The sequence below is a fragment of the Alnus glutinosa genome, chromosome 6, assembly GCF_958979055.1.
Source record: "Alnus glutinosa chromosome 6, dhAlnGlut1.1, whole genome shotgun sequence".
NCBI lineage: Eukaryota > Viridiplantae > Streptophyta > Magnoliopsida > Fagales > Betulaceae > Alnus > Alnus glutinosa.
The window spans coordinates 108054-251352 of NC_084891.1; the positions used below are offsets into that span (position 1 = coordinate 108054).

At 38.6% G+C, this 143299-nt stretch overlaps 11 protein-coding genes, 2 long non-coding RNA genes and 1 pseudogene across 18 annotated transcripts; 8 read left to right on the forward strand and 6 right to left on the reverse strand.

Moving 5' to 3' along the window:
* Positions 1-8989: 8989 nt before the first annotated feature.
* On the reverse strand, positions 8990-10911 carry LOC133871980 (uncharacterized). Its single transcript, XR_009900907.1, has 2 exons — positions 10617-10911; positions 8990-9272 (listed from the first exon to the last, which is right to left on the reverse strand). It is a non-coding gene; the product is annotated as an uncharacterized LOC133871980 (long non-coding RNA).
* Positions 10912-16953: 6042 nt separating this feature from the next.
* Positions 16954-23760, forward strand: LOC133870388 (probable protein phosphatase 2C 44). Its single transcript, XM_062307497.1, has 5 exons — positions 16954-17312; positions 18821-19072; positions 19403-19679; positions 19886-20040; positions 23220-23760. Exons 1-5 carry the CDS (start codon positions 17244-17246, stop codon positions 23355-23357), a joined length of 891 nt encoding a protein of 296 aa, XP_062163481.1. The 5' UTR covers positions 16954-17243; the 3' UTR covers positions 23358-23760.
* Positions 23761-25398: 1638 nt separating this feature from the next.
* LOC133870387 (leucine-rich repeat extensin-like protein 2) lies at positions 25399-28076 on the reverse strand. Its single transcript, XM_062307496.1, has one exon. It carries the CDS (start codon positions 27943-27945, stop codon positions 25726-25728), a length of 2220 nt encoding a protein of 739 aa, XP_062163480.1. The 5' UTR covers positions 27946-28076; the 3' UTR covers positions 25399-25725.
* A 3260-nt stretch (positions 28077-31336) lies between these two features.
* On the reverse strand, positions 31337-42791 carry LOC133871183 (zinc finger CCCH domain-containing protein 46). Its single transcript, XM_062308575.1, has 10 exons — positions 42648-42791; positions 35832-36057; positions 35518-35609; positions 35305-35400; positions 34373-34466; positions 33244-33464; positions 32970-33076; positions 32719-32887; positions 32107-32179; positions 31337-31703 (listed from the first exon to the last, which is right to left on the reverse strand). Exons 1-10 carry the CDS (start codon positions 42692-42694, stop codon positions 31668-31670), a joined length of 1161 nt encoding a protein of 386 aa, XP_062164559.1. The 5' UTR covers positions 42695-42791; the 3' UTR covers positions 31337-31667.
* A 3750-nt stretch (positions 42792-46541) lies between these two features.
* LOC133870954 (protein REPRESSOR OF SILENCING 3) lies at positions 46542-54501 on the forward strand. The gene is made up of 4 exons (XM_062308253.1): positions 46542-46916; positions 52042-52266; positions 52500-52934; positions 53323-54501. Exons 1-4 carry the CDS (start codon positions 46707-46709, stop codon positions 54304-54306), a joined length of 1854 nt encoding a protein of 617 aa, XP_062164237.1. The 5' UTR covers positions 46542-46706; the 3' UTR covers positions 54307-54501.
* Positions 54502-56891: 2390 nt separating this feature from the next.
* Positions 56892-60636, reverse strand: LOC133872036 (uncharacterized). The gene is made up of 6 exons (XM_062309541.1): positions 60287-60636; positions 60122-60175; positions 59913-59993; positions 59373-59442; positions 59200-59288; positions 56892-57312 (listed from the first exon to the last, which is right to left on the reverse strand). Exons 1-6 carry the CDS (start codon positions 60461-60463, stop codon positions 57178-57180), a joined length of 606 nt encoding a protein of 201 aa, XP_062165525.1. The 5' UTR covers positions 60464-60636; the 3' UTR covers positions 56892-57177.
* Positions 60637-62635: 1999 nt separating this feature from the next.
* Positions 62636-93321, reverse strand: LOC133870619 (uncharacterized). 2 transcript variants are annotated; one of them, XM_062307782.1, is made up of 25 exons: positions 93115-93321; positions 92156-92279; positions 91983-92041; positions 90277-90378; positions 89991-90159; positions 89747-89845; positions 88588-88737; positions 87623-87662; positions 87348-87405; positions 87145-87227; positions 86798-86896; positions 86554-86669; positions 86342-86460; positions 85520-85590; positions 85277-85382; positions 84711-84850; positions 84436-84594; positions 84249-84352; positions 83861-84036; positions 81033-81222; positions 80437-80536; positions 66016-66184; positions 65373-65455; positions 65152-65228; positions 62636-63309 (listed from the first exon to the last, which is right to left on the reverse strand). In XM_062307782.1, exons 4-25 carry the CDS (start codon positions 90335-90337, stop codon positions 63138-63140), a joined length of 2541 nt encoding a protein of 846 aa, XP_062163766.1. In that variant the 5' UTR covers positions 90338-90378; positions 91983-92041; positions 92156-92279; positions 93115-93321; the 3' UTR covers positions 62636-63137. The 2 variants fall into 2 exon arrangements, with proteins under 2 accessions (XP_062163766.1, XP_062163765.1); XM_062307781.1 differs by having other exon boundaries at positions 91979-92041.
* Positions 93322-96006: 2685 nt separating this feature from the next.
* LOC133872076 (uncharacterized) lies at positions 96007-97432 on the forward strand. Its single transcript, XR_009900930.1, has 3 exons — positions 96007-96261; positions 96469-96555; positions 97141-97432. It is a non-coding gene; the product is annotated as an uncharacterized LOC133872076 (long non-coding RNA).
* Positions 97433-97473: 41 nt separating this feature from the next.
* LOC133872075 (3-ketoacyl-CoA synthase 15-like) lies at positions 97474-99518 on the reverse strand. Its single transcript, XM_062309589.1, has 3 exons — positions 99129-99518; positions 98206-98790; positions 97474-98019 (listed from the first exon to the last, which is right to left on the reverse strand). Exons 1-3 carry the CDS (start codon positions 99510-99512, stop codon positions 97474-97476), a joined length of 1515 nt encoding a protein of 504 aa, XP_062165573.1. The 5' UTR covers positions 99513-99518.
* Positions 99519-101234: 1716 nt separating this feature from the next.
* Positions 101235-102245, forward strand: LOC133871823 (heavy metal-associated isoprenylated plant protein 45-like). The gene is made up of 3 exons (XM_062309255.1): positions 101235-101323; positions 101393-101468; positions 101951-102245. The coding sequence occupies exons 1-3, from the start codon at positions 101318-101320 to the stop codon at positions 102148-102150; spliced, it is 282 nt and encodes a 93-aa protein (XP_062165239.1). The 5' UTR covers positions 101235-101317; the 3' UTR covers positions 102151-102245.
* Positions 102246-102375: 130 nt separating this feature from the next.
* LOC133870521 (pentatricopeptide repeat-containing protein At4g31070, mitochondrial-like) lies at positions 102376-107813 on the forward strand (annotated as a pseudogene).
* Positions 107814-113009: 5196 nt separating this feature from the next.
* Positions 113010-124971, forward strand: LOC133870190 (glucan endo-1,3-beta-glucosidase 6). 2 transcript variants are annotated; one of them, XM_062307256.1, is made up of 5 exons: positions 113010-113202; positions 113346-113886; positions 117096-117455; positions 123122-124264; positions 124474-124971. In XM_062307256.1, the coding sequence occupies exons 3-4, from the start codon at positions 117121-117123 to the stop codon at positions 124239-124241; spliced, it is 1455 nt and encodes a 484-aa protein (XP_062163240.1). In that variant the 5' UTR covers positions 113010-113202; positions 113346-113886; positions 117096-117120; the 3' UTR covers positions 124242-124264; positions 124474-124971. The 2 variants fall into 2 exon arrangements, with proteins under 2 accessions (XP_062163240.1, XP_062163239.1); XM_062307255.1 differs by lacking the exon at positions 113010-113202 and having other exon boundaries at positions 113308-113886.
* An 8312-nt stretch (positions 124972-133283) lies between these two features.
* LOC133871336 (pentatricopeptide repeat-containing protein At4g31070, mitochondrial) lies at positions 133284-135752 on the forward strand. Its single transcript, XM_062308763.1, has one exon. The coding sequence runs from the start codon at positions 133568-133570 to the stop codon at positions 135446-135448; it is 1881 nt and encodes a 626-aa protein (XP_062164747.1). The 5' UTR covers positions 133284-133567; the 3' UTR covers positions 135449-135752.
* Positions 135753-137119: 1367 nt separating this feature from the next.
* LOC133870945 (uncharacterized) lies at positions 137120-139906 on the forward strand. 4 transcript variants are annotated; one of them, XR_009900801.1, is made up of 4 exons: positions 137120-137356; positions 137451-137595; positions 138325-138436; positions 139655-139906. XR_009900801.1 is itself a non-coding variant. In XM_062308246.1 (3 exons), the coding sequence occupies exons 1-2, from the start codon at positions 137195-137197 to the stop codon at positions 137592-137594; spliced, it is 306 nt and encodes a 101-aa protein (XP_062164230.1). In that variant the 5' UTR covers positions 137120-137194; the 3' UTR covers position 137595; positions 137833-138075. The 4 variants fall into 4 exon arrangements, 2 of the variants coding, with proteins under 2 accessions (XP_062164230.1, XP_062164228.1); XR_009900802.1 differs by having other exon boundaries at positions 138340-138436; XM_062308246.1 differs by lacking the exons at positions 138325-138436; positions 139655-139906 and adding an exon at positions 137833-138075.
* Positions 139907-143299: the final 3393 nt, after the last annotated feature.

Consider the following 143299-nt stretch of genomic DNA (forward strand, 5'->3'; position numbering starts at 1 on the left):
AGATAGACGTCACAGCTGATCAAATTACACACTGACAGCAACTAGAGAGCTAGCAGATCTTCAAATCTCTCTAAACACCCTCTCTAAGCTAAAGAGAATTTAATACCGAATTCTGTAAATAATACATGCCTAGAGACCTCTATTTATAGGCTACAGAAGACCTAAATCGAGTCTGAATCGATTTTTTCTAGGCGGCGTCCGGACGGCCAACTGTGCAATCAACTTTCCAAATTCGTTGATAGTCTTTCCTAAATAGAGCCATGTCCGGACGGTGTTGCCCTACCTTCCAAACGATTGCACTTCAGCTGCACGCAATTTCCATAACAAGGGCTGGCGTCCAGACGGTGTTGCCCTAACGTCCAAACGGTTGTAGCTATCTTTCCATATATGTGTCTGCGAAGAAAATCCTTTTACTTGTCAAACACTAAAAGGCATCAGGACAGTATTGCCACATCGTCTGAACGAATGCACTTGAACGCTGGATTCTTCTGAAACTCTAAAGAGCGTCCGGACGTGTTGCTGAGACGTCCGGAAGGATGCAACCTTGAACTGTTCGAAACTTCTAGACACTGATGCGAGTCCGGACGGAATAACCACGTCATCCGAATGAATGTTGCTGACTGATGAGTGTCCGGACGTTATACTGGGCTGTCCGAACGGAAGCTTAGGATCCCACTTCTCTAAATAAGAATCTGCATAGAATCTTCCTTGAATTTTTTAAGTAGCCTTTTTGAAGCTTGTGACACTGCAACTGTCATAATAAAGCTCTTTCCATATCAGAGAAATAAACTCTGAATATCCGAAGACTCTGAAATATATGGCATACTTATGAAAGCAACAACATTACATGATAGTGATTTTGTCAACAGAATGCAGCCAATAAAAAACTAACAAACTCCTCATTTGGTCATTCTAGGACAAAAATCACTTGACTGGTTTAAAAATACATTCTCGAGCCAAAAACTAGCAATTACCACTCGCAATAGTACAAATCCTTGTAGGATGGGGCTTATTGAAGGTGTCGAACCTCAAGGGCCGCATAAGAATTGCTATCAAGTTTTTCAAGATTAAATATAACTTAATTAAAAAAAGTTTGACTTTTGTTTTCTGAAAATAAATACATAAAAGTAAAAGAAGTGATGAGAGAAAGAATAAGGGGTTGATTTCACCACTTACCGCATAACAATAGTCAATTACAAATTAACAAGGGAAATTCATACCATGCATGATATAAGGTTCGTCTCACTCAAGTAGTCAATAAATTACCTCTAAAGAATAAGTATAATCCATCTTTGGTTGGTACGGATTATCCACCTAACAATTAAGATGCGGTACGACCCGTCTTCCTTAGGTATAAATTAGCTATGTCTTTAATTGGATACACACAATCAATGGAAAAGTATAACTCATATTCGGTTGGTACGAACTGTCTACCAAAATTACACTAAATTAGGTTCTAGTACAATCCATCTTCCCTAGTTATGGCCTATCTAACCCTCTTAATCATATATCAATTAAAACCATTGTATAACAATCATTTACATAATCATAAAAAATTTGAAGGATTGAGTTCAATCAATATAAAATATTTTCCAAGACAAGATAAGAAATTCATAATGGTTGAATATAAACATTAAGATCAATTCTCACAACTATGCAACCATCATGTATATAGAAAATCCTAAATTAAAAAACAATTAAACCATTGTTACTTGGAAAGGGCTACATCAATACCCTACGAATTTAGCCGCTCATCATGGTGCTGGGATGGCCTCCTGCCATGTTCTTCTCCTCTTCAACTTGTCAAGCCTCCAAGAAAAATTTTTTGTCTAAAGCTAAGCACATCTTCTCTTGAAGCGTAAGGGTCTATTTATAAATACTAGGAGAAGCTTAAAAACCATAAGAATCCAAAAAAAATCGAAACTTATTCTCTTAGTCCAAGTAAGAGATTGAAAATTCAATCTAAGTAGGAAAAGGATTCCAAATTCGTCCAAATTTGCAGTCTTTTATTGTGGAGAAATTTTGGCATAGTAAATGTCCGAATTAGGAAAAAGTTATTTCTGAGATATTTGTTAAATGTTTTATTAACTTTCCAACACCACCAATTTTATTGCAATCCAAGATCTGAGCAGAAAGTTATGATCCAAACACTGAAACGTGTGCAAAATCCAATCCGATTTTGACTCTTATTGGAGAAATTTAGATTTAATCATTCCCTTAATTTGATTAAACTTAACCACATCATATAAGTCTTCTATTATGATTGGCTAAGCTTAACCATATCTTTCAAGTCTTCTCAAAGTGTGCTTTAAACTCAAAATCAATGGAATTAATTGCATGTTTATTTAAAACATGAAAACAATAAAACAACACAAAATCAAACAAATAACAATACTAAGGAATTAACATATGCAAGTTAAGGAGCTTAAATGTGCAACATTCGATGCTTATTACACCCCCAAACTTACATGTTGCTAGTCTCTTAGCAATACAAAATAAGAAATAAAACTAGAAAACAAAAAGATAAATCATTCTTTCGTGGGATGTACGATTGTATTTAGCAAATGCAACAAGCCTTTTAAACCCCTAGGACTCCCTAGTGGACGAATAAAGTCTCATGAGGTTTTGCCATAATTGATACCCACAAACATTATTCCTACCATGTTATCCCCAAGAATGCAGCATCATAAAAATAATGGTTCTCATTCATTGGTAAGCTTAACAAAATAAACTTCATCTTCACAATTTCAGGGAATTAAAAATTAAGCAACTAACATGGCATTATGAGATATCACAAGATTCAACTAGTGTACAGTAAACTTAAACCATAGTCACGAGGTTTCAAAAACTAATCTCAATCATGAATAGTTCAATACTCAAAATTTACTGGACTCCCCATTAGATAAAACAAACAATGTGTGTGTGTGTGTGTGTGTGTGTGTGTGTGTGTGTGTGTGTGTGTGTGTGTGTGTGTGTGTGTTTATTATATATATTTATTATTATTATTATTATTATTATTTTATATATACAAGCCTTGTAATGCTTAACTCCCTTAAGCTTTATAATTGACCCGTGTAACGAATGTTAAGTCAATAACTCCCAAACCAGATGGTTTCAGAACACTAGGTGTAAAACACCCTAAAGACTTACTAACTCAAGTTAAAAAGGCTACAAAAATAAACCTAGACACTCTATCAATCAAAGAAAACTTTCATTTTTTGACGTGAACACTCAATGCTTAATGAGGCAAGAGGTCCAGTTACTCAGTGAAAAGGTCAAAATGATCAATATTATTCTCTTCTTCTTTTTTTTATGCCAAGATTATTCCTCCAATAAGTTACCCAGCTGCATCCAAGATATTGATAACATACATAACTGATTTCAAATTTCATAACCCATATACTACGTGCTAGTGTGCTTGTGAGAATCAAATTGAAAAAAATAGTATCTCATGTTGTCAAAGAAAATAACAAAACTTCTTAATTCCCTAGTCAAGTGATCATGTGTTCATCATGTTAAGCACACCAATGAAATACAAATTAGAATTAAAGTTCAACCAAATTTTTAGAGATAACATAGTGAAATATTAGACAGTATTTCATTCTTTCATACCCTTAAACTTGAATCACGCATTGTCCCCAATATGTGTATAGAACTGAACATAAAAGTAAAAGGATAGTGAAAAACGGAAATTGAATTCTAAAAAAATAGCAAGTGTGTGCACAAAGTGTCAACAAAAATAACAATGCGGAAAATAAATGACACAAGGATTTTTGTTAACGAAGTGGAAACTCAAGATGAGAAAAACCACTCCGGGGCAGCCAAACTCAGGATATCCACTATTCAGAAGACAAAGTTAGATACAAAGCAGTAACACTCACATACCCCTGATGCAGTGGTCGTACCTTGCTCTCTAACGTGTAACCCAACACGAATGCTTCCCAACCAGGTCTCCTACCTGAAAGGGTCTTCAATAAAATCCTTTATCTTAGAGCCGACCCTTAAGATAGACTTCAGTTGTAGCATAGCAACAGCACACTTGTAATGACTTGAGAGACAAATCAGCTCCAATAATCTTACAAATAACTCTCCAAGCTCTAATGGAATTCAATACCGAATTCTTGCAGTTCTCAATGCCCAGGGGCCTCTATTTATAGGCAGAGGTTCAAATAGGCGATTGCTGTAATATGTACGGACGCCGTCCAGACGGTGAACCTAAGTTGTCCGGACGGACAACTATGCGATCAGAATTTCTGAGATTTTCGCTGAAAATCTTTCTTGTTTGAGAGCCACGTCCGGATGGTTAAACACTGTCATCCGGGCGATCGCATGTCCGCTGCAAGTAATTTCCATATAAGGCTTTCGCGCATCCGGACCAAAGCTACAAGTGATCTTCAACATGCAATTTCCATATCTGTGGTGCGCGCATCCGTACCATGATAGGCAGGCATCCAGACGGTTGAAGTTAAATCCGCAATTTCCATATCAGATGCACACACATCCGGACGATGGCAGACTGGCGTCCGGACGGTTGAATTTGAATTACGAATCTTACCTTAAGGAGAAGCACGTCCGGACGTGAATCCACGTCGTCCGGACGATTGTAGCAATCTTCCCATAACTGAACTTGGAAAGAATCTGAAGCTTGGTCGAATATTGAGAGGCGTCCGGAAGGGCTGCTGAGACGTCCGAACGGATGCAAGCTGGAACAGAAGCTTCTCGATATAGTGGAGAGTTCGGACGGAAAACTACGTCGTCCGGACGAATGATGTTAGGTCTGTCTGGGCGTCCCGACGATATGACACGTTGTCCGGACAGATGGAACAGTGGACAGATGAGTGTCCAGACGAGATGACACGTCGTCCGGATGGCTGGCAGGGAACTGACTTTTCTGACTGCAAAATCTTCTGAAACACTTCTGAATAGCGGAATCCCTTGTAAAACAGCATCTTTACATACAAGTGATTTTGTCCAAACAGAATAAGCCAATTACAATACTAACAGATAGGAATACCTGAATAAGCAGATTTGGGGCATATCATACCCCCAAACTTGATTGCAAAAACACATATCTAAAAAAGAGAGATAATCCAACCAAATACCAGTCAAGTGCAACACATTGTTGTAAAAATATAAACTAAGAATGAAACAACAATGGAGAAGATAAACCTGGAAGGAGATCATGTACCCTGGCCTAATGGAGGACTCGAGCGCACATGGCTTGTGCTCGAACCTATGAAGCTAACTCATTTAGTCAAAATATGTGGGATTCGACAAGCCAACGGAATCCACATCCTTGATGCGCTCAGTGCTTTCTGACCCTTAAGTTTAAATTTGAAGCACCAATCTTTTTTTCTTTTGGACCAAAGAAAATAAATTTTACCTATAGAAAGGTAATTCCAAATGTCCGCATATCGAGGTAGATCCCTCTGAGTATTCTCAAACAGTTTTCTCATCCGGAAGGGAATTAAGAGCTGAAGTAAAATGAAGAGAATACTCAAGGAAGTTTTCTACTTCGATGGTCTCTTTTTGCTCTTCTAACAGCCCTAACAAACTACTATCATCGCCTCTTGTTAAGTCATAAGCAATAATGACCGAGAGAGTGTTATCTGTCTCTAAAATTGAAAACTTTAAATTACCTGGAATAGGGGCTCGGGGTTCATATGGTGTCTCGAGAATAAGAGTGGATGATGAAGGAGCCTCAGTACTCACTTCCTCGCCTTTTTCCCGATGTAAAGCTTGTGGGGCCTCAATTTGCTCCTCCTTCCTATTTTCCAGGTGAGTTTCAACCACTTCTCCATTCTTCAGTGTGGTAATGGCTTGCTCATGATAAGAAGTACGCTCATCCACCATGTAGTGTCCATCAAGATTGGCCACCAGCTGACTTTGAAGCTCTTCTTCTTCTCTATTGAGGTGGTTGATGATTTGTTCAACGTGAGCTTCTATCTTGGCTTCTATCTCGGTGAAGAATTGAGGAGTAGATTGTTCCTGTGTGGTCGTTTTGTATACAAAAATATCAATGATAAAATTACCACTCGTAATAATACGAATCCTTGTAGGATAGGGTTATATTGAGGGTGTCAAACTTCAAGGACTACGTAGGAATTGCTATTAAGTTTTTCAAGATTAAATATAACTTAATTAAAAAAAAAAGTTTGACTTTGGTTTTCTGAATATATATATATATATATATAAGTAAAAGAAGTGATGAGAGAAAAAATAGTGGGTTGATTTCACCACTTACCGCAGAACAATGGTTAATTATAAATTAATAAGGAAAATCCATACTATGCATTATATAGGGCTCGTCTCACTCAATTAGTCAATAAATTACCTCTAAAGAATAAGTATAATCCATCTTCGGTTGGCACGAACCGTCCACCTAACCACTAAGATGCGGTACGACCCATCTACCATAGGTATGAATTAGCTACATCTTTAATAGGATACACACAATCAATGGAAAAGTATAACCCATCTTCGGTTGGTATGAACTGTCTACCTAAATTACACTAAACTAGGTTGTAGTACAATCCATCTTCCCTACGCATTGCCTATCTAACCATCTTGATCATATAATAATTAAAACCGTTGTATAACAATCATTCACATAATCACAAAAAATATGAAGGATTGAGTTCAATCAATATAAAAGACTTTCTCAGACAAGATAAGAAATTCATAATGATTGAATATAAACATTAAGATCAATTCTCACAGCTATACAACCATCATGCATATAAAAAATTTCAAATTAAAAAACAATTAAACCATTGTTACTTGGAAAAGGCTACATCAATACCCTACGAATTTAGCCGTTCATCGTGGTGCTGGGATGGCCTCTTGCCATGTTCTTCTCCACTTCAACTTGTCAAGCCTCTAAGAAGAATTTTCTGTCTAAAGCTAAGCACACCTTCTCTTGAAGCGTAGGTGTAATGTCTCGAATTTTAAATTACGATTTAAGAATAAAATCTAGTGGATAAACGACTAAGACTAACTAGATGTCTAGAAAATGCAATAGGACGCGTAGAGAAACACGTAAAAAGTCCAAGAGATAAAGGAAATAGAAATTGAAAATAAAAATATATATGTATTAAAATAAATAGTAGCGCGTCCGGACGGTACCTCACTTAAATGAGGCAGAGGCCTCATTTTCACGAGCGTTCAGACGGTAACTCATCCGAGTCTGGATGGGCACTAAATGGGCACACGGCTTGTTTTAAAATGTCGCGCATCCGGACGGCTCCTGCATTAAGTCGGGTAGTGAGCCTCTTTTCACGAAATTTCGCTGGATCTCTCCCCCACTCTCTCAGTTTTTCACCTTGAAACCATGATCTACGGAGATCCGACCGTCCAAACTCAAATTCGACTTCGGAAACGTGATCTACGAAGCCCGATCTACGTTTCTACCGATTGGTTTGAGGTAAACGTTAAACTCTAATCATTTGAGATTTTGAGTTAAATCTTGAAACGTGGAGTTTAATCTTTGTTTATCTTTAGGATTTGTGCGGTTTAGAGCTTCCTAAACGTTCACCAAGTGTTGGATTTCATTTGGGTGAATTTTGGTAAGTTCTCTAAACCCTAACTTTTGGGTATTTAATTTTAGTTGTATTTTTATGTGATTAACCTTTAGTAAATGTTATTGGGTTAATAATATTAGGATTGGGGTAATGTTTTGTAATTATGGGTTTAAGTTTGGAAACCCTAATTTGGGCGTTAAATTAATTTGGAGTTTTTAAGTGATTAAAATCTAGATTGCTAAATTATGCTAATAAGTTAGTAAATTATTGTAAAAAGATTAGTGAATATAATTTTAGGGTTAATGATACTGAGAAAATTGTAGTAAAAATAATTTATAGATTAGTAAATATAATTGGGTTGATATTTAATGTTATAGGTAATTATTTAAAAAGGTGATTTTAATGTCTAACCCCTAGTAAATATTTTGGGTTAATATTGTTTGAGTTTTAGTTAGTGCCTAGGATTTATGGGTAGATGTTTGGAACTCTTAAAAATATTATGAATTTTTCAACAGTTTAGCCTTAAACGAATCAAGTGCTAATTAGGGTGTTAATTATTTAAAAGTGTTAAATAATTGCAACGTGTTATTTTCATAGTGGCACATTGTGAGAAGTTGACTAGGAAGCTTGGTTAAAGCTTGATATCCACGCAACCAAGTGAGTATTCTACTTACTAAGGGACATTAGGAATTTAGATATATGAAAAGCTTTGTTTCGTCGAATTTGATGTTAACTCTACGATGATGATTTGGTATATGTTATTATGAAATATATTGTGAAAATAAAATATGTTGATGAGTTGATGTTGAAGAACTGCATGAGATTTGTATTGTGAATAGAAATGTGATAATGTAATGATGTAGAGATATGCATGAAATTACATGTGAATGGATAACATGATGTTGGGCTATATATGTTATTGAATTGTGAATGGTTGAATTGAGAATTAGGAATATGAAAATATATTTGTGAATGAATTGTGTAATGTTGAATCAAGAATTATGATGATGGGTTGAGGTTGAGATGGTTGAAATTGATATGTTGGAATTGTTGGAGATTGAATAACATGATGTTGAATATATATTTATATATATATATATATAGGTGGTAGTATTGTAGTATGTGTTGAAAGGTGAATGATTGAGAATAATGTGATTGAGTTGTGGTTAATGGCACTTGAATATGAGTTTTGTGATAATGATTGTTACAAGTACTTTGTGTACAAGGTAAGTCTAGAGTATGCAACTCTAGCACTTGTGTGTTGCTTGCCCTGCAGGTATGTTGTGAGGACCCAATTTTTTTTTTATACAAAACATTTCATAAATATTAATCTCTTAAAATACAAATGGATCCTCACAGTGGCACGACGATGTGTCGCAAAGCCAACATATGGTACATATTCCATAATATGTACCTGGTAAATCAGAGTACAACATCTAACAACTATGCAGCGGAAAACATAAACTCAATAGCGGAAATCACATCTTAAACATCTATCATAAATTAATAACAACAAGAGCCATTTAACATCTATGTGTTTAAGTCTTTCCTCAATATAAATACATAACAGAAATGACTTTATGCAATAACGAGTGACACATGCGTCACAAGCCATAACAAAACCTATAAAACTGAAGACGCCCATGGTCCCGCAATTATGACCATCGCAGCGAGCTCCGATCATAATATCCCAAATACACGTCTACGACCACATCAACTACGACCCGAGTACCTGTAGCCAAGAGACATCATCTATACGGTTGTGGGGGTTTGCCACATCCGTATAGGTGAAATGATGAGTTCACCACCTCAGTGATATTAAACTAACTGAGTTTTCGCAAAGAACCAACTTTTCTTTTTAGTTTCGCGTACACTATAACAGCTACCAATTTATAACATTTTGTTTGAAAACCCCCATAACTGATATAGCAAACACCAACTATCAGAAAACATTTAAAACATACTATGTAGTTAAACTCATACGTAGAAGTTCCATTGGCATGGAAGCAACCACGTATAAACCCACCTACAATAATACTTTTATGTTGGTAGCTCAAATGCACATAGGTCTAACGTTATTAATTGTGATAACATTGTACCTCAGGGCATTACAACTTCATGTCAAAGCACATAGTTGTCCATGCGGTTACTAGAGTAAGACTCTGATATCCAAGCACTTCTTACTAATGTGCAACGACAATCCATCTACCTACTCCCAAGCCACACTGATATTGCAACCAATAGCGTCAAAACCAAGCACACTAAGCTTAAAACATGCCATCTCGCTCTTTAGTACAAGCTTACTATCATTTTCCGAACATGGTTAACACAGAATCCTATGGCATTACAACTTCATGTCGAGCACGTAGTTGTCCATGCAGTTACTAGAGTAAAACTCGGGTATCCAAGCACTTCCTACTAACGTGCCACGACAATTCATCTACCTACTCCTAGGACACTGTATTACTCATACCGAACCATGACAATATTCTTGTTCGTCCAAGCTCAATGTCTTAACATTATGCAACTAGACGATAGCAGTATACATAAGCTCTTTTGCCATTAAAAACTCTTAGGCATACTAATACGTCTAGTATAAAAACTACGATATTCTATATCATGAAAACATAACACAATTTAAACAATGATATGCATGCTTATGATGGTCTTTTCATTCTTTGTGAGACTTTCCTTCCTTTCCATTCTTTGAGGCTTACTCTTCCTTTCATTCTTATGCTCATGCTCATGCTCATGCTCATGCTTTATGTTTTACAATTCAAACTCTATACTCCTATTCTTTACAATTCATGCTTTCTTCAAATACGATAAACCAATCAACATGAAACTTTATCATTCTACTTTGCATAATTTAAATCTTAACCGCAGCTCACATTCAAAATACTTTAAAAACAATTCTACACATTTCATCCATACATCATTTCATAACATCATTGATATTATTTAAATATAGATGAAACTACTCAAATCAACCAAAACAGATATATTCAACATACAGTTGGTTCGGATTTATAAAACACATATCTTGCTAATCTAATAAACATAAAAATAATAGTTTCTAAGTGATTAAAATATCACCTGGCTGCATTTGACTCCTGACTTGAACATCCCCTCGAATTCTAGTCACTTGGACTCCACATTGGAGAATCAATTGAAGTCTCCACTATCTTGCAACACTTGTGACGTTAGACGATGCTATGGGCTCATTCTATGACACACTAAAACTACCCGCGTGCCCACACGTTGTGTTACTCGCTTCTAAAGCTAGTTAGGTACTTTGATTACTATTAAGTCAACATTTAGGTTTAGGTTCATATTTTATCTTGATTATTAATACTAAGATGTATTTACTATTTATTTGCCTAATAATTATTGTTAATCATTTTTTTATAGCTTCATTTACTTGCTAAGTAGGCAATATATATTTAGTTCGTATATATGCATATGTGTATATATATACATGTATACATATACACGTATGACACTTAAACCTAATCCGATGGCACGCATAAATACTAATTGTACATGGATAGGAGAACTAGATACTGAGTCATCCAATTACTAATCGACTTTAGAGTCTATTTAAGTATTTCCATAGTATCACTATTTTATATTTGTTGTCATAAGGTTATTTAGACTATCTATTATTTTACGGCATTAACCCTTTGATCTTATATCTAATACCTAATCCTTTCTTAAACTCTTTACTTAGTTACTTGGTCTCCCATCACTCCACTAGTACCAAGACTAAGACCCTATCATCTATCATCATAACCTAATACATTGTCATAAACAAATGAACTCAATCCCTATCATAAATGGAAATAACATGTTCTCTACCAAAACCTCATTACACCGATTAATAACTTACTTAAGTCAAAGCATCCCCAAGTGAATCATTAAGTCTCCAAACCCTTCCAAAAATCATAGCTCATAGACATAACCAAATGATTCTACTAACCCTCTAAACCACTTATAGCCATGTTCACAAGTCAATACAAACCTTTAAATAAGTCCCTATTAAATTAAAGCCTCAAAACATACTTATAACATTCAAACAACCTCAATCAACCTAAACCTTTCTCAAACCAATAATTAATAATATATCTATAAACATCAAGATCCACTTCTCTATTAGTCACAAAATCACCATCAAACCAACAATCCATAATACTTCAATATAACTAAAATTACATACTCATCAATATCAACCATAATAGCCGACACAAGAAATCACCAAGTCCAAGCTTCAAAACACAACCTATAGGCAAACCACACTTCCATCATTCAAACACAAGGGCTGGATTTTGTTTCTATAATTCCTAATTATACTCAATAGAAAACACCATGAGCATAATCTCAAAATAATTCCCAAATCAGTAGGTATTTATAAATCCATTCACATAAAGCCAACCCAAATACAAAAGATCACTTCAAAAATATAAACCTTCCATTAAACCTCTTATCCTTGTCCGATACCACAATATTAACATTTTACTAATTCAAAACCCAACTCAACCAATTACAAACTCAGTTGGTAAGACAATTACTAAAAGGCCATTAATCCATAATAACAAACCATCTAAAATAGCACCACAAAATCCTCCACCCAATCAGCCATTACTTCAACCAAAATAGGATATCATAAACCTTAATCTAAATCAACCTAAAGAGAATCCATCCGGTTCTAGCAAAATCAAAGGAAACAACCAAAAATCAAAGACCACAAGAGAAATGCCCAATCGGTTGCTTCAAACAAACCCATTCGGTTACCACCAAAATATGGACACTCAAATAAAACCTAAAATCAATTCCCATAATCGGTCCTTTAATCCAAACAAGACAAATCTGAGCAACAATTAATCCAACCCGTAAAAGACCCATTCGATTCTACCAAAAATCAAGGAAGATTCGAGCAAAATCAAAGAAGAGGAAGAGAGGTGTCTCAGCGGAACAGGGATGGAATTCACGGCCCTAGCTGCTGTCTCCACGCCCAGACGGTGGCCTGACCACCGCGCTCCAAAACCGCACCACCACCTGCCGGACAACTGCAGGATCAGGCCTTCTCACGGTTTGGTTTCATGGGTTCGGTGGGTTCCCGAGCCTACACCGGTTCTCTCTCTCTCAATCGGTCTCTCATGGGCTGGGTGTGTGTGTGAGGGGGGAAGAGACAAAGAGAAGAAGAAGAAAGGGGAAGGGCTACTGGCTGGGCGTGACCGAAGAGGAAGAAGAAGAGAAGAAGAAGAAGAGGAAGAGAAGAAGAAGGGGGAGATCGTGCAGTGAGAGGGAGAGACCCGGATCTATGCGTGAGAGAGAGAAAAAGAAAGAAAGAGGAAAAGAGAGAAAAGAAGGAAAAGAGATAGGGTGGGACACATGGCGCGCTGTGAGTGGCTGGGAGAGGATGGGGTAATCTTCTCATACCCATTCAGGTGACGCCATGTGGCAGGAGAGATTACATTTTCATTTTTAAAGCCCCTAGCTTTTATAAATCATTGTAGGACCCCACTAATTTAAAGATCCTATCTTTGACAATTTATATTTGACCCTACATTTAATCTAACCATATTTCATCAATACAATCAATTATTTATTATTTCCTAAAAGTTCATTAGTAGTATTTTATTTATAAAACATAATTATATATCACCTTTATTTAATAAACGTAATTTATTAATTACTAAGTTACCTATTTATTTTCTTGGTCTTTACATATGTGGCTCTACGGGCAGTGGTAACAAGATAAGTCTAGAGCATGTGGCTCTAGCACTTGTGTGTTATTTGCAATGTGGGTATGTGGCTCTACAGGTGGTGGTAACTAGGTAAGTCTAGGGTATGTGGCTCTAGAACTTGTGTGTTGTTTGCCCTGCGGGTATGTGACTCTACGGGTGGTGGTAACAAGGTAGGTCTAGGATATGTGGCTCTAACACTCATGTATTTGTTTGCTCTGCGGGTATGTGACTCTATGGGTGGTATGTGTTGTTTGCCCTGCGGGTATGTGGCTTTACGGTCGATGTTAATGGTAAGCCTAGAGTCGTAGCTCTAACACATATGAGATGATATTCTAGTGCTCGATGTGTAAATCTAGAGTTGTTGCTTCTAGCTGCGATGACGACAAGTTCAGGGTTGTTGCTTCTGGTACGTGTTGTATGATGTTAATTAAATGAAATTAATTTATAGTAGCATGATGGAAGGTATTACTTGTAATTGATGTTGTGTGGTATGGACATAATAGATTGAGAATGATATTGATGACTCTTGTATGCATGTACGATGTGTGCCTAGATTTCTTAGTGAGTCTTATACTACTGAGGCCTCGGTAATTTATTACTGAGGTGGTGAACTCATACTTTCACCTGTACGGATATGGTTAACTTCATAACCGTACAGACTCTGATGCTTTGACTGTAGGTTCAGTGAATGTAATGGATGACGCCGTAGTATAGAGCTTAGGATATTATGACTGAAGCCCGACGTGACAGTTGTAATGGTTGGACCATGGGTTGTCCTCCTTTTGGCAGTCTTGTTTATGGTTCAGTGAATCTAATGGATGACGCCGTAGTATAGAGCTTAGGATATTATGACTGAAGCCCGACGTGACAGTTGTAATGGTTGGACCATGAGTTGTCCTCCTTTTGGCAGTCTTGTTTATGGCTTATGTTGCCTGTGACACTTGTATTTATGAACCAATCTTTTGGTATGTTTTAATAGCTTGTAGAAGCCTTAAACAGATAGACATATTATTGGCTCTTTTGCTGTAACCAAATATTGTTTATAGATGTGTTTCCACTATGTTGATAATGTTATTACATGTTATTCGCTGCGTAGATGTAACTCTCATTATCAGGTACTTGTTATGGAATGTACACCGTATATTGGCTGAGCAACATATAGTTGTGCCACTGTGATAACTCCTTTATGTTTTCAAAAAAAAAAAAAAATGGTTGTCACAATAGGGGTTTATTTATAGAGACTAGGAGAGGCTTAAAAGCCATAAGAATCCAAGAAAAATCGGAACTTATTCTCTTAGTTCAAGTAAGAGATCGAAAATTCAATCCAAGTAAGAAAATGATTTTAAATTCGTCCAGATTTGCGGTCTTTTATTGTGAGGTAATTTTGGCATAGTAAATGTCCGAATTAGGAAAAATCAATTTCTGAAATATTTTTTGAATTTTTTATTAGCTTTCCAACGCCACCAATTACATTGCAATCTGAGATCTGAACAGAAAGTTATGATCCAAACACTAAGACGTATGCAGAATCCAAATTTGAATCCAATCCGATTTTTATTTTTATTGGAGAAATTTCGTTTTAATCATTCTCTTAATTTGATTAAACTTAACCACATCATATAGGTCTTCTATTATGATTGGCTAAGCTTAACCATATCTTTCATTCTCAAAGTGTGCTTTAAGCCCAAAATTAATGGAATTAATTGCATGTTTATTTAAAACCTGAAACAATAAAATAACACAAAATTAAACAAATAACAATGCTAAGGAATAAACATGTGCAAGTTAAGGAGTTTGAATGTACAACATTCGACGTTTATCAGATTCTCACAAACGTGCCTGCAGAATAAAGAGTTTAAATTCAGAAAAAGATTTATGATTTTTATTTAAAATTGTAAATCGTTTTTTAAAAATTAAAGAGATTTTTACAGTGAAATTGAAAATAATTTCCGTTGGCCATCATTTTCAATTATACCAAACATTAAATAATATATAAATAAATAAATAAACAGTTACGTCCAAACAAACGAAGTATTTAGAGTTATCAAGGGAGAGAAGTAGGGGTGGGTATCAGGTAAGTCGGTGTCGGAAACCCCTTCACCGACTTCCGACCGAAATAGTCGGGTAAAGTCGGGGAATTACCCGACTTTATTCCGAGAAAGAAATTTTTCGACATTTTCGGATAATTCGAAAGAATCGAAAAAATCGATGAAGGGCGGTCGGAAAAATCGGTAGGATTACATATTTTCTGCCTAAAATTCCAACAAAGTGAACAAAGATTACAGCTTACAGATTCACCATTCATTCAACAAGGTTACAAGATTACAGATTTACAGCATAAAATTCCAACAAAGTGAACAAACTCAATAACCCAAATCCGCCGAAAATGAATAAATCAAAGAAAAAAGGAGTGGGAATGGTTTAACCAATGGCTCGATTCAATTGAAGACGAGAGTGAGAGAGACGCTCTAGATCCTCATCGGCCACTGCATCATCTGAGGCGAGAGAGAGAGAGAAAGACGGGCGGCTGGCGGGCTGGGCGTTGGTCGTGGCCAGATGAGCAGGGCAGGCGGGCAGCAGGTGGGCGTAAGTCGTGACTCGTGAGTGGCGGCTAGGCGTGGGCGTGGGCAGACGGGAGGCTGGGAGTGATTCTAGGGTTTTGTTTTTGGAGGCAGCAGAAGGGATGGGTTGAGAACTTGAGACTTGAGAAATGAGATTCTAGGGTTTTGCAAAAAAATATGAATATATACTAGTGAGAGTTTGAAAAACGACGTCGTGGTGGGTACTGGGTAGTGGGTTTTAGTATATAGAAAAATGACGTCGTGGCCTCGTGGGAAATGGGCACTGGGCGTCTGGGTTTTAGACTAAAAGAGAACAGCAGTGAAAAAAAATTTAGTTCAATTATATCATTTATATGAACTGTCGGTCGGTCGGTAACCGATGGAATTTTTTTTTTTTTCGATTACCGACCGATAATGTATTCGGAAATAAATTTAATTTCGATTTTCGATTTTTTTTTTTTTTCGGTAGGCGGTAGGCGGTCAAAGTCGGTTCGGTAGCGGTCGGTGAATTTTCGGTAGTCGGTAATCGGATAATTTGTCCACCCCTAGAGAGAAGCATCGTATGGGCTTTTAGGCTTGAGAGTGCCAAATTCAAGCTCTGCGCGTGCGCGTAACTGGTCACGGCGTTTTATTGTAGTATTATATTTGTGGAGTGGTGGGATCCACAAAAGTCAAAAGCCACAAAACCTGGGAAGCTTCAAGGAAGAAGCGTGAGGAGCGTCAGCACTGGGGGAGGAAGCAAATCGCAGAGGTAATACGTTGGTTTTGTCGGCCCCACGCGGAAATGGTTACTATTCAACGTTTGGGGTCAGAGCTCTCCAAATTGCGGAGAAGTATTCTTTTTCTTTTTCTTTTTCTTTTTTCTTTTTTTTTTTAAAGCGGAGAAGTACTAGTAGTACAAGTAAAGTAAATGCGAAAGCAGTTTCCCTCAAGGCTCAACAAGAGCCATTTAGAAAATTCAAATACGCGTACGTTCGTGGGGCTGAAAGTCAAAGTTTCCGTCCATCATCAACTACTGTTAACACCAAATATATTATTATTAATTTATTATGCTCACACACCTAAACAAGACACTCGCCAAATTATTCAACATATAGTACCAAAGTCTTTTTCCTGACTTTTTATAGTGCTTCTTCAGCGCAAACAGCAACCTTTTCTCTTCTGGTGACGGCCTGACCCTCTTCTCTCTCTCTCTCTCTCTCTCTCCCCCTCCCTTCCATTCGGTCCAACAACAACGAAATCACAGATTTGTAAGTCATATATTTCTCTCTGTAGATATAGAAGAACGAAGAGGAGGCAGATAGATTGATTGATAGACAGACAGGACAGGCACAAGTCTCTTTCTTTTTCTTCTTCTTCTTCTTCCTTTCTTTCAAGCTGGTAAGCGTGGGGATGCATGATTGAGAATTTGAGATATGAGTAATCAGGCTGTCGCAGGTACTTCTCACACGGGGAAAGGCTCCAGCTTCCTTGACAAAATCAAGGTCCGTCTCTCTTTCTTTCCTTCTTCTCTTATCTAATAATCCTTCCTCTCTAGCCCATCTTGCTTTTCCTAATTCTTGAATTCAATTTAGTTAATCAATTAATTGATCTTTCCAAAATCCGTTTCTCTGATCAAAAGTTGTTGCTTTCAACTTTTTTCTTTTATGTTGTGTATTTTTTTTTTTTTCGATGAATAAGTGAACTATATTAATAGCAGAAACAACTGAACAAACTATCCCAGAAACCAACAAAACAGCTCATCAAAACAACAAGCTCGAAATCACACCAAACTAAAAACAACAGAAACAAACTGGTGAGAACCGGACACCCAACAAAACAAAGACTGCCAACAGAACAGAACTAGAATTACAGCAGTAGACTAGTATCAATGTTCCAGCAATGGCAGATTCGAATATTCTCTCTATTCATCTTGAAACTTCTTTTTGCTGAAATCCTGGACCGGACTTCCCAAAATATTGCCTTCAATATCAGCTCCTCTGTCCTCGGTTGCCCACCGTGTTTGATTTCATCTCTGGCACGCCATATACCATAAACAGTGGAACTTAATATCAACCGACATAGAACACCCTCCAGATTCTTTGCTTTCCATTTTCTGCACCCTTCATTAATTATTTCTAGCCAGTCTGAAGAAGGAGCCAAAGGATTGCATCGCTGCATACAAGCTTTCCAAATCCTATAGCTGAAGCTACAAGAAAAGAAGAGATGATCCCTGCTCTAAGACATGTCTGCAGAAAACACACTTAGTGTCTCCTTAGCAACCCCAAGCCAGTACTCTATCACTAGTAGATAATCGATTATGCAAAGCAAGCCAAAGAACAAACGCCTGTTTTATGTTGTGTATTTTTGTGGGCGCTAAACGTAAACGTAACCTGCATATACCACACCATACTTCTAAGCTGAATTTATTGAGACATATGAAGACAACTTACAAATTCCATTTGTAACTCTCATGTATTACTCTCATAATTCTCGTTAGGTATTGACTATGTAACTCTCCTAATTCTCCTAAGTTACATATTGCTTATGTAATTATTGTGTTCATGGCCTCATTCAACTATAAATAGGCTATTTTATTGTATAGTTTCTATTAAGTGAAAAAGAAGAAATATGTAGCCAAGAAAAGGCTTTACTGCGTGAATGTAGACCATAGGCCGAACCAGCTTCATTTTGTGTCTCCCTTCATTGTTTTCATCTCTTCCTTCAATTATATTATTTAACATAATTACTAGTTGTATTGTATTTTAGCTTGATTTCAATTCCGCGCAATTTACACCTTGCAAGTTTAATTGTGTCAGCGATTATAAATACCCAACTGGGGCTCTGTATAGACTATATGAATTCCAAAAAAAAAAAAAAAAAAAAACTTTGGGATTTCAATATGATTTGAATCAAAGAGTAGAAGGGTTATAGACCACTGGAATTGTTTTCTTTTTGGGATGTTCAAGTGATGAATGTGCATGTTTATCAACTAAAGTAATTGGCACTGCAGAATGCTACTTGCCTTAAATCCTCATCAGCGGATTCTGGAAAAGGGAGAAGCAAGTCATCAACTAACAAAGTGGCCCATGGTTTCCACTTAGTTGAAGGTAAATCCGGTCATGATATGGAGGACTACCATGTTGCTGAATACAGAAGAAAAAAGAATCATGTGCTTGGATTATTTGCCATCTTTGACGGCCATCTGGGTGATCGTGTCCCAAATTATTTGAGAGATAACCTTTTCAACAATATACTTGATGAGGTATCCCTTCCCCACCAGTTCAATGTATTCTTGGAAGCATTTGGTTATGTACTTATTGCTGGATAGGACCAATATAACTGCCTGCTAGTTTTAGTCATTTGATCATCTACCTACATAATCATGGGGTATTTATGTGATTATGTCAAATTGTGATCCTAAAATTTAACGACGAGATAACTTAGCCCATCTTGTATCCTTATTTATGCAATATTGGTTCTCTTCTACTTCTAAAAGAACTTCAGCCCGCTGTTTTCCTAGGCAACCTTTCATTCTTATAAGATTTAAATATGATAATATGTTTTTATTTACTTCTTTAACTATGTGATCCAGCCAACCTTCTGGAAGAACCCTGAGACGGCAATAAGGAATGCCTACAGCTCCACTGATAAGTTTATTTTGGAAAACTCCATGCAATTAGGGCCAGGTGGCTCAACTGCAGTAACTGCAATAGTCATTGATGGCAAAGACTTATGGGTGGCGAACATTGGTGACTCAAGAGCTGTCGTGTGTGAAAGGGGCTCAGCTAATCAAATTACAGTAGACCATGAGCCACATAGTGAACGAAGAAGGATTGAGAAGCAGGGTGGCTTTGTGATTACTCTACCTGGTGATGTACTTCTTTCAATTTAAATTCACTTTAACCTTATCACTCCTTAATGTAAGGTCATTCTTTGTGGAGATCTTAGCATACGCTGTTAATAACAAAAAGAACATTCACTCTGGGTTACTTTTCTATTTATCCGTTTTTTTTTTTTTATTGATTTTATTATTTTGAGGATTCTGCGATATTGAAAAGCTACTAAATGTTTTCAGGAGATGTACCTAGGGTTAATGGTCAACTTGCAGTTGCACGTGCTTTTGGGGATCAAAGCCTCAAAGCACATTTAAGTTCAGAGCCTGATGTACGACATGTGCCCATAGACTCAAACATTGAGTTTGTTATATTGGCAAGTGATGGATTGTGGAAGGTCAGTTATTATGGTATCTTATGGATAACAAATTTTGCTGTCAGTCTCTATCTTTCATCTTTTCTCTTGGTCTCCCTCTTAATATTCCATAATTTGTCAAAACATTGGAATGCTTAGGTTTTGTCCCAAACAATATGGACTTCACAAATTTCTGTTTCCAACACTTTTTCAAATAGCTACCTGGTTGGTAACATCACCTGAACAGACTTACGTGTTTTTGCAACATTTATAATGTGATTTTGGTTTACATTGAGCTAAACAATAAATTATATGAATTTTTGGTGATTGATTCCATTGTAAATGATGAATGCATGCATACCAACGTCAAAAAAAATGCTCAGTGACAAATAAATTGAATATGTAGTGAACCTAATCCCATATTATTGTGTACTAGGAAAAGCAAAGAACTCATAACAAAAAGCCTAACAATCAGCAGAAGTTTCCCTTAGTAAAGCTGTCTTATTGAAGAAAATTAAAATATTTTGGCAGCTAGTGTAGTTGAAAGAGCAACTAGAATTGTTAAAGATTCAATGTTCATGTGTTGTTTTCAAAAAATATCTGGACCCGTTAACATCCACACAACACTTGAGCAAAATATAATTCATGAAAACAATACTAATTAGCAGTTAGAATCAGAATTAGCAGAATTCCCTACTGAAGGGATATGTGACGAGAAATTCATGTATATGCTGTAGAATTCAGGGTTGGGGTTTACCAAATCAGAATGGTATACTGCGATCACTCTGTTGGTCTTTGCTTGGTTGTTTGATAATCGTTAATATAATATAATCCTTGAACCATGTGGTCTTATGAAAACAAAATTAACCACTGCAATTCCTTGGCATGCTCCAGCTCATAATTAGTGCACATGGAAGCATATAGTAGCAGTTTCCTAAGGCTTGAAGTGGTGTGGATGGTTCCTTACCATCCATTCACACTAATTTAGGGCACCATTGCCTCTTAAAGGATGGCTCCTCAATCATTCTTATGCCACAATTGCCGTGGTTCCTTACCATGTGTGGACAGATGGCTTGCCACAGTATCTTCCAAAAAAAGCCTCTTTAAAATTAAGATAAGAAGAATATGACATGCATTCCAAAGAAGATAGAAAGAAATTAAAAGTACAAAAACAAATATAAAGGACCTCCCCATAGTTCAACCCCCCCCCCCCCCCCCCCCCCACAACACACACAGTTAAAACTATACTATTTTTTTTTTTTTTTGATAGGTAAGAAATCAATTTTACACAGAGTTAAAACTATACTATGCAGAGCTGTAAATAGCTTTGGTTCCTTTTAGGCTTGAAATTCCTTCTCCTCATTGACTGGCCTAGCAACCTCAGCTGAATTCTCTACAGAGAAGATATGAAAGATAGAAACAAATAAAAAGAATCTCCCCAGCCATCATGGTGGGTAGATTGCCCTCTATATTAAGTGAGCTCTTCTCTTGGCTTGAAATTCGTCTCCACTCAGAAGTTCCTGTAGTCCTTATGGTACAGGGAAAGAGGTCCACATTGTCCCAAAACAATTATGTTACCTCTAAGGTCCTGAAGTTGTAGCCAATTTTTTCCATCTTATGGAAGTCAAATGGTTACCCCCAATCAACACGTGGTCATTTCAGTATGAGAAGTAGAGCACATTAATCATAACACACAAGGGGATGGAAGTCAAACGGTTACCCCCAATCAACACGTGGTCATTTCAGTATGAGAAGTAGAGCACATTAATCATAACACACAAGGGGATGGAAGTCAAACGGTTACCCCCAATCAACACGTGGTCATTTCAGTATGAGAAGTAGAGCACATTAATCATAACACACAAGGGGCTCCTTTAAGTTCTTTGGGGTCATTGCACAGCAATTTGAAAACTTGTTTGGTTACAAGAATCTAGAGTTTGTGTAGGCTGGTGAGGAACAAAGTGCTAGATAATCTAACCATGATTGTCGGAGTTTGATCTAGAGGAGGAGAGTGGTGATCTTGAGTTATGCTTCGTTGGAGCAATCAAATAGTCTATGAATTTTAGTTGTGGGGTTGAGCTATGTTGAATTATCTGAGTTGTAAAGACTTTATAGTTTTAATTCTGTTGGGGTTGTAGAGTGATGATTACAAATTCCATCAATATCATGGAGGAAAAGTATGAATTAGGTTCGTGAAAAATCAAGATCTAGAAATGGTATTAACCTCCTGTACAAGATTCTTATACTCTGGTTTTGAGATTTCATTCGCACACTCAATTGCATTGCATGGTTCTTATTCTTTGCGAACAAACACATTGACAACTTTTACTAGTTAGATGATGTTAGTTCATCTAATCATGTTAATTTTACTAACAAATCCTTCTTTTTTAAGACCATCACCATCTTAAATTATGTCACATGAAGTGAAACCAAGGCGCTTTAGGTCATAAGAATGCATTCTACTTGACCACCTCTTTGACTGTTGCCTCCCCGATGTGTAGACAACCTACCTATGGTCTAGGGCAGGTGGTCAAAGACTCCTGCTTGCTGAGTTGCCTAGTGCAATACCTTCATCACGGCATAAATGCCTACAGATAAAGGCTAACAATGGCATCCTATTTGTTGATGTACCATTGTTACTTGCGTAAGACTGAGGTTATCTCACTACCAGATAAAGGCCTTGACCAATGTTCTGTATCTCTATGATCTCTATTTCTTCAAAGAAATGTTATAAACAATATTTTTATCTCACAATGTTGATGTGACAGTCCCAACCAACTGTTGAATTTTTTTTTTTATTATTATTAACAATGACTAATCCAAAGGTTGGTTGGGACTGCCATGTTATTGTTGTGGGATAAAAATGTAGTTTCTAGTATTACTAACTTATTTATATCGGAATTAAGTGCTTTAGGATTGAACTTGATCATTTTTTCTTTCAGGATTGAACTTGATCATTTTTTCTTTCTCAAGAAGTGCCCTCTCATGATCTTTCATCAATGTCCAAATATTGATTAAACTAGTTTTACTTTCACCATAGAATCCATATAGAATCTACTTCGGAAATAAATATAAATAGTACAGAAGAGTCTCTTTTTCTGTGATCTAAGAGGCATTACTGTTGTTGTGCATCAGTATATCGTCACGATGGGTACGATGCTGTTCTTTGGTACTAGCCTGTAGTTTAGTTTCGTGCTTGATAGTTGTACTCTGGTTGGCAGGTTTTGACGAATCAAGAGGCAGTTGGTTTGGTGAAAGACATCAAAGATCCTCAAGCAGCAGCTAAACGTTTGACAACTGAAGCATTGGTAAGAAACAGTAAAGATGATATATCATGCATTGTGATCCGTTTTGGATGATGCTGCTGAGAAAAATTGCCTCCCCACTACAACATCAGGACTTCTGTTGGTCTTGTACTAAATTCTCAGCTGGTTGGTTAGAAATAGGAGCACCATTTATAATATGTTATGACTTATGCCATGGCTTTCTTTGAAGCGATAATCGTGTTACTGCTAGTAGATATAAATTTGTCGTGCATTTTTTATGTTACCTGGGAAAGAGATTTCCTCATTAATGCATGGACCCTCATCTTACACGTGTTCACGCACAGAAGTTTGCTTGGGTTTGATGTAATTAAAGGGTGCAATTGAGGGGGGAAAAAGGGGAAGAGAGACAGAAGAAAAAGGTTGTGTATAAAGTTGTGGACATAAATAAGATGACATGAAAACTTTTCTGTAATACATGTAGTAGTGTTTATCATCATTATTTTTGTCATTGTTCCTCCCGCTCCGATAAGTCTATTTAGTATTTACCTCCTACCCACCCCCAACAAAAAGCCAATTGTTACCCTTCAAATTAGGGATATATGTGGGCGTGGGTGTGGGTGTGGATACAACTAGTTGTAATATTTGCATTCATAAAATGCGAATATTATTTTTAAATATCTATATTTACATCATGTTTTTACTAACTATATTTGTGTTTCAATTATTAATTACGGTTATTATACGCTATTTGCATATTAGGCAATGGGCCTTGTGGACCTTCCTTTGGTCTCTATTAGGGCCTATGTTAAACGATTTTAAAAATAATTTTGGTTAATTTTTAGTGTTTTTGGCTTATTTTAATTTTTTTTGGAAGCCTTAATTTTTTAAAAACATATTGATTTGACATTACTTTTACCTTTTCGCCCAAGTATTACATTAGAAAAGAACATAATCAACCAAATTCATGTAAATATAACCTATACTTAATTCAAAATGACGTTATTTTAGTATTATAACAAGTAATTTGGTGATGAAATAAAAACCTTTTAAAAAACTCTTTAAAAGTAAAATCACTTAGGGGCAGCCAAATTCATTATAGAAGAATGAAAAATTATAAGATGTTCATACTTACAAAACCTTTTGTTATTGACACATAATTGCACTAGACAAGCGACCTACTTACCTTCTACTACAGCAGTTCTTCCAAAGCTTCTGGATAATTCTTCTGCTCGATGTCCATCATAGGAACTCCAATGCGCTTCAATTGTTGATGAAGGTTGTGGTTTACAACAAATAATCTAAGAGAGGCGCACTTACAAGCATAAAAAGCTATACTTTTTTCTTTAGTACATAAATAAAAATGCTTTTTGTTTTTTTTTTTCTCTTGAGATATTGCCTCTAATCCCTACAAAATTCGTGCTCCAAAAGCCCCTAAATAGACTTGAAAAAGCAGTCCTAAAATCATAAAGTAAGTTCCCAAAAGTTGCAGATTTGCAGGGCTCGTTCGTATGCACTGCAAACACACTACAGAGTACAGACGAGACATTCTGACCAAAACTCGTATGCAATCTCGTTCGGACGAGTTTGCAGCCGAGCCATTTTGTTCGGTCTTCTTTTCACGGCCCATTTCGACCCCATGGACGTTGGATTTGTTAAGCAGTGGACCCTGCCGGCGGACCACCACGCGTGGTTATTCGGATCCATCCTGGCCCGCATACTCGATCGCTTTTAGCTGTCGTTTGTTCTTTATTATCATGTCAGTCACTCAGTGTGACTGATGCCAATCTTTACTCGAGACAGCAATATCAATTAACTACTCCATCAATGCTATGCTATCTTCAAGTAGAGATATTCAAAGCAAGTAATGGGGCTTTGATATTTGCTCGGAGCAGCAGCAAATGTTATTAACTTCCTGGTCCCATATCCATAAAGCCAGTAACCAGATTGCTTTGGTGGCTTAATTTATGAAAAATCTGGGACATGAACGCCTCTAGGGACAAGTCACGCCTACTCTATTTCTTTCTAACAGCAAACACCGCGTTGTTCTCAGTATTTAATATCTTATTAAGCAAAGAAGCCACAAAGCTAAGTTATATTGGCGGACTACATGAATAATCTAAGAAAATGACATCAGTTCAAGAAAAATTGTAAGACCAATCCATATTATACACGAGCAATTTGTATAACGAATTAACCTCATAGCCCCGAGTGTTCCCATCCATTCCCCCTTTCATATATCAAATATATATTGATAGATACGATTATACGAAAAAATTAACGAGAAACAGAACAAAACTACTATTGCTACGGAAGCAACCTCTTGGAGAATGACAATGCTTCAGAAAAAAAAAATACAAATAAAAATAATAGTACACACAATATGGAACCAATCCTTGTTGTGCTATCTGGGTTGTTGGCCTTGCAGCAGAAAGAATCAAATTAGAAAGCGATGCGACATGGATTAATAGTAGGGAATTAGAGGAGGAGGAGGAGATGCATATGATACTCCTATAACAGGTGGAAGGGGCACGTTATTGAATGAGGGTGGTGGAGGTGAGTTTGAGAACTTGGTCGGCGGAGGATGGTGGAATGACGGTGGATGACGGCTTTGTTGTTTAGGAGGTGGGTGTGGGGACGGGGTGGGTGGTGATCCCGGAGTGATGCAACCGGATGGTGGCGAAGGAGGTGGGGGATGATGCAATGGCTCAGTCAGTGGAGGTGGAAATGGAGCTGTTGAATGTTCATTTGTTGGTGGAGGGGGTGGTGGCGATGGTGGAGTATAACTACGATGACTTGGCGGTGGTGGTGACGGGTAACTATAGTGATGACTGGGTGGTGGCGCTTCAGCCCACTGCTGAGGTGGTGGTGGTGGTGAAGCGTAACTATAGTGATGACTTGGTGGTGGGGCTTCACCCGACTGCTGAGGTGGTGGTGGTGGCGGCGGTGAAGTGTAACTATAGTGATGACTTGGTGGTGGGGCTTCAGCTGACTGCTGAGGAGGTGGAGGTGGTGAATGTTTAGGCACTGGGGGCACGTAGGTAACTGGAGGTGGTGGTGATGGTATATGTGTATTTGGTGACTCTCCACTAGGTGGGGGTGGTGTGAAGTGGTAATGACTCGATGGAGGTGAAGCATGGTAATGGCCGGATGGAGGTGGTGGTGTGTAAAGGTAATGACTTGGTGGCGGTGGTGGTGTCAAATGGTAACCACTCGACGGAGGCGTAGCCGGTGGTGAATGCACAACTGGTGGTGGTGGTGGTGGTGGGAGATGAGTCCTGGGTGATACCCTTTGACTGGGCGGCGGCGGTGAGTGGTAGGACTCTTTGGGAGGAGGTGTTGGTGAAAGATGTGGTGGTGGTGGTGGTGGAGAGTGTGATCTGCTGGAAGGCGAAGACTTTGATGTTGGGGGTGGCGGTGAAGGACCGACAAACGGCCTTGGCGAGTGAGCTCTACGTGGCGGTGGCGGTCCTGGAGCAGGAGATCTTTTCCCCGAATGCGGCGGTGGTGCTCTTGGTCTTGGTGCAGGCAGTGGGGAACCGCCGCCGCCGCATTTGAACTTGCTGCAGTCTACAGGGCGAGCAGCTTCTGAAGAACATTCCCTGGAGGATCGTTGATCAATCTTGCCAGGGATGCAGTTCTTGCCACCGTTGGCCACAACCCTTCCACCAGCTGAAATAGAGGCACACGCTGGAGCCTCCCCAGTGAAATAGTTGAAAGAGTAGGTGAAGTTTTGCAACCGAGGCAGCTGGCACACACTGGCGGGTATAACACCCGTGAAGCTGTTGTGGGCAACATCCAGCTGCTCCAGGCTCTTCATATTACCGATAGTTGAGGGCAGTGATCCTTGAAGATGATTGAAGCTCACATCAAACACCGTGAGATTCCTTAGAAGCCCGATCTCCGGAGGCAAACACCCAGTGAGATTGTCATTCAGGAGGATGATCTCGTTGAGAGTGTTGCCCATCTTCCCAATGCTGCCCGGTATGCAACCCCCGAGATCGTTGTTGGCAAAGACCAGCACCGAGACCGGAGAGTTGCCAAGGTTCTCTGGGATACCAAACCTGAACCTGTTATCGTTGAGGAAAATGGCATCGAGATCCTTGTCGAAGAGCTGGGAAGGCAAGGGGCCTTCGAACTCGTTGAATCGAAGATCCAAGAACTTGAGGGCGGGCAAGGACAATACCACCTTAGGGAACTTGCCCACGAAGCGGTTGTTGCTCAGGTCGAGCTCGTAGAGGAGCTTCATGCGGCGGAAAGTGTTGGGCACGACGCCGCAGAAACGGTTGGAGTTGAGGTGGAAGAGAGCGAGATCTGCGAGGAGACCGAGCTCCGGTGGAAGGTAGCCGGCAATATCAGCGTGGTTGAGGTCAATGCCAGCGACCACTGTGAGGGAGGCATTGGCACGAGATGGAGCACAGTAGACGCCCGTGTAGGAGCAGACGGCTGAGCCATTCCAGTTGGCTGTGAAGTTGAATGGGTCTGAGAAGATGGCTGATTTCCAAGCTTGGAGGCCAATGTAGGCCTGGCGAAGCCTTGGGTTCTCAAAGCTCAGGTTTGGATCTACAACCACAGCCAACTCATCATCTTCGTGGGTTGCAGAGCAGATCTGGAAGAGGAAGCCGGAGGAAGCTGAAGCGAGCAAGAAAAGAAGCAGAAAGAGTCTAGGACGAGGGGAAGACATGAGTGGTGGTGGTGGTGGTGGTGGTGGTGGTGGTGGTGGTGGTGCGGTGGACAATGGCAGAAAATCACATGGAGAAAGGTTTTTGTCTCACAAGAGATACGCTGTGATGGGTTTGGACAGTGTGCCCATCCCTTCTCCCCAAGCTTTCTTTATATATAGAAAGCCCCTTTTTTTTTTGGCCTTTTAGTTTACCTGTTAAATTTAACATTTGAGTTTACTACAATATTGCACTAGTACTGCTGTACTGGTGGGTAGTCGTTCCCGTGAATAATAGGAGGGACCGAGGGTGGCAATTTGAAAACTTTTTTTATGTCCTTGTTTGTCGTACATAAAATGAATAATGTCATGCTGGCACGTCTCTGAGATTTTTAGATTTAGAGAGAGAGAGAGAGAGAGAGAAAGTGGAAAGCGATGAAATGAAACACCAAAATGTGTTACGTTGATGAACGGACTTGAGTCTTTGACCCTTGACGACGTGTCAGTGACTGTCTTGTCGCACCGCCCCCGCACGTACAATTCAACTCGGACAGCTGAAATTTAACTGGATTCATGCACCTACAACCTTCTTTAAACCAAAAACGCAAGAACACATTATATATAGACTAAACCTTTATGTTTATTTAGGGGTTGGATGATATATTCTAAAATAAAAAATTTATATAACATATATAAAAGACTCCTCCCCTACAAAACAAAGTTTATTGAATTAATGTGACAAAGTAAATGCGCGAATGGTCTAAAGAGCTAAAAAGACAAATTATAAAGATTTTTGTTTTTGTTTTTATGACTTTGGGACTCTGTTTATTAAAAATTTTTTTAAAAAAAAAAAAGTGTTCTGATATAATATAAAAATGAAGATGATTTTGACTATTTTGTGTTTTATCCTTTAAATTATTTGTTAATAATTTTGTTTTAAAAACAGAAAAAAAAAAATTAAAAAAAAAAAGAAAAAAGAAAAAGGAATAGTTTGTATATATATAACCCTAAAAAAAAAAAAAAAAAAAAAAAAAAAAAAAAAAAAAGTCAGTGAATCATGATGTATCATCCCTTTTTTAAGTAAGTATGAACTGCCCTGTCTCGTCACCTGCTTAAGAATAAGAATGGGGCCTTTTAAGTTTTAACTTTCCCTTTCCAAGCAATGAAAACTTATGCAAATAGAGAAGTTTTTTTTTTTTTTGTTCTTTTGTTGCCAGGAAGGCATGGGACCCACTTATACTCTGTCTGCACGATCTTCCAAGACCTTTTCAAATGCGAATCTTTTTTCAAATTAAAAATCTAAATTCCAACCTAAGACGCGGAGTCCGAATTATTACTAATAATCTACTTCCATAATTTCTTTTTTTAAATGAATAATATAGTTGGATAAGAAGGACAAGCGTCACCTACTCACCTCTGTTTGTTTGGTCATCGACGACAATATGCCCTCCGATCAATTCCGGAGAGTCGGAGACAAGCGATCCGGTGAGGTTAGACTTAGAGATCACACACATCATCGAAAAGATTCTCCTTTTTTAACTTTTTGTAATTTTCCAATTTTATCTATAGTAATAGACAAACTTTAAAATAAAATTAAAAAAAAAAAATTACAGATAACTCTCAAACTACCGCCTAATAATAATGTTCTTCTAAAATTTTCAATTGGGTCCTTCAAACTATCAAAAAATTATTAATGTCCCAATAACAAAAAAAAAATAATGTTTTCTACATAACAAATATACATACTTTTGTACAATAATGCTGGAACTTCTTTTCTCATCAAACTAACGCTAAGCAATACTACCCCTTGAATCACAACATTGAAAGAAGGGTTAAATATCTTATTGGTATCTGAGCTTTCAACTTTTTTAAATTTAGTACCGGACTTTTCATTTGTTTCATAAGTGGCACATGGTTTAGGGTAAAAATCATTTTGGTACTTCTGTTACATTTTTCGTCCAAATATTAATAGTCTACTACGTGTCAACCGCTGACATATGGCCAAATATTTGGCCACCATGGAGGGGCCACCTCTCTTCATTATTTTCTTTTTCAAATTTTTTTTAAATATTATTTTATTTTTTTTAATTTATTTTTATTTTTTATATATATATAATGCTACATGTCAAAGTAGCATTTTTTTTATTATTTTTTTTATAATTTTTTTTATAAAAAATTTAACAGATGTATCAAAGTAGTTTTTACCCGTAAACTCGGATACTACCTCTGAAACAAATAAAAATTCAAGTACTAAATTCAAAAACACTAAAAACTCATGAACCAATAAAGTATTTAACCCTCTAAAGAATTCAATGATGTTTGGACACTTTGGGCAACCCTTAAAACGAGTAGGTCCCATCATCATGCCCCACAAGAACTACCAAAGAAAACCCCATCTCAGAGCAAAAAGATTGCACTGCATCAACCACACGCTTATGTCCCTCGAGTTGAGCAAGAAGATTGCACTGCATCAACTGTGCTAACCCATGCTGCAAGCCCCTCATTCGGCCACAGTTGAGTCCACCATTCCATCGTTACAAGATTGTCAAACCCCTAGTGTGCCCAATCATGAGCTGCGATAGTTGCAACCCTCTGCTTATTGGTAGCTGCATAATACTGATCGTCGTAGAGCAAAGCTATTTCATGGTATGTCACTAAACCATAAATTCCCCATGGCCCCAGCAACAAAATTAGGGATTGCAATAGGAAGGCATGACAAAACCATTCTTTGTACAATTCAAGAGTTATGACAGCAACCGTCAATGCGAAGTTCCCTTGATTTGCCTTACTAACCTGACAGTATACTTGAACTTTGACCCCATCAAATGTACAATCTTCCACAATCAAACAAATTGTTGCTCTACGATGATCAGTATACGAAGTCCCCGATATTACATTGAATGATCCTTATAAATTGTTGCTGTCTTAAAGAAAGATGGAGGATAAACTAACAAACAAGAAAGATAATTTATGTTTGCTAATGTGTTTCGTAGAGTATTTTCTTTTTTCTTTTCTGTTCTTTTTTTTTTAAAATGTTCTGATGTGACATAAAAGTGATTTTTTTTAAATATATATATATTTTGTGTTTGAATTGTTTATTAATGTTTTTATTTTAAAAAGAGAAAACAAAAGTTTTAACAAACATAGCCCCAGTTTTATTTTATAATTTTTAAAGAAAACTTATTATTGTTACTTAATTTAGTTAATTAATGTCAATTAGATTATTTTCGACTTGATAATTAAGGTTTATGGAGCCTATAAATTAGCCATAAAATGAAAAGGATAATGCTACTCTTTACACAAATTTATCATATTTATAGAAACCGCACCCGCTTGTACACCTCTAAGTAAAAAAAGACCAGTTATCGGTGTGACTAGCAATTCCCATAGGCAATCTCTATGTGCAAGATTTCAATGGAAACGAGGAAAAATTTCACGAATTATTTAGAATTTCACGGAAAAATTGCAAAGATGTTCAATGAGAAGTTGGTTCAGCTATTCACAAATTCATGAATCCAAACTTGACGACTCACAAGAAAGGGCCCCAAAATCACTAATTTCGCCACTTGACTGACTACAAATGTGTCAACTCTTCTTGGCAAGCCGGGGGAGACTGATCCAGTCTTTGTGCTACTTCATTGCTAAAGATGCTCATTCATCTTGTACGTGATGTCAATACATTTTGTGCTCGTATGGCTTACAAACAACTAAAACTTTCTGCGTCTAATCCCAGAAGGATATCCTTCCTATACAAATGCATCTGGAGGGGCTTCTTCTGGAATCTGGGGGAAAATAAAATAAAAGAAAAATCAGTTACACAGCTACACTACAAAAGTGTCTTCCAATTGAGGCCCCAACTGCAAAATAATCAATCACTTTTCTTTTTTTTTTTGGCAGTTTCACAATCACATGTTATTTGAGTAAACAACAATTGACATTACAGGTCGCAGAAAAAGTTGTCCTGATTACTTTATAGTGAGTTCTTTGCTACTCTAAGCTATTATTGTAATTATTATGTGAAGGATCGTTATTTCATCAGTAAAATGGCCACACCAGTTTTTTAGTACATTGCTGCACATGTAGAATAAGGTGATCCATAAATTCCCATCACTGACAAAACCATCATGTAATTGCAAGTCTTGCCTACAGTTAGTACAGTATATAGCACAAATTGAATCCTTTTACCTCTCCAGGATTCCATTTCTCTTTTAACCAAATATTCAAGTCCCCAGAAACATTCTCTGTTTGCAAATTATTCCTGCAGAATTCAGAAGCAAAGCCAAATATAAATATGAGCATATGGCAGTGTTTAAACTCAAACAAAACAAATTATTAACTTTTAATTGCAAATTATACTCGGAGAAATAAAATTAATAACTGATTTTATTCAAGTTAGATATAGCAAAAGACTACGACAAATGTCATAAAGAAAGTGCATCAAAGCACTGAGGAAAGACACGATGACCTCAATTTTATTGGTTTTTTTATTTTTATTTTTTATTTTTATTTTTTAAAAATAATATATATGTTATGATATAAGTGGCCATACATGAAGCTATAAAGATCAAATAGTTTCAAGCCAGTCCAAGTATGTTGTTTGATTCAAGCGTTTTGAGTATATTAATGAATTAAATAGAGGTTACAGATGCATCATTTAATATTTTCAAACCTTCCAGCTAATTTAATAAAATATAACTACAAAAGGGGGGAAAAGGGCTATAACTAAGACTTTCTGGTTTACTAAGACTTCCTTCTATTTGCTTAGAAATAATCTTATTAGTCTCTCAACAAACTTACACCAACTGAACATCTGTGCTTGCTGGTCCACCTGCACTAACGTTAAGCCCATTTGGCAGGATGGGCAAGTGGTTACTAGTTGAAATGGAAATTTGAGCAGGTGCCGCTGGAGGAGAAAATGTAATGGAACTTCCAAATGTCTGAGAAGGAATTTGGGTGCTAAACGACCCTGCCATATCACAACATCATCAGAAGCACTACAAAAACATCTAAAGGAGTAATGCAGGAAAGGAGACCTTCAACTACTGTACCTTCACTTCTAAAAGGAAAATTGTTTGCTCCAAATTGACTAGATGTCTGGCTAGAATTTGGGTTAGCACTTAGTTTCCCAAATGCATTGTCTGATGGTGTAGAGGGCCTGAAAAGATTTGCTCAAGTTTTTAAGAGCCCAACAGCGATAAAAGAACCGGATTTCCAGAAATTCGTATGACCCTTCAGTAGGATCAGTAACCAAAGCTGTTCTGTATATCAACAAAAACTATGATTTCTGAGATAACCACAAAGACTTTAATAATTGATTCTTACCTTATTCCAAAACCCATATTCTGTGATGCACCTAGTTGACTAAAGCTCGAGACTGAAGGAGGGTCAGTATTTTGGGCAGTCAGCGGTAATGCATTTGGTCTGGCCCCAGAAAATGGGATTTGGCTGGCAAGAGTTGAGTTTGGTGGAACTGCATATGGCTTATGGAGGAGATTATCAAACTCTACTAACTTGGAGCTGAGTAAATTCCTCTCTCTCTCAACCTGCAGAAAATGTAATTATTTGCTCAGTAAAGAAAGCAATGCTTCCAGTTCTCCCAATATTACCTTTTGTATTTTTACTGTTTTGAGCTTTTCATAAAGGACACAAACTTCAGAATGAGAATATAAGACGCATTCACCCTTTCACAAATTGAATTTCCTCTAAATAGGAAAAAGCATGTATGGTCGAAGAAAAGCCTCGTGTGGGTGTTAGAGCATTGAGAGGACCTTTCTTGCATGCATTAAAGTGAGAACTTCGGCTTTGGAATCAAAACATACCGATCCATTTGAGTCCCAGTCAAAATATTCTTGAGTGATTTGCTTAATGCTAGTTAGTCTAAACATTTTAAAGTTTGCATTTATGTTAACATTAAATATGATAGTTCACATCTCAATAAACTTACAGCTAACCCGGAAAGGAGGTAAATAACTGTTCCTGTGTTTCCTTTCAAAACTATGTTTATTACTTTCTAGTCAGTGATTTATTGGACTTATATTTTCATCTCTAAAAGATGTTAACAAAGTAAAACTTCCCAAAAAAATGATATCTCAATTAATTATAAAAATAATAAATAATAAATAATAAAAAAACAAAAAACAAAAAACAAAAAAAGCAAAGCAAAGTCCTTCATTTTAAAATTCCCAAAACAAATCAATGTAAACTTGACACATTGTAATACAAAGCAACAGCTAAACAAATATATTCCCAACTTTTCAAGTTTCAGTAACTTAACAAACTCAGCATATCCTCCTCCTAAAATAGTTGGTAGAAGTTTTGAGAGTTGAATTGAAAGAAGCATGCACAAGGTGAATTTCATGTATCAAACAAATATAAAAGTTAAAACATCCTGGGAATGTTTATAAACGTGCACTTGCAGAAGAGTAAAATGTGGAATGTCAGGTTTTCTCACTATTGACTGAAAGCTCAACCCACGTCTAGCATCATCATATGCTACTGCCCGCAATTCTTCACAGCTAATATCACCAACAATTTCACAAGGTAAACTGCAAACAGAAGAATTCCAAACTAAGGCCACAGTTGGGTTTTCATCCTCATCAAGAGACGGTCAGAATATAGTAGACTTGATAGTAGTTCAAAGAAATATGTAAAATAGAAAACCAAATTGCTTATTCCATCCTGTGAAAAATTTATGATTATTAGTTTTTTTTTTTTTTTTGAGACATTGCTCATGGTATAATAATTTAAATAGTAAGAAATTCTAGAATTATCTGTTCTACCACTGAACTATTTTAGATGAACCATGACAACAAATATACTTCCACCTCTCTAAAATGCCTAGTTTTTTTCCCAATTTCTATATACAATGGAGGCTTCGTTATGTGAGTCCAAGAATGCCCACAGAATGGCTAAATGATAATGCAAAAAGACAAATGATATTCAACTTTGAAGCTGTCCAAAGCCAAGTAGGAAAACAGAAAACTTGTCTGCGAGACGATTTGCTCCATTTTGGGAAGTTACGGTGAAAGGGACTAATCAAATCACACTTCCTGAACCAGCAAGCCATTCACCAAGGGTGGTTTTACCACTAATCATCTCCACCAACACTTTGATAAGGTTCCTTATTTTTCTCTCTCTATTTTTTCTTCACGAGTGAAAGTGTGAAACAAATCCATTAAAGAAAGCTTGCAGCACAGACCCTGATTAGTGCTCACAACCAAAGTTGTTAAGAAAACTGATAGTAGTTCTTCAAAATTCCTAAGAATAACCCCACAAAAAGTAATCTAGTATATCATTTTTCAAAATTTACAGCAGTTCCTATTAGATTTAAATGACAAAAGATTGATGGCAGCAACTGTGCTTGATTTGGTTATTGAGACATACTTTTTAGAATGAGCATAGCACGTGAGCTTCCAAAGTGGTCTTTCATGCTCAAAATCTTCAGCAATTTGGCGTCTGCAAGTCTCAGGGTCTGTGCATCTTCAAGTACATCAATTTACATTGGATCAGGTAAACCGTTTAAGTCATGAAGAAGAACTAATGCTGAGATATAGGGCTACAGATAAAGAAAAGCATAACTTGTAGACAAGTACTAACTTATGATTTGCAGCTTGAGTCTGATTATCAGATTGTCGTGAAGCACCACCAGTAGGTGTGGAGGTGGACCGAGTCCATGTGTTTGGAAAGGGCTGCCCACAAGTAAATTATTATCAACAAGCATAAAACGACAAAAATCTATTCTCGGTAACAATAGATGCACTGGAACCATCTGGAGCATGTTAACTCTAAACTTTTGGAAAAAATCATGTCATCCTTCAATTGGTTACATTCTTAATGACTTAGATGCCCATGTAACAATATAGAATACCTTTCTTTTGGCATAAAAGTAAAGATTTAGGAAGGGAAAGAACCTTAGATTGGTTCTGTTTTGATCCAAAATCTGTGTCCCGTTTTGAAGCAGAGCTGTTCTGAACACCAAAACCAAAAGGATTGGGCTTCTGCTGTGGTTGTGAGCCAATTTGTCTCTCAAATCCAAAAGGATTTGGCTTTTGCTGTTGATTTGAGCCTCCAAAGACATTAGATTTTGGGTGTTGCTGAGTCACGTGAAGATATCTACACGCTTCACCATATCGACAGCTGAAAGAGGTAAGGAAAAGAATTAAAAAATTGAAAATCATGGAATGAGCAAGTACACAAGAAGAAAAGTCCATATCTAAGCTGAAATTAACATCTAATGCATAATTTAAGTTTGCAGACAACATTCAACGACAGGGAGAAAAAAAAAAAAAAAAAAAAATGAAAGTGGACATGCCACATGATTTTTATTTTTATTTTTTTTTATGAGTAGTTGAAATTTTATTAAAAGCGAAGCATTATTCAAGTACACATGGAGTATACATAAGAAACACCTAGATAGGAAGAGAAAAAAGAACAAGAAAATTATGAAAACTAAGTTCTCAGGGAGCTACAACCGCAGTTGCTAAGTATAAAGAGTAAAAAAAATAAAAGGACTCAAGCTCCGCCATCACGGTCCTCAAAACTTCTGTTATTTCTAGCCCTTCAAAAACATCACAAGAGGCAAGAATGAATCATCTTTCACACAGTAGCACTTCAAATTCACCAGTCCACCAAATAGCAAACAAGTCAACTACTAGGCATCACCCAAGACAGCCCAAAACGAGTGAAAAAGGCACCCATAAGGCGCAAGCAACTTCAAAATGGAGGAAAAGATGATCCACAGACTCTTCATTCCTCTTGCACACACAATGTCTATCAATTACAATGATATGCCGCTTCCTAAGATTGTCCACAGTAAGGATCTTCTCCAGAGTTGCCGACTAAAAAAAAAAGTCCTTCCTCAAAGGCAAATACTCTTCCAAGAGAAAAGAGTGACATCGTTACAAGAAAAGACACGGTAGAAGGAGCTAACAGCAAATAACCCTTTTCTGGAGGGGAACCACCAAAGCTTGTCTTCATCATCTCGTCTCACTCTGAGTACAACAAATTAAAGAACGAAGCAAAGACATTCACCTCCCAATCATGAGCCACTCTAATAAAGCTTACATTTCATTGAATTGAGTCACCAGAAAACTCCAATTGAGCCGCTACTAAAGCATCCTCGACACAAGCAATGCCATATAAATCTGGAAAGGCTTCCTTTAGGGCCTTGTCCCCACACCACGGATCATGCCAGAATCTAACATTGGTCCCATCTTCTTTTTCTTTTCTTTTTTATAAGTAAAATTAGTCTTATTGAAAGCGTAAAGCGCCCCTAAGTACACCGAAAGTATACGAAATGAAACACCTAACTAGGAAGAAAAAAATGAACAAGGAAATCGACAAAACTAGCCAACAATAGGGACAAAAAAAACCACCGTCTAAAGATACAGAGTATGAAAGATCGAAACTAAAATATCCTCAATGGAACTCTCCAAATCCTCGAAACACCTAAGATTTCTTTCTTTCCAAACACACCAAAAAATGCAGATTGGCACCATCTTCCAAATTACAACACTTCTCGGCCTTCCAAAATTCCATCAACATGCAAATAAGTTTATAACTCTTCTAGGCATAACCCAAGACATACCAAATCGATTAAAGAGAAAATTTCACAAAGTAGAAGCCAAATCACAGTGAAGAAGAACGTGGTCCACTGATTCCTCATTTCTCTTGCACAAGCAGCATCTGTTCATTATGATAACATGGCTCTCCCTGAGATTATCCATTATAAGGATCTTGCCTAGAGCCGTCGACCACGCAAAAAAAGCCACCATCGAAGGGGCCTAAGTCCGCCAATCACTCTTCAATGGAACTCTCCAAATCCTCGAAACACCTAAGATTTCTTTCTTTCCAAACACACCAAAAAATGCAGATTGGCACCATCTTCCAAATTACAACACTTCTCGGCCTTCCAAAATTCCATCAACATGCAAATAAGTTTATAACTCTTCTAGGCATAACCCAAGACATACCAAATCGATTAAAGAGAAAATTTCACAAAGTAGAAGCCAAATCACAGTGAAGAAGAACGTGGTCCACTGATTCCTCATTTCTCTTGCACAAGCAGCATCTGTTCATTATGATAACATGGCTCTCCCTGAGATTATCCATTATAAGGATCTTGCCTAGAGCCGTCGACCACGCAAAAAAAGCCACCATCGAAGGGGCCTAAGTCCGCCAATCACTCTTCAAAAGGAAGCGACTACCTTCAGAGCAAGCCAAGGAACTAAAGAAGGACTTGACCTTGAACATGCCTCTCTTGGAAGAGACCCACCAAAGCCTATCTACACAATCTCTACTCACAATGGCTGAGTGCAACACCTAGAAGAAGGAAGCAAAAACATCCACTTTCCAATCATGCGCCTCTCTAACAAAGCTCACGTTCCACTAAGTAGAACCACCCAAAATCTCCATATTATCCGCAACTGAGGCATCCTTCGCACGAGCAATACCGAAGAGAACAAGAAACGCTTCCTTCAAAAACGTATTCCCGCACCACAGATCATGCCAAAATTTTGTCCTAACCCCATCCCCCACATCAAATCTAACAAAACCAGATAAAGTCTCCAACCCTTTCCTGATGTTCTTTCACAACCCCACTCCAAAGGCACCTACAAGCTCAAGGGAGCATCACTCGCACAACAAACCGCCAAACTTAGAGTCCACTGCAACTCTCCACCAAGCATCTCTCTTAATCCCAAATCGCCACAACCATTTACCTAACAGAGCGCGGTTGAACATCACCAAGTTCCTAATACCTAGCCCTATCTGTGAAATTGGGGAACAAACCTTAGACCAACTCATCAAGTGATATTTGAACTTTTCACCAATCTCACCCCATAGAAAATCCCTTTGTAACTTCTCAATGTGAGCAACAACACTCCCCGAGAGAGGGAATAATGACAAATAATAAGTAGGTAAATTGGCGAGGGTACTCTTAATAAGAGTGACTCTACCACCTTTAGAAAGGCATAACCTTTTTCAACTGGCCAATTGATGCTATATCTTCTCAATAACACCGTCCCAAATATGAGTAGACTTATAGGAGGCCCCCAAAAGAAGACCAAAATACTTCACCGGCAAAGTGGCAACCCCAAACCCTAGGATTCTGGCTAACCTTCCCACTTGATCTACATTCCCCACGGGAATTAAATTTGACTTAGCCAAATTAACCTTCAAGCTCGACACAGCTTTAAATAGAAGGAAGAGACTCCGCAAATAATGCACTGAGAATAACAAGCACTGCAAAAAATCAATGTATCATTGGCAAATAGAAGATGAGCAAAAGTAGCATTACCAACTTTGAAACCTTCCAGCAAACCCCCACTAACCACTGCAGAAATCATACGGCTCAGAGCCTCCATCACAAAAACAAACAATAGAGGTGACAGAGGATCCCCTTGTCTCGGCCCATGAAAACTACTAAAAAAACCATTAGGAAAGCCATTGACTAACACCGAAAACCACACTGAAGAAATACAATGAGCTATCCACGAGCACCAGTTTCCCCCAAAGCTACACGTCCTCAGCATATACAAAAGAAAATCCCAATTTACATGATCGTATGCTTTCTCCAAATCCATTTTACAGATGACGTCTGGCTCAACCAAATCTTAATCTACTATCAAGGCATTCATTGGCAATAAGGATCGGATCAAGGATCTGCCTACCCATGATGAAGGCACTCTGAGATTTGGATATGACCTTCTCCAAAACCGACTTCAATCTATTTGCTAGAACTTTAGCAATAATCTTGTAAATTCCTCCCACAAGACTGATAGGTCAAAAGTCTTTGAGGGAATTAGCACCTAGAATCTTTGGAATAAGCAAAATGAACAAAACATTAAGGCTCTTTTCAAATAAACCTCCAGCATGAAAGTCATAAAACACCCTCATAATATCCAAACTCAAAACATCCCAGAACGCTTGGAGAAAGCCATAGAAAAACCGTCAGGACCCAACGCCTTATCGCCAATCATAGCTGACACTACCTTTCTAACATCTTCCTCCTTGAAAGCTCTCTCCAACAAGCTGGCCTCAGATTCCAAAATAGAATCAAAGGAAATATCATTCACCATAGGCCTCCACCTACACAACTCAAAAAAGAGCTTTTGATAGAACTTTACAACATGCTCGCCTATTTCTGTCTGATTAGAAGGAGTGTTGCCAATCAATAAAGAATCCATTGAGTTGTGCCTTCTATTTGAATTGGCTATGGAATGGAAGAATTTAGTACATTTATCCCCTTCCTTTAATCACATCACCCTCAATTTCTGCCTCCCACTCACCTCCTCCAAAAGAGAACACCTCTCTAACTCTCTGACAACCTCTGTCTTCTTTAGTAGCTCCTCCTCAACTAAAGCCCTACTACCTCCAACAGCATCATAAGCCTGAAGATCTTTAAAAAAGCTTCCTCTTGTTCCTCTCTACATTACCAAATACCTATTCATTCCATTTCTTCAAATCTTGTTTCAAAGCTTTGAGCTTGCAACAAGCTAAAACAAAACAAGGTGTACCTTGAAACGAACAAGAATCCCACCAATGTTTCACCAGCCCCACAAAACCCTCTGCCTTAAGTCACATGTTCTCAAATTTGAAAGGTCTGCTTCCCCTAGAAACATCACCACAATCAAGAAGGATTGGAAAGTGGTCCGAATAGAGGCAAGAAAGCCTCTTCTGAGAAACCACAGGAAACTGAGCTTCTCAATCTGGGGAGACAAGAAAACGATCAATCCTAGACCATACAGATCATGAGAGAGCAACCAAGTAAAAGAGCCCCCAGCAAGAGAAAGATCCATGAGACCCTGATCAGAGACAAAATCAGATAAGTTCCTTGTAGCAAAACAAAGACGAACCCACAAGATCTTTCACTAGGGAACCGAGTTACATTGAAATCACCCCCTATGCACCACGGCATGTTCCACCAACTTATAATGCCAGCCAGCTCATCCCAAAGCAATCTTCTATCATTACCAGAATTCGGACCCATAAACACCTGCAAAAGCCCAGACGAATCGATCCACAACATTCCTAAAGGAGACTACGAGGGTGAAATCCCCCATACACACATCTACCTTCTCCACCACCCTTTTATCCCACGTGATCAGGATGCCCCCTAAGGCCCCACCGGAGTCCAAACAACACTAGTCCACATGATTGAAACCACATAAGCTGTGCATAAAACTACGCGACAAACCATGAACCTTGGTTTCTTGGAAGTAGATATATCCACCTTCCATTCTCTGAGCAAGTTACTAATCCTTATGCGTTTGCTTTTCTTGTTCAGCCCCCTCACATTCCAGGATAGAATCCTCGGCTTCATAACATAACTGGATGACCCCTCGCCTTCCTTTTACCACGGTTTGAGCAAGAACCTCTAGCATCATAGTTAACAGAACTCTCCATATTCTTGACCTCCCTTTTACCCTTTGTGTCACCACTCAACAAGGCTCCCAACTCTTCACTACGACGTTCCTCTTCAAGAAAAGTCAAGAGGGCCAACAATTGCAGCTTATGACCCACGTACAAGATCCCTACAATGGGATAAATCTCATTTGCACACTGAATGACCCAATCAAAGTACTCCGATAGACCCCCCAAGGTTGGAGAATAGGTATTGAGAGGAGGCACCCTACCAATACCAGCTTCACCGTCCATCTCAGCCGTATCACACAATTCCCCCCGACTGCCTGCTACTTTAATAGGCTAGTCACCTTCCTGAAACACAACCAAATCTGAACACCCGAAAGGTTGGATGTTGGAAGACCCATCATCAACCCTTGCCTGCAAAGAATGAGAACACTGAAGGTGATTTATCGGCAACCCCAACCCAATCATCCCAGAGACAGCTGAATCTAGTACTAAATTTCCCCACCGAGCATAAGACCCACCACCGGCACTCTCTTAGCAGGGACTAAGAGGTCACGACACCCGATCTCTAACTTGGACCACCAAAGGAAGCAGATCCTCAACCACCGTCAACACCTAAGGTAAGACTGCAAGAGCGGCTAGTATGACTAGAAAATATCCCCCAACCCTCCTGATATTCTTCCAAACGCCCACCCCATATGAACCAACAGGCTAAATAGAACACCACCCACCCCACGAACATTCCACGTGATAATAAATGCAAAACTGAACACATAAACCTTGCGGCAGAAACAAGAACAAAGTATCAGGCAATATAGTAGGCCCAGCAGCAAGACAGTATGAATAAGAGGAAACATTCTTATTCTTATTGATTATGGAAATTAATTGACTTCTCACAAAAATTTAAGCGTAACAAAAAGAATAAGAGGGGAAGAAAAAAAAATCCCTCCAAATAATAACAATAGATGATGGGTAGAGAAACGATAAAGAAAACAATTCGATAGGAGCTAGCTAGTAAAGATTCAACGATAAATTACCTCACTATATTTAACAGGAGGGATGTAAGGGATATAATATAGCGGGTCTTTAATGGGGTTTAATTATGAGTTAAGATTTGTGTGTTAACGAATAGATTCAGAAGGAAGAATTAAAATCTGCTATTAAATTCAACATGGAGAACAAATTCAGAAAACAAAAGGTTCCTTCATTCATGTCTAGATATATGAATAGCTATAAAATAGACGATGTAGGGAAGCAAAAAAGAGAGAGAAGAGTAGAAGAAAACTAAACGGTGTTTCAGTTAAAGCAAACAAACAGAAGAAATATACAAAAAGAAGTCGATAAAAATGAGTACTCACTGGCCACGCTGAAAGTTTCTGCAGGGTTCTTTCTTATTATACTGCATCTTCTCCTCTCCTCTCTTTACTTCTCTGGAGAGAGAGAGAGAGAGAGCCGAGAGGGAAAGAAATAGAGATGCGATCCCTTTTGTAAAAGTGGGGTGATGTACTGATATATAAGTTAAACGCTTGTCGTCCCTGCGCCGACTGAGTACTAACATATGTACGTTTATATTTGGGTCTAAACGAAGAGGATCCTATTTCAAATAATACATATTCATCTCATGGCGGTAAAGGAGCAAAACTACTCTGCCAATATGTTTGGGTTTGATTTGAATTAGTTTTGCTTGAGATCGGTTTATTTATAAAATGAATAGAACTTAAATAAAAAATTTAAGCTCGTATAAATTTAGATTCGGTTTATATAAGTTCGGTTCAACTTGTATAAGTTTGTATATACTCGTATAATTTCATTTTTATTATTTTTATGATATTTTTTTAAACTATATAATGAGAATATGTTAAGTACTTACAAAATAAAAAACAAAAAAAAAAATGTTCTTCATAATATAATAGATATAAATTGAATTATTGTAATTGTGAGTCTTGATATAAATATAAGTGTCTTTATGTGTATTTGAGTGAGCTTGAGTGTATAAATATATGTGTGTGTGTATATATATATATGCTATAAGATAAACATATAAAATTGAGATTAGAGTATTTAATGCTCCGTTTGTTTCGGTGTAAAATGATTTCTAGAAAATAATTTTCAGCATGTTACGGTGTTTGGTAGGGGCGAAAATCATGGTCAATGAAAATCATTTTCGGTTTGACCGTAAAACCTTCTTTAATTTTTGGAAAACGATTTACGGTTTTAAAAATCGTAAATCGATTTCCAAAGTTAAACTCTTCGTCCTTGTACGCACGTTTGATATCCGATTGCCGGAATTTGGCAATGGTTGGTCATCGGAATCCAGGCGGCACCGGAATTCGACAACATCCGGTCACCGAAATATTGTCGACAGACTAGATTCCAGCTGAAACTGACCAGAATCCGGCCATGGTCATAAGCCGGCCGGATCTGGCCAAAATGGCCGGGATCCGGCTGGATTTGGATGGATCCGGCCGGATATGGCCAAAATGGTCGAGATCCGGCCGGAATCCGACAATTTTGGCTAGATCCGGCCAAATATGCTCGCCATAATCCGGCAACAGCTATCGGACGTTGCCGGATTCCGGCGACAATTGCATTTTCACCTTTCGTAATTTTTTCGTACAAACCAAACGCCGAAAATTATTTTTTTTGAAAATGATTTCGTCGAAAATATTTTACGACGGAAATCATTTTACGTCGAAACAAACGGAGCATAAGAATTGAGTTAATTTCTCTAATTATTTAAATAATAAATCTTAACAGTAATTAAAAAACTAATAATTAGTATTAATTTTTTAAAAATATTAATCAATCACGACATTTACTTTATATATAGAATAACTAAATTAATTGAATAGCTCGTGAACAAACTTGAATTCATTCGAAAAATAAATAAACAAAGCTTAAACATATTATCTAGTTCGGTGATAAACTTGAGCTCAGCTCGTGTTCGAAAAAAAATTAAATGAACCAAGCTTGAATATTTAATACTCAGCTCGGCCCGACTCTATTACAATCATAATCTCACCCTAATTAGATTAATGCTAAAATAAATACTCATGTTTTTTTTTTGAGTCATTCTCAAATTGACGTGGGTTTCAAAATCGTCATTATATCAAAATCTAATAATGATCTATCACACGTCTAATTATAATTTTAAAAATCACATTAATTTCGAGAATATTCAAAGATAACATGGTCCAAAAACTAATAAACACTACACATTTAGGATATGAATAAAATAAAAATGTAGTACGAGCATTACTTTTGAATACTTATCCTTCCCATTTGATAAGTGAAAGGGAGAAAATCCCTATAAAAGAAAAGGGAAAAGGGAAAAATTATTGTATGGTTTTAAATTAAATTTAAACAAAAATTTATTCTTATATATATTACTACACAATAAATAAATTATCACGTCATTTAAAATTTATAAAAAAACATGACTCCACGTATGCCATTATAAAATAATTTAAATAATGAAATAATTTTTCTTCATTTTCCACAAACTTCCTCATTTCTACTTAAAATGTTCTGTTTGTTTGAGTGTAAAATATTTTTTTTAAAAATGATTTTATGTATTTTTCAGTGTATGGTACAATAAAAAATGATGGTCAATATAAATCATTTTCAGTTCGATCGTAAATGCCTTTTTAATTTTTGGAAAACGATTTACGGTTTAAAAAACCATAAATCGTTTTATGGATTGAAATTATTTATTCTTACATGCACATTTGTGAGAATCTACCACGGTCGGGCATTGGAATTTATTGGTAGCCTGAATCTACCGTTAAAAGTTCCAGAATTTTGGCATCCGATCGCCAAATTCCGGCAAAACATGCTAGAATCTGATCGATGCCAGAATCTGGCACTAGTCCACAGGAATTCAGAGACCAGATTTCGGTGAAACTAGCCAGAATATAGCCATTGCCACCGGATTTCGGCCAAATTGGCAAGAATCTAGTTACAGTAGTCGGAATCTGGTGCAAGTGACCAAAATCTTACTGACCTGTGACGGAATCTCGTCACCGATGATTTTTGCGGTTGGTATTTTTTCGTACGAGCCAAATACCAAAAAATATTTTCAGATAAACCATTTTTTCTAAAAAATGATTTTGTTGAAAACATTTTACGATGAAAAATATTTTACGTTGAAAATAAAACACATAAGAGCATTCCCAGCAGCTTTCCAACCATTTTCCCTAAATATAGGGAACAAAACTATTTTTTGCTTCCCTATCAAAATATATCCCACGGCAGCTTCCCTTCATTTTTCTTTATATCATTAAAATATTACTTTTTACATTTTTATTTTATTATTTTCTTTGCTTCTTCTCTCTCGCTGTCGCCTATCACACGCAAGCCCAAATACAGATATCCATCCAGCAAGGGGTGTGGAGCTGGCTAATGTGGTTGCAACAAGAGAGTAGCAGGTGGGGGATGAGCTGAGAATAAATAACACAAAATAGAAGTCGGCGTACCCTTCCTCAGCAAGACGAAGCCGGCGCCGAGTGTGAGAAAGGGTACGCCGGAGAGGAGGAAGGCTACGACGTTGGCGAGAGCTGCCAATCATAGCAAGAATTCGAGGTCGATAACGGATTAGCAGCGATGACTTGGGAGGTTAAGGCAACCGAATTGTATAACTGTATGAGTCGGAGCTTGGATTTCACCGACGAGAGGAAAAAAGGTTGGTGGATCCGCTAGCAGTGTGGTTAGGGCATTGCAAAATTCAACAGTGGACGTTAGCACGAGACTCTGTTCAGAATCGGAGGAGGCAATTGAGCTTGCAGTTGCTATTGAGGGCGATTCAAGCATAGTGGCTTCTGATACCGAAAGCGTATCTTCTTATTTTTTATGATTAAAATAAGTTATGAGAATGCTATAGTGCTTCTATATGTATTAGGAAGTACTGTAGCATTCACAGGAAATAGAAAATTATAGAGAAGCTACTGTGGGTGGCTTTTTGTGACTTTTTAAAAAAATTTATTAAAATTGAAGGAACAGAACCCTCGTAGAAAAGGTGCTGTGAATGTTCTAAACTAATTAGTCGTACAAATTCAGTTTAATTGGGCTCAACTCAGTTGAAAATAAAATTTTGTCCAACTTGAATCCAGTTAGCATTCCCCTCCAAGGGAATAGATTGGGGTGGCTGAACTGGTCACTTGAACACAGCCCATTAAGGTTTTTTGGGGCGGAAGCGGGTGGGACTGCTTCACCTGAAGTCCTCTACTAAAGCGTCAAAGTCTGCTTCATTTGCAGCCCAATTAAAATGATGGGTTCGAGCCTCCACTGAAATAGAGAGAGAGAGAGAGAGAGAGAGAGAGAGATGTTCATTACTGTGGCGCTGTGAGCTTTCGTTAATTAAGGTAAGGTTAGGGAAGGCTCAAGCCTTATTTCTGCACTCTCACCATCATCAATTCATAATGGAAGAAGGTACAGAAACGAGGACGACGAAGTTGAGAGTATTTGTGGGAGGATTGGGAGAAAGCGTGACGGGCGATGATCTGCGGAGAATATTCGGGTCATTGGGAGTGGTAGAGGGACTGGACTTTGTGAGGACCAAAGGTCGCAGCTTTGCCTACGTCGACTTCTGCCCCTCCTCCCTTAACTCCCTTTCCAAGCTCTTCAGCACCGTACACTTCTTTTTCCCCCTTCCCCTACTTCTTTACATAATTTATAGTAGTGGATTTGCAAGGATTGGTGAATACCCATTTGAGCACGCGTCTTTACATGTTATTTCTATTTCCAACTCTTGATTAGAATCTAAATTCTTTTTCTTCAATATGAGAAATATTTTTCCTTTCTTTCATACTAACTCTTTACTTGAATGTTGGATTTCTTCAATGAAATCATATGGAATAACTAGGCACTCTTTGACATGAATTACTGAATACCCATTTGAAGATGCTTTCATTTCATTGCAACTCGTGGATGGTTCTTGCTGAGTTGCTCTTTGGCCTATATAGCTTGTTACAACTTACTTCTATATAGCTTGTTATATTCATATATGTGGGTTCTTTGATACTTTTTGCAACATTCCTTGAATGTCGATATTGTGTTTGATCACTATCGTTGACCACGTACATGAATCTGCTATATACACACTACACTGATTTTTCTATGCAAAACATTCTAAGTAATTAGATGATTGCTTATCAACAATCTAGTTCAAATAGGTTCTCATGGAAATACAGATTCGGAAGAATATGCATAAAACATATCCGTAACCTGAAAAAGGAAAGAAATTAAAAGATTTTCTAGTCTTTACTTATGAATGATTGGATATCTACAAACAATTTCACCTTTATTGAAAGATACAGTTTCTTCTTTGTTAAAACAAGTTTGGCATGCTATTGACTTCTTTATGTGGTAACATGTGAACGAAAAGAGTAATAAGAAGTGAAAAAGAACAGAGACACTTCCCAACCAGAAAGCAAAGTTCCCACTGATGGTTGTCGATTCAAATGAATCATCTTTTCCGCGGATGATTCTTTGGCACTCAAATACATGTTTTCCAGATCCTTTAGCACTGTGCTAGACAGCTTTGGCAAGGTTACATCTATATTCTTATTATTAAGAATAGTATATTATGAAGCTTAAATTACTCCTTTATTTATTTATAAGTAATAAAACCAATCTCATTGAAAGCGTAAGGCCCCTAAGTACACAAGACGTAATTTAAGCTTTTTCTTTTCTTTTTTTCCCTCTCTCTCTCTCTCTCTCTATGAAGCTTAAGTTACTAGCAGTTTTAAATGAGACTTTGCTAAGTTGACTGAAATTTTGTACAACATCAACATGCATATACAGCCACCTCCCATGTAAGGCTTTGTTGAGATGACTTACTAAGAAGAGAGATCTAAATTTGTTCCATTAAGGACAGTATATTTTGAGGCTTTAGTTTCTAGTTCGGATTAGGGGCTTGTTAAGTTTACTTGAATTGGGTATAGAAGACAACTCTAACTATGGGCTCTGAAGGGTTGATTACTTGATTTATTGAGTATGTCAGAAAGCTTTCCATAGCAAGTCATAGAAAAAAAAGCCATGCTCATATGCCTAGATGGAACATCGTCTCTGCCACCCATGTCCTTATCTGAACAGAGATCCTACATTTCCAATGTATAGTCCGAAATTGCTCTCTTGGAAAAGCCGTTGAAATTTGCAAAACCTTGTAGTAGTCAGTGAAATACAACCATTGTTTTGGGTGAACTGAGAATTGCAAATTTTGGGTGGACAAAATGGAAAATGGCACAAGTCAAATAGAGTCGATGACTCAAAGAACAAGAGAAAAACAGAAACATTAACTTACTGCAATCTCCATAATGCTCAATGTTGTGGATTTTCAATACTATTCTTTGTTTCTAGAAACTACATATATTGTTATAAAGATTGTAATCATGGACAGAAACGGCTCCGAAGAAAGAAATTGGGGTTAAGTCCCATATTGTGTGGGTGGAATGTAAATGTATTGCATGAGTAATAAATACGACATTGATCATTTACTAGGTGAGGTTGGGTTGTATAAGTGACTCTAAGGAACTTCAATTATAACTTTGTCATTCTGGGGTATAGGGTTGATATAGTTTGTGTTCTCCCTAAGTTATGACAAATGATTGTAATCATGGACAGAAACGGCTCCGAAGAAAGAAATTGGGGTTGAGTCCCATATTGGGTGGGTGGATTGTAAATGTATTGCATGAATAATAAATCATACATTGATCCTTTACTAGGTGAGGTTGGGTTGTATAAGTGACAAATGATAACTTTGTCTGATCGGGGATACACGACAGAAGGAACAAGTTATTGCTGAGATTCGCGCGGGAACATATACTTTTAATTTTAAAGAAAGGGTTCGAAAACATTTTTATTCTGAAGGAACTTCAATTATAACTTTGTAATTTTGGGGTATAGGGTTGATGTAGTTACTGTTCTCCCTAAGTTATGTCAAATGATATTAGAGCCAACTTGGTAACATCATGTGACATTGGGACACTGTAGCGCAATGTGAGTCCTAACGAGGACATTTTGTCTTGCAAGGAATAGGGAGGCAATGGTGGCTGACCTTGGGAGTGTTAGCAATGATACAACTCATTGGGACGATAACTTCACTAGGTTGGTGTATGTTTAGGAGGTGGACTTCGACTCCTCTTTCTTTAATGTTTTGTATCTACTAGAGTGGGTCGAGAGGCTGATGATAGACTATGTTTGACCCTCAAAAAGAAGATCTTCTGAGGTCAAATCTTTCTACAAGGTTCTTCTTCCTAACGTTGTCTCTCCTTTTCCTTGAAGGAGCATTTGGAGGACTAAGGCTCCTTTGATTGTGCTTTCTTTACTTGGACAGCTTCTCTTGGGAAAATTCTCACTTTGGATAATCTCCGCAAGCGTCACATCATAGTGATAGAATGGTGTTGTGTGTGCAAAAAGAGTAGGGAAACTCTGGATCATCTTCTTCTTCAATGTAATGTTGTTAGAGAGCTGTGGAATATGGTTTTTCAGATGTTTGGGGTAGAGTGGGTTATGCCTAGACGAGTAGTGGATCTTTTGGCGTGTTGGAATAGGAGGGTTGGCATGAATGACATCATTATTGTTTGGAATGCAATTCCTTCATTTTTATTGCGGTGCATGTGGAGAGAAATGAACGCTTGAAGCTTCGATGATCAAGAGAGAATGAGCACTGAACTACAGGCTTGTTTTCTTAAAGCCTTATTTGAGTAGATCTTTGCTACCGCATCTCTCGCCATGCAGATTTTTGTTTCATTTTTTCTTGTTATTGATTTGTTGGGTGTTTTCTCTTGTATACTTCTTGTGTACTTAGGTTGCGCTCATTGCGCTTTTAATGAATTTCCGTTTACTTATAAAAAAGAAAAAAGAAAAAAGTAAGTCCTAATGAGGATATCAAAAACTTGAGTGGAGAAGATTGCGACTTCCTAGAAAGTTAAGTCCTACACTAGTCCCTTACTAGGTGAAAATAGGCTATATAAGTGACTTTGAAGAGTTCTAATTATAACTTTGACTAGTCTTTTTGAGGCATAGCGCAGATGTAGCTAGCACTCTTCCGGGGTTATGACAAACATTTAACAACATTGTTAAAAAACTTGAAGCACAATGTGCTAAGTGGTAGCAACAACAGACGTAAATTCCCATAGTGAGAGACAATGGTAAATATCCCCGAAGGCAGAGGTGTAGTACCGGCTCATGGACATGAATGATTTCAGTTTGTGTTCTAGTTACCTGCTATGTTGTATTAGCTTTGCGTCCATATCTATGTGGCTCTTCTGATTTATCTTTGAGAAAACAATTTTGTGTACACAGCTAAGCACTTTATCATTGTGGTGGATAGATGTTGCATGTGCAAGAGAAGCGGGGAATCAGTGGATCATCTTCTCCTTCACTGCGATGTTGCATACGCTATGTGGAGTGCTATTTTTTCTCGTTTTGGTCTGTCTTCGGTTATGCCTCTGAGAGTCCTTGACTTGTTTGCGTGTTGGTAGACGGCTGGTAGGCCGAGGAGTGCTGTTATTTGGAAGATGATGCCGACATGCATTCTCTGGTGTGTTTGGAAGGAAAGAAATGATAGGTGTTTTGAGGATTTGGAGAGATCCTTGGAGGAAATTTTAGCTTCTTTTTTTCATACGTTGTATCTTTGGACGGTGGCTTTTGTGTCACCGTTGTCGTTTACCTTTGATGAATTTCTTGTTCGTTTTTCACTTTCTAGCTAGGTGCGTTCTCTTGTATTCTGCCGGTGTATTGAGGGGCGCCTTACGCTTTTAATGAGACCAACTTATTACTTATAAAAAAAAAATAACTTCAAATAGGCACCCTCTTTATCTGTCTTCCAGAGAGTTCATCTCTCTTAAAGACTTTTCTTTCTTCTCCCCCTTGAGCCTCTCATGCTGCTCCCTCTTCCTCTCATTTTCTTCCTTTCTCTCCGTCTCCCCTTCTTCTTCTTCTCCTTCCATCTTCTTCTTCTTCCTTCTTTTTTCTTTTTTTGCCTGCAACTAAGCCTGATCTACGGGGTTTGGTTCTCCATCTCAGCACACACGCCCACTATCCGCCTCCACCGTTCTCTTCCGCTCATGATGATAACCACTGCAGCTGCGTGTGCACTCCATGTGCCTCCTAGGCGCACGTGTGTTGCACGCGCCGCCTCCATCTCCACCACGCGTCTGCTCGTCATCTTCCCCGGTGCTCCTGTAATGGCTCTCCATAATTGGTTCTCTTTTGGGCTATGGAGATTTGCAGATCTTGTTGCAGGTGTTTTTTGTGGTGTATGGTGGACACTGGGCTGGCTCTACCGTGAGTGTTTTGGATTCAACCAAAATCAGTTCCATCCTTGTGGCTGCGGATCTCCTTCTGGTGTGCTATGGCAGCGGCTTCTTTGTGAGGGGCAAATTACCTTCAATGGCAGCCAATTTTCTTGGCGTTTGTGCCAAGAACTCATAGGACCGTGTCATTCAATTGGCACATCCCTTACTTTTTAATTGTATTAGCGCTGATTTGGTTGTATTGGGCTTATTGTTAGGTTGCCCAGTCCTTTCTCTTTTTTTTTTTTCTTTTTTTTTTTGGTGATGGTTTGATGTTCTTCCCCTTCCCTTCCCTACATATTGCTTAGAAAAAAAAAGCACCTTGTTTATCTATCATTATTCTTCTTTCAATCCTGTATGGGTGCGTAATGAGAAGCTGGAACTTCTTTTTCCTTTTCTTTTTAATATGTGCTGGATATTATTGCCTACACTCATCTCCTGCTCTATATCTACACAGTATAATGGGTGTGTCTGGAAGGGGGGGAGGTTGAAGCTTGAGAAAGCTAAAGAACATTATCTTGTTCGTTTAAAACGAGAGTGGGCAGAAGAAACTGAACTTGCAAGTAGGGCACCCAGTAATGGTTTTGATGCAGATGAAGACATGGCCTCATCCGACAAGCCTAAGAAAGTCCTCTGTTCAGAAAAAAAGCAACTTCGGCTTTACTTTCCCAGCTTAAGAAAGGTGAAGTTAGGGTCTTGAAGATTTTTTATTTCTAATAGTATGTTTAGATTCATATTTGCATGAGCTTATGCGTCTCATTCACACTCAACTTATATCTACTTGAATGCATCTATATATGGTCAATTCTCATTTTCACTCAACATCACTGCATCAATACAACTTGGATCAAGCATCTCGAGGCACTGTTCCTTGAAACTGTCCTATGTATGGCTATTTATGAATTTGTTGTGCAGGTTAAATCTGTGCCATTTAGTGGAACTGGCAAACACAAATACAGTTTCCAACGTGTTGAAGTTCCTCCTCTCCCAATTCATTTCTGTGATTGTGAAGAGCATTCTGTTAATCATCATACTGCAAAAGAAAAACGAACTTGTGATCTGGAAGCAGAAAGTGGGGCAATGAATGAGGAAGAGCTTAACATAATGAATTCAGTGATGAACAAGATCTTTGAAAGGGAAAAGATGGTATCAGATTCTGCACATAGTGGAAACATACTGGCCAAGGAAAGAGATGATTCCTTCAAATCAATTCATAGTCTGCAATATGATGACAATGAAGCAGATTCTGCGACAGATGAAGATAACCTCATAATTAATGTGGTGTCAAGGAGAAACAACAGGATGGCTTTGATAGGTGACCAGGAAAAGGAAATAATTTCTGAAAATCAGGTAGAGCTTAATGTTCAATTGGTAGAGTACATTTGTTTCCTCTGTTTTCCCTGTTATCCCTGTAGTTTCTTTCCTAAATTTTGTTAAAGTATCGATTAAATTTACCTTTTCCTATCAGCTTAAGCTTAGGCTTTTAGGAAAAGTGGAAATTTAATATGGTATCAGAGCCAAAGGTCCTAAGTTTGAACTTTGACTTTGTCATTTACCTCCTGTATCAATTAAATATTCCACGTGTTGGGCCTCACATATCAAAAAGAAGTATGAGCCCACACGTGAGGGGGAGTGCTAAAGTATTGATTAAGTGATTAAATTTCCTCTTCCTATCAGCTTAAGCTTAGGTTTTTAGGAAAAGTGGAAATTTAACATTTCTCTTTCTTGGACTCTCTAGGATTCAGGATTCAATGGAACGCGAACTTCTAAGGATGGGCAAATTCAGAATGTTCTCGAAGTACAGAAAATGAATATTATATCTCCTAACAAGAAGAGGAAATCAGTTCTCAATCAAGGAAGTGTTGATAATGGATCTCTGTCTGCTACTCCTAAAGGCAAGGGGAAGACGAAAACCCATTCAGATGAGCCAGCGAGACTCTTGGGAGGTCAACTGGCTGAACCAGAATCTGATATCCAACAATCAGCTACAATTGTTTCATGGTCTCAGAAGTCTTCGTGGAAACAACTTGTTCATGATCAGGGTGACACTTCATTCAGCATGTCACATATATTGGCAGACATTGCTTATAGCGAGGAAGAGCAACCAAAACTTGATGGTTCATGCGTGCCTGATGTGCCCGACTCCATCATCAGCAAAGATGACAACTTAGTAAGTCATGGAGATCACTTGGAAAGCCAGTTGGGTGAAACAATTAAAGAGGAGGTGGTGGAAACTCAGCCTACCAAAACTAAATCCGGCAGAGGTGCTTCATGGCTTCAGAGGTCCTCGTGGACACAATTGGTTGGTGAGAATAAGAACAGCTCATTCAGCATTGGTCAAGTTTTGCCTGGTATTTCTTATGAAAAGCAAGTCATAACAGAGCCCAACAGTGGGGACATTGTTGGTTCCACTGACAGCAAGCATAACGATTTATGTAAACATGATGATGGTAATTCTACTGAATATGGTCCTATAACTATGGAAATTGGAAAGGACAGGAATGTTATTAGGAGTACTCCGGAGAAGAATCAACGGACTGTTGTGGGCAGTAATGAGGCTCCTGGTCCAATGTTTGAGAAGAGAAACGATTTGGCAACAAAGCTGATATCTGCTGGGAGTGGAACGTGTTCTTTTATGAGAAGTGCGACTTCATTGAAAGAGTGGGCAAAAACTAAGGCTGCTTTAAGTGGATCCCGCAAGAGAAAAAGTGGTGAGAAGTAGATGCTTTAGCATGGTGGAAGTTATGTTTGTAGTAAAAGCTTTTTGACATCATTAGACATTTAGACTTACTCCCATCAAATTTGAGATCGTTTCTTTTTTGTTTTGTTTTGTTTTGTTTTTAATCAGAAACGAAGAAGTATACAACTATACAGATCTTGAGTTAACATAAGGTTACTTTAAGCATATTGCAGACAAGCATATATCCAGGAATATTCTATCCTAGAAAAAAGAATGTGTGCTGCGTAGAATTATGTGTTTCGTACAAATTCACATCATTTGATGTAAATCTTGCCACGGAGTTTGCCAAGGTGAAGTGCCCACAAATCAGCTCAGATGTATGTGGTAAATTCTTGGGTGACGTGACAAATGTTCAGCCTGTGTTAAGTCATAGTATTTGTTGCACTGTTTTGAGTGTCTACACTAAGCTGCACAGAAAGCTTCGCTGACATTATATCCTTGAGTAGACTACAAGCATGGTGGACGACGCACACACCAGCTCCCATCAATGTAGTCTTCCACCACCATCATCCACAATCCAAACGCCCGGCCGTTCAGCTGCATTGTTGGAGAGAGACGATTAAGAGGGTTAGACAGGAGAATTTGAGAGAGATCACTGATAGAGAGTGGATGCCAACGGGTGGAGCAACGCTGTGGGCGACGGTGAAACACCAGATCCGACGACTTCCATGCTTAATGTCTGAATTGAATTTTTTTTTGTTGTGATTGAATGTTGGGTTTGGTTGTGATGGTAGGTTGACTTTATGCGCATTTGCCTGTGTTGGAAATGGCCAGATAAAAGAGGTTTTTCAGTGAAAGATTTTGGGTTGGTTGTGGCCTATTGGTTTGGTGTAAATTAGGGGTGGGCACGGGGCAGGGCGGGGCGGATTTTCGCCCTTTTTGCCCCCGCCCCGCAACCTTGTGGTTTCATAAATTTACACCCGTAACCCGCTGAAATTCAGTCGTATCCGTGCGGGGCAGGGCGGTGTTCCTCATCTTCTCTAAAAGCTCGATGAATCAAATCCTAAGATTCAAAGCAATCTCCCAAAATCCCAATCAGAACCCAGAACAAAACCAATAAAATTGAAGTCAGATAAGGAACCGCCAGAAAACCTGCAAAATCAAACCCAAGGATCCAACCAATAAAACCTACAAACCCAAACAATGAACCACCATAAAATGACCCATGAGGATTGAAGAGTCGAAAAATTACAAAAATGAAAAAAAGAAGGGACTCAGAACGGAGGGATGATTCGCAGGGAGGGGGTGACTGAGTTAGGGTTTCGGTGAAGGTTGAAGAAGATGAAGAGGCTAAGATCGGCTCAGTGTGAAGAGAGGAGAAAAATGAAGGGAAGGGGAGGCTGCGTGGCGCAATCTCTAGAACTAGAAGAAAAGAAACGAAAAGATAAGAGGGGGGGTGCTGCTAGGGTTAAGTGGTAGGATTTTTTGATTTATTTTCTTTTATTCATGTAGTGCGGGGAGGGGACCCGGGATTTTTCAAAATCCCTACCCGTAAACCACACCGCATCGCATAGATTTACTGGATTGGGACCGAAAACCGTAAAAAATGAAAGAAATCCGGCTGCTTGCGGGGCGGGGCGGGGCGGGGCGGAGGCTTCGGATCGGGGCGGGTCGTGCAGGTCCTGCATAGCCCTAGGTGTAATGGTTGTATTTTGATCCTCTTCCAGTGTTGAGAGAGAGAGAGAGAGAGGGAGAGAGTTCAATGTAGCAAAATTTTCATTTTAAAATCTCTGTTGAAATAATAATAAAAAAACTCATAACAGCTAAATATAACTATTATGAGTTATTTAAATTATCTGTTGGAAATGCTTTTACCTACGCATTTAGATTAACTGACTAATAACAGGAAGTCAATATCCTTTGAATCGTTTTCTTTATTTTGTTATTTGGGAAATGCTTGATGGGGGACACTCATCCGTCCCCCATCAGCTATTTATAATAAAAAATAGTTTTTTTATTAAAAAATTGCCTCTGATGTAACATTAGAGACAATTTTTTAATAAAAAAATAATTTTTTATTATAAATGGCTGACAGGGACGGATGACCGTCCCCTGTGTAGAAGCCCTCTTGTTATTTAAGTTTTTTTTTCTGTTATTTAATCAGAAGATTCATGATTCTCATGACGATAAAAAAACAATATCTAACAATTCATTAAATGCTAATGCTTTTCACCACAAATAAACTACTGATTACCTTTTTCTTTTTTTTTTTTAAAAAAAAAAAAAAAAAACCCCTACCGATTGAGAATTTCACAATTTAGACATTGGCTCGATCGTTCTAATGTAAAATATCATGTCTTGATCATTTGTTCATATATCGTAAAATAAATTGTTTCAACGCATAATGCAGGATTTGATGGCACAAGAATCAATTTTGAGAACTGTTACAAATCCATTTTTTTTTACAAATCTACCATTAAATCAGTGGAACAAATTCACCATTGAATTTGTCAATCTCCCATATAGAGAGGAACAAGAGATGGGCAAAAAATAGAAAACATTTTTCATAAATTTTCAATACACAAAATAACCACACAATACCAAAATCAACTGTAACACAGCAAACATAAAAACGTAAAAAGGTTTAAACTTACAAACATACAAAATAACAAGAATGTTCATCTTAAGAGCAGGATGCAGCCCAACAAAGTTTATCACCAAGTCCTAGTGATCTCTTAACAGTACAAACAAAAGCATCACTGGAAAGTTGTACCTCCTAACGAGTCTTATTTTCGATTACATGTATTCGAAACAGTAGCTTCCAATCGGAAATAAAAAAAAATACGATTAGAGTTTGCTAACTGTAATAAAAACCACAACTTTCGTCATAGACAAAAACAATGTTGTCCTCGTCTATCTATCTTTGAGTTCTTGTTCAAACTGAAGCAATTTTTCACGAATAGGCTGCAGAAATAGCTTCAAATCCTGGCAAACCCGTGACTTCTCTTGGTGCAAAAGATCCTTCTCTTCACTCAATCTTACTTCCATCTAAAGTAAGAAAAATGGGTGACTTTATGCTCGGTATTCAGGTGAAAAGGAATTTAATTGGTAAAGAAACACAAATCAAGGCAATTATGTCATAATTTCCCTACTAGGAGAACAATTAGACAACAGTGAGAACTGATGTTAAAAAAAGTTGAGTTGTTCATAGATAAATAAGAGTTCATTTCAGCTGTAGTTGGATAGTTCATGCCTAGTAAAAACAGCACCGCATCCTAACAAAGTATATGAAACACCAACTATAACTTGTCAGGTTCTAAGTACATGGTGAAGAATGTTTAGACTATTTGAAGAAAATGTTAAGACAACCAGCTTTAGGAGTTGATGCATAATCAGCAACAGCTACAGCGCAAAATAAATTCAGAATTGTCAGTTTCTAATATCAACTCTAACTTAAGAATCATAAACATGGATAACTACGATTCAGCTGGGCAAAACCTAACCTTACCTGTTTGGCATGCAAAATAGACCTCTTGAATTGAATGCTTATTCCTATAGAAGAACTATTCTTTTATTTGGTTGCTCATCATTCCTAGGAATAGCTATTCTTATGGAGAATAGTTAATTCTCCTATGAAGAGGAATATATATAATCTTAAAAAAAAAAAATTAAAAAAAAAAAAAGAAAAAAGAAAAAAAAGAGAAAAGGAATAGCTATTCCTTGATGAATTGAATGGGTTTTCCAAAAAACCCCCTTTTTTTTTTTCCCTGAAACCTAAATATCAAAAAAGGAAAAAAAAATAGAAAACCTAAAAAATATTCTTTGGTGGCCCTGGCATGTGTCGAGGAATGTTGAACAGGCACTTGTGAGTAGATTGAACAGGGAGAACATTATGTCATGTGATGGCAATTATCATTCTTGTAATGATCATTTTGTTGGGAGTGCATGCTTATCCGCTAAGATATTCATGTGCTAGTGAAAGGGTTTGGGGTGGCTTACATTGTGGCATCCGCAGCCATAGGTTTGGTGTAAATGATAGCAGAAATCAGCTGACTAGTTCCTACCATGCACATAACTATTGGAACAATCCAGTTGAGATGGGGAGCCATCGGACTGTTAGAATGGAAGGAAGGGTTCTGGTGGCCACCCATGGGGAGATGGGGAGCCATGGAGAAATTCTACCACGGGCTCAGGCCAAATTCGAACATCTCAAAGCACCCCGATAGTTCTGCCATGGTGAGGTTGGCCGGCCACCAAAGATATTTTTCATGTTTTTTCTTTTAAAAAATTATTATTATTATTATTTTATTTTTTATATATTGGATATTTTAGTAATTTTAGTACAATTCCATTAAGAGCATATATGGTGTCACCAAGTTAAAGAATAAGAATAGCTATTTCATTTCACCTTCTCTCATTCCCAATAATAGCTATTCATTTTCCCAATAAAATAGTAATTCCGCATACCAAATGAGCCCAAGTTACGATAGGATTGGCCTAAGCCAATTATTGTTTTTCTTCCTGTGATCATTATTTATAAAAAGAACTTCCTATAACACAAGAAAATTAAGTGCTCACTTGATGCAGGAGACCTGAACAATCTTTGACTGGTCTTATGTTCAATTGTGCTTTTGCGCCATTTCAGGCACTGTACTTTAAATCTGCCTAATTAGCCCAGAACTCGATATTTGAAAATGGTGAGCCATCATAGCATAATATAAAACGTACATTGAGAGACAGCATAACATAACATCACCCAATTGGATTTAGGTTCAACTGTCCTTCAGTATTGGGCACCCATTCATCACATCACAATTGTTAAGAGTCCAGTAGACAAATGTATAGATCATAAGAGAAAGAACAATCCCTCATCAATCGCTTGCCATTTTCTCTATTAGACTTCTCTGTACATTCAAATGGAAATATAAAATGTACCTGCAAGTCATCCAGCTCACCAAAAGAGAACTCCAGTATATCTATATGGCCCTTGACCATCTTCTTCTCCTCTTTGATTGTCCACTCCCCTGATTTTGTTTACATACTAGTTCAGTGCATACAGATTAAATGGAGAAAGGGGAAACAATTTAAGACTTGGGCTGGCAACTTACCTTTGACTTTCAATGTTAACTCATAGGTGTAGCCAACACGTTTCTTGTGTCGCACAGTTACCAAGAATGCCTGCTCAATTAGGCAATAGCAATCCAGGAGGAATCAAAATGAGCATCATCATATAACCATAATATTCAGGGAGCTAAGTTGCCTTTTTTTTTTCCTTTTCTTTTCTCTAATTCTCTAAATGAATCAAGTTTTGTGGTCTAAGACAACCATATAGAACCATGAAATCATCTGTTTTGCGGTATAGAGGATCATTTTCCCAGTATGATACTCGAAAAGCAAGATGATTGAGAAGCTTCCTTGCATTTCAGAATAACACCATTCCCTAACTTCAATAACTATGCAAAAACCAGGGAATTAAAATTAACTCCAAATGAAAAAGAAAAAACACCACAGTATGATGCAATCAGTCCTCAGCATAACAAAATTAAACTCAAAACTGAAAATATCCTATCATTGAGGCCCTGAAAGTTGGGAACTGAAGATATCCTATCATTGCATTGCAATAAAAGAATGTTGGATGAGAAACTCACATCGCCTACACATTTTGACACATTCGATATCTGTGCGTTGCCACCAGGGAACTCCAAGGACCCCACCGATACAAGTAACTCCTGCAGTAACAAAATATTGGAAACAGAACGGTAAAAAATACAAACAGACAAAGCACAATACAGAGGAAAAGGGCCACCAATAAGCGTTCCGGAAAAACGTGAGAGAAAATGCTAAAGAATATAGTAACCTTGATTCTATCAGTTGCCCACTTATTAAGGTTTTTCTCCTCCCAAGTTCCAGCCTGTGTATAATCAATTAACAAGAATCATGAGTACACATATTTTATACAAATGTAACATTGGAAACTTTTCGAAAATGGGTTATGAATCTGAGAGAAGAGGAGAAGGGGTACCGAATTCCAAACGGAGCCGAGTGTGGCGGGCTGAGAGTTGAGAATATCGCCGGGAGTGAGCTTGCGAGGAACCGGGAGCGGTGCCGCATCCTCCCTAACTTCCCTCACCCAGTAAGTGTAGGACGCTCCTCCTTCTGGCTTCTCCGACACTGCTCCGCCTCCTCCTCCACCCTCCATAGAACTGCTCTGCGGATCTCACGCTTACGCCTTTCCTCTTCAAACATCCAATTCAATGCACCAGTCTTCTATGTGGACATATATACTAGTCAAAACTGATGGCCGATGGATCCATCCTCTTTTCTATTTTTATTTGGTCTCCGGAAGCTTCGACTGGATTGGAACACTCTCGGGTCTCGGCCCATCTTCCAGGTCTTATGGACGGCAGCTTCCCACCTTCTGGCACATGTGTTATTTTATTTTTATTTTTTATTCAAATATCCCTTCCAATAAATATAAAAGAAATCAAACGGTATAATGTTTAGGGTTACAAAAATTTCCTAATAAACTAAGTCAGAGGCTTAGGGAGTAGAGTTTCTCTCACCTAGACAAAGTCAAAGTCAAACTATTACAGACCACAGTGGCAACAAAATTACCTAGACATTAGAAGATGCATTTACATTACATGACCATCTACTTGATCTAAGAGAAGACACACATTGTGAACTATAAAATAGTTTTTACAGACCAGGTTTAATCTAAAAAAAACAAAGTAGACTGCATAATAAGACTAAAAAAACACCCAAAAAAACAAAAAATTCAACAACACTAGCCAATGGCTAGTCGAAGGCCTGCCGATATATGATGACCACGCGCCTCTGAAGCAAGATAGACGAACGATGGAAACACCTGAAGATCAACGGGAGGTCGAAATTAGCGGTGGGAGGTGGAGGAGGACCCACACGCGCAGCTCTGCGTTGAGCATGCATCGAGGCGTGTAATGCACTCGCCCGCTCGTATTTGCAAGGATCTGGAGGTTTGTAGCGGCAGAGCGAAACGTAGGGGACCCAGATGACAGTGGGACTGCGCGTGTGGCGAAAAGATCTCTTGAAGTGGACAAATCTTGGTTTGAAAACCTCAAACATCCAAAAACTTCAGTAGATCTCAAATCTGACCACGGATCGCCTTGTAGAGTTTGAAAACCAGAGCTACCATGGAGGGAGGAAGTCAGGAAAGTGTTGAACGGGATATTCGCCTGAAAGTGATGGGCAGAAATCTACTTTTCCATCTCAGAACAGGACGAGAAAAAACTAATTTCTTCTCTAAGGTATGACAATTACCCTAGAGAGAAAACACCATTCCGATTGCTACTACGAAAACTCGAAAACACCATGGGAGGAGGGGAGCACTGTGCTTCCCTCCTCCTCAAACACGAAACTCGTACTCCTTCGTTCTAGAGAGAAAAAACAGTTACTGAAAATGTTGAACTTTCTTCTCTGTTTTTTGTCAATGGCAATACTCGGCTTTTAAGAAAAAAGCCCATGTGTTATTTAATGTCAATGCAAAAAGTTTTTTATATTAAAATATCACTTTTGTTTTCATAGATCTAGGATACAACTTTTGATTTTCTTGGTGTTTTCTTAATTTAAGGAACAACAAAAGAATTTGATTCAATTAGTTTTTTTTTTTTTTTTTTCCCTACATTTAGGAAAGATAATAAAATTTAAGGAATAGTGCTCTTATTACTACTAGTTTATTACAGTGAGTGATCATTCCCAGAAGAATACTCCATTTGTTCAGAGTGAATGTGTAATTATGGATTTGGCTGATTTTTATTTTTAAAAAAAAAAATCACCTAAGTTGTAATTCTTTTAACGATTAGGATTCAATTTTTTCATGAAAAAATAAAAGTAAAAAATTAAATCTAAACTGTCAAAAAATTACAATAATTTATTTCTATAACACCTAAGCCAAATCCGTTATTTTATGTTTTTGGAATGCGTATGAACATGTCACTTCTTCCGAGGGCGTGTTGGAATGAGCATGAACGTTATCACTCTTTTTAAGGAAGATAGATTGGAGACCCCTCGTGAAGACCTAGTTTATTAAATAAAAGGATAATCTACATATAATTGATTATCGATAGCATTTAAGTCACTTATACTGCAAGAATGGTGCTGCAATTGCAATAAATTTCGACCTACTCCCCTTATCATTCCCGTTAAACAAACAGTCCCAATCACCTTTTTGGTTTCTGCAGCTTTGATTCATCAGTTGTATTAGTTTCTATATAAAATGCACTTGTGCACTATAAATCATGATCATCCATTCCATTTTGTCTCCCACAAAGAAGCAAATGTGAATAAGATGGTGCAAACCAAGGGAACCAAATTCTACAGGGAGATCATGTAATAACAAGCAAAATTTCAGTTTTCCGTTGTCAAACTATGAGGTGTACAGATTCGTACTCGAGGAAGGACTGCTAGAAATATAGGCCCTGCAGCTATACTAGCTTCCAAACTGAAAAATCATGCTTTCAAATCTACCATCAATGAGAAACGGGTAAGCATAATTCAAGACTTCCAAACACTTACATTCAAAATTTTGCCATTTTTCCTGGGTGGCTACTTCACCGCATTATATTCCTAATTTCCCTCTTACCAACTATCATTCGAATACAGTTTTAGCTTTTCTTATGGATAAGTAATGCACCAGTGAATCTTGAAATATGCCTCATTCCCATCATTTGAATACAGTTTTGCTGCCTCAAACCCGTGAACCTTTATGTAGGGAGGAAAAAATTGCAAAACCCTTCCCCTTAGGACCATACAAGAAAGCCTTAACTGATCAACACCAGAAGCATCATGTTGAACACTAGCCCAATGCTCTGCAACCATGACCTCTCCTCGAAATCTTAATTAATTTTAGGCTTCGGTCGGCTTGGCCTCAGCACAATATAGAGGACAACTAAAACAGCCAAGAAAGCAGGAAATGTTGTCACATCAAATACTACATGTACTTTTCTTTCTCTTGTGCAGTGAATTGGGTGGAGAAGGACTCTAGTTGCATTCACTTGTTCGGCGAACCTGTGAGAGAAACAAGATTCACAAATAAGCCAACTTTACATAAAGACAAAAAGTCTAATGAGGTGCCAATAAGATTAGGGACATAGGCACTGATTTCTAATTCAATGACAAACGATGCTTGGAACATGCATCAGCATCAAAACCAAAACAGGTCTACCGTGCTTGTTATGTAGGCAGATATGACATAGATCTCTGCCCATCTGAGTAAAGAGAGATCAAATCCTGACTCTCAGGGCTCCATTTGGATTTAGGATGAACAAAAGGAAGGAGAGGAAAATGCTCATAAACGACTTCCTAATCATTTTCATTAATTTTCTAATTCTCATTCCCACTGTTCTCTCTGACATACAAACTGCACCCAAGAGATTTGAACATCTATCAATTGAAAAAAACAGGAATAAAGCCCATGTACAGAAGATGCTTACAAGCATGAACCTTGTAAGAGCGAGGAAGCATTAAGGCATGTATTCTATAACCTAAAGCAGTTGAGAATTTATTTTAAAGAAAAGAAAAAAAAAAAAAAAACCTATAAAATAGAATACAGAATCCTACCTGAACTTATGGAGCTTGCAGCAGCAGTTAAAATGAAAGAAAGAGAAAAACACAGTTTGCCAGTGCATGATTTGTGTCGAGTTCAAATTATCAACCTGGGTTTAAACAATTACACTTTACCCATCCGAAGTCTAATTGCATTTGTTTTGGTTTATAACTTGTAATGTGGTTCTATTGTGTTTTTTTTACTTTCTTTTCGAGGCATGTGATTTACACATGAGAATTTTATTGATCTGGGCTGAAACAATATTAAAAGATTTAACCTTATATGAGTAAAACACAATTTTTTAAACCAGAGATTGACAAATCAAACTTGACCTTAATCACATGTGGGTAAAGTACAATTGCCCCTAAAAGGTAAAAGAAAGAAAGAAGAAGAAAAAAAGAAAAAAACCTCCCCCAAACATAGTGTACACACAGACTCATTCTTAGTTCAAATTTTGCATATAACGAAAACATTGGTTGCCAGCCTATTGAAAGATTAAAAGAAAACCAACTATTTTTATAATAATATTCACTTGCATATATTGCTGATTGATCTTTTCTGCTGTTAGAAATTTCTGATTCTAATAAAAAATAAAAGGGTATATTGCATTTTCACACCCCAAGTATAGGGTCAAATGCAGTATCTTCCTATCATTAAAATATCTCAATTTTCATATACTTAAATTTAAAATTACGCGTTTATCACAGAATCACATGATCACATATTTATTTTTCTTTAATTTTGTGATCACATGATAACCATGGAGAAATTAATGTTAAAAGATAAAGAATAATAGAAAAAAAATTAACAGCCACGGAATATTATAACTAATCACATATTTTAGGGGATTGAGTGAGATTTAAAGTTTTAGAGGGGATATTGCAAATGATCCTGGATTTTATTTTTTATTTTTTTATATTTTGATAAGTACAAATGATCCTAGAGTTTAGGCTGGAAAAACACAATTTACCCTAAATTAAAATTTTAAAAAGCATAACTTAAAATTTTCAATATCTGTAAGCTCAATGATATGGATATATGACTTATTATTTTTGTTGTTTTTCATTTAGCCTCTGCAGTCCATTAATTTTTCTACTTTTTTAAAGGGCATGTATGGAGACATAAATAAACATGCATATAATGTTTGACACTCCAAAATTTGCTATTGACTACCTTCTAGGGATGGCATGAGAGTTTATATACATGACATTTAGACTACATCCGGTTTTGATTTGTATAAGGAGATTTTCATTAACCCACTACATATAACCAATGGTGACAATAAAGAAATGTTCAAGGCCTACCCTTTGGATGCTTCCTCTAGAGTATATAGCAGTCTTAGGGCATCCACATAGCGCAACTCTCCAGTAACAGATGAAATCTGAAAACACATTTTACTATCCAATTGTAAAATCAAACACTTTCAACACAAATACAAAATAACTATATTCCAGAAAGAAAAAAAAAAAAAAAACTTAGAAAGGGCATTGTCAATACTAAGAAGATAATGAATACTGTTACTCACCCTTCTCCACAGGCTGACAACATAATTGTATTTGTTCATTAGCTCACGCTCCTGGGACTGAAAGAGTTTAAAGGTTTTTTCAGCTGGTTTTTGTTAAGGTTCCATTTAATAGAAACTTCAATTCCGATGGCAATAACATTGCAAGACATATAACCCTAGAAGCAAATTTTAATCGAAGGTAGAAGAAATTTTTTTTTTTATACGTATTTGGCCCAAGGGGAGTGAGAAGGGGAGATTCGAACTAGTGAACTCTACTTCATGAGGTGTCGTCTCTAGCCGATTGAGCTACCCCTTAGAAATAGAAGGTAGAAGAAAATTAATGTTATGAGTAGCAGCATGTGCCAACTTTACAACTTTTTAATACATTCTTATACACTAAAATAAGTGGCAACAAATTTTTTTTTTTGGTTTTACCTACCAAAAACAAAGAGGCCATTAAATTCAGTCATGCACTTTAGTACTAAAATATCTGAGCTGCTGCCTGACCAGATCTAACAACACTGTTCACCTCTGACAAGGACATTACTCATGGGTTTGTTCATTACCCAAAGGCTGCCCTTCTTCCTCACCATTATATTGGGTATTGTAAAATTAAGAAATGACTTAAATTATTCCGTTGTTACAATATTAAAGGGAAGGATACTTGTATGCTCCATGACAAGAAGATGAATGGCTGAATTGACGAGTTGAACAGACTCTTCAAGTGTTGTAATGATATAGCTCCGGGCAATTGTATCAGACTGAAACTGAGATACATGCCAGCCTTGAGAAGTAATGGAAAAAGGGTTGCTTCCTACTGACCATATCCAATCCTGTCAAGTTGCATTCATTTATTTCAAAGACAAATGGTAGTTAAACTAATACATGACAGGAATGCTAACCTAATAGAACTTTTCCAAAAATCTCAAAGCATAAACAAGCATGCATATGCACACCCACACAAACAAAGACACCTGCGTGTAAAGAGAGATACAAAGAGCAGTAAATCAAAAATTCAAAATGTCAAGACAAAACATGGAAGGGTTTGGCAAGGCAAAGTTATTAGTAATCTATCACCAGTCCTAAAAAGAAAGCTGTAGAAAAGCATGTATAACATTTAATTTTGAAGCTGAATCTTTCATCTGAGTTTTGCATTAATTTTATTTTTTAATATTAAGCCAAATCAATCTACGGATAATTTACCCAAGGAACAAAATGTTAAGGATACAACCCTAGTCGCCGAACCCTCTACAGAAACCCTAGCCGCTACTACAGCTCACAAACAAACCCTAGAGCCGTTAGGAAGATTTCCTAAATTAGACAACCAATTATCTCCTCCATATCTCTCATTAACTCCACCTCAGCCAACGGCTATATTGCCTATGAGGACATGATACTTATTCCTTATTTAAACCCCTGTAATTATAGAATAGAATAACTACTGTATAATATGCCATATATACATGGCAGCCTGTAAACTCTATATATACTGCATCAATATCAATAAACATTATTCAGCGCCTAAAGCTTTTACCCTAATTCTGTATTTAGTTTACATGGTATCAGAGCCTACCAATAGCCAACGCTTTCCCATGGCCAACACAAATACTGCTGAAACCAATTTTCTGCCCAATGTTACTCAACTCGGCAGCATCAAACTGGAAGGTCCTAACTACCTAGGCTGGGTTGCTCAGTTTCAACCAATCCTATGTGGTTATGATCTCCAAGGCCTACTCGATGGAACCGATCCCTGTCCGCCCAGAACCGTCGCCAATACCACTGGTGACGCTCAGATTCCGAACCCAGCCTATGTTACATGGCTGAGACGAGACCAACAGCTCCTGAGTCTCATCATATGCTCTTTAGCACCTTCTCTTGTGCCCTCGATGTACGGTTTGAACACATCGAGGCTTGCATGGACCTCTCTGTCCACACGGTTTGCTGGTCAATCTAAATCACGCATCTCCCATCTCAAGCGTCAGTTGCAAAGCTTGCAGCAGGGGACTAAGTCGTGCACCGAATATCTCAATCAAGCCAAGTCGTGGGCTGATGAACTTTCCGCTGTCGGTAAACCCGTCGACGATGATGATCTTATTTCCTACATTATTAACGGTATCAACCCTACTTTTAACCCTTTTGTTACTGCCTTCTCCCTACGTGATCGAGAAACCACATTCCATGACTTTCAATCCGAGTTGCTAAGCCATGAAATACTACTCCAGAATCAACAACAAGCCTTAACCCCTGAAACTGGATCCTTTGCACTCCATGCACACCGCTCCAAACCATCCTACAGCAACAATCCGAGCCTCAGAAAAACTCAATTTCCCAAACCATCTGGTCAATATCGTCACTCTTCACCCCATAATCGTTTCTCCCATCCTCCATTCTCCCCTCGACACAATCCTCCCTTTTCTCCCAGATATCAACCCCCTCCTCCTCCACCTCGTCCTACTACTGAGAATCCTATTCCCGTATCCTCTTCCTCTCCACGCCAATACTCCCCCTGCCAGATATGTGGAAGAACAAGCCACCGTGCGTTGGACTGCTACCATCGCATGGATTATGCATACCAAGGGCGCCATCCCCCAGTGCAGCTCGCTGCCATGACAGCACAAGCCAATGAAGAATTTGTCACTCAAGACTGGCTAGCCGACTCTGGAGCCAACACGCACGTCACTGCAGAATCCTCCAATCTCACCAATGCTCAGCCCTTTGATGGATCCGACACTGTTGGTGTAGGAAATGGCGCAGGTTTGCATATTCAAAACATTGGTTCTTCCTTAGTTAATTCCCCTACATCTACTTCTCACAATTTTCTCCTTAAAAATATCTTACACTGCCCTACTGCTTCAGCCAACTTACTATCTATTAATAAATTTTGCAAAGATAATAAATGTTGGTTTGCTCTTACTGATGTTGACTTTACTGTGAAGGACAACTTGACAGGAACAATTCTACTCCACGGTCCCAGTGAAAATGGGCTCTACCCCATTCCTTTGAATCATCACTCCTCCAATAAATGCAGTGGGTTCACTGCCTTCCTTGGTGTCAAAACCAATGACATGGTTTGGCACCAACGGTTGGGCCATCCCTCTACTTCAGTTTTTCAGTATCTCCTTCGTCATCATCATCTTCCTCTCCTTGGTCCAGTCAGTACCCCCTCAGTGTGCGAGTCCTGCCAACTTGGCAAGTCCAAGCAATTACCTTATTCAGCAGCCACCAGGGGGTCTACTCAGCCTTTAGAAGTCATTCACTCGGATGTTTGGACCTCCCCAGTTCCTTCTTTGAGTGGATGCAAGTTTTACGTCATTTTTGTTGATGAATTCAGTCGTTTTTCATGGTTGTACCCCTTACTTAATAAAAGTGATGTTCTTACTTGTTTTATCAAATTCAAATTGCTTGTTGAAAATTTATTTGACACCAAAATTAAGTATTTTCAATCCGATAATGGTGGAGAATACACCTCCACTGCCTTCAAACAATTTCTAAGTAACAATGGCATTTTTCATCGCCTCACATGCCCCCACACATCTCAACAGAATGGCATTGCTGAGAGAAAGCACCGCCACATCGTCGAAACTGGTTTAACTCTCCTTGCCCAGTCCGGTCTCCCTGCCAAGTACTGGGTCGATTCTTTCCTCACTTCAGTCTTCCTTATTAACAGACTACCCACCACAGTCCTTCAAAACCAGTCTCCCTTCTCCACTCTTTTCAAGAAGGAACCCGATTACACACTTCTCCGAAGCTTTGGATGCCTATGTTATCCACTCCTTCGCCCGTATGCCTCCCACAAACTTACTTATCGAAGCAAACCTTGCATCTTCCTTGGCTATGGAGCCAACCAACGCGGCTACCGTTGCCTTGAACCCCAATCCCAAAAAGTATACCTCTCCCGCAATGTTGTGTTCGATGAATCAAAATTCCCCTCTAAGAGTTCAACTCTCCCATCCGGTTCCTGCACAATCACTACACCTCCAGCAACTCCGATCCTCTTTCAACCTGCCCAACTATCCACCCACCTGCCCTCAACTCCTTCCTCACAACCTCCCATTTCCCCCTCCACTCATTCCCCAACCCTTGACTCCACTCCATCATCCCCCATCTCTCCCCCTATCCCTCCTTCCCTACCCGCCCCTCCCAACCCTCTCTCCCCTATTCAACCCAGCCCTGTCTCCATTCCCTCCCCTAACCCTGCTCCCCTTCTCGTTCCAAGTAACCGTCCCGTCACTCGTTCCCTTACTGGCTCCTCCAAACCCAGATCATTCCCTGGCTTCACCTCCTTCCTCAGCAGACACCCCTTCGTTACACTCACATCTGTCATTCTTCCACCCGCACCATCTTCATATAAGCAGGCAGCCTCTAAACCCGAATGGGCTACTGCTATGACTACTGAATTTCAAGCTCTCCTACACAATGACACTTGGTCCTTATGTCCTCGTCCTTTGCACCAAAATGTTGTTCGCAACAAATGGGTGTTTAAAATTAAACAGAATCCGGACGGCACTGTCGAACGCTACAAAGCTCGCCTCGTCGCCAAAGGCTTTGACCAACTTTGCGGTATTGATTATCATGACACCTTCAGTCCCGTCATTAAACCCGCCACCATTCGTCTACTCTTAGTCTTAGCCATTACCTTCAATTGGACCCTCAAACAGCTCGATGTCTCCAACGCCTTCCTCCATGGATTACTTGATGAAGATGTGTACATGGAGCAACCACAAGGTTTTGTGGACCCTGCCTTCCCCCATCATGTATGCAAATTGCGCAAGGCTTTATATGGCCTTAAACAGGCTCCTCGGGCCTGGTTCACCCGTCTCTCTCAAACTTTACTCGATCTTGGTTTCTCTAGCTCACAAGTCGATCCTTCCCTATTTTTATATCACTCTAACAGTTCTCACATTTTCCTTTTAGTGTATGTGGATGATATTATTATTACAGGTAACAATCCGGTCACCATTCAGTCCATCATCACCAAGCTCAAAGCTGCCTTTGCTATCAAAGATCTCGGCTCACTCTCCTACTTCCTTGGAATCCAGACTACCCGCGACTCCTCTGGGTTACACCTACGGCAATCCAAATACATCCAGGACGTTCTCATCCGTGCCAGCATGCTTGACTCCAAGCCTTATCGCACCCCCTGCACATTCGGCTCCAAAATGTCCAAGTTTGATGGAGACGCCCTTCCCAATCCTTCTGAATATCGCCAAATCGTTGGAGCTCTCCAATATGCCACCCTCACTCGTCCAGACATCGCCTACTCTGTCAACCAACTGTGCCAGCATATGCACAGCCCCACATCCACTCACTGGACTGCAGCTAAAAGGGTGCTTCGGTATCTCAAAGGCACCATTGATTTCGGCCTTCACTACACCCCAGGCTCCCTCCACCTAACCGGATTCTGTGACTCTGACTGGGCTGGTAACCCTGACGACCGCCGCTCCACCACTGGCTTTGGCATCTTCCTCGGCTCCAACCTCATCTCATGGTCCGCCAAAAAGCAACACATCGTCTCCCGATCCAGCACAGAGGCCGAATACCGTGCAATGGCCCTTGCCACCTCAGACCTTTACTGGCTCCGTATGCTATTCCGAGAACTGCAGGTTTCACTTCCGTCTCCACCAACTCTTTGGTGTGACAATTCCGGAGCACTATCCTTAGCCTCCAATCCGGTTTCCCACGCCCGCACCAAACATATTGAAGTTGACATCCATTTCATACGGGAAAAAGTAACCAACCGAGACATCCAACTTCGATACATCCCCACACTTGATCAAGTAGCTGACATCTTCACCAAAGGCCTCAATGCTGATCGGTTCTGCTGCTTGCGTACCAAACTTCCGGTCGTTCCTCCCATCAGTTTGCGGGGGGGGTGTTAAGGATACAACCCTAGTCGCCGAACCCTCTACAGAAACCCTAGCCGCTACTACAGCTCACAAACAAACCCTAGAGCCGTTAGGAAGATTTCCTAAATTAGACAACCAATTATCTCCTCCATATCTCTCATTAACTCCACCTCAGCCAACGGCTATATTGCCTATGAGGACATGATACTTATTCCTTATTTAAACCCCTGTAATTATAGAATAGAATAACTACTGTATAATATGCCATATATACATGGCAGCCTGTAAACTCTATATATACTGCATCAATATCAATAAACATTATTCAGCGCCTAAAGCTTTTACCCTAATTCTGTATTTAGTTTACACAAAAATCCTCCGGTATGAAATAACCTTTTTTTTTAATAAGTAAAAAATAAAAAAATAAAAAAAAAACTGAAGCTGCATATGGCTAAATGCAGGACTTTTTTTAGTAAGTAATTCAATTCCATTAAAAGCGCAGAGGGGCGCAACCCTAGTACATAAAAAGTATACAAGATAAACCCCTATTATAGAGAAAAAGAAGAACAAAAATCTAAAAACTTGGAAAAGTTAGTAACGGGAAGGCAATTGGACGTTGTTATCCATGTGTAGAGAGATTGTGGGTCAGGATCTACAACAATTGGCTACAAGCAATTTAGGCAACAGATGTGAGAAAGTCTAGATAGGACCCACCTACTCGTGTACGTGGCCGGGCAGCCCAACATTTATTTAACCAAGTGGGTCTCATATGAACTATGTCACAATATGCTGCCAAAATTGGTAGCAATTTGGGCAGCTAATTGCTGGAGATCCCAATCTAAAGATTGTATCATCTTTTTCAGTTCTAACAACACAATCTCTTGATCTTCAAGCTCTCTCCAAATACACCACATTAAACACAAAGTAGCCAACCGCCACACTTCCAAAGCATTAAGGGTTTTCAATTTGTCCTCTCCAACTCACCAACAATTCTCTCACCTTTCTCAACAAAACCCAAGTAACACCAAATAAATGAAAAAGCGAACTCCATAATTCTCTTGCCATCTCACAACAAAGGAGGTGATCAATAGATTTTCCACTTTTTTTGCACATACAACATCAATCCACCACAATAATGTTCATTTTCTTAAGTTATCCAAAGTAAAAATTTTCTCGAAAGTTGGCGTCCATATAAAGAACGTCATTCTCAAAGGAGCCTTAACTTTCTAAATACTCTTCCACGGAAAACTCTCTCCCTCTCTCCTAAAACTCTCTCCCTTTCCCTCCCTTCGTTAGCGGTGGCGCGTGCAGGCGCGTCCCGTTAGCTTTCTTCGTTAGATCGCCTCTTATTCCTTTTTTTCTTTCTTCGGTTTGGCAGACTGGTTCTATTCCAGTTCTGTTTTCTCTCTTGTTTCGTGCTTTGGGATGCGGCTGTTCGAAGCTTGACGGTTCGAGGTTTGCCATGGAGCGCAGATTTGTCGTGGAAGCTAAAGAGTTCCTTTTTTCGGTGAAGTCGGGTTTCTCGGAGCTGCGTTTGGAAGAAAAAAGGAAGTCTTTTTTAGGGGTGGTGGTTTTGGGCTCGCTGTGTTCCGCTTGGTTGGTGGACACGGTGAAGGAGGCGCTGAAGTCGCCGGGGAGTTTGGATTTTGTGAAGTCTTTTCGTGAGGAGTCGAAGCTGGTGATTGTCCGGAAGGGGGGAAATCAGGCAGGTAGGTTTCTGGAGGTTTCCTCTTTCGCAGTTGGTGGCCGGAAAGGATCTATTTGGCTCCCTGAGGATCGTGATGGTCGGGGCTGGAGGCGAGTTGCGGGTGAACTGAGTAGGATGGTGGCGGTCCTTGAGTCACCATCTGGGTTGCTAGTGGGTGATGTAGTAACTTCGAATCGTAAGAAGATGCAGCTTTCTTCCGGTGGGTCTCTTTCCGGGGTTAGAACCAAGAAGGGTGGGGTGGCTTTTTCCTACGCGGAGGCGGTGCGTGGGACGGCTGGTTTCTCTGCTGAGATCGCAGTAACGTCAAGACCAAAGGCGGAGCTTTGCGAGTTGGATTTGCTGCCGATGTCTAGATTCTGGGACGAAGAGGATTTGAGGGTGGCGGTGGACTGTTTTGATATGGAGGTGAAGACTTCGGGGCTGATGGAGAAGAAATCGCCTGTCCGGAGCTTTGGTGGCGGAAAGCTGAATAGCCCTAGGTTCTGGAAGGGTCTTCTCGGGGCCCTCAGGTCTCAGCTCCTCTCATCAGACCTGGACCGGGTTGCTTCGTCTGTGGCCCAGCTTTTTGGGCTTGGTCAGAAGCCCAAACGCTCCTCAGGTGTTAAATGCTCTCGGGTTGGGTTTAAACCCATTTGGAAGAAGAAGAGAGGGTTGGTTTCGGTGGGACGTGGCTTCACTTTTGCAGGTGTGGAGTCCTGTCCGGGTTCGGGTCAGGGATCGGATATGGGTTCGGATTTGTCAAATTTGGTTTCGGATCCGGGTCCCGTTCTTGTTACCGATTCTTCTCATTTTCCTCTTCCGGTTTCTTCTTTGGCTTCCTCAGAGGCTGGTCGGAACCAATCTCCCCAGGTTCTTGAGGACTTAGGGCGTGGGTCGAAGAATTCTGCCGTGGGTCCACAAGTTTCCATTGAGATGGGCTCGCCGAAAGGGAGGATGCTGCCTTCCTCCTCCCTGGAAGAACCCACCTCCAAGCCTTTAATTCAGTACAAACGTAAAGGGAGGAAGCCAAAGCCGGTGGTGGGTCAAGGAAAACAAGAAAATGTGGGTTTTCTCATGCGGGGGTTTCTTGAGTCGAGCTCCTCCTCTCTCTCTCAGGCTGATCGTAGATTTTCTAGCGCTCGCCCTCTCAAGTCTGTGGGTGGTCTCCAGACTATCTCTCCTTTGGAGTTGTCTATGGCATGCTCTTCGTATTTCGGGGAAAAGGGAGATAGAACTATGGCTTTCCTCTCTGCCCTTGATGAGGACCATAGGCGGTGGGATATGATTGAAGATTGTGAGCTTTAGGGGCTTAGGGTTGGGTTGTTTTGTGGGTTGTTCCTTGTCGGGTCGGTTGTGAGGCTGTTGCTTCTTGTATACTCCGTGTGTACTAGGGGCGCCTTATGCTGTTTTTTTAATAAAATTGCAATTACTTATCAAAAAAAGAAAAGAAAATGAGAACTTACAAGAATGGATAACACATGATAGTAGGATTCCACTTCAAAATTTTCCTTTTGGAAGGTATCCAACAAATTCTATCCATCCTTGCCTTACTCTTTGAGAATACAACAACTCAAAGAAAGAAGAGACCACTTCCACCTACCAATCATGCACAAGTCTTGTAAAGAAAATATTCCAATGAATATTCCATTTCAGAACTACAAATGATCTGCCACCCACGCATATTTGCAACATGCAATACTAAATAATTACGGATAAACAATCTTCCAGGCTTGTTCCCCACACCATAAATCATGTCAAAACCGCACCTTGGATCCATCTTCCACCTCAAACCTAATAGATTTAGAAAAAACTTCCCACCCCCTCCTTATACATTTCCACACTCCCACTTCGAAAGGCCCCGCAACCTCCTTAGAATACCAATGTCTCCTCAAACTATCCTACTCAGTATCCACCATCACAAAGCCTCCCTCACTATACCATACCACCACAACCACTTACCTAGCAAGGCTCGATTAAACGGAATCATATTTTTTACCCCCAATCCTCTTGATTTTACTGGAGTACAAATTTTCAACTACTTCACTAAATGGAATTTAAACTCATGGACAAGTCTACCCAGAGAAAGTCCCTCTGAAGTTTTTCAATTCTATTAGTCATACATACCAGAATAGGGAAGAGGCAAATATATGTCGATAAATTAGAAAGAGTGTTTTTTATCAAAGTCATCTTTCCTCCCTTAGATAAGCCTCTTCCATCCCGCCAACCGATGTTCCATTTTCTCAATAATGTCAAGAAGCCTTGAAAGAAACTCCCAAAGGAAGACCCAAATATTTCATCGACGAAGAAACAACTCTACCCCAAGAATACTAACCAAACCCTCTACATCACCCACATCATCTGCAGAAACTATCTCTAACTAGGACAAAATTAATCTCCAACCCCAACACCGCTTCAAAAAAAAAAAAATCACAAGATACGAAGTTGTTCACAATTATCCCCCTAAAAGTCTACTATCCACAGTAACAAACATCATCCTACTTGATGCCTCCATAACAATCACAAACAATAAAGGAAATAACGAATCCGCTTCTCTCCATCCATGCGAGCTGATAAAGAAACCAGATGAAAAACCATTAACAAGAATGGAAAACCGCACTGTAGCTATGCAATTTTCTATCCAACCTCACCATCTCTCCTCAAAGCTACATCTCTTCAACAATATAACAGAAACTCTCAATTAATATGATCATATGTCTTCGGGAAGTTAAGGTTGTGCGCCTGAAGTCCAAAGGCATGGGGGAGATTTTAAATTTGGTAAGCTCCATCAACTACGGTGATGCAAGTGCGTCCACTCGGCATAGGAAAGGGAAGGCTCACGTGCGGTAGCAGGGAATGCTTCGTGAGGGTTCGGGTTTGAGGGTTTTTGGTTTTTGAGGGTTTGTTAGGTTCTTTTTTCTTTTTGTGGGCTGCTTTGCTTGTTCATGTGTATCCTTCATGTGTATTTAGGGGTGGCTTACGGTTTTTTAATTAAACTTTCTTACTTATCAAAAAAAAAAATTGTATTCTCCAAATCCAATTTACACAACAGTTCTAGTTCCTAAGATTTAATCTGACAATTTTTTTATAAGTAATAAACTGGTCTTATTAAAAGCTTAAGGCGCCCCTGAATACACCAGAAGTATACAAGAGAAAGCACCTAACTAGAAAGCGAAAAACGAACAAAAAAATCACCAAAGTTAAGCGACAAAGGGGACACAAAAGCCACCGTCCAAAGATACAAAGTATGAAAAAACGAGGCGAAAATATCCTCCAAGGATCTCTCCAAATCCTCGAAACACCTATTATTTATTTCCTTCCAAACACACCAAAGAAGGCGTTTATTTAATCTGACAATTCAGACATTCATTCGCCACAAGGACAAAATCCAAAATTTGTCTACCTCTGAAAACACATTCTATGAGTTTGAAACAATCTTTCCCAATACTGATTTCAAAATTTTTGCTAGGACCTTAGAAATTATTTTATACACTCCACCCAGTAAACTAATAAGACGAAAATCCTTAATCCCCACTGCCCTAACTTTCTTAGGAATGAGTGACACAAAGGTAGCATTAAAACTCTTCTCAAATTTCCCTCATCTATGAAACTCCTTAAAAACTTCTATAATGTCCTCTGTTAATACCTCCCAACAATTCTGGAAAAAAGCCATAGAAAACCCACCAGGTCCTGGAGCCTTAATCCCCATTAAATTCTTTCACCACATCCAATACTTCACTATCCTCAAAAGTCTCTCTCCATCCAAATGCTTTCCTCTGCATCAATGGAAATGAAAGAAAGGTCGTCCAACTTTGGTCGCCAATTATACTGTTAAGAATATAACTGTTTGTAGATATTCACAATATGTTCCTTTATTTTTGCAGAATCAGATGATATGGTCTCATTTACAACTAAAGACTCCACCGAGTTATGTCTTCTATGCAAATTTGCAAAACAACGAAAGAAATTAGTATTTTTATCTCCGCTCTCAACCAAAGGGCCCTTGACTTCTACCTCCAACTAACTTCTACAAGAAGGATAAATCCTCTCCAGATCTCTAGAAATATCTTCCTTCCTTAACCTCTCCGCCTCAGTAAAAGGCCTTTCCTCTACAATCAAATCCATCTCACAGATACCCTCCACCATCTCCTTTTTCAGCTTCCCTACATTACCAAAAACCTCCTCATTTTATTTCTTCAAAGTCTGATTTCAATGCTTTCAATTTTTGAGCCAACACATAGCTAGGAGTACCCTGATAACTATAGGACACCCACCAAGTTTTCACCTGCTCCACAAAGCCCTCATACTTCAACCACATATTCTCAAACTTATAGTACCTACTACCCCTCCCTCCCTGCATTGCTCAGAAGAAGAAAAAAAAAAAAGTACCTACTACCCCTACTCACCATACCACAATCCAACAACAAAGAAAATGATATGATATGATTCTAGGGAGTCTCCTCTAAAAACATCAGGAAAACGCTCCTCCCACTCCGGAAATAATAGATACCTATCAATTCGAGACAATGACTACAATTCACAATTATTTGACCAAGTAAAATTCCCACCTACAGGTGGAATGTCCAAGAGTCCATGAGTCCCTGATCAAATATAAATTCTAAAAACTCCAGCATGCCTGCTGATTGTCTAAACTCGCCTGATTTTTCACATGGAAAACGAACATTGAAATCACCACCAATGCACCACAACAGCTCCCACCAACTCATAAGGCCAACTAGTTCCTCTCAAAAATATCTCCTTTCAACGTCATCATTTGGACCATACATCCCCGCAAACACCCAATCAACATTATCACTAACACTTCTAAAGAAACATGCTACTGAATAACTTCCCACGCAATCCTCAATCTTCTCCACCACCCTCCTATCCCACATTAACAATATCCTACCCGATGCCCCTCTCGACCCAAATACGTCCAGTCCGCGTGATGGCATCCCCATAAATTATGAATCACTTCCCTAGAAATAAACTCCAATTTTGTCTCTTGCAAACAAACAACATATGCCTTCCAATCTCTGAGAAGACTCCTAATCCTCAATATTTTTTCCTTCTCATTCAGCCCTCTCACATTCCATGATACCATTTTGGATTTAATAAAAAACTATTGGATCCCCTCCCCTTTCCTTTTCCTCTACTGTCCTCCCTTTATGTCATAATTGACTAAACAAACCAACCTCCTTAGCAAAATCTGGACCACTTTCCGAGCTGTTTTGATATCTACTTGCTTCAATCACAGAAAATAGAGCCATCATTTGATCTTCAAAGCCCTCGCATGACAGCCCCACTACATTACACAAATTCTTCGCCCTTTCAAACGCCTAATCTGATGACACTGAGTGAGGCACTTCCTGTTCTTCAATCATAGCAATTGAATGCATTGTTAATGACTTAGTGCCTTTAAACTCCTTATCAGGAACATTCACCATTGCCAAAGAATAATTATTCATCTCCTCTCCTTTCACGTCAAATACCCACCCCTTAGACTTCGAACCCTCGAAACTCCCTTCCCCCAACACATTTGCCACTATGAACATGGACCCACCCCCAACCCCAATATTACTCCCAAACTCATCCCCAAATTTTTATTTTTTATTTTTTTTTAGGTAAGCAAAAGTTTATAAAAGAACACCAAAACAAGAAAAAAAAAGAGAAGGAAAAACACCCGCAAAACCCAAATACAGGAGGAAACCCAAACACCTCAATACAACCAGCCCACAAAACCCAAAGACCATTACATTCATAAATAAATAAAATAAAAAAATAAAAAACCAGAGACCATTACATTACATCAAGAGCCTTCTTGCCTTGCCCTGGCAACCCATCCCCAAAATCGACACCCGATGAAGACCCCTGTAACAAAAGCCCAATCCCTTCCCCCAACTCATTGTCCATTGTAAACATGGACCCCCCAAATATCACCCATGAAGACCCCTGAATCAAGGATCCACTCTCATACCTTGCAACACCCTCTCTACAGTTGCCATTGCTACCTTCGGCCTTATCTATAAGTCCGAACTGCTACAACAACTTCACCCCTCTTCCTTTGTGCCGTTATCCCCCTTTTCATATCACCCAACCCTTCCTTCAGCCTTTTATGTGCTCCAATTTCCTTTTTCCTTGTCTGACGAAGACCAAGTAGTCTTAGCAGCTACTTCCGTCTTCGCCTGCACAGTCTTCTCCCTTGACAAAGCTCCATCTCCCACCCCAACCCCTAACCCCCGGCCCCCCTTTGTTATATTACTCCTAGGACTTACTCGACTCAACACCCTTAATTTCCAGTATGCATTAGCGTTTTCAGTTGGTTTTAGTCTCCGATGATATATAGCCCCCCTCTTCAGACCAGCCCCTTCATCATTACTAGAAAAATTATGGGCTTCCACCCCAATAGTGGGCTTACCCTCAAAAATAAAATCCCCTTCTCTACTGGGCTTATTTCCTTCGGCCCTTCAAATTTATTTAGTCTAAAAGCCCAAATCAACCCCTGAATCACATGAGCCCTCTTCCTCATTACCCCCTCCTACAGGCACACTACCATTTAACTTGGGCTTAACCATTGTACCACCTTTCCCGGGCCCACAAACCCACTTCCAATTTATTTAAGCATCGTTTCACTTCCTTTTTAAGTGCCTCCAGAGTACCATTGACAGCACTTAAATTAAGAAACACCTCCCCAACTATCAACGGGACAAACACACCACCCATGCCATCTTCACGTAACGTCTGCAAAACCTTCTTACCATAACTGTCAATTAATTGCAATTTTTGAATCACCAAATTACTCAATTTATCCCTGCATGAATCTTCTATTTTCTGATCATGCCCCTTCCTTACCACCAACTCCACATACGACCGTCGCCCATTCCCCACCAACCGCGACAGCGGCAGTAAACCACAGTGAGTTTTTTCTTCTCTGCTCCCAACCTTACCGTGAGGCTCAAAAAAATTGACCACCTTCCTCATCTGATCAATAGTTACCCCATCCTCTTCCTTCACGTCCCTCCGGTATAACAATGAAACTTCATCAGCCTCCTCAACTGTACTCCGATAACTCCAAAAACCTCCCATGGCTACTCGCACGCCTGTGGGCAAATACGCTACATCCCCAGACCTGAACGACCTATAAAAATCACTCAAATTCTCTCCCCTTATCAGCTCCTCCACCATCAATCGCAGCCACCTCACACTAAATTTCCCCAACTCCTTTCAGCAAAACGAAGATCTCCTTTCCTCTCTTCATATCGCGTCAAACTGAACTGCTATTACTACAAGAAAATCGAGTCTTTGAGTAAACTCTGGTTTTCAGAATTCCATGCCGACATCATCTCTTCTCCTGGAGTTCATTAGACTATATATAAAGAACATGCAGGACTTAGGCAAAGAACATGGAAGAATAATGCCTGCATAAAAGAATCTTGTACAACCTCATCATATCATTTGAGGGAAACTTAACTTGACCGTAGTGGTGTTTCCTTGATTATAATTATAATTGAAAACAATGCATCAGTATACTTTGTCCTCACAGCGTAAGACATACCTCAATAGCAGTTTCATGGGCTTGACTGTAGACAAGATGAAGAGGAAGCAAACCAGCAAGATGCTCTGAAGTAGCAGCCAATGCAGCTTTTATGGGCCTCCTGATTTTGGGGGAGACAAATAAATTTGTCATGATTCATGATGCTTTTTGTTCATAAAAAACATTATATGCAAATTGTCATAATTGGTGGTCCTTTTTCAATTTTATTTTTTTTTGATAAATAATGTCATATCATTAAAAAGCACAGAGGGACGCAACTCTAGTACACTGGAAGTATACAAAAGTGCCCCTAATCATAGGAAACAAAGGCGCAGGAATTTAAAAACTCTACAAATGTAATTTCAAAAATAATTCTCCCGAAACAGTTTTTAAAAGCCCTTATTTATCAACCATGAAGTCACGGCATACAAGCATGAGCATGAATAGGAGCACGCAAGGGAATTGTATCACAATCGGAAAGCGCATTATGCAAGATCACAAACGTACATTGCTTGTGGCCAAATATGAATTGCAACAAAAGCTTTATAAAGCAAGTTCAAGTTGAAGATCAAAGTGAAAGTAGTGGAGGAATAGGCCTACATGTCTAGAATACTAACCTCAAATCCCACAAAAGTGAGTGCCCGTTACACTGAAGATGGCTTTCCCAGGATGACTCCCCTGACTGAACAACAATGACCATGTCAGAAAGTGCCTTTGCCTGATAATGCTTGTCAACTAACAGTGGCTCGCCATGGATGAACCAAAATATTGGAACTTCAAGTATGGATCTGCTATGGGCATGCAACCCTGCATTATTCAAGAAAGAAATTCTAATTAATGTTTCTTTCAGATATTACAAGAAAACAAAAAGATTATCCCAGCCAAGAACATGCATGAAAATTCATTGGTTAAAGTTATGTGATGCAGTTCCTAGAATGTGTACAACTATTTATACATATAGACATTTTTTTTTATAAGTAATATACACACATATCAAAGGATTAAGTTACACTTACACCTAATTTAGCGCTTGGTTAATGTTACACCGCTTAATTGTTTTCTAATGGATCAACATTTTACGATCCACATTGATGCATATCACGTGTGAAATTTAAAAATCAACTGGATGTCATTTAGCATCCAATCAATAAACTCATGATTAGTTTATTCTTAAAATATAATAAAACTACACTTTTGAACATTTTATAGATGGGAAATCTCTTGAATTCTGATTTTCTTAATATCTGACATGCATGATGGGCATGTGGAGAACATATAAATAGGAGGATTTAGTAAAACGTTGATCCATCTAAAAGTTATTGAGCAGTGTAACGTTTACTAAGTACCACACTAGGTGCAAATATATATTAACCATCAACATTTTCTCTTTTCGTTCGTTTTTTCCTCATTTTTTCTTTCTTTTGTTCAACATACCCAAGAAATTTTTAACCCATGTATTATCCTATTAATTTCCCCTAAAATATGAGGTCGACCATGCCTCTTGAATCAACAAAGATTCTTTCCCTGAATGTCCCACATCTTCATTTACAATGCACAGAGAACAATATTTTTTTTTTTTATGCAAGTAAAGTTTTATTGAAAAAGCATAAGGTACCCCTAAGTACACAGGAAGCATACACAGGAGCAGCCGAAGCAGCCCACAAAAAGAGAGAAACCCAACAAACCCTCAAAAACCAAAATCCCTCAAACCCGAACCCTCAAGAAGCACACCCTCCTAGAACACGTGAGCCTTCCCTTTCCTATGCCAAGAGGATGCGCTTGCATCACCATAATTAATGAAGCTTACCAAATTCAAAATCGCCCTCCTGCCTTTGGTCTTCGGCCGCGCAACCTTAACTTCCTAAAGAAAGTCCTCTTTAAAAGCATCCCTAATCGCCAAGAACGGATCTTCGTCCTCAACACAATCCATCTCCCAAAGGGAAAGGGGAATCTCCATCCTCCCCATCCCAGATCTCATCACCCTGCTCCCACACAACCACCTCCCCTGATGGACCAAAACCTATTGGCCACTTCTGAGATTGGGACAAACCATTCACCCTGGAATCATCACCCTTTCCAATAGTTGGAGTGACAAAACAACCCAAGGGGAGGGAATCCCTACCACCCCAACATCCTTTACTTTCGGAGTTAAAGCTTTCACAGCCGGGATCGAGTTGAGAAACCCCTGCCGAAGGAAGCCCTTCATCGAAGTAGATGGCTTAACAAAACCCTTCATGGAATCTACCATTCCCGCAAGTTCCATCACTGGAAGTACTGCAACTGCTTCCTTGGCTGAAAAACTGACAGGCATCCTCATTGCTGTCATAGACTTTGTAACTAAATACTCATCCAAATGCCTTGACCTGCCTTCTCTAGCCTTCCGGTAGTATTTCTAGAAAGGCTTAGATACTAACGACACTGAAACAGAAGAGTGGAACCTCTCTCCCAACTCAGCCACTCCTAAGTAAACCTGTGAAGGGGCGAAGATGGGCTGAGAAGACCCCTCAAGTCTGAGCTGAGGGGCCAAGCAAGCACCACCGAAAGAACCAAACCCAACAACAGTGCTTAACGGTGCCGGAGAAGGCCCCTTAGACCTGTGAGAAGCATCTAGCGATAATGAAGACAGTACATCCAGTGTCTGCAGGGGGGAAACTCAAACCGTGAGACTACAAGAATCTCGAACTCCCGTGAAAACTAAACCGCAACCTTCGACACAGCCAACTCGGCAGAAGGAGAATCGACTACTAGATCGGAAACACACCCAACGGCAAAGGGCCTCACCAAGGCAGAGGCAACCGGAATGGTCCCACCAACGAAGCGATCAGAACACGCCGGCACAACAGAGACAACGAGATCCAGACCCGGAGCAGAGGAAACCATCGTCGAACCCGAAGCAGATCCACCATCGATGAGAGACGGAGAGTACAAAGCCACCAGCAAGACAACAGATAGACCTTCACCAACAAACGTCGAAGACACCAAACCCGGATCTCCAACTGACCCGGGAGCTATGTCAGAAGGCTTAGAAGAGGCCTTGGAGCCCAAACGCTTGGACCCAACCCAAATCTGTCCCCTACTAAAAACTGCCATAGCCCTCTTAAACATCCAGCCCATTGCTGGGCAACTCACCTTGCTTTTAAGCCCAAAACTTTCCACATTCCATTATATTTGAATTGTATGATCATCTACGAAGATATAGAGGTTCTTGATTAAGGGGTGGAAGAAAAAGAGATGTTTGGCTCACATTTTCCACCTATTTGTAGAATCTTATACAAATTTAGACAGAATATTCCAGGTTGCACAAAATAAACAGGATGGTCAAGTTTGGTAGGTTCCATGATATAATTACGGAAAGAAAAGATATATGTTCATCAATGAGACAATCCAACCCTATACTTAATCAAGTTTCAAGACCAGATGAGCATTTCAAGGCAGCAGAGAGAACCTTTAAGAGAACCATGATCATTCAGCCTCTGCAACTGATACTGGAGAATGGAAGAATCAAGATAGGTACGTATTGTTTTCCGATATGTTCCATTAACAAGCAATAGGGGGACAGCTGCTGCTCTTCGTGCAACTGAAAAGGCCATTGCCAAAGCAGGCTCCTCAGATAGAGGTAACCTACAAACCTTGTCCACATCAATAAAGCAGACATATAAAAGTGGAAAGGAGTAACAAGTCCAGCACCTAATCACTAAAAGGAAAAAGACAACAAAAACAAAAAACAAAAAAAATCTGCATATGAGCTCACAACGCGTAAATATACAATCTAAAGCAAATGAACTTTTTAAAACACAAACTAAAGAAATCAAACACCATTGACAGATGCATACATGTGCTCACTGATCATAGCTTTCTGAGAAGGTAATAACAAAGAGGAAAGTCCATCCTTGATAGCTTCGAGATCCACAGGCAATTGCTTAACGTTTCTAACTTTCTGCAACAAAAGAATCAGGGTAAGGATAAAATAAAATTTCAATTTCATTGAAGCTTGTTTGAATCTACTAACATACATCATACCTCCTGCGTGATAAAAAACAACTGAAAGGATATCTTCTCATAATGATGGAAAGCACCATCAGAAATGGAAGGTGTTATAATGTGTCTCATAGATCCCCACAATGTTGCACCTAGATGTGCAAGAAAAGTATCCCGTGCAACTGTGTAGTTTTGGAACTCCTGCACAGAAACAAAATAATTAATGCTGATAGAAATTGATTTCTATTATTGAAAATGCACAATCATCACAAGAAGAAAAACAACACAAGCCGTCAGAGACAGACGAACAGGCATACCTCATGAGTATCACTGAACAAATTCCAGCTCTCCATTCGTTTTAATGCCTCTATGGCCTTTATCTTATGACTTTCCTCATATCCTTCACCTTCAAAAGACTGAAGCTCATTTTTCAAATCCCGCATTCTCTCATCAAGTTCTGAATTCATAAACATTAAAAGATGTATGATCCACAAACCACATTTCAAGCAAAAAATTTAGAAAGAAACCAAACATGTCAGATCATAATTATTATATTTATAAAACAAAAACATTATATCAAAAAGGATATCAAATAGTGTTTTGAAAATTAAAGTAACAGAAAAACAAGCCTTTGTCGTTCCCAGATGTTATATATCAGAGATATCAAAATAAAGCACGATTATACCTTTTATCTCTACAAAAAATAAAATTGCATTGAAAAAGAATGAGAACAGAGTTCCTCTTCACAAACGATGAAGCAAGTCCATCATAAGTAAATTAAACAAGGTTGTCCAGCGCCCCCCCCAAAAAAAAGGAAACGAAATGAAAAATTAAATAAAACTAACAATCCAACCAAACTTGCTACCACAAAGAACAAGATTACCTTCACAAAGAGCAAGCTTAACCTTTCTTCCCTTGCAATGTTTAAAAGCAAAAAGCTCATATATATCAATCTCAGCAAGAAGAATATCAATGGCCTGATGTTCTTTCTGCAACATTTGAATGTACAATCAATTAAAACACGACAACAGAAGCCTCACAATTCTTGTAAATTACTAACGTGCAATGCAAGAACTGGAAACCTAACATATTTAATCAATATTTATATTCACCCTAATGCACATACATCACCAAATACGGCAAACTTTTCCTGAATAGCATCTTGCAATCGATCTTCAGCTTCATCTTCAGAAATTTCTGCATGCCACAAGAAAAGTCATAATTAATTATGAGCAGAAACTAAAGAACTCAACAATGCATTATCCAACTATACACTTGAGTCGATGCTTAAAAGGCCAACATAATGTATCCCCAAGTCCTCACTGTTTGACATGAGTCTATAATGGGTCCAAGTGAAATTAAAAAACATAGATAACAACTAATCGTCTAGCTACTTAAGCACCACTACAACGGAAGAACAGCATGCAAGATTTAATATTTAAATTTTTTTTATAAGTATTTAATATTTAAAATACACACAAGAAAATGCCCAATACCCTTACGGCTATGCAAATCACATAAGTCAACTTATATTACAATGTTTGAGGCTGCCAAAGGACATCTTTAGTTTTCGCTCAGAACATTCTTTTTTTTTTTATAAGTAATCGCAAATTCATTAAAAAGCGCAAAGGTGCAACCCAAGTACACAAGAAGTATAAAAGAAAGAGGCCTAACAAGTAGCAAATAACAGATCTAAAACAGCATTAATATTCGAAAAACTACAATCTGAGGCAGCAGCCCAAAGAAAAGTCTTAAAGAATAAATCCTTTAATTCTACTAAGGTCCTCTCTATCTCTACCATCAAACCCACTCCATCATCACTATAACTGGGGAACCCACGAAAATATAAAAATGAAAACATTTAAAAAACTGGAAAATGCTGTCACAGCACAGTGCACATCAGTACATACAAATGAATGAGCATTGATGAGAGAGGTATCAGCAGTACCTGAAACTGCACCAATCGTTTTCGCCACATTTGGTAAACTTAATTCTGTGCGCACACCTTCTCCACCAACAGCAGGTCCCCATGAGAAAGGACCTGCACTTAGATCAATAAATGCCCACCTGATGCAGTATGTATGAATATTATGCATCAGTGTCCCAATTATCTATTTGTCACTTGTTAGTTTGTGTGTGTTAGAGAGAGAGAGGTTGAACCTGTCTTTTCCAATCCATGTATCTGTGAGACATTCTACATGAAAATCACCAAAATCCCCAGATTTTAATCCCTTTTCAAAAGAAAGCTTCATATCTTCATTCTTCCCTTTCAATAACTTGAGATAATGGAAAATTGAAAATGATTAGTAAGAGAATTGACCTTTAAAAGGCTTTCTACTACAAAACTTCATTGGTACACATAATATCCACAAACACACACACACACAGAAAGAAGACTATATACCTGTAAAACTTTGCTCTGGATAATATCTGTGGTGTCCTTCCCTTGATACAACCTCTCAACATTATTCAGCGCATCTTGGCAAACATTGTACCATTCCACCTGAAAATTGTAAATGAAACCCACTAGCATCTAAACCGTACAATAGATTGAAAAGAGGGAGGCTCTAAAATTACAATAAAACTTGCAAGAAGTTTATGGTTGGAAATTTTCGAAGGAAGCATATTACTAATTTTACCAGGAAATTTTGACATATCCAGACATGCACATTGAATTGAATTTTCTACTTCTCAGGAAACAAAAAAAAAAAAATATTCACTATTTTTAACAGTTGAAGAAATTATACTAACCGTGTCGGTATCTTCAGTTATTGTCCAGGCAAACCTTGCCATTGGATGCTTCTCATACAAAGGTCTCTTAATCTTATCAAGAGCTGTGGATCATTTGACGTTTAGAATGATTCAACTTGAAGAATGTACTAGTAAATGAACAGGAAATTCCAGAATTTCCAGACAACTAAAATGGAAGAAATTAGAAAGGAAACTTTTCATACCAAGCACAGTTTCTGGGATATTTCCTGACTGAAGAATTTTTGTTTGCAAATCCTTGTTCTGTACAATAAAAATTCTTGTCAGCACCAGCTCCATAAATAGAATGAATGCAGCGGAAAATTTTGTAGCAACAATTATCCAGCTAGAAATACATTAAACCTAGCATACTAACTAGAGGCAGACCATATATATGTTGAATGAACAATGAAGAACCTGAAAAATTGTAACACATAGTTGAGGAATGGCAAGGGAAATGAAAAGCCAACAAAGAAACTACCTCTTTCAGAAAATCTATTTCTGACTGAGATAAACCTCTTCTGCAACATTTAAAAAGAACAAAAAAAACAAGATTTAAAAACTAAACCGAATTCAAGCTAAAATTAATAAATATATAAATAAACTACAGAAAAATGAGATGGTATCCAAAACATACTAAAACATTAAGAATGATAAAGAAATTGCACTGAGTGTCTTTACAAGTTAAGTAGGTCCCATTATCGTACGCATTAAGACAAAAAGAAAGATACGAAATCCGAAGATTACGCCAACAGATTAGAAAAACTTAACATCAATACATCATACAGATAGCAACATTTAAAAAGAAAAAGAAAATAAAATCTAAACTGAATTCAAGCTAAAATTAATAAATAAATAAACTACAGAAAGAATGAGGCGGTATCCAAAACATATTAAAACATTAAGCATGATAAAGAAATTGCGTGAGTGTCTTTACAAGTTAAGTAGGTCCCACTATCGTACATATTAAGACAAAAAGAAAGATACGAAATCCGAAGATTCTGCCAACAGATTAGAAAAATATAATACCTCGGTTGGCATGTGCCAAAAAGATGGTCAATTAATGAATTATCTCTTATTACTCTGCTAGGGTAAAGGATTTTATGGTGCCTAGCTGTTGTTCAGGATTATCTACGAGGTGATGTTGGCAACATAGAGGAGTTTGGAGGAGTTGGTGGTGGTGGCACAAGAGGGGTGTCAGAGGAAGGTGGGGAAAGGGTACAACCTTGGTCCAAGACACGGTTTCTACTTCATCAAAACGTATGCCTTTTTCTACCTCATTGGGTATAATATTCAATTGACCATGAAAAGTTTTTCTTTTGACCAACTATTTTCAGTTGCATAAAACACAAGAAAAAAATGGAAAACATTTTTCATAAGAGAACATACGCCAAACCAAACAGTCTTAATAAAAGAAAAAACAAATATGCTTACTAACATACTCACCGGTATCCATATTTAGCTCTTTTTAGATCAAGCTTAGGATTCAAAATGAAAATGTTATATGCATTTTCAAGCTGAAGATACTCAACGAGGCTAGTGAAAAGAACATCAATCATATCCACATCAACTTGCCAAAGAGCACCCTCGTCATCCCTATAAGCAATGAACAAAGAGAGTTACTAAATGTAGTGAAGGAGAAAAAAGTCGGACACACATGGCATGTATGAATTATGTGAGTTCAAATTCTAGTGATTGTAAATAATGAACAAAAAAGAATATGTAGTAGGAAGAAGTTACTCATCATAACCAAATATGCCATTTGATTGCAGAAATTAAGTTCACATAGAACAGTCACTATGCGGATATGCAACGTCCCCTAAAGCAATTAACTAAAGAAGGTTTTCATGGAGCTAGCCAAACAGAACATGCAAACACAATCTAGTCGAAAAGATCTGAGCAGAACCCATACAAGCAAAAACAGCAAGGCATTATTATTGATGAAAGCACCCAAAAAGACTATACATGTGTCAAGCAAGGGAAATGGCAATTGGCAATCCAAACAAATGATTCCCAGTACCCTCAAAACAATTAAGATCCATTTAAGCATTACCAAAAAAAAAAAAAAAAAAATCCAATATTCACCAACTAAACTTCAGTTTACAGCTGAAACAAGAAGACCATAACCATGGGCAATCTACTTTACCACCAATAGAAAAAGGTTCAACCCATTTCTATCAGAAATGAGAATTTGGAAATTGTAGAACTATACGTGGTGGCAATGTTGGTACATCTAATGCACATCTAGAAGAGAAGCAACCACTTCCAACAAAATGGAGGTAATACGAATTGAAATGAGATTTGTAAAGGTTGATAAATGAATAATATGTTAGATTTAGGACTTAATGTTGAAAGAAGCACCTTAATGGTTCTTTAATATTAGTGAAGATTGCTTATTAGTAAATATGTTATTTATTTGAATAGCGTCCCATCATTGTTTGAATGGTTTTTCTTATGTAGAATTTTTAAATCTATTTTCTTCTCGTCCCGTTTAGGGGCTCTCTTGTATACTTCCCGTGTATAAGGGTTGCGCCCCTCTGCGCTTGCAATGAATTGAGTTGCAATGACATATAAAAAAAAAAAAGATAATCACCAAATGATTTACCTGTTACCGGACACATTATCTTTGCGGGCAAAAACATTGATGGCATGCTCAAAAATAGAGGTAACCTTTTCACCCATTTGTATAGCATGAACAGAAAAACTGCACAGACACATTCATCATCATCATATTATATAATAATGATTGTTATAACCTCCTACAAAACAGAATGACGCTATTAAATAGAAACAATGCCAAGCTCACATTCTAAAATGAACAAGCAAATAAACATACAGAGAAGCATTACTTGTAGTTTATGTGACTGACAATGGGAAGATGATGATGTTGCACTTTGTCTACACTAATTTTGTAGAATGGGGTGAGAACTTCTCCAATTTGTGGAACGCGTGTATGTTCAAAGATGTGATCAATTTTCGTGAACCATCGCTCAAGTTCTTCAGGGTGCAGCTTGAATTCTAAAAAATATTGACATACAGAAACAATTATGGATCCCATCAAACCACAATTCGAACAAAAATTAAAGCCAAAAACTCAGTGAGTGAAACAATACAATAAACAGTACATTTATATACCTTGGTTCCCCTTCCCTTCAAATCCAATAAAAATAAAATTCACAGGGACTGGAAGATACATGGAGTCAACTTCTAAAAGCTTAAGATAATTTGCAATATTACCTGAAATACAACACACAAAAATACAGTGGTAATAGTTCAGTAGTCGTCATTTTCAAATCGATGCAAGAGATATAGCTTTGTTTGGGGAAAACGGTAATCTAAAGGGTACAAAGACTTATTCAACAACGGGCAGAACAAATGAATAACCTGCAGATATCATGAGCATCCATTTTATTTCCTCTTACATGAATAGAGGAAACAGAGAAGAAAAGGAAATCAAAATTTCACCACCAAAAATTTTGCTTCACTTAAAAATCTCTCATCTAGGCATCAACCAAACCAATATCAACCTTCGAACATTAATCAGTTGGTTTGAAAAATTCAATTTTCTAGCACAAAGATATCAGAATCTCCATAATTCCATCCAAATCCATTATTGGAGCATAGAACTATACACACCAAACTAAGAATAATCAATGAATCATTTAACACTTGCTTTCTATAAGAAAATTTCAAATACATTCGGACAGATGCAAAAGCATTGACTCTGAAATTGACACATGGAATTTTTTTCAGATATATGAAAACAAAAAAAGAAAAGAATCAGAAAATGCCTGATTAAACAGCTATTTGCTAAATAAGTCCAGAACTGCATTGCTCTTTGCCATTATTTTTTTTTTTTGGCATTCTTCTTCTTTTTTAGTTGGGGAAAGTGGGGTGGAGATTGTCACAAGGCGAAGATAAAGAAGGCATTCAACCTCCTTGCTATTATTAAGCACAGACATGCTAAAAAAAGTGACAACATATTCTGGACAACGACACATATGACTCTGTATGTGCTGCTATTAAATTTTTTGTATCATTATTTCCGACCACGGCTGAGATACCCAGAGGACAGTCACAGGATGCAGCAAAGACATCTGACACAGCAATGACTTCTGCAGCTATTTACTCTGTAGAATTGTTCATTTTGACTTTTAACATAGCAAGGAATCTTTTCAAAGCATATCAATCAAATTTAACATGTAGAGTTGGTACTTTTAAGTCATTAAGAGATTTAATGGTTCAAAAAAAACAAGAGAAAGGAAAATCCAATGAAGTACCAATTCTCATCAAATCATCTTTTCAACTCTCAGAAGATTGGTCAACATGTAGAAAGTGAGAGAAAGGAAGACCACAGAGCAAGGAGCAAAGAAGAATGAATCTGAAATTTTGAATTTTCAAACCCCATCATTTCTTGAATCTTAAATTTTGATTAAACAATTAAGACATTAGGAGATACATAAATTGTTGTGTCCCTTTTCTGAACTTTCATAATTTGTTGTGTCGGTCACCCGTGTCCTATCTCTATTTGTTTTTCTTTTTTTCTATTTTGGGGCATTTGTTCTTCTTTTCTTCTTTGGTGGGGTGCTGTTAAAGTTCCTGCATATTTAGTTCTACAATAGTACCAAGCAACCCGGCTATCTCTGATGACCCCAAAAAAACTCTTGAGCCTAATGAGCAAGAAAATAACTAGAGAACCATCTTGATAGGGCGTGATCTAAAACTGATTTTACAAAGTAGTTTTGCAAGAAGAACAAATAATTATTACAAGCACTTCAAACTTATAAAAGTAATAAAGAAGTTTAGAGAAATATTGACGAAAGAGACATAAAACTACCTGCCTTGGTGTAATTGAGAGCTCCCATTTTGCCAGGGCTCAAAGATTCCAAATCATCAAAATCTGACATCACATTACAACAAAGACACCAAAGAAAGACCACTGCTCAGTAATATGAAAAAAAAAAAAAAAAAAAAGGAACATGTACAAATTCAAATGAACAATATGTGAAAATACCTCCGCGTAGAACAGACTCGCTCCAGAATCTACTCTTCTCCTTGAGATTAAATAAAGAGAACACTGATGACCTGCCACTTCTATGAGTTCCAGGGGTAGATCCAAGAGACCCGGCTGCTAAGAACTAGTACGCATCACCACATAGGTCAGCATATTATATGGCCCTCCAGATTATATAAATCATAAAGTTAAATTCCAGTCTCAAGGAGTCAATAAAATACAGTGAAGATATCGCCTTTAAAGCACACCATTTTGGGCTACGGATGTCAGAACGCTTATTGAACAACACCTTTGTTCATATACTGAATTCAATTTCTTCCATACCAAGAAAATAAAAGAAAAAAAAAAATCAACAAAATTGGAGCGAAGAATAGGCCCTAAAAAATAATCAACAGATATGGCATACGTCCGAAAGTAAGCTCCATCAATTGTTCCTTCAGCTCCTCGTGAAATGCAATCAATCAACATAAACTTAGATTTATCTTTTAGGAGTAAAAGGAACAAATGAGAAAACAAATACATAGGCAAGAATACATTATAAAGACACATAATTTTGACCATCTAGCTCAATAGAAATTAATTGTTTAACTAACACAAATTTTTTATAGACATTGAGGGCTCAAGTATGCAAACTTAATCTTTCCTCAGCATCAAAAACCCCCAACAAATGAAAACAAAAACAAAAAGATAAAGAAATTAATGAAGATTTATTTTCACTAACCCAGCCCATTCTTTATCTACTCTCACCCATCAGTAACCGTTAGCTAAATTCAAGCAAGCAATCACGCAAAGTTCCTCATCATCAAGCTTAATTGAGCGTTTTTTAAGTTGACTAACAAAGAAGATAATAAATAAGAAAATAAACGGAACGAATCGAAAGCATAATAGACAGAGAGACAGATTGTGGGTTAGGGTTGGTTTCGTGAGAGAGAGAGAGAGAGAGGCTTCGATCTTTTTACCAGTAAAAGAGTAAAGACGATGAGTTGCAGATGGAACAACTTGAATTGGATGAACGCAAACGCAGCACTAGATCTCCCATCAAAATCCATCCTCTTCATCTTCTTTCAAGGGACCAACGACCAGAATTTGTCTCCTCGAAGAAGAAGCGTATCAAGTGTCCAAAAGAACTGAAAATTCATCAACTAAGCGCCTACCGCTTCTTGGCTGTGTAATAAAAATGAAATTTTTTGTTTTATTCTTTTTCTAACGAATAAAATAGGAAGCGAAAATATTTTATTTAGGGAATTCGACGTCATATACGCTGATGTAGTGCTGGCATGCCAAAAAATTGTTTGCTGCCTATTGAAATTTTTATTTTTAGAAATGCTGGCAGAATTTTAGATCAACCTTTTAAATTGTAATTTTTTGAAAATAATTATTTTTCACGTTTTCAAACCTTTTTTTTTTTAATAATACTATAAATTACATTTTTATCCCACAATTATTTTCAATGCGATGTTAATATAAATAATGTTAAAAGTCTCTCTTGTATCATTCTTGTATACCTAAAAAAATAATATAACTTTTAAAATCACTGTTAGGTTTGTGATTGATCATTATAAAATTTTGATCAAATTATAATTTTAAAAAGTAATACATAAAAGACTTCTATAATTATTTATGTTAATATTAACATAGCAGTCCTAACTATCATTTTATCATTCCTTATTGAAGAAAAAATAAATAAAAAGAGTAATTCTAAACGTCATATCCATGTCCCTCTTGTGTCCCTCTAAAAATGATATGGCTTTTAAAATCACCATGTGATCAAAATTCAATTTTGATCAATCACAAGCTCAATTATGATTTTAAAAGCCACCTCATTTTTAGAGGGACATGAGTATGACATATAGCATTACTCAAAAAAAAAATATCCAATGGTTGATGAACACTGCCGCATCAGGTCATCAGCCCAGTAAGTAGTAAATTATCATTTATCCCCAAAAGTTTAATCTGATAGGGATTGAGAAATTTAATCATTTAATTAATACTTTAACACTCTACTTCACGTATGAGCTAAAACTGATTTTTAATATGTGAGGCCAAATACGTGAAATATTTAATTGAAACGAGGTGAATGATAGAGTCAAAATTCGAACTCATTACGTCAAGCGTTGGTACAATATTAAATTACCATTTATCATAAAAAAATCACCTAGGATGGGGTATAGTATACAATATTACTTTTCTTTTCTTTTCTTTTTTTTAAACACACTCTCAAGTAGAATACTTTCTACAATTTTATTTAAGAGTAATGTTATACACACACATTTATTCTTCGTTGTTGATGTAGTACTAACAATTAGCCTTTGTATTTTTTATAAAACAAGATTTGAACCAAAGATTGATTCGCAATGTCATGTCAACAAAATAAAATAAAAATAAGATAAAAAAAGAAAGAAAAAAAAAACCATGGTTTATAGCATTTTTCTTTATTTAAAAATAAAATTTTGCCAACAAAATTGTAGGACGAAGTTCACTCAAACATTACGCTCATCCCCAAAGAGAGTTGAATTTTATGCTCTATTTGTTTCGATGTAAAATAATTTATGTCATAAAATATTTTATGGGAAGTTATTTTTCAATAAAATATTTTCCATCGAAAATATTTTGTAGTGTTTGGCGTATACGAAAAATCACAAATATTTTTTATATTTTCATTCAATCATATTAACTTATAAAAATTAATTTTTATTCACAACATTAAAATATTAATGTAAAATACTATATAAAAAAAACCCAACAACTAAAAAATTATGTTCAATTAAGATATACACATTGACTAACAATAATCGTGTTTTTAAAAATTTGGATTATTTTAAAAAATTGTTTTTAAAGTAGTAGGAATTTGGTCATTTGTGCCCGATTCCGACCGAAATGGCAGGAAGCCGGCTGGATTCCGGAACCATATATTTTGGCAGAAATTTTCAAATTCTGGCACTAATAGATTCGGACCAATGCCAGAATATAGATTGTCGAAATCCGACGATGGTCGACTGCGTCGTTTAAAAGAGGTTGACTGCATCTGCCGTCTAAGAAAAATGATTTACTCTTTTAAAAAGCGTAAATTATTTTATGAAATTTACTAAATATTTTTTGTCAAACGGAAATTATTTTACAGTTGACTATTATTTTCGTCCCCACCAAACACCGAAAAATGTCAAAATTATTTTTCAGAAACTATTTTATGCAAAAATAAATAAAGCATCAAATGAATTTCACCCAAAAACATTTAAGTCCAAAGCATTCTTATATTTTAGTGGTATCCTATGTATTATATGTGGTATTATCAATTGGGATAATTGCACCGGAGGTCCCTGTGGTATACTATAATTATTTTTCACTCCCTATGGTTTAAAAAGTTCACTGGAGGTCCTCGTGATATGCAATAATTACAAATCGATCCCTGGCGTCAAATTCTGTTAAAATTTTTAACAGATTCAGTCAAATGCCACGTCAGCGCCACGTGTCGCCAATAAGATGGCGACACGTGTCTATCGTAATAAAAAATATAAATTTATTAAAAAATAAATAAAAATACTTATTTTTTTATAAAAAAAATTCAAAAAAAAAAAAAAAAAAAAAAGAGTAAAAAAAAAAGAGTAAATCATTTTTCGGTGCCTTTTAATTTTGTTCTAATCATCACAATATATAGGTTTACGAAAATTAGTACCCTTCGTATTTCGAAGCATAAGGCTCAAAAGAGGCCCAATAACCTAATTAAAGGCCCGCTATTACTAAAGCCCAAAGAGGGACTTGCTATAATGCCCACCGTGACATTGCCCAATAAGGCCCAAGAGGAACAGTAAAGAGCCTATTGAATGCCTCATCCCCTCCACATGCCTCACAAAACATACGAGGTTCCCTTTGAGGGAGCTCTTTCACCCCAACTCTCTTCATGTTTTCCCACAAAGCTCAAGAAAACTAACTTGGGTGTTGGAGTGCTTCCGGCCAAATGACAGACGGCCTACTGACAACCCCTTCCCTCTTTTGCCATAAGGAGATCTGTTGAGTGAGCTTCCTCATTTGCTTATCCAAGTTGTAGGTCATTTTGGATTTAGATGAGTTTAGAGGGGTCAACATTGGACTTTGGGTGCTTTTATTAGGTATTGTATTTTAGGGAAATCCTTGATATTGAGATATTTCCAGAGATGAAAATAATAAATTTTTGTTGTTTCCATTGATAATCCTTGTTGCATATAGTCTAATTTACATCATTTCACTGTTAGACCAATTGATTTGCTGATTTTTATCATTTCCAATATGATTAACTTGATTGCTTTGATTCCAACGATTACTGTTTTTTTTCTTAGGCGCGAGAGTTGCACATGGAGATCCACAAGCATGGACTTGGTCAACAGGCTATGGGTGGGGGATCTTTTGCTTCTTCTAATGACAAGGTTTGATGATCAAATGATTACTTTGTTGTTATTCTTTTGCTTACTAGTATTCTAAAGGAATAACAGTTTATGTAAGAGGCTTTTATAAGCTATAATAAAGAACCTTTTGACTTGTTCGAAATTATTTGAGTTTCTATCGTAGGTGAAGTTAGCTATACTTTGTTTTTAAGGGTTTAACAAATCCTTGAACATTGTCATTTTTTTAAAAAAAAAAATCACATTTATCTTAACTTGAAAAGTCTGTATTGGTTTTTTGTTTTTAGATTTTATTAACATCACATTTCAATTGGGTGTCTCCAAAAGCCAATAACTTTGGTTTTTGGCCTTTTTCTCTTTTTGCTAACAATTCTGTGAATTCTAAGCTTCAAGTTTTCGAGATACTATTTTTCCTCTGCTATTCTTATTTGCTTTGTAGCATAGTGTAAGTGTAGTGGGAGCTAAGAGCAATCAATTAATGGCACAACTGCAGTCAATTTTTACAATCTACACGACAAACATTCAATTTATTAAATGTATTCATATCTTAAGTCAAACTTTACTAAGAATGTTTTATGGATGGTAAGTAATGTCTGTGCGTGGTTGTAGTATGACTGACAGCGTGGCGGATGGCCTTGCACAATGGTGCCCTTAAAATGTTGTGCTACACCCAATTGGACAAGATGAGCAATGGGTAGTCTATGGCTTATTTGTCCAACAAATTTGCATTGTCTCAACTGTTAGTTACAACTTTTTAGCATTTGATGTTCTGAGCATTCCGGCAGCCAAGACAAGTAATAATTGAAACAGTCGCAAGATATGCATACCAAATGCAGTCTACGTAACAAACATTGTAATTAAACATACTTGAAACTACTACAATGACTATCTTTTATATGTATATATTTGTATTCTTCTATGTTCACTCGCCAGCCGATAGGGTTAGTCCTCTACCCATGGGCATGGCTTTGGCTTTCCATTATTCCTAAGAGCTTTCCAAACAACACTATTGCACTTGAACCCGGACCCGAAAGCGATTTGCCAAATTCGATCCTTTCTGTTGATCCTTGAGTTTGCCTCCAAGTAAGCAAGCTCATACCAAATACTACTACTCGAAGTGTTCCCGAATCTCTCCAAGGTTTTCCTTGATGCCTCCATGTACTCCTCTGTGAGCTCCAAGTTATTCTGTATCTCGTCCAGCACTTTCTTGCTTGTTGCCAATATGCAAACATGCTCAAAGGCAAGCTTGTAGTCAGGAATGTAAGGCTTGGCTTTCTTCTTCTTAAACAACAAATTGGTAAAGAAATGCAGTTGTTCAGAGACAGGTAGGACTAGTGGGCCAAGAGTGGTGATGTTTGCCTTCAGCGCATGCCCTCCCACCTCAATCACGTCTTTGCTCACCGAGATACCTTTCTTCCCTTCTTCATCTTCCCTCATTTGTATGCTTTTGTAGCTCCTATTGTCCATGGCTTTGTGGGTTCGAACCAGCTGCATGCATGCAACATTTATTATTTATACATATATTCAAATTAGACAGCATTCATGAACACTTGATCTATAATCTACCTTTCAAAAAAAAAAAAAAAAAAAAAAAAAAAAAAAAAAAAAAAAAAAAAAAAAAAAGATCTATAATCTAGATCACATATACAGCAAAATGTCATGAGAAAGTGGCACCTGCTTGAGTTCATACTTGGAGCGCCATCTTTCAAGGCGGGAGCTTGACAGCAACATGGCTGCAGCCCCCATTCGAAAGAAGCAATTTGGAATCAGCATGTCAGCTTCGTTACCGTTGTACCATGTGTATGTCACGGCTTCAGCACTCACTACTAGAGCATATGAGCCCGGATACGCAAGCAAAAGGTCTCTGGCTAGATCAATAGCTATAACTCCAGCAGCACAACCCATGCCACCAAGATTGAAGCTATGAATCTTGTGCTTAAACTTAAAATGGTTTACTACCATTGATGAGAGAGAAGGCGTTGTATTTAGGACCCCGCAGTTCACCACTAGAATTCTTATGTCCTTCGGCCGAATTTTGGTGGCTGCAAGAAGGTCATTTATTGCCCCAAACATGACTGTTGCTGCCTCTTCTCGACCGTCTTTTAGGGATAGTTTGTAACCAGGGCGGAATACTGCACGTGGCATGTAGGTTTCGTCGCCTATGCCAGAATTCTTGAGAACTCGTTGCTGATATTCAATGGCAGTATCACTGAAGTTGCCAGATTTTCTTGCTAACTCAATGAACTCCTCCTTTGAAATCTGTGCATGTTCAATAAAGTTGAAAAATTTTACTTTGCTAAGCATTAATTAATGATGAAATTCTCAATTTCTTATTAGTTTAAGCTTTTGGGATAACTGATAATTTATCATTTACAGAGGGGGGGGGGGGGATTTTGAACCCATGCAATGAGCTAGGGAGAGTAGTCAAGCAAAGAAAGTAGAAAGTAGATGAAAATGTATATTACCTCATCTACTCCTCTTCTTATTCCAAATGTTACCAAAACAAAAAGAAGAACATGCATCATATTATCTAAATTTTCTAGTGTTCTAAATTCGATGTTAAATACATTAAGTAAGAACTTGTCTAAAATGCTTACCTTAAGCTCATTTGGTGGGCGATAACAAGCGAAATCAACTAAATAAATTGATCGAGGTGTCAAATCGAGATAAATATATAGAATTAAACCCAATAATCCCATCATAAAGAGAGCATCTATAAGATCACATTTCTGATAGAAATCTTCCCATGAGAGCTTCCTTAACTCAACACCAAAGATCACTATAAGGATTGGTGCAACCAAGAAATAAAAGCTGTGTCTAAGGAGATAACTATAACCAAGCTTCACATATTTCAGATTAACTGAACTAAGAAAATCTGGCAACCTAGGCCGGACCTTCACCGAGTAACAAAAAGACCCAGCATTATTGTCAACAGCCTGATTCGCAATTTCGGTTGAAAATCGCTCTTGTTCCCTTGCCATGAGAATAAATATAGATATATATATTTTTCGGATGAATATATGGGAATATAGTTATGGAGTTAAACATTCGATTTTGTATCATGACAATGACAAAAGAATTGAATGAGAGTGAAAGGCATTAGTGATAGTAAAAAGGCATGAATAAAGCAAAAGCACCAAAATTTGAATGGGAATATGATATGAAGAATGAGGGTGCCATTGAATGGATATATATGTATATCGCTGGAGAGAAGTAATAAAATAATGTATGGAAGTTACGTTAAGTATTTAAAAATAAAAGCAGTAACAGAAAGTAGGCTTTTTGTGCATGAAGCCGAATGAGCAGCAGGTTTATAGAACAAGAGAACTTGTGTCACACAAGTTGTGTGTGAAGTGTGATGGTTTTCTTTTTCTTGTTTTTTACTTTTTTGGGGGAAACAAAATACTTAATCCTCCATATTGTCACATTTTTAATATAAAAATAAATTATGTTATTATTTGTAATGCTTAGCCTCTTTAAACTACAATTTCATTACAATTTATACTATTCATTGTAATATCATAATCTAATAAAGGGTGTAAGTTAAAAAAAAATAGTAATTTAAAGGGGTTGAGTGTAAAAAATTTAAGTTTTGGAGGTGTTTTTATGAAAGTAATGTCAATTTGAGAAAGTGTAATTTTCTTTATAACTATGTGATATAATTGTGTGACTTTAAGACTTTCATTTGTTTTGATAAAATATCTTTTGACTTCTTTTTTTTTTGGCTTCTTATTTTTGCATGGAGGTGATTCTCTCGCTAAGTTATAAATAGTACAAACTCATTTTAGATTGGATCTTTGCACCAATCATTAGGGATATTCTTCAACAACTCCACAGGTTTACAATTTGGATCGCTTCAAAGATCTCTCGTAGTGCTAATTTTATTGCACATCATCTTACAAAATGAGCCGCTTATAATCGTATTTTTAAAAGCACTCCCATAGCTTGTCTCTTTCTTTTTGATGCACGCATTAATAATGGAAAATACTCACCCTCTTTGTAATTTCCCTTTTACCCACTTTCCTCTATTGAATAATAATTAAAATAAACAAATAAATAAAAAAAACCCCATTTTATAGAAAACAACAGGGTGTTTTAAACATTTTATACATCTTCCGCTCTCTACCCCCTCGGTCAACTTCTCAGTCCTCAATGATGTTTCCAGGTCCACTTCCTTCGACTCTCTACCGTGGGATTCAAACCACGACCCATTTTTTGGGCCTTTGGGCTAAATCAATTGTACTGGACCTTCGGCCCATTTATTTTGTCTTTGGACATGCTGTGTCTGGATTTCTACTGTTGCTTAGTTATATATATATATACACACACACACACACATTGGTTTGCTTAGAGAAAAAAAAAAAAAAAAGATACAAAAAAGAAGCTAGGATGAGAATATCTTTTGTCCAAAAGAAATTTATTTCTCTAAATGATAATTTTGTTTCCTTATATTTTGTATATTCCTAAATGATATATTAAATTGTCAGGTAATTTTTAATTTTTATTAAGCAACCACTATCATGAAAAAACCCGAAAACCTAGGCCCATAAAAGGTTGGGGCCGCTACACGCATGCCATAAGGCATGATTGGTCATGATGAATTTATATATATATACATATATAATCATTTCGCTCACCTTCCTCCTTATCACCTACGGCTGTGATTTGTTAATTAACTATATATATATATATATATATGTGTGTGTGTATGTATAGGCATGGCTCACATACATCTCATCAATGATCAAACCCACCTTGCTTTCAAACACAAGAATTTTTGAAAGCGATGGAGGTAGTTTCTATAATCTCCTCACATTGGTTGCTGTTTTCTCTGCCTCACCTGCTATGAAACTCATTGCAGGTTGTTGAGTTGAAGGTTCGCCTGCACTGCAAAGCATGTGAGAAAGCAGTCCGCAAATCCTTGTGCAAGATTAAAGGTACGTAATACAAGCAAGAAAATTCAGATGCACACTTAGATTAGTAAAAAATAAAATGAAAATGCTAGTCCTATGTGCATTCTACTCATAAATAGTCACACGCCGACGCGGCAATTACATGACACTATCAGCCTCTTTTATGGGTAGCCGACCATCGATCCCACTACCTCAATTAAACTTTCAAAGGTGGTGTCGAGGTGGTCACAATCATCCAATAGACGTGGCTATTGGATCTCTCTGATCTAATGGCCATGGTTAATTGTGACCGTTAGATAAGATGGGGTGATTCCAACCACCCATCGGGGTACTCATGGGTGGGTGATGCCGACCAAAAGAGGCCGGGTGGGCAAATTTTTTTAATTAACATGACATTGCCTCATCATCATATATCTTGAGGGGATAGTGCCTAAAATGCATGTACAGGTAGAGCATTCCTTGGAGAGAAAATCAAAAGGTTAATTAGACAATGTGGTTTGGTACAGGGGTAACGTGCGTGGAAATAGATGTGGTATTGAACAAGATCACAGTTCTGGGCTACATTGACCGTAAAGCAGTGGTGAAAGCTGTGCACAAAACAGGCAGAAGAGCTGAGGTGGTATGGACATCATCCTGTCGCTGGGAGAAGCCCAGATCACGGGCAACTGCTTTTGGGTGCATCAATATCCCTAGATGGGGTTTCTAATAAGCATTATTTTAATTAGGTTTTGCTTGCCTTCAATTGCAAGAAACGAAAAACAATAATCGATATGCATGGATTAATGTCAAAGTTTCTGGCCACTATATATAGCCTATCCTAAAAAAATCATTCACATAATGCCAACATTCTAAGTGGCTCGAGCCACCTTGTTTGGCCAGCCAGGGGTGATTGAAACAAACACATGGCAGTTGTTGAATGGATTGACGAAGCATGCTTAAAAAATGCACGGAATTAGGTACCAACTCCATTTATATATATGCTATATTTTTTTAAATCGAGGGGTTCATTTGATTTTTCGTTAAATCAGGTGTGCTAAGAAAGTATTTAGGAAAAGAAAAAAAAGTTTAAATAGAAGGGTTTTCAAGACGAAAAGCTTACGTGAGTGCCATGAACATTATTCAAGACACCATCAAGCAAACTAGCCTCGATTTCTAATCCAGCCCCTGAAACAAATAAAATTGGCCACGTTAACAAGAAGAATTGAAAATATAGAACAGACAAGATAACATCATAACATGCAACAAAAAATAGAATTTTATTTAACAATTGTTAATGCAGAATCAATTAACCAATCCCTATATATATAAAAAGGCATAAAATGTATGGCTTTTAACCAATCCCTATATATCCCTATTAAATGGATATGCGTCCAAGCTTAATTTAGAAACGTTTAAGCAAATGTATTTATGTGGTTTAGTTTTGTACTGAACCAGAGTTGACTGCGGGCATAATATCAACTTGTGCGCGGACAGGAGAGTTCAGTAGTCTAGGGAGACAGATTCATGCCCTTGTTATTGTTCATGGAATAATCAAGGACGGCTCTGGTTGATTTGCATGTACATGAGGTGTCACAGTTCATTCGTGGCTTTACGTGTTTTCCAAGGAATGGAGGTGAAAAATGAGGTTTCATGGACCGCCATGATATTCGGCTGCACTGCTAATCAAGATTACGATATGGCAATCAATTGCTTTCAAACAATGCAGGTTGAGGGGATCAAACCCAGTCGAGTAACCTTACTAACGGTCTTATCAGCTTTTGCAGAGTTAGGCTATCTTGAGCATGGGAGAGAGGTTCATGGGTATGCTTAATTTTCGTCGTGGGTTTTGATTCAGATCATCATTTTTCAGCAGCTATGATACACATGTATTGCAAATGCCGATAAACTCTGCATTCTGCCGCGGTAATCTTCGAGAAGTCTCTTTTTAGAGATGTTGTGATGTGGAGTTCAATTATTGAGGGCTGCTCGAAGTGGGAATGGTGCCAAAACGATGAAGCTTTATAGCCAAATTCGAACGGAGGGAATTGAGCCAACCCTGTAACTCTGTTGGCCATACTTTCTGCCTGCACTACTTTATCTTCACTAAACCATGGCTGCGGAGTCCATGGCTATATTTTGAAATTTGGCTTCAATTTTGACGTTTTCATTGGGAATGCACTAATAAATATGTATGCAAAGTGTGGCTGTCTCGTGGCTTCACATCGAATATTCAAAGAAATGCCCATCAGAGACTGTACTTCATGGAGCACATTAATCAGTGGTTATGGTTGTTGGTACAGTTTCCGGTATGGTGTGAATCTGCACGTTCCTTTGATGTTCTTCACGCTTCTCAATAACTCTGCAAAACAACAAAACCTAGGGACCCTTCCGGGGGTCCCACTCCGATGCCTAAGTTAGCTTCTGTGAGAAAATAATGCTCTATGCATAAAATTGAGTCTTATTTTGTACCTGGGGTATGAGCCTATTTATAGGCAAAGAGGTGGAGTCAAAGCTGGATTAGAATTCCTGCTCCTTGTCGATCTAGAACTGCTGTCAGAGTTCTAATCGAGATCTAGAATTGATATCAAAGTTCTAATTGGACTCTGATCCTTTATTAGACTTCTAATTGGGTATCTTCTTAGACTTCCAATCTGATATCTTCTTAGACTTCTGATCTGATATCTTCTTAGACCTCTGATATGATCATTATTCTTATCTTATCATTATTCTTATCTGTTTGGACCTATTTGACTTTTGAATCTTCTCTTTGGATCGGGTTGAGTGGGATTTATCCCCAACAGTTACCCCCAAATTCCCTTATCCGAAGCTTGCTTGAATAATGGGAATTCCATGTCTAAGGAAACCCGATCTTTGTCTCCTTCTGAAAACCTGCTAACCTGCAAAACCTGAGAGTTAAATCTTAACCCCTCATTACCTTCTTGTTTTTCCTTAGGGTTTTCTCCCTGTTTCTTGAAAAACCTGCAAAACCCGAGGGTTAAATCCGACCCCCCTTTCTTCTTGGTCTCGGCTAGGACTGATCCGAGACTCTCGGCTAGGACTGATCCGAGAGTTTTCTTCTTGGTCTCGGCTAGGACTGATCCGAGACTCTCGGCTAGGACTGATCCGAGAGTTTTCTTCTTGGTCTCGGCTAGGACTGATCCGAGACTCTCGGCTAGGACTGATCCGAGAGTTTTCTTCTTGGTCTCGGCTAGGACTGATCCGAGACTCTCGGCTAGGACTGATCCGAGAGGTTCCTTCTCAGCTAGGACTGATCCGAGAAGTTTTTTTCTTGCTCTCGGCTAGGACTGATCCGAGAGGCTCCTTCTCGGCTAGGACTGATCCGAGAAGTTTTTCTTGCTCTCGGCTAGGACTGATCCGAGAGGCTCCTTCTCGGCTAGGACTGATCCGAGAAGTTCTTGCTCTCGGCTAGGACTGATCCGAGAGGCTCCTTCTCGGCTAGGACTGATCCGAGAAGTTTTTTCCTGCAAAAGAAGCAACATCAACGGGTTCCCGGTCCCTAGACCGGGAACACTCCGATGCTTAAGTCAACTTTATTCATTTATTCTGAAAATACTTATTCCCAAAATCTGGGGAATTTTCTGTCTAGTCTGAATTAAAAATAAAAGTCTAGTTCTTTGCAAATATAAATACTAAAAAATAAAAGCAAGCCTGAAATTCCCGAGAGTCCTTTTTATGGGATCACAGGTAGATACTGCTGTTGCCTCGGCTCTCTATGCCTAGGGCTTCTGCTTCCTCGGTCTTCTCTTCTTTCTATGTCATCTCGGGGAGCATTCTCTTGATGCCTTTCGTCTAGCTGAGGACGGTCTCGGGGATAGTAATTCCGTGGCTGTTGATCTTGGGGCTGATAGTCCTGATGATTCCAGGGCCTGTTATTTCCTTGCTGGTTCCGTTTTTCTCCCAAGAACCGAACCAGCTTGCCATTCTTTATGAATTCTTCTATTAACAACCTTAGGGTTACGCACCCCTCGGTGTAATGACCTGCTTGTTTATGGAAATCACAATACTTCCCTGCATTCCTATAAGGAGGATTACCTGGTATCTTTTGCGGTTCCCGAAACGCCGGATCTCTCTTGATCTCCATGAGGACTTCTGATATCTCGGCATTGAGAGGTGTAAAGTTGTAATCTTTGAACTTCTTTACCTGCCTCTGCTCTTCCCAATCAGCTTTCTTGAATTCTTTCCTTTTCTTTTCTGGGGCTGTCTCTCGGGGTAGTCTAGAACTGGCCATAGACTTCAGCGTCTCTTCCTGATTGATGAATTCTTCTACCTTATCCATGAGGCCCTGCAAGGTACTCGGTTGCTTCCAGATCAGCTTCTTCATCAAAGGCTCCTCGGGTGAAATTCCCTGATAAATGGCAGCAAAGATCATATCCTCGGTCGGATCTTCGACCGTAGCCTTCTCTCGGTTGAACCGAGCCATAAACTCCTTAAGACTCTCATTGCCCTGCTGGTGCAATGATAGCAAATATCCCGAAGGCTTCTTCCTTGTCCGGAAAGCCAAGAACTCCGTTAGGAATATCTTGGACAATTCCTTGAACTGATCAACGGAATTCGGGGGCAGCTTCCTGAACCAGTCTCGGGCATTCCCCGCAAGAGTAAGAGGGAAGGCCCGACATGCTACTTCATCGGGTGTCCCGTGAAGGTCTAGATGAGCTTTGAAATTCTCTAGGTGATCCAAGGGATCTCTGTCTCCTGCATAACTTAGAATTTGGGGTACCTTAAACTTTTCGGGAAGCTGATAGTCTGCCACCCGTCTGGTGAAGGGTGAGTCTGTACCCATTAGGAGCTTGTCCACCATTACGGATCTGCCTTTGTCCTTTCTTTCCATCTCCATGTACGTGCACCTTCTCTCCAGCTCGGCAATAATTCTGTTCAGATCTCCTTGGCGGTCATCCTCCCTCCGAGGATTAATGTTGCTATTGTGATCTTCTTCCTCACGCTCATCCCTGTTCATCTCGGGATTGGGCTGTCTCTGCCTCATGCGTAACAATTCTGCATTTAAGTCTTCAATCTGGGCTTCCAACGCTGCTGAGGATTAATGTTGCTATTGTGATCTTCTTCCTCACGCTCATCCCTGTTCATCTCGGGATTGGGCTGTCTCTGCCTCATGCGTAACAATTCTGCATTTAAGTCTTCAATCTGGGCTTCCAACGCTGCTATGCGATCTTGATCTCCACCCCCCGGGGGAGGGTTCGGTGGAGGCTGCAAATTATTCTGAATAGCCGGTTCCTGTGGGGCCACGGGCTATCGATTGGTTTGGCTTCCGGAACGTGTGTTCATCACCATGCTGGATCTTCTTTTTCTTTTATAAGGAACGAATAATCGTTTCCCACAGACGGCGCCAAACTGTTGGTACAGTTTCCGGTATGGTGTGAATCTGCACGTTCCTTTGATGTTCTTCACGCTTCTCAATAACTCTGCAAAACAACAAAACCTAGGGACCCTTCCGGGGGTCCCACTCCGATGCCTAAGTTAGCTTCTGTGAGAAAATAATGCTCTATGCATAAAATTGAGTCTTATTTTGTACCTGGGGTATGAGCCTATTTATAGGCAAAGAGGTGGAGTCAAAGCTGGATTAGAATTCCTGCTCCTTGTCGATCTAGAACTGCTGTCAGAGTTCTAATCGAGATCTAGAATTGATATCAAAGTTCTAATTGGACTCTGATCCTTTATTAGACTTCTAATTGGGTATCTTCTTAGACTTCCAATCTGATATCTTCTTAGACTTCTGATCTGATATCTTCTTAGACCTCTGATATGATCATTATTCTTATCTGTTTGGACCTATTTGACTTTTGAATCTTCTCTTTGGATCGGGTTGAGTGGGATTTATCCCCAACAATGGTATTCATGGTTCTGGTGAAAAAGCTTTGCAACTCTTTCGTGAGATACACGACAGAGGGCCAGAGGGGTGGAGCCAGATTCAATCACCTTCCTTGCTGTTTTATCCACAGTGGCCTAGTCGAAGAGGGACGAGAGAAGTTTGATCATGTAATGAAAGATGATAAAATACCCTTAACTACAGAGCATTGTCCATGCCTTGTCGATCTCCTGGGAAGATCAGGGAAGGTTGAGGATGCTTGTGAGGTTGTAAGGAGTATGCCCATGAAACCAAGTACATAAATTTGGAGCTCTTTGGTATCTGCTTGTAAGGTTCATGGACGATTGGAGATGGCAGAAAGGTTAGCGCATTGGCTTATCAAATCAGAACCTGATAACGCTGCCAATCATACTATGTTGAGCATGGTTTATGCTGAGGCTGATAATTGGGTTGGGGTGGAAGAGGTGAGGAGACTCACAAGGGTACATGGCTTGAAGAAATCTTATGGATTCAGCCGAATTGAGCTGGAGAATAAGAGCTTGTACTAAGAGCCTCTATAAAATAAATCCACGATTATATTGTAAATTATGGATTTGAGTGGAATGAGACCGTTAATTAGGTAAAAAGAAAAAAAGTGAAGTAACATCACATGGATTTGCCGGAAAAACCGTGCAAGCTCGCTAGCATTCCTGACGTGGGGCAGAACTAAAATTGTTTTGACATCGTATAATAGCAACAAAAACTAAGAATTGTAATTTGAAAAGGGAATTCAAGAAGAGATAAAATAGCAAATGGGAAAGATAAAGATCGACCATAATTTTCTCAAATAAGCAAACATATAAATAACTTTGAAGACTTGAAATTTAATTGATATTTTAAAACTCAAAAAATAACAAAGGCCATATGCCTTTATATTGGCTAGATACCTCTTAATTTAACTAGAAAAAGAAAAACAAATTATAATAAGAAAATAAATAAATCCAAAAGACATGCATAAATAAAAATAAATCCAAACTAACTTTGATCTTCTCCTGCATCAATTTCCCTAGGTTGGAAATAACTCGCCATCAAGTTCAAGTCGTCTCTGTCAGCATTAACAAAACATGGGGTCAAGTGCTTCATGTTGAACACATCAAAGGTCTCTAAATGATTTGGAAGATGTAGTTGGTATGCATTTCATTTCTCTTTTACAGAATCTTACAAGGCTCAATCTTCCTCTCTCACAACTTGTTATACTCACCAACGGAGAAGCGATCACGTGTGACTACAACCCAAACCAAATCACCAATCTCAAAAGTTACCTTGCGTCTGTGGCTGTTAGAGTATGCTCTGTACGTGGCATTACTATCTTCTATCGCTTTCTTGACTTTGTCACGAGCTCTTTGGAAATAATCTATCATCTCATCAGCCTTAACACTTAATCTATTAATATGGGGAATAGGTGTGCCAAGTCAAGCACTTCAAATGGATTCTGCCTAAACACGATCTCAAAATGACTTAGCTGAGTCGTTCTGTTCTTAGACCAATTGTAAGCAAACTCTGCCTGTGATAAAGCCAGGTCCCATTGTTTTGGCTTATTTCTCGCTAAACTTCTCAAAAGATTTCTCATGCTCTAGTTTACCACCACAGACACACTCATCATCATCATCATATATAAGAATGATTATTATAACCTCCTGCAAAACAGAATGACGATGATGATCATCATAATACTACATAAGAATGACTGTTATAACCTCCTACAAAACAGAATGATGATGATGATGATGCACATCATCATCATCATCATAATACTATATAAGAATGATTGTTATAACCTCCTACAAAACAGAATGACGCTATTAAATAGAAACAATGCCAAGCTCACATTCTAAAATGAACATGCAAATAAACACATAGAGAAGCACTACTTGTAGTTTATGTGACTGACAATGGGAAGATGATGATGTTGCATTTTGTCTACACTAATTTTGTAGAATGGGGCGAGAACTTCTCCAATTGCAGGACGCGTGGATGTTCAAAGATGTGATCAATTTTTGTGAACCATAAGTTCTTCGGGGTGCAGCTTGAATTCTAGAAGATTAATTTTTTTTCGAATTGTGGTTTGATGGGATCCACGTACAATTGTGTCTGTATGTCAATATTCTTTAGAATTCAAGATGCACCCTAAAGAATATTGTAAGGACTAGTTGTTGGAAAGAATTTAATGAAATTTGTAAAAATATGCATGCTTGAATCTTTGAAATTTTTTTTAATTTTTAATTTTTTTTTTTTTTATAAAAAATAGGGGTATTTTGGAAATTTTGATAAAATTTAAAGGAAAATTCTAACGGACGGTTGAAATTGAAAAAAATTAAAAGATAGATACTCTAATTGCAAAAGTGATAAAAAATCAGGGGGTATAAATGAAGTTTTCCCTTATTATATAATATGATGATGATGATGAATGTGTTTGTGCAGTTTTTCTGTTCATGCTATACAAATGGGTGAAAAGGTTACCTCTATTTTTGAGCATGCCATCAATGTTTTTGCCCGCAAAGATGATGTCTCCGGTAACAGGTAAATCATTTGGTGATTATCTTCACTAATATTAAAGAACCATTAAGATGCTTCTTTCAACATTTAGGCCTAAATCTAACACATTATTCATATATCAACCTTTACAAATCTCATTTCAATTCGTATTTACCTCCATTCTGTTGTTGGAAGCGGTTGCTTCACTTTTAGATGTGCATTAGATGTACCAACATTGCCACCCCGTATAGTTCTACAATTTCCAAATTCTCATTTCTGATAGGAATGGGTTGAACCTTTTTCTATTGGTGGTAAAGTAGATTGCCCAGGATTATGGTCTTCTTGTTTCTGCTGTAAACTAAATTTTACTTGGTGAATATTGGAATTTTTTTTTTTTTTTTGGGTGTAATGCTTAAATGGATCTTGATTGTTTTGAGGGTACTGGGAATCATTTGTTTGGATTGCCAATTGCCATTTCCCTTCCTTGGCACATGTATAGTCTTTCTGGGTGCTTTCATCAATAATAATAATGCCCTGGTGTTTTTGCTTGTATGGGTTCTGCTCAGATCCTTTCTATTAGATTGTGTTTGCATGAGTTCTGTTTGGCTAGCTCCATGAAAACCTTCTTTAGTTAATTGCTTTAGGGGACATTGCATATCCGCACAGTGACTGTTCTCTGTGAACATAATTTCTGCAATCAAATGGCATATTTGGTTATGATGATGAGTAACTTCTTCCTTGTACATATTCTTTTTTATTCACCACCAACACCTTCAAACTCCTCTCTCGTAGATAATCCTGAACAACAGCTATGCCATGAACCATAAAATCCTTTAACCTAGCAGAGTAATAAGAGAAATTCTGGAAATTTCAACCTCTCTCTCTCTCTCTCTCTCTCTCTCTCTCTAACACACACGCAAACTAACAAGTGACAAATAGATAATTGGGACACTGATGCATAATATTCATACAGACTGCATCAGGTGGGCATTTATTGATCTAAGTGCAGGTCCTTTCTCATGGGGACCTGCAGTTGGCGGAGAACTTAGTGTGCGCACAGAATTAAGTTTGCCGAACGTGGAGAAAACGATTGGTGCAGTTTCAGGTACTGCTGATACTTCTCTCATCAATGCTCATTCATTTGTATGTACTGATATGCGTGCACCGTGCTGTGACAGCATTTTCCAGTTTTTTTAAATGTTTTCATTTTTATATTTTCGTGGGTCCCCAGTTGTAGTGATGATGGAGTGGGTTTGATGTTAGAGATAGAGCTAGAGGACCTTAGTAGAATTAAAGGATTTATTCATTGAGACTATTTCTTTGGGATGCTGCCTCATATTGTAATTTTTTCGAATTTTCATGCTTTTTTTAGACCTCTTATTAGCTACTTAATTACTAAGCTTTGTTCTTTTAAGTAGCTAGACGATAAGTTGTCATGTATGTTTTTTAATTCCACTTGGAGCCATTAATATATAGACTCATGTCAAACAGCGAGGAATTGGGATACATTTTTACGCATTGACTCAAGTGTATATAGTTGGATAATGCATTGTTGAGTTCATTAGTTTCTGCTCATAATTAATTTTGACTTTTCTTGTGGCATGCAGAAATTTCTGAAGATGAAGCTGAAGATCGATTGTCAAGAACCTCTATATCTTCGTAGATGATTATACAATTCAAAGTTTTAAGCGTGATCGAATGCTTGTTTCTGATTTCTCCCGACATGGTGTTATTGTTGTTCAGTCAGGGGAGTCAAGGGAGAAGTTGGATAATGAAGGCGCTTTGTCAAGGGAGAAGACTGTGCAGACGAAGACGGAAGTAGCTGCTGAGACTACTTGGTCTTCGTCAGACAAGGAAAAAGGAAATTGGAGCACGTTAAAAAGGCTGCTGGAAGGGTTGGGTGATAGGATCCGATGGATTCCATAAATTAAAGAAATAGGCAAAAAAGAAGAAGAAAGAAAAGATCATTTCGTAGGATCGAGCCTTTAATATTTGCTTCAAATAAAGGTAATTTTTATTTAATATCTTTGCTATACGGCATCTACAGCTTTATATAAGAGAAAACAAGCTGAACTGAGTTTAACGAGAACGTTATAATTTGTAGAAAATAATTAATGAAAGACATTTTTATCTATCTTGCATAAATTAAACAATCAAAAGCATAAAGACTAAACAAAGGGGAAGGTAAAGATATACGGACTAACAAAAAGCATAGGATCTAAAGCAAAGGAGAAGGTTCGAGAAGTGAGAGTCCTATCATTGGGTGATCTGAAAAGGGGGATAACGGCAGAAAGGAAGACGGGTGAAGTTGTTGTAGCAGCTCGGACTTCTACAGATAAGGCAGAAGGTAGCAATGGCAACTGTAGAGAGCGTGTTGGAAGGTATGAGAGTGGGCTTTTGTTACAGGGGTCTTCATCGGGTGTCGATTTTGGGGATGGGTCCATGTTCACAGTGGCAAATGAGTTGGGGGAAGGGAGTTCAGAGGGTTCGAAGTCTAAGGAGGTGTAGGTATTTGACGTGAATGGAGAGGAGATGAATAATTATTCTTTGGCAATGGTGAATGTTCCTGATAAGGAGTTTAAAGGCACTGGGTCATTAACAATTCATTCAATTGCTATGATTGAAGAACAGGAAGTGCCTCACTCAGTGTCGTCAGATTAGGTGTTTGAAAGGGCGAAGAATATGTGTAATGTAGATGTAGTGGGGGCGTGGGGCTGTCATGCGAGGACTTTGAAGATCAAATGATGGCTCTATTTTCTGTGATTGAAGCAAGTAGATATCAAAACAGCTCGGAAAGTGTTCCAGCTTTTGTTATAGGACAGCGAACAGAGGAAACTGCGAGCTTTTGTTAAAAGAGGTTGGTTTGTTTAGTCAATTATGACATAAAGGGAGGACATTCTAGTAGAGGAAAAGAAAAGGGGAGGGGATCCGATAGCTTTTTTATTAAATCCAAGATGGTATCATGGAAAATGTGAGAGGCTGAATGAGAAGGAAAAACTATTGAGGATTAGGAGTCTTCTCAGAGGTTGGAAGGCAGATATTATTTGTTTGCAAGAGACAAAATTATGGTATATTTCTAGAGAAGTGATTCATAGTTTACGGAGATGCCTTCACGTGGACTAAACGTATTTGGGGTCGAGAGGGGCATCGGGTAGGATATTGTTAGTGTGGGATAGGAGGGTGTGAAGAAGATCGAGGATTGCGTGGGGAACTTATTCAGTAGCGTGTTTATTTGGAAGTGTTAGTGATAATGTTGATTGGGCGTTTGCGGGCATGGTCTAAATGATGACGTTGAAAGGAGATATCTTTGGGAGGAACTAGTTGTTGGCCATGTGAGTTGGTGGGAGCTGCCGTGGTGCATTGGTGGTGATTTCAATGTTCGTTTTCCGTGTGAAAAATCAGGCTAGTCTAGACAATCAGCAGGTATGCTGGAGTTTTTAGAATACATGCCTTGATGCTTCCTCGCTCTTACAAGGTTCATGCTTGTAAGCATCTTGTGTAAATGCCTAAATGGGCTTTATTCCTGCTTTTCACAATTGATAGATGTTCAACTCTCTTGGGTGCAGTTTGTATGTCAGAGAGAACAGTGGGAAGCAGAATTCGAAAATTAATGAAAATGACCTAAAAGGAAGTCGTTTATGAGCATTTTCCTCTCCTTCCTTTTGTTCATCTGAATCCAAATGGACCCCTGAGAGTCAGGATTTGGTTTCTCTTTACACATCAGATGGGCAGAGATCTGTGTCATATCTGGCTACTTTACAATTACACTAGGACCTTTTTTGGTTTTGATGCTGATCATGTTCCAAGCATCGTTTGTCACTGAATTAGAAATCAGTGCCTATGTCCCACGTGGTACCCCGTACCCTAACTTTTTTGCTTTTTTAAAAAAAATTCAGAATCACGGGTGAAAAGTGAAAACCTTTCCCCCATTTCAGAAGCCCAATCTTCCCCAAAATTTCAAAAACCCCCAATCCTCATCCCTCCATCTCCACTGGTCCCCTCCCCCCACGGGCCCCACCGACGGCTCTGCCGCCCACGAGCACCGCCTATCGCCACCCACCACCGACCAGTAGCGCCAACACCGACCCCCGTCGGTCTCTCTCTACGGTCAGTCTCTCTCTCGGGCTTATCTTATTCATGTTTTGTTTTTCCTTCGGTATGGGTAGGTAAGAAATGGGTTTGTTTGAAGTTATTGATGCTTGGGATTTGGTTTTGTTCTTGAAAGTTACCTTTTTCTTTGGTTTAGGGGTTGTTTTTTATTTTTGGAGAACATACGGATTTTTTCGTTGGATTGGTGTTTCCTGCTCTAAACATGTGATTCCTCAGCTATGAAGTTTGATCTTCTTTACTGTTTTCATTTTATATATAATGTTTGCAAGTTTTTTCTAGAATCCCAAGAGTCCTTGCCCACTCGTCAGCCACGGTCGGTGAAGCTAGGGTTGTCTTGCCAATTGTTGGTTGATGATTGAGCGAGTTTTTTTTTCCCTTGTCTTTCCTGTTGTTTGCATGTGGTTTTGATTGAATTATGATCTGGGCTTGTGTTAGATTTTGGTTTCAAGTTCAATTTATCAGCTGGGTGTGTGTGTGGCAGATTTGGTTTTTGATTGAATTTGTCAACTGGGTATGTGTTAGCTTTTATATCCTGCATAAATGAGGTTTAAGTTGTGCAAAAGTTTTGAGTTATGTATGGAGCTGGTTAAAGGGGGGTGTTTTGAGTTCTTTGTAATTTGTAGTTGACAAGAAAGGGAAGAAAACTGTAAGGCAAAAGAAAGAAGATGAAAGAAAAAAGCTGGACAAAGGAGAAGTCTGAAGGAAGAAGGCTCGAATATATTTTTATGTTTTGTTAGTAGTCGTTTTGATTGTAAATAGTTAATGAGTTGAACGATCAGTTGGGTTTTCTGTTGGGCTTCTGTTGGTTAGTTTTGTTAGATACAGTGGTTTAACAACCAAACGGGCTGAATTGTAATCAAAGGGATTGGTCTATTATAAATAGGTCCAATTCTCAATTGTTAGGCATTAAAGAAAATATCATATTGTAATAAAATTGATCTCTTACCTATCAAAAGAAAATATCATATTGTAGTAACTACTTGGAGGCCTAGGCCTATTGAAATTCTTCCATTCAATTCAGTTTCTCAGTTCCGTACATCATATTCTACCATTTCCATTATCTCTCAGTGTATATTCCAAATATACAAAATCAAAAATAGAAAATGCATATATATATATGTGTGTGTGTGTGTGTGTTAAAACACTGACACCACTATTAGAAGAAAATGTAGCTATAGAAGATTATGTCAACAATGGTGTTTGGGACATGAAAATGAGTCAATTCAAATCAAAGGATATGACAGTTGCACAGGAATGGATTTTGTAATTAGTTTCATTAGTAGCATGATTTTAGAGTGCATAATTGGTTATGTATGTTTCTACATGGCAGATTACAATTTTATTTTTATTTTTTATAAGTGATAAATTTTATAAAAAAAGCATAAGGCGCCCCTACGTACACAAGAAGTATACATAGGAACAAACAAAACTGCCCACAAGAAGAAACCCAAATAAACCCTCAACCCTAAGACCCTCAAACCCAGAACCCACATGGAGCATACACGCTACAACACATGAGTCTTGCCTTTCCCTGGCCGAGAAGACACGCTTGCATCGCCGTAGTTAATAGAGCTATTTAGGTTCAACACCTCCCTCCTACCTTTGTTCTTTGGACGTGCAAGCTTTACAATCCGAAGAAGGTCCTCTTCGATGGCATCCTGAAACTCCAAGGAGGGATGGCTGATTACAATGTTGTTCATATGTTTCTAATTGTGAAAACTAAAATGACTTTGAAGGCAGGGCTATAGGTTCACTTATTCAATATATTTCTGAAGAGATGCCAATTAGGCTATAGGACCTTGCACTAGCACAAACAAATTCACTTTGGAACTCCATGCTTTGACTGCTTTCTCACATCTTTACCTCACTCACCACTCACCACTCACCACCTTTACCTCACTTTTATCTCTCTTTATGCTAAGACTGCTTTCTCCTTTCGTGAATGGATTCTTGAGCTTGCCTCTTACCCCAGCACAGGATCCTTAACCTGTTCATGTCATGTCTCTCCTTTAGTTTGGCTTGCTCATTATCTCTCTCTCTTTTCTTTTGATTTCTACTATTATCAATCTGATTTTAGATTTAGTATGTGTTTTATTTAACTATCTTATCTCAACATCTTGAACAATCCCAAATATTTTCTTTTTTCTATTTTTAACATTTGTTTTCAAGAATCTGTCCTAATCCTGGGATTTAGCTAGCTGTTCTTTGAGCTGTAAAACTAGATTCTAAGTGCCTTTTCCACTATACCTTATTGGGTTCTATGCGAAACTCTTGTAGTACCCTAACAATCATGGGTATCATGAGCAGTTATATTCTACTCGGATTCGGCATGGAGAGGTTGATAGGTTGGTGTGGAATCTTTCTAAGAGGAGGAGCTTTGAAGTGAAGACTTTCTATAGAGCCCTAGCTTGTCAAGAGGCGGTTTCTTTTCCTTGAAAGGGTATTTGGCGTGTTAAGGCTCCGAAGCGGGTGGCGTTTTTTGTGTGGACAACGGCATTAGGAAAGATTTTGACACGACATCATGCCAAGAAGCATGCTGGATTTGTTGAGTGGTTGGGACACCTTGCTGGGTCGTGGTCATGTTACCCGTCTTTGGAAGCAGGTTCCCTTGTGTGTAATGTGGGGTCTTTGGCATGAGAGGAATGCAAGGCTATTTGAAGATGTGGAATTACCGGTTGTGGACTTGTGTCGAAATGTGCTTAATATGTTATATGTTTGGGTCTTGGCGTATAGCCTGAGTCGTATTATATTCACTGAGTTTTTACATTCATGTTCTTTTGTTTCCTCTGATTAGAGGCACTTTTGTATACTTTCTGTGTACTAGGGTTGCGCCCCTCTGCGCTTTTTATTGAATTTTATTACTAATAAAAAAAAAAAAAAACAATCATGGGTATCATTCCATTTGTGCTTTGGTATTGGATTCAACTGTAAAAGTTCTTGATTTTCTCTTGTACTAGTTATATTTCTTAGATCAGCTCTTCACGTTTCCTTTTTTTGCTTCTTCATTTGAGTATTCATATATCAAGTAGATTTGAGCTTCCACTCCCTCTTGGCTTGTTTTGGGGTTCTCTGTTAACTGGAAACTGCATACATAGTGAAATCACTTTACTTGTTTCATGTTATTTTCTAGTTTCGTTCCAGTTGAACCAGACCTATCTTTAGCTTCTAAAGTCTTAATTTATTTTGCGTTTGGGTCTTTTGCATAGACTGACTGCCAGATTTGAGAAGATCATGGGGTGCCTTTCATTGCCTACTATTGGTTTGGTTTTATTGTGTTCAATGGTCTGCACGGTGGGTGGCATTGGTGCCAACTGGGGCACACAGACCAGTCACCCTCTGCCTCCAGATACAGTAGTGAGGCTGCTGAGGCAAAATGGGTTTAGAAAGGTTAAGCTTTTTGATGCGGATTATGGGGCATTGAGAGCTCTGGGTAAATCTGGGATTGAGGTCATGGTGGGGATTCCTAATGATATGCTTCAATCTCTCGCCAGCAGCGTGAAGGCTGCTGAGAAATGGGTTGCCAAAAATGTCTCCACACATATCACCACCAATAATGTCGATATCAGGTGAGCTTCCTCCATTTCCCCCTTTGTCTGGTGGTAATGCTAATAATGTCAACATCAGTGATTTCTTTTATATTTCTAGCTTGCTGACAACTTCTGCTGTAATATTTGTTAAGCCTTTTTGTTCAATTGAATTGGTTGAAAAATTATCAATTAATAAGCTTCTTGTTGATGCCATCTTGGTGGAGTTGTCGTTTCTTCTGGTACTTACTAGGATGCTTATGGTTGGTCTGTAATATAAATCAGCTCTTGGCTCTATGCAAATCAGTGCCTATGAATGAGCTATGGATAGAAGGATAAGGCAGTGGTCTGGTATTTCAATAGTTGCAAGTCAAAATATCTTTAAAATGCTGTATAATCAGCCGTTGGTGACTTATGGGATTTCATACATCTTCCCATTGCTAGCCATTTCAGTCTCTATTTGCTTTGTCCTCTAAATTTCCTTGAAGTACCTTTCAATCAGTGTAGAAAGTGTTGTTGTTTCTTTAATTGCTTGTAACTATGGCTTGTGATTTTTGTATCAAATTTGAATTATTTAGGCCTCGATACATTCTTGGCTCCAGCCATTTCTTTACATTATTACCTTTTGTTTCAGTTGATGTGGACTTTCTGATTTGGTCAATCTTCATATACTTGATATTGTGGGGTCCACAACTTTATGTTTGATTTTTAATTTCTATTCATTTTCATAAGATATTGGCCCCTTATCTTTGCAACAAAGAACTACCATGGTCTTTTAGTTCTTATTTTTCTTACAAATACTGAACTTGAGGTTGATAATTTTTACTGGGACAGTATCATTTCTGTCAAATTTCCAACGCAAGGTTTACTTGAGTCCTTGTTTTATTAGAAAAATACAAGTCAGTAATTTGTTGAGGCTCTTGATCAGTATGAGCTGTTAAGTGTGTCATCTTACCACCTCTATGCATGGGCACAGGTTATCAACGATGCAGTTCGATCTCTTTCATTTTTTCTGATCCTCATTGTTAATTTCTTGTGTTATTCCTGTCTCATCTGTCTGTTTCTTTTCCATATCAATGTCCCTAACAGATTTAATACTGGTGTTATTAGGGTTCCTAAATGCTATGTGGATTTACTTGAAAGGAGTGGAACCTTTTAGAGTATTTAGTGGGGAAAAATGACAACCAACCACATCCTATGTAATATTATAAACCACCATAAAATATATCATACTTTTATTTGACCTTTCTATTAAGCCTTTTGAAGTCATATTACATGCTAGTGCTGCCTTGCTCTTATTGTAAACAACTGCATATGACAAACTTCTTTGAGTATTGCTGTGTTTTTGCACCCAATTGGTTATACTGTTTTTCAAATGCTAAACTTTAGCTGAAAGTCAATAAAACTTTTATTTTATGAAAGAGATTACTGGTATGTTTGGATGCATTGTATTTGCTACAGTGATCGGGTTTTTTTAACTTGAATGCAACCCGCACTTAACACCCGTTATGATTCAAATTTCAAAACAAAATCCGAATTCCAACGTCAAAACCCAAATTCCAAGGTGTCAGACTCGTTTTGTCAGATGGCAGGCGTCACACCGTGAAAATCAGATGTAGTGTTTTGGTTTTTTTTTTTTTGGATGACAGGCGTCACGCCGGAGGGTTCTCTTAGATTCAGAGAGAGAGAGAGAGACAGAGAGAGAGAGAGAGTCAACATGGCGGACAAGCAAACCCCAGCCTCTGGTAGGCATCGGAGCCGAGGCACGAAGGCGTCGGCGCGGTCCTCAGCCCTTGAGCGCCTGAAAGTCCTCCGCCGAGGCTGTGGCTGGCGATCCGAATCAAGCGGAGGGTTCTGGATCAAGATAGAGACCTCGATATACGGCTCCGTTGGCAAGGATGAGTATGACGCCCTTTTCGCCAAACGCCGAGAGGAGGCTAGGGGCTTCATTGTTGACGACAACGGCCTTGGGTACTGCAAGTTCAAACGAGGCACAGTCTTCCTCGCTGCACTTGGTTTGCCTTGGGCAAGAGGAGACGTGTTGAACGTCCCTTGCCCTGCAAATTCAACGGCAGGTCTTTACCCAGCGGTTCCTTCTCCAACACAGAGTAGTCCAACGAAATCCTTCTCACCTCCTCTAGGGCTGTTGGTCTCACTGCCGGGAGAAAATCAGCACTCCTCTCAACCAGTGGAAACCGAAACTTGACAGGGCCCTCTGACCTCACCACCTCCACGAACGACGGTAGAGCGCCACCCACAATGGGCGAAGCCCCACCCGAGCTTGGGGAGGACACCTTCAAACCCAAAATCTCCTTCCTATCCTTCTTCATCACTGGAGACGACACACCAACAGGAGAAGAGCCAAACAAAGGCCCCTCCTCCTTTCCACCCTTCTTCTCTACCGAAAGCAAAGACCCACTCCCACTCCCACACCCCACCGTAGCAATACGAAAATCTTTTGCCTTATTAAGCTCACAGGCAAAATTGTGCTAGCCCCACCCTCCACGACCCTCAGGGATCAATAGAATCCCTCTTCGTCTACCCATCCCATAAGTTTTTGTCTCTAAAAACCGGCTATCTTTGTTCCCACCTCTACGCACGATCAAAACCTTTGTCCCTTCCCTGAAAGATTTGAAAAACTCTTTATCTCTAGGGAAACCGAAGAGAATCTCCATCGTCTCCGCTAGCCAAATGATGCACTGGTTGTTCAGGAGGACTTCACCGAAAAGGCCTTTCCTCTTTTCTTTTACCTGCAGCACCGACGCCCCATCCAAGACCGAGAGCACAAAAGATTTCGACTCCACTAAGAACCTCCTTTCCATCTCAAGGCTTACCCAAACTCAGACGGCCAACGCAGAAGAAACTCGTACCATCGTCGAAGAAGAAGACCACCTAATCACAAGACCCACCAGCCAAAGCCCCGCCACGAACTACCTAGAGTGAACCAAAAGCACACCTCTATTGCTCAAGCTCTTACCCCGCATAGCAACCGATCTAGACGAAACGTAGTAGAGCCCTAGCTTGACGCACTTTCACGCGCCACTGCTAGGGCAACGAGAGAAAGATGAAAATGAGAGTTGAGAGGAGAGAGGATGGACCATTTATCATCAGACATTTTCATATGTTTAATAGGACACAAATCAAAATACTTTTCAAAAAATAAAACACAAAACACATTTTAGAAAACTTCCTGCACATTAATGTTTTGAAAATTGCAATTATCATTTTCGTCTTTTACTCAGCTACTCTTTAAAATATTCCTAAATTGCCCTTCGCTTAAATCCAAAATAAATACTCCCAATTTGAATCTATTGATTGCTTGACTGTTTGACCTATGAAGCTTACAAAAATCATAACTTCCCTACACGTCCAAATTTTTTTTTCATAAATCGATTTCAAAAATCCACTTAATACTTTTATTGAATAATTACTAGGGGTATCACAACAACCACCATCATCAAGAGAATTTAATAAAATATTGCTACTCCCAGAAAGTCCACAAAACTAATTTCTTCAGTACCCACATCAAACTCTTCAATTTTGGGGTTTCTATTAAACATGTGAAGTATAGTACTCTCATCAACAAAATTTTCCGTGTTATCCAAGAGACTTACCTTATTCAACCAATCATCTTCTTCAGGATGGATACTGTAGATTAGTGGAGAGGCCCAATCTACTACAAACTCGTCCACTTGATCATATGACAAAGAACTTACCACAAGATCTTCATCATTGATAGAACATAGGAATTATGGAAGTTGAAACCGTGCTCTTTACCGAGCATTCATTGATCATATATAGAGTTTGATTACAGAGTTTAAGCTAAACACTAACTCTAGTCTAGCAACCGGTTTCTACCTCTAAATACATTCAAACTATAACACTTGGAATCTTTATCTAGTTATGAGACTATTGCATTAGGACTCTATAACATGTCTCGGCTTTTGGATAGAATTAGAGAACTTCTTAGTAGAGTCCCGGTTGGACACCTCCACAGATTGAGCTGCACAAGACTCCTGCTGAGACTTTGAGTCTTGTGCGAGAGGTGTTCTAATAATCATTGATCTCGGTGTCATAAGTTGGTAGAGAATCCCAATCCACAGAACATTGTGAAGGATCTTCAACATCTTTGTGGTAGAACTTCTTATCAACAAACTCATCTTCTTGGAACTCTTCATCAACAAACTCATCTTCCTCCACATAAGATGGATTTGGTAGATGGGTTTGAGACTTGCCAACATCGGTCAAGGTGGTGCGCCGCAGACTCTGTGCGTCAAACTGTACCTTCCTCCATTGGGGTCGCACCTCACTAAAGGTAAACACATTATCCTCATCCATGAAATGGAAATTTGGTTGACGACAAAGACTGTTTGGCCCCCCCATGGCGGCAAGTTGCTAAGTGAATGCTCCAAATTGAGCGACTATCAGCTCTTTGAATTGCTCCAACCGATCAGCAAATCGCGCTTTCATGTGTTGCTCCAAATGCATCGCCAATCGTTCCTCAGGTGTTGCTTCTTCATGCTCATGCACAACACCAAGGTGAATATCTGGTTCCTCCATCGTATCTTGTTTGCGCTATGGCAGGAAAGTTGCTGAGCTTTGATACCAAGTGATGTAGTGCGGCGTAGTGAGTTTGCAGAATTAACAAACACAAGAATTACAACTTATCCCAAAACCAAGAACCAATCATGGAATTGAGGTAAAACAGATAAAAACCACTCTTTGAGTGTTTCTTATTGATCTCTAATCAAAATTCATAAAAAAACTGAGGCTCTAGACAGCCAGAACATATATTTATACTACCTAAAACTCCTAACCCTAGTAAAAAACTGAAAGAAAGTTGGTTTACAAAATTCGCTGTAGCCAATTTGAACTGGTAAAAATTTAACCTCGTCTCAAGTTCAGTTCGAACTACACTTGGAACACCCGCTACTGTCTCCTCATTCCAAATCCGGTTTGGAACACTAGTTTCTGTCCAGCTTTATAGACTCCTTTTTGCAGCACGTTTTGACCCAGTAAACGTGGGAATTGGAAAAACTTCATGAAGCATGAAATTGTAGGCCTTCGAATCAGCTTTCCAATGCCACCAAGCTTGCTTCCATCCGATGTCAGAATCATGATATATGACTTTTTTTCTAAAACTGGTCCGATGGAAAACTGCCCTGCATCAATAATGTTTATGAAATATATGAATTGTTTATGCCAACCAAAAGTTGAGGATTTCTGACTAATTTGCAATTTAGTTGAGGATTTCATTTACTAAGAAAACTGAAAGTGTGAGTCATCTGTTGCAGTTTTGCTGCGTGCATTGTACTTAGTGTCATCAACATGGTCATACTTCTCTTATGTCTATCTTTGTGATGGATTGTTGTGTTGTTAACATTGATCTTTCTTGAGGTCATGTCTCTGTAATAATCTTTATGAGGTCGAAAAAAATAATGAGTTACCAAAAGAGAAGCCTGGTGGTGGAGGCGGTTGAATGGAAACTTATTCTTGTGGATAAGATTGTTTCAACAATAGTAAAATATCCCGCCTAAGATATATGTAATGACTATATTGAACTCATTTGGTTTCTTACTCTGATTTTTGGTATAATGATGCTTAATAAAACCTCTGTGACGATATGGAGGGATTCTCACATTTTGGTTAATGTTGCAGGAAATATCTCAACGTCTTTTTAGCTCACCAATGTTCACATGAATCTACAGGTATGTTGCAGTTGGAAATGAACCTTTCTTGTCGACATACAATGGAAGCTTCCTCAGAACAACATTCCCTGCTCTGCAAAATGTCCAATCTGCCTTGATAAAAGCTGGTCTTAGCAACAAAGTAAAGGTGACAATCCCCCTTAATGCTGATGTTTATGCGAGCTCAACTGACGTTCCTTCTGGTGGTGACTTTCGTGCTGACATCCATGACCTAATGCTTGGCATTGTCAAGTTCTTGAATGACAATGGTGCTCCCTTCACTGTGAACATCTATCCATTTATAAGCCTCTACACCGACCTCAACTTCCCTGTTGAGTATGCCTTCTTTGATGGCAATGCATCACCTTTAACTGACGGTGGGACGACCTACTACAATATGTTTGATGCAAATTATGACACTCTTGTGTGGGCCCTCCAAAAGAATGGGTATGGAAATTTGCAAATCATAGTTGGGGAGATTGGGTGGCCAACTGATGGAGATCGAAATGCAAACCTAGTGTATGCTCAGCGGTTCAACCAGGGTTTCATGTCCCACATATCCGGTCAGAAAGGGACCCCAATGAGACCTGGGATGCAAGTTGATGCATATTTATTTAGTTTGATTGATGAGGATACTAAGAGTATTGATCCAGGAAATTTTGAACGCCATTGGGGAATATTTACTTATGATGGGCAATCAAAATACCCTCTTAACCTTGGCACCACAAATTCAGGATCCTTGGTTTCTGCACAAAATGTACACTATTTGGACCGCAAATGGTGTGTGATGAAGCCATCTGCTAAACTTGATGACCCACAAGTGCAACCAAGTGTGAGCTATGCTTGTTCACTAGCTGATTGCACGAAGCTTGGATATGGGACATCTTGTGGCAATTTAGATGCTCGGGGAAACATCTCATACGCATTTAATAGTTACTACCAGAAGAATAATCAACTTGATGGTGCTTGCAAGTTTCCCAACCTTTCAATGATCACCAAATCAGATCCAACAGTTGGTAGTTGCCGATTTGAGATAACAATGGAGCCATATTATGGAGGTGCAGAAAGGACACTTGGGTGTCTCCCAAAGCCATTGAGTTTGGTTTTTGGCCTTATTCTCTTTTTGCTAACAATTCTGTGAATTCTAAGCTTGAAGTTCCCGAGGTACTATTTTCCCTCTACTATTCTTATTTGCTTTGTAGCATAGTGTTGTGGGAGCTAAGAGAAAACCAAAAAATGGCACAACTGCAGTTCAATTTTTGCAATCTAGACGAGAAACATTCAACTTAGCAAATGTATTCATATCTTAAGTCAATCTGCATTAAGAATGTTTTATGGGTGGTAAGTAATGTTTGTGTATGGTAATGTTTTAGGACCCCGAAGTTCAAGACTAGAATTCTTATATCCTTTGGCCGGATTTTGGTGGCTGGAAGAAGGTCATTTATCGCCCCAAACATGACTGTTGCTGACTCTTCTCGGCCATCTTTTAGGGCTATTTTGTAACCAGGGCGGAATACTGCACGCGGCATGTAGGTCTCGTCGCCTATGCCAGAATTTTTGAGAACTCGTTGCTGATGTTCAATGGCAGTATCATTGAAGTTGCCAGATTTTCTTGCTAATTGAATGAACTCCTCCTTTGAAATCTGTGCAAGTTCAATATAGTGGAAAAACTTTACTTTGCTGAGCATTAATTAAATGATGAAATTTTTCATTTTTTATTAGCTTAAACTTTTGGGATGACTGATAATTTGTCATTGTATTAGAGCATAGGTTAAATATTCTACGTGTTGGGACTCATTTATAAAAGGATGAGAGTTTGTACCCACACAATGAGCTAGGGGGAGTGTTACATATATTAAGTTAAATGCGCTCGTGTGTATATATATATATATGTACCTCAGTAGTCAAGCAAAGAAAGTAGAAAGTAGATGAAAATGTATATTACCTCATCTACTATTCTTCCAAATGTTACCAAAACAAAAGGAAGAACATGAATTATATCATTTAAATTTTTTAGCATTCTAAATTCGATGTTAAATATATTAAGTAAGAACTTGTCTAAAATGCATACCTTAAGCTCATTTGGGGGGGCAATGTTAGTGATTTTAGGACTCTCAGCTGCTCAACTGAAGATAAAGATAGATCTTGTGCATCTAATCTGTAAGTCATATACTTAGACTCAAACACTAAGAGATAAGTCTTATCTTAGTCGACTATCTCTTGTTAGCTAGATAGATTTAAATAGTTTGAATTTTAGATTTTATACTTATCATCTATCTTCTACTACATGATGTAGAAGTTGTATTGCATTATACTTGTAATTTATTTATTATAAATACACAAGCCTATGCTTTATTCTAGAAAGGCAAACAACCTGCAAATTAAATCTTAGATGGTATTAGAGCCAATGCTGACTAACGTCATTTTTTCTTTCGCTACTCCCACTCAAATGGCTGTCAACCAAATCGGAATTCCTCCCCTAGTTCCTAACCCACCACCTGTTGCCAACCCACTCCCAGCTACAAACCCAGCTACACTACCAACCCTCATCACCTTTAACCATTTCAATCCTCTCAAACTCACACCCGGCAACTACAATCATGGCTTTCGCAAATTGTTCCTCATCTCAAAGGGGGTAATTTATTCGGATATGTGGATGGAACTCATCGTTCTCCACCTCCGACTCTGGTCACTACAATAGATGGTGTTGTCTCTGTCAGTCCAAACCCAGAATTTCTCCACTAGCAGATGCAAGACCAGTTGATCCTCGGTGCCATAAATCCTTCTCTCTCCGAGAAGATGCTCTCTCATGTCACTCGCTGTGCCACCTCCCGAGAGGCTTGGCTCACTCTAGAGACGTTATTTGCTTCTCAATCCCATGCACGAATCATGAATGTGCATTTCCAACTTGCCACTCTCAAGAAGGGCAGTTCCTCTATCACGGATTATTATCAACACTTCCTGCAACTTGCTGATGCGCTAGCTGCCGTGAACAAACCACTCAGTAATTTTGAGATGGTTTCTTTTCTCCTTGCTGGACTTGGTTCTGAATACAATCCGTTTGTCACCTCGGTTCAAACACGTGTTGAACCTCTCCATGTTGAGGAACTTTATGGTCACCTACTAGCCCATGAACTGCGCTTGGAATCCCACAATACGGCCATGGACCTTGCTGTTTCAGGTGCCAATGTTGCATCTAGGGGATCATCTTCATTCAAAAGCTACCATGGTGGACGTAGCTCATCCCACAACTCCTCTGGTCGTGGCTCTCCTCCTCGCCACGTGCCCAGGTTCAATCGTGGCAGGGGACGTGGTTTTCCCTACACTGGCCGTGGCTCATCCGGTCCCAGACACTTCAGCAATCGCCCATTGTGCCAGATATGCAATAAACTTGGTCATCTAGCCATCACCTGCTACTCCCACTTTGATAACTCTTATTCCGGTGATACTTCATCTCCAATGCAGGCCTATCTCTCCACAGCTTGGTATCCTGACTCGGGTGCCACTCATTATCTCACCTTAGACTTAGCCAACCTCAACTCTCAGCTGCTGACTACTCCGAACCTGATCGTATCCAAATTGGCAATGGTAAGGGCTTGCCTATCCATCACATTGGCAAATGCCGTCTCTTTTCCTCTCTTCATTTTGATCTCCCCAATATTTTGTGTGTTCATATGATTACAAAGAATTTGTTATCAGTCCACCAATTTACAAAAGATACTAATACTTTCTTTGAGTTCCATCCTCACTATTTTTTCTTGAAGGATCGTCGATCGGGGAAGGTGTTGCTTTGCAGCCCGAATAACCATGGTCTCTACCAGTTTCCTCCAACATTGAATAAACTGTGCTCCTCTGCTATAGTTGGTGAGCGCGTATCTCTAGCTCAATGGCACCTTAGGCTATGCCATCTGGCCTTTAAGCTAGTTCGCCAAGTCATTTCCTCTTTTAATCTACCAGTCAGTTCCACAAAGCATTCTGCGCTGTGTCCTGCTTGTCTTGGCTCCAAAAGCAAGCAATTATCCTTCTCTTTATCTCAGTCTCAAGCTAAGTGTCCCCCTTAGAGCTCATTTACATGGATGTATGGGGTCCATCTCCAATTTGCTCCACAAATGGTTCTAAGCACTATGTTTCATTTCTAGATGCTTTTAGTCGCTACACGTGGTTATATCCACTTTCTTGTAGAGCTTATGTAACTACAGTTTTTATCAAATTTCAATCTTATGTTGAACGTTTATTTGAATCCAAAATATCGTCCTATCAACAAATTATTTATTTCTCTTGGCATCTCTCATCGTATATCCAGCAAAGACCATCAAGTTTATTTCCAGCAAAGACCAGCTTGCCGACATTTTTACCAAACCCCTCTCATCCTCATGATTCAGTCTACTTCGAAGCAAGCTCAACGTTACTACTGTACCGTTTTGCTTGAGGGGGCGTGTTAGTGACTCTAGGACTCTCGGCTGCTCAACTGAAGATAAAGATAGATCTTGTGCATCTAATCTTTAAATCATATACTTAGACTCAAACACTAAGAGATAAGTCTTATCTTAGTCGACTATCTCTTGTTAGCTAGATAGGTTTAAATAGTTTGAATTTTAAACTTTATACTTATCATCTATCTTCTGCTACATGATGCAGAAGTTGTATTGCATTATACTTGTAATTTCTTTATTATAAATACACAAGCCTATGCTCTATTCTAGAAAGGCAAACAACCTGCAAATCAATATCTTATAGGCAATAACAAAGAAATCAGGTGTCAAATCAAGATAAATATATAGAATTAAACCCAATAATCCCACCATAAAGGAAGCATATGTAAGATCACATTTTTTTATAGAAATCTTCCCTTGAGAGCTTCATTAACTCAACATAGATCACTATGAGGACGGGTGCAACCAAGAAATAAAAGTTGTGTCTAAGGAGATAGCTATAATCAAGCTTCACATATTTTAGATTAACTGAACTAAGAAAATCCGGCAACCTAGGCCAGACCTTCACCAAGAAACAAAAAGACCCAGCATTATCGTTCAATTGAAAATTGCTCTTGCTCCCTTGCCATGGGAATATATATATTTTTTGGATGAATGTATGGGAATATAGTTATGAAGTTAAACATTCAATTCTCATTCAATTTTGTGCCATGACAATGACAAAAGAATTGAATGAGAGTGAAAGACATTAGTGAAAGTAAAAAGGCATTAGCAAAGCAAAAGCACCAAAATTTGAATGGAAAAATGATAGGAGAAACTTTACAAAAAGGTATCGAACTATAGGCCGTTTTGACGGAAGGATACTAAACTTAAAAAACTGTCGAACCCGAGTATTCAATTATCCTAAACCCTCACTTTAGGGTATTCCGTCTGGTTTAGGCGTTAAAACCAGACGGAATCGCAATCACATGACATGCACGTGACTTACTTAAGCCACACTACCCGTTTTGCCCCTCAGCTTTCTCTCTCAAATTTTTTTTTTGAAAACAAAAACCATAAACCATGCCACCTTCAACCTCCCATGTCAACGTCGTTTGATCTCCACCATCCGTCTCATCCAGGTCCGGTCTCCGACAGAACATCGGCGACGTCCCAGTTATTAAGTTGATGAAGAAAGGGTGAGAAAATCCACTGGCTACCTGCAAAAACGAGGCCATCACCCATACGTGCGGCCCGCCCTATAAACATGAGTTCTACTAGCTGTGCCTTGTTTCCCTGGGATAAACATACAGGTGGACACTATGATTGAAACACTTACAAGAATATGCAGACAGGTGTGGAGAATGGCTTGAAAGATGTCTGATTTCATGAGGCTTGCAGGCTTGTAGCAAGGTGAAGGCCAAAATAGAGCCAAGAGAAGGGAGACGTGGAAAGCGGATCTTGCACATGCCGGTGGTGATGACTGAAAAATAAAATTGGATTTCTAAAATAAATAGCAAGTGTGTGCACAAAGTGTCAACAAAAATAACAATGCGGAAAATAAATGACACACGGATTTTTGTTAACGAAGTGGAAATTCAAGATGAGAAAAACCACTCCGGGGCAGCCAAACCCAGGATATCCACTATTCAGAAGACAAAGCTAGATACAAGATAGTAACACTCACATATACCCGATGCAGTGGTCGTACCTTGCTCTCTAACGTGTAATCCAACACGAACGCTTCCCAACCAGGTCTCCTACCTGAAGGGGTTTTCAATGGAATCTTTTACCTTAGGGCCAACCCCTAAGATAGACTTCAGTTGTAGCGCAGCAGTAGTACACTTGCAATGGCTTCAGAGGAAACTTAATCAGCTCGATAATCTCTCAAAATAACTTCTCTGAGCACTTGTGGAATTCAATACCGAATTCTTACAGTTCTTAATGCTCAGGGGCCTCTATTTATAGGCTGAGGTACAGAATGAGCGACTGCAGTGATATATGCGAGCGACGTCCGGACGGTGGACATGGGCCGTCCGGACGGACAACTGTGCGACCAGAATTTTTGAGATTTTCGCTGAAAATCTTTCCTGTTTGAGAACCGCGTCCGGACGATGAGACATTGTCGTCCGGACGGTCGCACGTCCGCTGCAAGTAATTTCCCTATAAAACTTTCGCGCGACCGGACCATGGGGATGAGAGTCCGGACGGTCAATCTTCAACACACAATTTCCATATCTGCTATGCGCGCGTCCGGACCATGATAGGCAGTTGTTCGGACGGTTGAAGTCGAATCGGCAATTTCCTTAATTGTTGAACGCGGGTCCGGACCAAGGCTGACTGTCGTCCGGACGGTGATATTTGAATTGCGATTCTTGCCTTATATAAGAGTGTGTCGGGACAGGAATCCACGTCGTCTGGACGGTTGAAGCAATCTTCCCTTAATTGAACTTGAAAAGAATCTGAAGCTGATCGATCACTGAGAGGCGTTCAGACAGGCTGCTGAGACGTCCGGACGGATGCAAGCTGGAACAGTAGCTTCTCGAAACAGTGAAGGTCGGGACGGGAATGCACGTCGTCCGGACAGATGATGCTTGGTCTGTCGGGCGTCCGGACGGATGGTACAGTGGACAGATGGGCGTCCGGACTGGATGACAAGCCGTCCGGATGGCTTACAGGGACTCTGAAATCTTCTGTCTTGAAAGCAGTGCAGAAACATCTGAAACACTTCTGAATAGTGGAATCCCTGTTAAAAAGCAACTTTACAAACACGTGATTTTGTCCAAACACAGAATGAGGCCAATCACAAACTAACAATGACCCTTATAGAACACGTGTATGTTTGGCATGCACTTTGGCATGCACGTGGCTGAAGAATGTGTATGAAGAACGTGGGTTGTATTTGGAATATCTTTAGAGGAAGCCTTCCCACCATTTTTGCTTCCGGTTGGCCCCGAGTCTGCCCACATTGGTCTGCTCTTCTTGTACCGAAGATCATTGGCTCTCAACCAAATCCCCCATTGCTTGGCTGGTGCATCATTATTTAACCAGACTCATCCTCTGCCGGTGCAACTCTGTTGTGCATGGAAGATTCATCCACATGTATAACAAAATTGGGGTAACTTCTCGTATTTGAAGGTCACCCAAACAGATTTCCCATTGAGGTTGAGTGTGCGTCCCCTATTCAATGGTTTTGTCAAGTCCAGGTGGACCCTGATATCCAGGCAACGACCCCACCCAACTCCATCTCCCATTACGTCCACGTCCTCAACCGCTCCTAAGGTTGCCCCAATATTCTTGTACACAAGAGGCATGTCGTGCACTTGGACCTAGAATAGAGAATGTGTAAAGTCCATTTGTGTTGGTGGAATGCTGTCTTCAATCTCCTTCAGCACGAGGAAACTGCCGTTGAACAACCATGGTCATCCATCTTTAACCCGATGCTTGTCGGGCTCTGTGGAAAATTCAATAAGCCAGAGATTTTCATGAAGCTCTTTGAACACCACATTGCCCACAGTCTTCCACAACCGCGACATCAGTAGTCGAAAGGCTTCCTTTTGCATGTGCCTCTCAGACATGAGCCTTCCAATGAGACATCTTCCACTCTTCATCCTCCAAAGGAAGTGGTCTAGGCCATCTCAACAGCTCACGTAATTGAGGACCGGTGATTTTTTTTTTTTGTTTTTTGTTTTTTCGATGAATAAGTGAAAGTGAAACTATATAAATCAGAAAACTGTACAAAGTTTCATCGAAACAGAGAGAGCACAAGCTCTGAAAAAAACCAAAACAACAAACCAGCAACTAAACAGGGATTTGTCATTTTGTAAAGCTGCCTTTAGCCCGAATGCTAAATGATCATAACTTAAATCCTTATCAGGCCAAAAGCAGAAATTCAAAGCATCCAGAACAAACAGGTACTGAATCGTGGGCGAACCATTGTCAAAGTAACGAATCCCTTTGAAATCCCATTCCACTTTCGGGATAGGGCCAATACTGTCAACGACTTTCTCAATCCTAGCGGAGTCGACGAGCACGTGGGAGGAGTGGTTGGAGACCCACGCCAAGCTCTCCCTGATGTTCTGTTTTTTCAGCAAAAGCTGTTCTCCATAAAATTTTCAAAATCTTTGAAATCTATCCTTCCAAGAACCAAGCCCTGTGGTGCTCTGGCAACGGGAGGGTCTCGACCTAGACTGAGATCATGGAGATGACGAGCGGCTTGGTTCGATACTAGAAGAAGGTGTTGAGAAAGGAGAGGAGCGCGCCCGCACGAGAGGAGGCCCAAGAACCAAGTCCAGAAAGTCGGCATGGGGAGGCTTGGGTCGTCGTAGCTGGACATCGTTGGATGGATCTACTTGATGGGCGACTCGTTCTCGCTGCTTTTGGCGGTGGGCTCAGTTTATAGGGCAGCCATGGCTAGTGTGCGCCTGAGAGAAGTTTGTCTGCTTGAGTTGATAAAGTGAAGAGACATTGAGAGAATGACGTCGTTTTTATTTAGCAGATGGGCAAAACGGGTAGTGTGGTTTAAGTAAGTCACGTGTATGTCACGTGATTGCGATTCCGTTTGGTTTTAACGTCTAAACCAGACGGAATACCCTAAAGTGAGGGTTTATGATAATTGAATACTTGGGTTCGACAATTTTTTAAGTTTAGTATCCTTCCGTCAAAACGGCCTATAGTTCGATACCTTTTGTGAAGTTTCCCCAAAATGATACGAAGAAAATATATGTCAATGGAGAGAAGTAATAAATAATGTATGGAAGTTATGTTAAGAATCTAAAAATAAGAGTAGTAATAGAAAGTATGCCTTTTGTGCATGAAGCCGAATGAGCGGTGGGTTTGTAGCACAAGAGAACTTGTGTGTGACGGGTGATGGTTTTCTTTTTCTTGTTTTTTGGGGAAAAATAAAAAAATAAAAATTAATCCTCCATATTGTCCAAATTGCACCGTTGGTCTCTGAAGCTGGCCATAATTATTTTTCACTCCCTATAGTTCCAAAAGTTCATGGGAGGTTCTCGTGGTAAACAATAATTACAAATCAATCCTCGAATACATTTTCCATCCAAAAGTTAACAGATTCCGTTAGTCAGCCATGTCACACCAATAGGAAGCTTACACGTGTCAATTACAATAAAAAAAAATATAAAATATAATAAAAATATAAAAAAATATTAGTTTTTTTTTTTTAAATAAAAAAATACAAAGGGGTGATTGTCGTCCTTTAGGTGTGGCTGCCGGTGGGCAGCCTCCCCTTTGTTTTATTTATTTTTATTTTTTAAAAAACAAATATTTTTATTTTTATTAGATTTTAGATTTTATTTTTTTATTGTAATAGATATGTGTCAGCTTTCTATTGGGTGTGACGTGGTTGACTAATGAAATTTGTTAACCTAGTGGATGGAAAATTAGTCCAACGAGTGATTCGTAATTATTGTTTACCACAAGGACTTCTCTTGAATTTTTTGAACTACAAGGAGCAAAAAATAATTATAGCCAACCCCAGGGACCAACGGTACAATTATCCTTAAAAATAAATTATATTATAATTTGTGATACTTAATCCCTTCAAACTACCATTTCATTATAATTTATATTCCTATTCATTGTAATATCATAATCTAATAGGGGAAGTAAGTTACAACAAAATAGTAATTTAAAGGGGTTGAATGCCAATTTGGGAAAGTGTAATTTTCCTTATATATTCTTAAGCCTTATAAAATTATAAATATGTGATATAATTTGTGTAACTTTAAGACTTGGTTTGTTTTGAGGTATCATATCTTTTGACTTGTTTCTTCTTTTGGTTGTTCTTGTCTTTACATTGAAAGTGATTCTCTCACTATTATTGTGGCTATAAAATAGTACAAATTCCTTCTCATATTGGATCTTTGCACTAATTATTGAGGATATTCTTCAACGACTCCATAGCCGTAGGCCCGTAGTGCTCACTTTAGAGCACATCAGCCTGTGAGAAAGCAGCCCGCAAATCCTTGTGCAAGATTCAAAGCTAGGAAACAAGCCCACTATATATGTTGTGAAGTGAAGACTTTGCGATTAAATGCCAATTTTACCTTCAAATTGGCCAAAATTTGGATCATCTCTTATGCATTTTTCGATCACACGGTTCACATCAACTACAAGTCCTACAATATCAATTCCAGCCATTCACTGTAAAATCAGAGACTTGGTTTCCCAAGGACAATATCACCAAACACTCGAGATATACAAAGAAGAAGTCCATCTCTCGGGTCTCCATGCAACCGCCTCTTGTCTTCCGTCGGTCATCAAGGCATGCTCTTATGCTCAGTCCCTACATTTTGGCCTTCAGCTTCACTGCATGGCCCTCAAGACAGGCTCTGATTCCGAGGCAGCTATATCCAATTCTCTCATTTCTATGTATGCAAAGTTTTCGATTGTTGAAGCTGCACGTCAAGTGTTCGATACAGTGCCTAATAGAGACGCAATCACATGGAACTCCCTGATAAATTGCTACTTACAAAATGGGTGTTGCGTCCAAGCTTTAGAAGCGTTTAAGCAAATGTATTTATGTGGTTTTGCACTGAACCTGGAGTTGATTGCGGGAATAATATCAACTTGTGCTCGGACAGGGGAGTTCAGTAGTCTAGGGAGACAGATTCATGCCCTTGTTATTGTTCATGGAATGATCAAGGAGTCGGTGTTTTTATCAACGGCTCTGGTTGATTTGTACATGAGGTGTCACAGTTCATTCGTGGCTTTACGTGTTTTTCAAGAAATGGAGGTGAAAAATGAGGTTTCATGGACTGCCATGATATTCGGCTGCACTGCTAACCAAGATTACGATATGGCAATCGATTGCTTTCAAACAATGCAGGTTGAGGGGATCAAACCCAATCGAGTAACCTTACTCGCGGTTTTACCAGCTTTTGCAGAGTTAGGCTATCTTGAGCGTGGGAAAGAGGTTCATGGGTATGCTTTTCGTCGTGGGTTTGATTCAGATCATCATTTTTCAGCAGCTATGATACACATGTACTGTAAATGCCGAGAAACTCTGCATTCTGCCGGGATAATCTTCGAGAAGTCTCTTTTTAGAGATGTTGTGATGTGGAGTTCAATTATTGGGGGCTATGCTCGAAGTGGGAATGGTGCCAAAGCGATGAAGCTTTATAACCAAATGCGAACGGAGGGAATTGAGCCAAACCCTGTAACTCTGTTGGCCATACTTTCTGCCTGCACTACTTTATCTTCACTGAACCATGGCTGCGGAGTCCATGGCTATATTTTGAAATGTGGCTTCAATTTTGACGTTTTCATTGGGAATGCACTAATAAATATGTATGCAAAGTGTGGCTGTCTCATGGCTTCACATCGAATATTCAAAGAAATGCCCAACAGAGACTGCACTTCATGGAGCACATTAATCAGTGGTTATGGTATTCATGGTTCTGGTGAAAAAGCTTTGCAACTCTTTCATGAGATGCAAGACAGAGGGGTGGAGCCAGATTCAATCACCTTCCTCGCTGTTTTATCCGCTTGCAATTACAGTGGCCTAGTCAAAGAGGGACGAGAGATGTTTGATCATGTAATGAAAGATGATAAAATACCCTTAACTATAGAGCATTTTGCATGCCTTGTCGATCTCCTGGGAAGATCAGGGAAGGTTGAGGATGCTTGTGAGGTTGTAAGAAGTATGCCCATGAAACCAAGTACAAAAATTTGGAGCTCTTTGGTATCTGCTTGTAAGGTTCATGGAAGATTGGAGATGGCAGAAAGGTTAGCGCATTGGCTTATCAAATCAGAACCTGATAACGCTGCCAATCATACTATGTTGAGCATGGTTTATGCTGAGGCTGATAATTGGGTTGGGGTGGAAAAGGTGAGGAGACTCACAAGGGTACATGGCTTGAAGAAATCTTATGGATTCAGCCGAATTGAGCTGGAGAATAAGAGCTTGAACTAAGAGCCTCTATAAAATAAATGCACGATTGTATTGTAAATTATGGATTTGAGTGGAATGAGACTGTTAATTAGGTAAAAAGAAAAAAAAAGTGAAGTAACATCACATGGATTTGCGGAAAAAACCGTGCAAGCTCGCTAGCATTCCCGATGACGTTTCTTGAAACATCAATGTGCAGTCTCCCTCAGGCTTTCCTCAAACAACGGAGGATCGCCGCTCAATTCTCTTTTTCTCCTCTCCTTACCATTGCTATATGTGTAGCATTTTATTTATTTATTTATTTTTTTGAGAAATAATAGACATATATTCTTTACACATCTCCATACAACTAAGTTTCAAATACACTGTTAAATTTAAAAAATTTAAAATATAGAATATGTGTTTATATCATTTATCTTTTCCTAATACTCGCCCGTTAACTAGCTGCTTATGATGTTGCAAATTTTAGATTGAAGTTAAGACATCCTTATCATTTTCTTATATGGAGATGGATCATTTCTAGTTGAAACCAACTAGATAAGAGCCGGTCCTTTATTTGACAATTATGTCCTCCACTTATAAAGGATCGGTTCATCTCCAGTTAACTTCAACTGGAGAGTAGAGGTGTACAAGCGGGGCGGTTATTAACTGGTAGCCGTTAATAATCGTCAACAACCGCTAGCCAGAAAAATCGAAATACTGAAAAACTAGAAATAACCGTAATTAGATAACCGGATAATCAAGTACCAGATATATATATTGGATTACAAAAAAAAGAAAAAAAAACTGCTTTTCTTGATTGCTGCTATTGTTGAACTTATGCCTTTCTTGGTTTCTTTGGTTTTTTTTTTTTTTTTTTTTTGGGGGGGGGGGGGGGGTGGAGGGTTAGTGCAATTGCAGTATCTTATTGATTGATGACATGGCTATTCAACATGATGTGTCATAATTCTGATGAGAATATAGTATATTTTTTAAAATGATAAATCTCATGGGATTGTAATACATCAGGTTGAACTAAATTCTGGAAGAAAAAAAAAAAAATGTTTGGATATTTCCCCATTTAATAACCCACTCCCTCTCCCTTCCCTTTATTTTCACATCTCTCAAAAAACATTAACTCAAAACATTCTTACATTTTTTACTTTTTATATCACATCAACAATTTTTTTATTATTATTTAAATAAAAAAACTCACTACAATACAAATTTTTTTCATTTTTCCATATAAATTCTTTCTACTTTATATCACATCAATCACTTTTAACTTTTACTCTACAAAAAATATTCTCCATAAGGGAAGGGGAGGGGGATTACTAAACAAGGCCAGCATTCCTCATAGAATTTTGTATTCAAGAGTTTGAGATTTCAACTCCCCAGTCATCTAGATTAATATTCGACTCGATTATCAATTTGTCAACTCCCCGGTCATCCAGATTAAATATTAGAATTAAAAAAAAAAAAAAACTGAAAAGATTTAACAATATATGAAAATCGGTTATTTAATTAATAATCAGTTTTTAATAGCTGGATAACCGGCGGTTGGTAAAAACTATAACCGAGTAACGGTTGCGGTGACGATTATTAAAATGGGAATAAAAGGCGACCTTGGTTGCGGTTATAGACCGCTACAGGAACCGGTTCGACACGTGGAGGTTATCCAAATCCCTCTTATACCCCCATCACTCGTAAGACACGTGACGACACCTCAGGGTTTGGGAGAGAGAGGAAGTCAGTTAGGGTTTTGGGTTTTGGAGGGAGAGAGAGGGAGAGATGAAGCCGTTGGTGGGGATGGTGGTGTCGAACAAGATGCAGAAGTCGGTGGTGGTGGCGGTGGACAGGCTGTTCCACAACAAGCTCTACAATCGCTACGTGAAGCGCACCTCCAAGTTCATGGCCCATGACGAGACCAACCAATGCAACATCGGCGACCGCGTACGTCGTTTCATTCCCTCGCCCTTCCTCTCTCTCTCTCTCTCTCGGCCTCTCTAATTTCCCACCAACTAATTTCTGATTCATTGAATTTCAGGTCCGATTGGATCCATCAAGGCCGCTGAGCAGGCATAAGCGTTGGGTGGTTGCTGAAATCCTCAAGAGAGCCCGAATTTATGAACCGCCCTCCGCTGAGTCTCGACCGCCACCTCCTTCTACTACAACCTCCTCATCCTCCTAAGGTTTGCTGGAATGTTGTCTACCTTAATATTGTTTACCTTTCTCTGTTTTCTCTTTTGTGGCTGTCCAAAATTTATATATTGTCTGTAGTTTTAGGGGTTTTTAAGGGGTGTGAGGGAATTGAAATATGCGATGAACAAGTTGTTTGTTAAGTATCAAGCTAAATAATGCAGCAATATTGCTGGTTTGGAGCTTTTCAATTGAAATTAATTCTGGCTACATACTATTTATGGTGCTAGCACATGTGTACGCGGTCATGAAGATGTCGCAACAGCACACAACTGGTAATGAAGGGATAGAAGTCTTAGAGAATAGACCCTTTGAAGATAATGTACTTGGAAAGGGTCGATACACTAATAAAGTTTATTGTCTACAGAGGTAATTGGAATGAGCGATAAATGTTAAAAGAGTGGTAGAATGAAATTGTTGTTATTAAATTGGCATGTGACAGCTGTGCATCTGTTCTTTGAGGCCCTTATTATCTAAATTTTGAAATATGTCCTTACAATTGATCATTTTTGTGAAAGCAATATTCCTTATTTTTGTATCTGTAAGAGAGCTTTAACTTATTGGGATGCTAAAAATACATGTTGATAATTTTGGAGCAGAGATTTTCTTGGTATAGTCTACTAAATTTGAAACTATTTTTTTGTAAAATTATAAGCTTCTATGGTGGTTGGTTCCATTTTTTTTTTCCCTTTATAGATGTGACTTTTTTTTTTTTTGATAAGTATTTTGACCCCAAGGGGAGGGAGAAGGGGAGATAGATGTGGCTTGAAGTTGGAACTACAATGAATTGAACTTGAACTAGTTGAAGATGATCAGTTTCGGGGAAAAGTCTAGGTAAACTTTCAAGTAAGAGCAATGCTACATGTACTACGAATTTTACTATATTTTGTCACAAACTGTTGTGCCTGTTCATAATGATGCCCAGTGTGGTATCAACTGCTTGTGTGCTTCAAATTCACAAGATATGGTTTTTAGTGATATACGTAGTATGGCCATTTAGAAGTCATGTTATTTGTGCCAAAATATTGTAAAAAGTTTGTACTACATATAATATATTCCTCTAAGGTATTGGAACTATAGTAAAAAGAGCGGAACATTAGGAACTTTGAATCCTTTTGGGTTTAACCATCCCCGCGGGTCTTGGTCTGCATCACTAACATAAAGTGATGACTTGGCTAGAACTTGCATCTTTTGTTTACGTCTCCTTTTTGTGCATTTTTGAGTATTTGATCATTTAAATTATCGTTTTACTTATCAAAAAAAAAAAAAAAATTATCTTTTTCAAAATGCCTGTGCAAAGGAAAGTTCCTTAAGAAGAAAAACAAGTCTTTTAGAAGATACTCGTCATTGCTTTGACAAAACAAACTCAAAATCTCTTATTAAATATGGATTTTTCTTATTAAAGAAGACACTATTGACTTGTTCTTATTGAAGTACTGTTGATAAATTTGGACTGTTCTGGCTACTTCTTACTTTGTAAAATGGGACGATTGCCTCCCTTGTCTGCTCTGCCTTAGTTGCTTGGTCTGCCTTACTTGCTTATCTTTCTGCTTTTGGTACTAGTGAGCTAGCTTGACATTACTCATCATACTTGTTAGAATTGAATGCCAAGGTAACCCATTGAGTTTGGACTGTAAATTTAAAACCAAAAGTTGTCTGTTATTGTTTTCTAAACAAAACTGAAGATAGTGTAGAGCTGGGGCAGTTGATATGTGATTTCTACCCAATTATAGATGCAAATGATACAGTTCAAGAATCTTACTGCTCAATATGCCTCATAGCATTTAATGCTTTTTTTTTTTTTTTTTTTCATTTACTTCATTAAATTTTGCCGGTTTGCTGTTCTTTTAAGTTGCAACCTAATGCAAGCTTGGAGCTTTAACAGCTGTAATTTACTCTGATGTAGTGCTTTTTGTCACTAACTAATGCAATTTCAGGAAAATGTAATTGATGATGAAATAAGCCTAAGCATGGCTCTACTGCTTCAGTCATATGGGATTTGAGAAGTAGCCCTTTGTTAGTTATACTTCTGATATTTTACATTCTTTGCAGGGGATATTTCACTCGGGACACCTGAAAAGCTGAGAAGACTGACTTCTACACAACAGCAGGTTCCAAGAACTGGTTAGCAGCATCTGCACAAAGCTTGATGGAAAATGAAGATTTCTTTTTTTTTTTTTTTTCCTTTTCTTTTGTGAATTTTGTTCGTATCCAGGTGTTTGAGCCGTCTTAGGCTGGGGCACTTATTGCCCTGTGTACCGAGTTCTCTTCGATAATTTCTTTAAATGCATTGCTGTTCGTTTATAGGATTTCCATATTCACCAGAAATTTAAGCTTTGCATTTGAAATAGTTATGGTCCTTTCCTTTCATAAGATGGAAAAACTGAGTTATTTGCCAAATGGCCTTTGGACTAAATGGTACCTCCCGCCATAAGAATGTGATGGTGAGTGAAAGTATGGATTTCATGTGTTTGAGGAGTGGGTTCGGTTCAACATGAAAATCTGATTTATTGTTAGGTTTCGGAGACCTGCCCTGTTTTCACTTACTCCCTCGGCTTGTGAGAGTTTTTATGGCTATTTTTTAGTGTTTAATGTTTCTAGAATGAGGAATATTGTGGTGGTGAAGTGGTGTTGGATGTGTATGTAGAGTGGGGAGTCCATTGATTACCTTTTGATTCATTGTGAAGTAGTAAGAGAGTTATAAAACTCTTAAACCATTATATATATATATATGTAAAGTATATTTCAAAAAGTGTAGAGGGGCGCAACTCAAAATACACATATGCAGGAAACCTCTAAACTAAGGAGAAAAACACAAATCTAAAAAATTAGAAAAAGTACAATCAAACAAAGTAGTCAACATTTCTTTTCACGTATATAAGGTTTTTAGCACCAACTTCTTCAAATTTAGTAAACCAATCTTATTATCTTCAAAATTGCATGCATTTCGTTCCTTCTATAGACACCACATCAAACACAATGGAGCCATTCTCCAAATCTGCACCAACATACGGTTGCTCATTTGCCTCCAACTCCTCAAAAACTTGCTCACCGTACAAGGTATAATCCACGCAACACCAAAAAGCAGCAAAAAAGCGCTCTACAACTTTGTTGCAACTTTACAATGCAGGAATAAATGATCAATAGACTTTCCACAAGTCTTGCACATATAACATCATTCCACAAAAATATTCCTCTTGCGTAAATTATCCAACGTTAAAATTTTTCCTAAAGTAGTCGTCCACACAAAGAAAGCCACTTTCGGAGGGACCTTAACTTTTCAAATACTCTTATAAGGAAAATATGATTGTATAGGAGTAGATAAAACCTTATAATAAGACTTCACTTCAAATGATTTCCTTCTCGAAGGGATCCAACAAATTATTCTCTCTCATACCTTACTTTAAGAGAATACAATAGCTCAAAAAATCGAGAGACCACTTCCACCTCCCAATCATGCACAAGTCGAGTAAACAAAATATTCCAAAGAATGTTACCATTTTGTATCTGCATATTCTCCTACACTCATGCATCCTTACCACAAGCAATAGTAAACAGCTATGGAAAAAGAGTCTTCATAAGTAGTTCTCCACACCACACATCATGCCAAAACCACACCTTAGAACCATTTACTACCTCATATCGCACATGAAGTGCAAAACCATCTCACCCCCTTGTAATACATTTCCACACTCCCACTCCATAAGATCCCCCTATCTTCTTAGAACACTAACCACCCCTCGTACTACCATATTTAGTATCAATTGCCTTTATCCACAAAGCATCCCTTTCAATAGTAAACCGCCATAACCATTTACCCAGCAATGCTCTATTAAACTGAATCATGTTTCTCACCCCTAAACCCCCTGAGACCTTCGGAGTACATATTGTAGACCAATTCACCATATGCAACTTAAACTCATCTGCAATACCTCCCCAAAGGAAATCCCTTTGAAGTTTTTCCAAACTATTCGCCACTCCCGTTGCAGTAGGGAAAAGAGACAAAAAATAATTGGGCAAATTGGAAATGGTACTTTCGATCAACGTTAACCTCCTGCCCTTTGATAAATACTGTTAGTTTGTGATTGGCTGCATTCTGTTGGACAAAATCACTTCTATGTAATGTTGTCTTTTAATTAGGGATACTGTTATATTCAGAGTCTACACTTCGGTTATGTGCTTCAAGAAGACTCTGGGCAGAATTCAAGACATTGAAGTTCAGATCCCTTGCATTCGTCCGAACAACGTGGTATTCCGTCCAGACGCTCATCTGTCAAGCAACATCCGTCCGAACGACGAGATCTTTCCGTCTGGACTCTCATCAGTGTCCAGAAGTTTCAAACTATTTCAGGTTGCATCCGTTCGGACGTCTCAGCAACTTGTCCGGACGCCTTTCAGTGTTCGACAAGTAAAAGGATTTCATTTCCAAACACAGATATGGGAAGGCAGCTGCAACCGTCCGGACGACATGGTTATTCCGTCTGGACGCTATCCTTAAGAAGGCAAGACGTATAGAAGAGTTGCAACCATCCGAGCGCCAGTCTACACTGTTCGGACGCTCAGTCCTTATTATGAAAATTGCGTGCAGCAGAAGTATAACCGTCCGGAAGCTAGGGCAACACCATCCGAACACGGCTTTATTCAAGAAAGAATTTCAGCAAATTTGGAAAGCCGGTTACACAATTGTCTGTCTGGACGCCCTCAGCTACCGTCCGGACGCCGCCTAGAGAAAATCGATTCAGACTCGATTTAGGTCTTATGTAGCTTATAAATAGAGGCATCTAGGCATGTAATTTGTAAGAATTCGGTAGTGAATTCCTTAGATCTTAAAGAGTATAATTTATGAGTTATTGTGCTGATCAGTTTGCTTTCAAGCCGTTGCCAAAGTGCTGTTGTTGTGTTTGTATGAAGTCTATCTTAGGAAGGAGCCCTAAGATAAAGGATTCCATTAAAGATCCCTTCAAGTAGGTGACTTGGTTGGGAGAAGTTCGTGTTGGGTTACACGTTAGAGTTCAAACTATGACCACTGCATAAGGGTACGTGAGTACTACTGTTTTGTAACTAGTTTTGTCTTCTGAATAGTGAATATCCTGGGTTTGGCTGCCCTGGAGTCGTTTTTCTCTTAATTGAGTTTCCACTTAGTTAACAAAATAATTGTGTCATTTAAATTCTGCTTTTACAATATTTTGTTACACGATTCACACACGCACATAAAATTAAAAGTCACTTTATTTTTCAAATACAACCTCTTCCACCCCCCAATCTAATTTCCATCTTCTCAATAATGCTAGTCAAAATATTAGAATCCTTATACTTAGCACCTAAAGGGAAACCCAAATACTTTATTGGAAGCGAAGCCACACCACACCCAATAATGCTAGCCAAGTCCTCCACATCCCCTAAAGCACCTACAGGAACAATCTTAAACTTAGATAAGTTGATTTTCAGCCTTGAGACCGCTTCAAAGCAAAGCAACGAACATCACAAATCTCATAATTGTTCAACATTAGGCTCACAAAAAATAATGTGTTATCTGCAAATAACAAATGGGACTCCTTATATCTTGAGCTCATAGAGAACCCAAAAAGACGCTTGCTTTCCACCGTTGCAGACGGCATCCTACTTAATGTCTCCATCACCAACACAAACAATAAAGGAGACAAAGGATACCCTTGTTGTAGTCATCGTGAACTACTA

Excerpts from the sequence above, each read along its gene's own strand:
- LOC133870388 (XM_062307497.1), top strand. The coding sequence starts at position 17,244 with ATGAGTAATCAGGCTGTCGCAGGTACTTCTCACACGGGGAAAGGCTCC. Across the intron at positions 19,073-19,402 it reads TCAACAATATACTTGATGAG|CCAACCTTCTGGAAGAACCC; the intron begins GTATCCCTTCCC and ends TATGTGATCCAG. Across the intron at positions 20,041-23,219 it reads CAAGTGATGGATTGTGGAAG|GTTTTGACGAATCAAGAGGC; the intron begins GTCAGTTATTAT and ends TCTGGTTGGCAG.
- LOC133870387 (XM_062307496.1), bottom strand. The coding sequence starts at position 27,945 with ATGTCTTCCCCTCGTCCTAGACTCTTTCTGCTTCTTTTCTTGCTCGCT.
- LOC133871183 (XM_062308575.1), bottom strand. The coding sequence starts at position 42,694 with ATGCAGTATAATAAGAAAGAACCCTGCAGAAACTTTCAGCGTGGCCA. Across the intron at positions 36,058-42,647 it reads AGAAACTTTCAGCGTGGCCA|CTGTCGATATGGTGAAGCGT; the intron begins GTGAGTACTCAT and ends TACCTCTTTCAG. Across the intron at positions 33,465-34,372 it reads GGTTGAGCTTTCAGTCAATA|GTTGAGAGAGAGAGGAATTT; the intron begins GTGAGAAAACCT and ends CATTTTCTGCAG.
- LOC133870954 (XM_062308253.1), top strand. The coding sequence starts at position 46,707 with ATGGAAGAAGGTACAGAAACGAGGACGACGAAGTTGAGAGTATTTGTG. Across the intron at positions 46,917-52,041 it reads TTTCCAAGCTCTTCAGCACC|TATAATGGGTGTGTCTGGAA; the intron begins GTACACTTCTTT and ends ATATCTACACAG. Across the intron at positions 52,267-52,499 it reads ACTTTCCCAGCTTAAGAAAG|GTTAAATCTGTGCCATTTAG; the intron begins GTGAAGTTAGGG and ends TTTGTTGTGCAG.
- LOC133872036 (XM_062309541.1), bottom strand. The coding sequence starts at position 60,463 with ATGGAGGGTGGAGGAGGAGGCGGAGCAGTGTCGGAGAAGCCAGAAGGA. Across the intron at positions 59,994-60,121 it reads GGGCAACTGATAGAATCAAG|GAGTTACTTGTATCGGTGGG; the intron begins GTTACTATATTC and ends TTGTTACTGCAG. Across the intron at positions 57,313-59,199 it reads GTGAGCTGGATGACTTGCAG|ATGGAAGTAAGATTGAGTGA; the intron begins GTACATTTTATA and ends TTCTTACTTTAG.
- LOC133870619 (XM_062307781.1), bottom strand. The coding sequence starts at position 93,213 with ATGAAGAGGATGGATTTTGATGGGAGATCTAGTGCTGCGTTTGCGTTC. Across the intron at positions 85,383-85,519 it reads AGTTTGCCGTATTTGGTGAT|AAAGAACATCAGGCCATTGA; the intron begins GTATGTGCATTA and ends CAAATGTTGCAG. Across the intron at positions 66,185-80,436 it reads CCCATGAAACTGCTATTGAG|GATTGGATATGGTCAGTAGG; the intron begins GTATGTCTTACG and ends GCAACTTGACAG.
- LOC133872075 (XM_062309589.1), bottom strand. The coding sequence starts at position 99,512 with ATGGCAAGGGAACAAGAGCGATTTTCAACCGAAATTGCGAATCAGGCT. Across the intron at positions 98,791-99,128 it reads GCCCACCAAATGAGCTTAAG|ATTTCAAAGGAGGAGTTCAT; the intron begins GTAAGCATTTTA and ends GAACATGCACAG. Across the intron at positions 98,020-98,205 it reads CCAAGTATGAACTCAAGCAG|CTGGTTCGAACCCACAAAGC; the intron begins GTGCCACTTTCT and ends GCATGCATGCAG.
- LOC133871823 (XM_062309255.1), top strand. Across the intron at positions 101,469-101,950 it reads ATCCTTGTGCAAGATTAAAG|GGGTAACGTGCGTGGAAATA; the intron begins GTACGTAATACA and ends GGTTTGGTACAG.
- LOC133870190 (XM_062307256.1), top strand. The coding sequence starts at position 117,121 with ATGGGGTGCCTTTCATTGCCTACTATTGGTTTGGTTTTATTGTGTTCA. Across the intron at positions 117,456-123,121 it reads ACCAATAATGTCGATATCAG|GTATGTTGCAGTTGGAAATG; the intron begins GTGAGCTTCCTC and ends ATGAATCTACAG.
- LOC133871336 (XM_062308763.1), top strand. The coding sequence starts at position 133,568 with ATGCCAATTTTACCTTCAAATTGGCCAAAATTTGGATCATCTCTTATG.
- LOC133870945 (XM_062308246.1), top strand. The coding sequence starts at position 137,195 with ATGAAGCCGTTGGTGGGGATGGTGGTGTCGAACAAGATGCAGAAGTCG. Across the intron at positions 137,357-137,450 it reads AATGCAACATCGGCGACCGC|GTCCGATTGGATCCATCAAG; the intron begins GTACGTCGTTTC and ends ATTGAATTTCAG.